Raw genomic sequence first — 144,179 nt, forward strand, 5'->3', positions numbered from 1 at the left:
GATAGGCAGAGCCATAATCCTTGAAAAATTCCATGTTTCATACCAATCATTCTTGACATTGTTGTGTTCGTGGCATGTTTCAAATAGAGAATAGATTCCCATATAGGCATCAAATGCTCTAGTTTTCTTTATACATTGAAGTCTATTTGATAAATTATAAGATATGAATAATCCATTAATGAAGAACTGAGTCAGAGGCTTTGTGATAATGAATAAAGGCACTTTATCGTGCTTTCAGATAGCTTGTTTACTAATTACCTAATTGATTATAAGTTTTTCTTTATATGCCAGGTAGTTTCTGACATACTCTTTTTGTACCTCAAACCACATATGAGGTGAATTTGTATGTGTTTGTAGAATTATTTGGTTGTACAAGCTGTAACTGCTTTGGATGAAGTACATACAAACAATTAGTCTATTTTTAGAGAGGTTCCTGGCATTCTTACCTACTGTTATTATCTTTATCTTATTCTTCTCATCTTTTTCAATGAAGTTCAGTTAAGAACAGTTAAAAGAAAATTTACTACTATTATTTTATATTTCATATTTTTCATTCTATCATACATGTGGATTGGATAAGTGCTTAACATTAGATCATAAGCTCATCTCTGTAAGCTCATTGAAAGAATACTTAGTATAACTCCAATAACAGACAGTACAAGGGTTTTTATCATCATTATCATTTTTATTAGTACAAACTTGTGATTTCTCTAGTATGAGGAACTCATAGTATGAAAAAGCCCTCCTACTTTCTAAGTAAACTAAACTTACTGTCACCTCTGTGTCACTATCACCACCATCATGGTCCTCTTCATCATCATTGCAGTATCATCAATAGTAATGTTAAACTTATGAAAAAATGCATTCAGCCTTTTTTTTTCATAGCTCACAAGCCATGATGATGGCAAATTTATGTTCTTTGGAAAAATTGGATCACAGCAAAATTAGTTTCTTGGCTGCTACTAAATTAATGCAGAAATTATAGTGTTAAACTAATCTGCCTAGGGTTTTCTCGGGCTGTTCAGACTGTGTATTGTATAAGACTACAAAGAGAGTGCTAACACAATTTTGTCCAAGTAGTTAATAATGATTCTAAAACATACACATTAGTTGTGTCTTCATGGTAGATGAAACACTGCAGGGTTTAAATGTTAGCTCGTTCACATTTATTCAAATGTCACCAGAAAAGAAATGGATTGAGATCACCATAGAAACCACTCAACATTTCAGGTGTTTCTCCATGAATTTTGTTCTGTAAACTGTGCAGATAATGAAGCCATGTTTTATGGCCTTTCATTAATTCCATTGTCTTGCCTCCCTATTAGCAGCTTGTCTGTGAGGTTACCACATTCTCCTTTGTTTTGCCTTCATTTTCTGGCAGCTATGATTCCAGCACTTTACCTACAGCTGGGAAACTGGAATAAGCAACTGCTTAAACAAATTTTGGGCACCAGCAATGGCTGCATGGGCATCATGTCACTTCCTTTGGCCAAGAAAGTAAATTTACAAGCCTTTTACATGGCAATTAAATAGCACAGTTCCTCATTCTTGGTTTATATTATCAATCATAGAATTCCACTGCCACACAAAGGTTAAGAGAAATCCCATGCTGGTTATATTTTTTAAATTATATTTTATTTGCTTTTTCAGTCAGCAAATATCCACTTCATCTTCCTCACCCCACCCCCTCAACTGAGAACAAAAAACCCAAACCCTTATAACCTACACACATATTCAAGCAAAACAGAATTCCCCACTGAAGATGTCAAATATGTACATATAATCGTGTGTATGTATATGTGTGTGTTGTGCATACATGTTTATGTGTATGTATATGTTTATATATGTATGTATGTGTGTATTTAAAATTCAACACGGAGTCCTTTACTTCTCCACCAAGAGGTAGGAAGCATGCCTTATCAAATCCTCTGGAAATGTGACCAGTTACCAGACTGATCAGAGCTGAGAATTCTTCTAAAGTTATCTGTCTTTACCAGGGAATTTGTTTTGCTCAAAGAAAGAGGTAAAGGTCCTGCATACACAAACATATTTAAAACTACCTTTTTCTAGTAGCAAAGTACTACTCATTGAATAGGTAAATGAATTGTGGTAGATGAATGTAATGGAATATTATTGTGCCATAAGAAACAGTAACTACAAAGAATTCAGAGAAATTTGTTAAAAAATATTTTTTTAACTAATGGAGTGTGATACAAAGTAGAATCAGGAGAATAATTTACATAAATGGCCAAAATAACATAAAAGAAAACAAAATTGAAAACCTTCAGAGCTCTGATCAATATAGAAACCAGTCAAGACATCAGAGGACAAACAGTGCAGTACGTTTTCTTCCTTTGGCAGAAAGGCAGTCACATATAGGTGTAGACTAAGGATTGTGATGTCATAAATGGCCAATAGGCTGGCTTACTTTTCTTACATGTATTTCTTTGTTACAAGGGAGGTTCTGTGAAGGGAAGGGAAGAGAAAGATAATTAGAAGTCAGCTGATTTTCTGTGTGTGTTTTGATTGTCTTTTTTTAAATTATCAACAATCACTTCCATAAGCTTTTTAGTTTTAAATTTTTCTCCCTGATTTTTTTAAAGAGTGCCAATAAAACACTTTAAAATGTGTCACTTTAAAATAGGAAGAAGAAGAAGAAGAAGAAGAAAGAAGAAGAAGAAGAAGAAGAAGAAGAAGGAGAGGAGGAGGAGGAGGAGGAGAGGAGGAGGAGGAGGAGGAGGAGGAGAAGGAGAACCTGATTAACTATGGACAACATATGCAGTATCATTTAGATAATACTCTTCAATGGAAATGGACAAAGTCTGAGTTTCCCCAAGAACAATGAAATTTTTCCCATGCTCTCAGGGAATGCCTTATACTTTGAACTTTTGCCAATGGAAAGAGATAGATCAACAGAGACCTATTTCCACTACAAATTCTATCTAGTACCAAAAATTTTGTCTGATCTGCCTTAGAAATTAAAGGAAACAAAAAAAAAATTTTGTCCAAAGAAGAGATCACAATGAGCAAAAGAGCTATCTTCAAATATTTAAAAAGATATTGTATAGAAGATGTAGCACACTAAACACCATAACCAATAAAGTGGAGAATTTTTTTGTTACACTTATAAAAATAGTTGAATCTTGTATTTTTTGTACTGACATAAAGTATTATCCATTGTTTTAACAGGAATCAAATATTTGTATACTTATATGCCTATATATACAGTGTATATAGCATATATATGTGTGTGTGGTTGTGTGTGCATCTGTGCTTGTACATGGATACATGGATACATAAAATCATTTCATACTAAAGAAAATTGTGTTCATTTGATTCACCTAAAATGTAGTTACCAATGAATTTTTTGTTGTATTTCACCTATGGAGTATCCCTTCTCAATAACCAATATTGAGCCAGCATACTTGGACTCCATTTGCCCTTGTGCCCTTTTTCCATTGTAAAGATTTATCGATGGAAATGTTCACCATGTCCGCCACTCATAGCACTAGGTTTTCTGGAATGAAGTCCAAATGTAAATCCAAGAAATGCATCTTGAATGAAATGTATGATGTCATTACTTAATAAGCTGTGAGAAAAATCACTACCATTTCCTTGGTAACCATTTGCTTATCTCAAAAAGATTTTGGTCCCCTTTTTTAAAAAATGTATTTCCATGCAGCTTCTTTAACTGTTTCTTCAAAACTGTCATCTCTCATCACTTCCCTTTTTTGAGAACCCACCCACAGATATCCCCACTTCAATTTTAGCCTTGTTGATTTTTGGAAATTTGTTTTTCAGATAAAGAGAATCTATGTCATTTCAATAAATCATCCTGACAAAATTTTTCATTAAACCAAATTTAATATTCAATAGTGGAAAGAACTTTTGTGGGGCTACCCAGTTGTACTCTTGCCACATTTTTCTTTTCCAGATTCATTTTTTCCATTGAGGCCAATGTTTTTTTACTAAACATTTTTCCCTCTGCTGTCCCATTTACAAATAAAGGCATATTTATTTTTCATACCTAGTAAAAGAACAAACACTTTTACATGCCACAGACACAAAGAGGCTAGTTTTTTGATACTTAATGTTTCTCAAGAGAAGCTGAATATTTTGGGGTGTATTTTGCTTCCTAATGACATGAACTTCTATATTTTTAGTCTAGATTAGAAACCAAAAACTAAGCTTGATTTTTGGATAAGTTAAGATCACAAACATGGTCATTTAACTCTTCTGTGATTATTATGGCGGTAACATGGTGCACTGGCACTGGATTTGGAATCAGAAAACCTAAGTTCAAGGCCTCCCTCTCATATTTATTATTGGGTAAGAGACTCAGTTTCTCATTTGCCAAATGAGGGAATTGCATTAACTGTCCTCTAAGATCCTTCTAGCCAGTGCTGGTGGTATAAGTGCTCACACTGAAAACTTAACAACTTGAGGTTTCCTAAACTAGAGACTGGCCTAGACCACAAGAAGCCTGATTCATCTTTCCCCAAACCCTCCCCTCTTTCTCATGTGGTCATAATGGAATAAGTAAAGTTTTTTTTTTGTTTTGTTTTGAAGGTAGCATTTAATTTCTGAGATTTTTACACCTATGGCTACCTACAAAAATTCTTTTGATAATTAACACACAAGGCATGTTAAGAACATAAGTAATGCAATGCATTGTTAGTGGAGTTGTGAAATAATCCAATCATTTTGGAGAGTAATTTGGAACTATGCCCAAAGGGCTATAAAAATGTGTATGCCTTTTGACCCAGTAATAGCACCTTTAAGGCTGTATCCCAAAGAGATCATACAAATGGGAAAAGAACCCACATGTACAAAAATATTCATAGCAGCTCTTTTTGTGGTAGCAAAGAATTGGAAATTGAGGAGATGCCCATCACTTGAGGAATGATTGAACAAGTTGTGGTATATGAATGTAATGGAATACTATTGTGCTATAAGAAATGATGAACAGGCTGACTTCAGAAAAACCTGGAAAGACTTGTATGGATTGATGCTGAGTAAAGTGAGCAGAACCAGGAGAACATTGTACACAGTAACAGCCACGCTGTGTGATGACTAACTCTGATAGAGTTAGACCTTCTCAGCAAAGCAAGGATCTAAGACATCTCCAAAGGTCTCATGATGGAAAATGCTATCCACAACCAAAGAAACAACTATGGAGTTTGAATGCAGATTGAAGCATACTATTTGCTCTTTTTGTTCTTCTGTTTTGCTTTGTTTCCTCTTTCTAATGTTTCCTCCTGTTGGTTCTAATTCTTCCTTACAACATCACTAATGTGAAAATATATTTAATAGGAATGTATATGTATAGCCTATATCAGATTATGAGCCATCTTGGGGAGGGAGGTGAGGAGGAAAGGGGAGAAAAAATTAAAACTCAAAAGCTTATGAAAGTGATTGTTGATAAATCAAAATAAATTAATAAAAAAAGAAAAAATAATTTAAGTAATGCCAGCTAACATCTACAGAGTACAAAGCACTTGAGAAAACAGGAGTAGAAATAATAATCATGTTTGCAAATGATCCAGATGCTCACAATCTGCTACATATTGAGAGTTTAACCGCATGACTGAACAAAGGTGAATACTTCTAGGGAGAGTGATGGTAAATTTTAAACAACTGGTTCTCTGGAGGGGGAAAAAATACACAGAATACAATTTTAAATTTAATTTGTGTTATTACATTTTCTCCACCCTTTCCTTAACTGTCGAAAATCAACAAAATAATAAATCAAACCCTCATTTGTAACATTTGCCAATTTCCAAGATGTAAATGTTCACACTGAAAATTTAACAACCAACGTTGCTAAGTTGGTTCAAGCTGGCCCCAGCACACCACTGGAAACGAAGAAAACAACTGGTGACTTCTCACTTACCCCTTCTCCCACACCATATGCCCTTTATTATTGCCTCATGTTGCATAATTCATACCAAAATTCACAGAGTATTCAATAATTAAGGAAGATATAGTGTGCCAGCTCCTAGCTTATTTTTCTTCCTTTTTCAAGGAGTTAGGTACCTAGCTCATTATCATCTCCATCTCTGACCTACTCAACACCTGCCTTTGAATGGTAGGACTTTAATATCCATGTAAATATTCCCACAAACTCCCTAACTTCTCATTTCCTCAATCTTCATAAATCTCATGACTTATTCCTTTACTACACTTCATCCAGGCACAAGGTGGTCACTCACCTGATCTTGCCATGACCCACAATTGCCTCATTTCCCTAATTAGAAATTCTGATTGTCTCCCTATCTGATCATTCTCTATTCCACATCTCTTCATTCTTTACTGCTCCTATACTTCTTCATTACCCTCATTAGGCCTCCAATTCCTCCACCCCTCGGTATTTTCTCTAACCATTATCCCTACCCTACCTTCACTTTCCTTCCTTTCCAAACTCAGTGGGATAGTTAGCAATTTTAACTCCATACTCTTGAATCCTTTGCGAAGATCCCACCTTTACCCTGCCCCTTTCTCTTGACAAACTACAGTATTCAATTGCTCCCACTACTCCCTCCTCTTCTCTTTCTCACAAGCTATGGAGGAAATTTCACAACTTGCTAAGTGAGTATATTACTAATAGCTAATATTTATAATACATAAATATTATGTAAGCAAAATAGTATATAAATAATATTTCTGATTATTCAGTAGTGTCCAATTCTTTGTGACCACCACCGCCACCACCCTTCCATGGACAAGCATGGCAAGCCCTTCAACCTGAGGAGCTCATCTTCTGATGTCATGTATTTTAGTATTCTTAATACTGTCCATGAGGTTTTCTTGGCAAAAATTACTGGGGTGGTTTGCCATTTCCTTCTCCAGTTTAATGCAGGCATGTGTTAAGTGATTTGCCCAAGGTCACACAGCTTGTATGTGTCTGAGGTCAAATTTGAACTCTGGTCTTTCTGACTCCAGGCCTTGCCTTCTATCCACAGCTCCGAGTAGCTGTCCCCATAAATAATATATTTATATTATTTATACATTATGTTTACATGATATATTTATTTAAACAAATATATAATATACACTTATAATGCATACAAAATTTTAATAGATTATTATTTTAAAATAGATTATTAAATTAATCTATACACATATACAATTATATTTTCATTGACAAAAATCTATTTTAAATAAATATATTTATTATTTTCAAATTATTCACTATTAAATATTATTTGATCTGTATAAATAGTAAATAAATTGTGTTCCATTTGAATACGTAACTGCATCTTATATAAACATATTAATTAACTTATATAAATTAAATTAGATTTCATCTATGTGGAAGAGGTCGGGATCAGGAAGGCCAAACCCCGGGAATCTGCAGCTGGGTGTGTAGCCAGTGGTCGAAGCCGCGGGAAGCGTTCGGAGGGGACCTCCGCGAGGACAAGGCGCCCAGGCCAGGGAGCGCGAGGCCTGCTAGCGAGCGCCGGCCAGGGCTGCCCCGGAGCGCCGCCTCCCGCAGCTCATCCCCGGGCCACAGCTGGAGAGGGAGGAGGAGCCTACAAAGCGAAAGAGAAAGCGGGCCCAGTGGAGCCAGGAGACAGCCTCCTCTGAAGCCCCATGAAGACGCCTGGGCTGCAGTGGCTCTGGCTGTTCTGGGGCTGCAGCTGCTCCCTGGGCTCGGCTCACTCCGGCCTCCCCAGGGGAGCCTTCCCGGGCGCAGCAGCTGCAGCGAACAGCAACCGCTCCAGGCACGTCTCCCCGGAGCGCCACGAGAAAGGCTCTGCAGCCTTCCGGGTACCGATCATTCCCCAGCCATCTCCCTCCTCCTCCTCCTCCTCCTTTTCCTCCTTTTTCTCTCTCCTCCTTTTCCAACCTCTGCTGGCCATTTCCTTTCTCAACTAAATTTTGTTTGGGCAACAGGCCAGGGCAGGAAAGAGGGACTCTTGGGGTAGTTTTAGGGCAGAAGGATGTAAGGAGGGATGAGGACAGGGATGGAGAAGGGGAGCGTGACAGAAAGAGGACTGACTTCTCAGGAAGCTCTGAGATTTCTGCCTTTGAAGGCAGTATGGCGCTCTCTCTCTCTCTCTCTCTCTCTCTCTCTCTCTCTCTCTCTCTCTCTCTCTCTCTCTCTCTCTTTCTGTGTGTGTGTGTCTCTCTCTGTCTCTCTGTCTCTCTGTCTGTCTTTCCCTTCATCTCCATCACTCCATGCCTGTCTTCACTCTGTTCTCTGCTTCTGTATCTTTCTTTGTCACGTTCTGCTTCTCTCACTTGGTCTCTTTCTGACTCTGTCTCTCTCTGTCTCTTTGACTCTATCTCTGTTTCCCTTGAACCACACCTAAGCAGACCCTGCTGCCCCTTTCTGTTCTCTCTGTTTATGTCTTTCTCCTCTTTTCCTTCCTCCCTTCTCTCCCCAGGAAAGTACGTGCTTTTCTTTTTAAAAATAGTTTCAAGGGCTGGCAAGGGCTTTAGCCATCAGCCACTTCAATACCTTGATTTTGCAGAAGAGGAAACTGAGTCCCAGAGAGGTGATGAATAATTTGCCCAGTGTCACATGGGCATTACTGGCACAGGGCCACTGGCATCAAATTGTGAGTCTCTGAAAGTATAAAATGATGATCAAGGGAATTATAAATATAAAACAGGCACCAAAATTGGGCTTTGCAGAAATAGAGATACTTCTTGAGTAGTCTCCAGGCAATTATCACATTGTTGAAGAGAAAGACAGTATGGTACCATGGAACTGGACTAAAATTAAAAGTCTTGCCACTAGCTGTCTTATCTTAGACAAACATTGAAACTCTCTGCAATGTAAAAGATCTTAGATTTTAAAGGTGTTCAACTGCAACTGCTGTTCAGTCGCTTTATTCACATCCAACCCTTTGTGATCCGATTTGAGGTTTCTTGGCAAAGATACTGGCGTGGTTTGCCATTTTCTTCTCCAGCTTGTTTTATGGATGAGGAAACTGAGGCAAACAGGGTTAAGTGACTTGCCCAGAGTCACACTGGCTGGTAAGTGTCTGAAGTGGAATTTGAACTCATGAAGTCTTCCTGACTCTACTCTGCGCACTATAGCGCCACCTAGCTGCCCTTCAACTGCAGTGGCTCCCCTCTGAAGGTGTGAAAGACTTTAACCAAAGTTGCAAGTAGTAAGCAACAGAACCAGAATTTGAACCCAGGGCTTCTGACTGTCAAATGACTATTCTTTCTGTGACACCACTCTAGAGTCGGTGAGTGCTAAGATGACTTCCTGCCCTAAAATGATGTGAGATAGTCTAGACTCATGCTAGGACCAGTCTTCTTCCAGCTATGTGAAGGGAGAGCCCATGATATTGAGAGATCTTGATGTTGGACCCTAATGAGAAAGGAGGGATGGATGAGAGGGACGCTTCTACAGAGAGTAAGATAACAGTATTGAAATCTAGAGCAAATTTACTTCCATTCTTCTGTGAAGAGATGTTTATACACAATATAGGAAGAACTTGCATGTGCATGATGAGGGGAAAATCTCTTCCGTGAATGATATCCACTTGCCTAATTTCCCAGGACTGGGCCTGTTGGTACTGGTCTTACGTCTCAGTTGTCTTCTTTCATTGATTTTGGGTTTGAAGTCAAAATGAATAATCACATCCCCTTGATTGAAGTTAATCAGACTTTTAGGAGAAAGTTAGATTTTCATAAGAGCCTTGAAGAATAGAAAGGTCACTTGCTGCAGATAGATACAGAAGAAAGGGTGATTTCAAGAATAAAGAATGGCAAGGGGAAGGAGCCATTGTACTTAAGTGTGCTTGACATCTCCTGTAGTAGCAGATTACCATACTGCAATCATTTCAAGATTCCTTATTATCATTTAAATTACTGTCAGAGAACCCAAGCTTGTGATTCTGCCAAGCACAGTGTGACTTAGGTAATAATCCTCATTGGAATTGTGTTTCTTGCCATTTTGATAACTTATCAGGGTGTTCTCATTGACAATTGAGGCCTTATCTCCAGTTTATTGCTCTTGTAGGCCAATGCTAACTCAAGTCTGGAGGGCACTTTTAGAGAATGTAGTTGGTTATAGGGAGGGACCTCCTCTCCATCCTGTCTCCCCCTCTGGACACCTGACTCCCCACCCCCCCTGTCTCCACAACCCCTTGCCACAGGAAAGGCAGTAACCATTCCAGGGAGTAGAATCCTGGTTTAGCTGCCAGGAGAGGAGCTCTGTAGGAGCTCACTTCACTGTCATCACTCCTTTAGAGAAGGAATGTTGATAACAAAATTTTAAAAATATACTTCCACTGGGATTCGGGTTCAGAAGCATTGAAAAGCACTAAATATTGATTATTTTTAAAAAATTTTTCAAACATCATCTATACATTCATTAGTAATCGCAGTCAAATTATATAGATAGATAAAGATTCACACATACATCTATGAGTATAGTAAACGTCTAGTATACAATTGAGGCAACTTAGTGGCCTTAGAGTTAGAAAGAACTGGGTTCAAATTCTGCCTCTGAAACACATACTAGCTGCATGATCATGGTCAAGTCACTGAACCTTTTAGTACCTTTGGTACAGAAAAGTCTGCAGTACTATAGATTGCAAAGGAGTTGGAATCTGCCTTTGTGGGATTGAGGGAGTGGCCACAGTGGGAGATCCACACACTGAGGGATTCAGAGGGGTAGATACTTAGCAGAATATGCTTATAAATGCATGGAGAGGGAAAGGAAAGAACCATAAACCTGTTATTTCATTGGTATAGAACTCCCAGATGAGGAAATTATGTCTACCTAATTCACCAACCAGATGAGTACTTTCTCTGAATCTGTAAGTAATTTCATACATATACATATATACATGTGTGTGATGTAGATATAAAATATATGCATTATTTATACACTGTATTATGTTAACATATTTTCATATACATATATATATACATATATATATGGGTTTTTTGGGGGGTGAGGCAATTGGGGTTAAGTGACTTGCCCAGGGTCACACAGCTAGTAAGTATCAAGTGTCTGGTCTCAGGCTGGATTTGAACTCAGGTACCCCTGATTCCAGCCCCAGTGCTCTATCCAGTGCTCTATCCACTGCACTACCTAGCTGACCCCTATGTATTTTCTATACACATAATATGTGTCTGTTTTATATACACTATGCACTATATATTCTATGTTGTGTTATGTCATACACATATACTTAACACACATATGTTTGAACTGCACTTATGATTTAATTGATACAGAGAGCTCTCTGGCAAGGCAACTAACTCCTTCTACTAATCCAAATCAGCAAATGCTTTGAGTCTTAATAGTCTTAGATAATTTCATGGAGAACTGTCCAGAGTCATTCATCCAATTTGTGTCAGGCAAGACATGAAGCTTGGTCTTCCTGACTCTGATGCCAGATCTCTATCCGCTGAGCAAAGAGTGCCCTAGTTGTCTGACCCCCTTACTGTCTCTGGGATGCAAGCTCCCTAAGCTCCGGCCCTACTGCCTCTGCTACTGCTGCCTCTATATGTGTAGTTTCTGGCCAGGCTTCCACTGGGAGTCACAGACTTCTCCTGTAGATCTCCCAAATTTTCCAAGGCCAGAAAAGTGTCTCTCCTTGACCTTTTGTTGGCTCTGCCACTCCAAAACTTGATTTGAGGCATTATTTTAAAGTTTTTGGTGGGCAGTGTTGAGAGGGTTTGGCTGGGTTGCCTCTACTCTGCCATCTTGGCTCCTCCCCCTTTTAGAAATGGCAACTCTTGTAGAAGCATGATTTATGTATGATCTAGCATCAACATCAATAGAACAAAGTGAACCCGTGTACTCATGATTCAGGTCATTTGAATGTAGTTTGCATTTTTGGATTCTCAAGCATGGCCAGTACAGAAGGAACTGTGCATAACAATCACAGCTAAGTGGGTTGTTCTGGCAAAGGCGTAGAAAAACCACCAGATGATGAAAAGCAGAAGGGCTGTGGACCCCGGCAGGGACCTTCTGGGTGCTTTTGAGGTGGATTAGTGGGTGAGAGAGTTATTAGGCCCTAGAAATGGGGAAAGTTGCTGGTCAAGGTATATCAGGGCCTTCCCCCATTTGTCAAAGCCAGAAATCCATAGTCATAACTCCATATACATTAAGCAGCATCTACCCAAGGCATCAACATATCAGGTTTTTGTTATTGTTCAAATCTCAGCCTCCTCAGACTGCTTCCTTCCTTCAGCCAAGAGCAGAGCAGCTGTGGACTCAGGCACTTAATATGTTGCTGCTTTGGAAGCCTCCTATTCTCAGGAAGGCCCAGCCCCTAGAGGTTTTTCTACACTGTCCTTTTCACCAGATAAATGCTTTCCTCCTTTCTATCTGTTAGTATCCTCCCTCCAAAATTACCTTGTATTTATTTTGCATATTCTCATATGGGTACATGTTGTCTCCAATCATAAATAATAATGCTGATTATAAAAACTTACAATATGTTTTATATATAATATAATAGTTTCTATATAGTTTTAAACTTTGCAAAGTGGTTTACAATATTACTTCATTTGATCCTCACAACCACCCTGGGGGAGGTGGGGAGTGCTATTATCATCCCCATTTATAGGTGAGGAGGGACTTGCCTGGTGACTGCTAGTTAGTTATCTGAGGCTGGATTCTAACTCAGATCTATCTGACTCCAGACCCAACGTTTTATGCACTACACTATCTAATGATGACATCTCCAAGGCTGCTGGTAACCATTAAAAGCATTTTAAATTCGTCATTTAATGCGTAATTAAATTCATAATATAATTTAACCTGACTTATAGCACTTTAATAAGATTATGATGGAACCCAATCACTATTTGCAACAATGATTTTGTACACCTGCCCCCTCACTAACCAGCCTCTTCAAACAAAGATGATTCCTTTAGGCATGGAATCCTTTGAGCAGTTTGGTTTCTCTCTCTTAAGCAGCTTGGCTACAAGATGATGAGATTTTTTTCAGCCATAGAAACTCTCAAAGACAAACCATCCTACAGAGGTGGCAATCAGTATTAGTGAAGGAAAAACGCACTCCAAGACTATCTCAGTTTCTTCAAATTTTGAAGTATTCCTTGAAGATCTTAAGAATTGAGAGATCTGAGTAGAGACTAATGAAGTGGATGAATTGGAAATTGACCCAAACAATCCAGGGAGAGAGATGAAATAGCTGCATAAGATGGCTCACCGGTCTCCATATAACAGGAGAGTTCAGTCAAAGAAGGTGGCTAAAATTAAACAGCAAATCCACTTCTAATACTGATTGCCGCCTCACAAGGATGGCCTGTCTTTGAGAGTTTCTGTGGCTGAAAAAAATGTTATCACCTTGCAGCCAAGCTGCTGATAAATCCTTTAAAAGGAATGTTGTCCCCCATCTTTTATCCTGGGGTGGAAGGAGAAGGGAGTATAATCATAACCTTAAAAATAAACGGTTTATGGATGCCTTTTAAAAAATATCACCTCATTTCAGTCCCTTCTGACATACTTAATCTTACCTTGTAACCAAATGAAACCAGTAAGCAAGATGAACCAATAAATTTAATGTGATATTCTTGTCCCATAGTTCCCCACCTACTACAAGCAGAAAGAATTATATTTCATCCCCTGTCCTTAAAGGAGCACTGGAGGCCATTCCAATGAGTATGGCTGGTGGAGTTTATCTGAGTTTAGCTGCTTTTTAGCATTGCATTTGTTTACATAATTATATTCCAGGTAGATTATTCTGCCTTTACCCCGCAGTTTCAGTTCATAAAAAGTCTTTCCAAGTTTTTTCTGTATTCATCATTTGTCTCTGCTTGGTACAGCCTTTCAACAATGGAATCTGTTTCCAGATTTTGACTAATATAAAAAAAGATTGCTTCTCAAATCTTGCAAAGACATACTCTTGAATAAGACCATAACTCACAGCTAAACCCTAGATCACTTTGCTTTTTAATATAATAGACCTATCACTTCTACCTGTAACTTGAGTGGCAGACCCTTCATTGATAGGCAATATTACTTTTCCCCAGGAGGACTCAGATCTCCCCCAATTCTCCTGCTCTACATGGGAAATAAAAGCCACTTCCTCCAGAAGTGAGGTAAGGTTAAGGTAACACTTTGAGGAAGAAGGAACACTGAATTTTTAAAAGAGAAGGGTGCAAGCTTGAGGAGGGGGCACCGCTAGGTGGGACAGTGAATAAAGTTCTGGGCTTGGAATCAGAGAGGCTCATTTTCATGAGTTAAAATCTGCCCTCAGATACTTACTAGCTGTGTGACCCTGGGTAAATCATTTAACCCTGCTTACCTCAGTTTCCTCATCTGTACAATGAGCTGGAGAAAGAAATGGCAAACCACTCCAGTATCTTTGCTAAGAAAAATCCAAAGTGAGTCATGAATAGTCAGACATGACTGAACAACAACAGTTTTAGGGGCATCAGAGATGCAATTAAAGACTGATCTCACCATTGTCAGGGAACGCATTTCCTCCCTTAATCTCTGTGAGCCTCAAAGGAAAATGCCCTTCTTCCATGCAGGTCTGCAAAGTGTAGAGTATCAGAAATCCCTTGATCAGAAAAGGCTAGTAACACTTTTAGGGGGCTTCATTACTCACCAAAACACTGATCTGGTAGCCAGAACTTTGGTAGGGATCAGGGCACACTTGGGGAAGGAGAGGATATACATTTTTTTAAAAAATTCCCTACTGTAGAAAGCAAAACCAGAATGATATGACTTGATATAGGAAACTTTTACTTCATGGAGCATTTCTAATACAATACTATTCTGTCTCAAAGCATAGTAAATAGCTGGCCTAGTGTCCAGCCTGTGACATGGTAGAAAGAGTACCAACTCTGGAGTTCTAAGGAAACTGGGTCTCATTTTCTCATAGGCAAAATAGGTGGGAATGGAGGATGAGGTTGGACTTAATAACCTCTGAGGAGTCTTACAATTCTTCACTGTAGTCCTTCAGGTAACTGACAGAGGCCAGGAGCCTTATTTTTCCTCACTATTAAGATTTAGACTGTTCAGTAGACACTGTTCAGAGTGAGATTTTAGGTTTGGGTCCACACTACTAGATATGTAACATTCACAACTAATAAAGTTAAAATAAGTGTGGCTAGCCAAAAAAAAAATGCTATTGCAAATCACTTAAAGGAGGGAGGAAGAAAATTTGGGGGTTTTTTTGGGGGGGAGGTTGTGAAGCAGTTGGGGTTAAGTGACTCGCCCAAGGTCACACAGCTAGTAAGTGTCAACTGTTCAGTCTGAGGCCGGATTTGAACTCAGGTCTTCCTGACTTCAGGGCCAGTGCTCTATCCACTGCACCACCTAGCTGCCCCAGAAAATTATTTTAAAAAGAACAGCCTGGTGTTATTTCAGCTTTTCATTCTTTGTCAGTGAAAGCCTGAGCTTGAGCTCCTTTCCTATGGCTTGTCTCATACCTTCTAGACTTCTTTCTGACTATCCACTGGTATCATCCAGTGCCACATGAATATGATAAAGAGGTGAGGATTCAGAGTAACAGAGAAGACAAAAGGAAAGGAGGGAGGTATAAAAATGGTCTACTCTACTCTAAGACCATGCCAAGAACAGAAAAAGTGCTGATGGATAATAAATACAGTGGTAGAGAGGGAAATAGGGAATAAAAAATGGAAGGCCTTTTTATCTAACTTAGGTTTGTCTGGTTTTGAATAAGTTCAATTAATTCCAAGGTTGTCCATAAAGGACTCATTTTATAAGCCAAAACATGCTAATTTCTTAACCCCATAAAGCATTATTTTTACATCCTTTTTTTTTTAAACAGCCATTAAAAGGGAATTGAAAGAATACAATGCTATCTTGGGAGCAATTTCTTCTTTATTCAAATTAAGAATCCAGCTTCCTAAAAATTCTCAAAGGATATGAGCATCAGAGAACCAAATACCCATTTCTAAGTTATGAGCATTTTACCTTTCTAGAAATAACTTCCCTGAAAAATCCTTCTAATAATAACTGATATTTACATAATGCTTTAAAGTTTGCAAAATACTTCATGTCTATTATCTCTTTAGAGCCTTGCAACAGTCCTGTGAGTTAGGCACAAGTATTATTGTCTTTTCTTTACATGTGAGGATACTGAGGCCTAAAGTAATAAACTACTTGACTAGGTCATATAGTGAGTAAAGTAGGAGAGGTGGCATTTGCACCCAGGTCTTCCTGGTTCCAAATCTAGCATTCTAGTCATCAATCCCATTATTTCAAATCTGTTCCTTTCTAACAAAGAACTTTGGACCAGAAGGAACTTCAAAGGTCTAGCCTTTTTTTGGACCCATTCCTACACCTTGTACAATCTGGAACCTCTTCTTGCCCTGATTTACTGTTATACATGCTTCTTAGGGCAGATGGCAAATGAATAAGATTTATATTCATTAATGCATGAAATCTAACTTTATTGGCCATTCAACAATATAGACATCAACCCCTCTAGGAACAAACCACCAACCTGATTAAAGTGTTTCTTCTGCCAGCGTTCACCAAAAAATTCTTCCTCTGTGGTGTGTCTTCCCCTGAGGTGGTATTCTATCACATCTCCATCAGCTAGCATTGCTCAGATTCCAAATGCTAGAAATTTGGGAGTCTGCCTTAGTTATGACCCAGGAGCAGGCTAATGACCAGAGACTCTAGCAGTTCTTTAAGATTCTGGCTAAACGCATCTTCAAATTACAGCTAATTTCTGATTGGGGATCAATTACCTGAGCTTTTTGGATGAAAAGCAATTATCAGTCAAAAGCTAATGTCATTAGCAAGTCTTTATCAGTTGTTGACCAGATTTGGGACACACGTGTCATTAGTAGTCGTTTACTAAATTTAGGGGACACACACTCAGAATTATTATTATTATACACCAGATTTGAGGGATACACACGTTCTTAATAGTTGTTTACCAAATATGGAACACATACCACACTGCCAAACTGTTCCATTCAGGTGCTTATATTATTGTAGAAAAATGACTTACATAACAAGTATTTAATCACAAATTGGAGGCTTGAAGTAAAAGAGAGTTGCTCATCCTAAATTAATGTACTTATTCCCAACTACTTTGACATATAGCCTCTCCTTGCATTGAAATGTTCTATGCAACTATTCCTGTCCAGATCTGTTCCTAGTACCCACAGACCTCTCTATCTGTTTCCCTGTGCTGATTAGGGTTAGAAAAATGACTCACTGTAATTTTTTCTTGGACTTCCCAATCAGGATCCAGTCTGGTGTCTTTTCTGTATTTGTTTGAAGGAGTTGGGAGAGGGGATGTGGAGCTCTCTGTACTTCTATCCACCTTCATGGCTGTGCTGCATGTATTTACTTTTTATACATATTTCCTGTATGAAGCAAATTGTTGAGTTATGTTTTCTTACCCATTCTGCCATTTTTTTTCAGTTTATTAAATTGTTTAATCTATTGACATTTAAGGTTGCAATATTGTTAGGTTTATGTTTCTCTCCATTCATTTCTCTTTTTGTTTTTTTTAAATCATTTTCCTCTTTTGAGAAAGAAGTTATTCTTTTAATTAAATTTATTTGCATTACTTTGTGGTAGTTTATTATCACCTCCTCTCCTCTTTGCTTTTTTTTCCATTACCTTATCCCAAGCTCCTTAAATTAACAATTAACTTACAGTGTTCATTTATTTTTTCTTTTTAGTTATCTCCCTCCTCCCAACCCTGTTTTGATCCTTTCCCTTGTCTGCCAAATAAGCAAATGGTTTAAAATTATTCTCCATTCCCTTAAGTCCTTTAAATATTCTTTTGTGACAACTTTTTTTTGCAAGGATAACTTTACATTTCCTTGTATCTATACATTTCTAGTCTATTCTGAATTCTTCCCTTTGTCACCTCACTCACCCATTCATGGGATATAGTGAAGGTACTCTTTTATGTGTTACTTTCTTACTGTCTGTGGTCCTGTTGAGAAGGAGAGCTTCTTGGCTGTCAGACCTAAGTTCCTACTCTATCATTTACCATATTTGGGATTATAAATTTTATCCCATCCCTTATTTTTTTTAATTTTTCATTTATGCTGTATGTGTGTTTCAATGTCTGAAGTTCATGAAGCAGTGTCCTGTGGTGGGACTTGAGGCCTAGTTATCATATCTCTAGTTATATTTCCATTCTTACCACTGGCATCCTGAGAAACATATTCATCATCTCTCTAGAATGGAATGTAGTCTTTGGAAGCTCAGAAAAGATAGTCTCCAATTTTGCCCAGATGAGACCAATCTCTTGTGTATTATATTATATTCATATATAGCAATGATAACATCATATTATGTATACACTACTAGTAACATGTCATATGTTTTACATTACATTATGTGATATTATGCTATGTTATGTTTGTTATATTATAGACATATATGTCTCCTGCCACCATGGGAAACTTCTTTAAAATGGCATCCATTAATTTCTTCTTCCAAGATGAGATCTGCCTTCCATTTCCCCTTATCCCCTGTCTTTCCCTCCATGTCTTTTATCTTATTCTTTTACATTCCTCCAGCCTTGTTAAGGATCTTTTAAAAAATGGTATCCTTTCTCTGTTTACCTCTACACAAAGTGGGAGTACATCTTCCAAGTCCTCTCTTTCTTGCCTCACCTTTTCTCACTTTAGCACCTTTCAGTATGGCATTCTTCAACCAAAAGATATTGATTCATTTATAGAGGAGCATGGGATTAAGTCAGTGGGTTATTAATTCAGATTTTTCTCTGTCCTTTCTTATTTATTAGCATCCCTTTACTCTTAGCTGATTAGATCTTTCCCCCAATAATTATCTCTCTTGTATCCCATTATTACATTACAAGCCCATTTCCTTTTGTTTAAAATCAAGAACCTATAAACCGAAGAGAGTTGGCTTTCTTGCTTGGTCTTTTCTTTTTAATTATACCTTTTTTCTTTTTGTCTTGACTTTTCTTTGTATCCTTAGCCCTCAACCCAGAACGTGGATAGTAAGTACTTGATAAATGCTTGATGACTGATGTTTTTATCCTGTTCCATTCTTTTTTCTGATTTCTCATGAATATGGAGTGATCCTGTATTATACTAATTAATGTTCCTTCATAACTCAAGTTGTTTCTCCTGGTCGCTTGCAAAATTTGTTGTTTAGTGTTGAAATTATAAAAGTAAACAAGATATGCTTTGGAGTTTCAACTGTAGATTTTCTCCCTGGCAGTCATTTTTCTTTTCAATTTGATAAATTAGTACTTTGTTGTCTGAATTAGAAAGTTTGAGGCAGTTTTTTTTCATGTTATTTGTCATATGGCTCTTAGGTTTTAAAATTTATCTTATTTTGGGGGGGGAGATATATTTTCAAGTTATCTATATGTTTCCTGTCTTCAAGATGAATCTTTTTGGCTTGTACAACATTTGTATGTTCTTTAAAAGTTATTTTATTTTGTTTCTTTTCTACCAGATTTTCTTCTCCAATATTTTTGAGTTTCAGTTTTTTCATTCTCTTTTTCAGAGCCTCTACATCCTTGGAGACATTCTGCATCCTTTATTACTGTTAGATAATCTGCCTGGGAGCTAGTTAGGAGGACTGACTCCAGATGGTTTTCTAGCCACCTTTACTTTGAGCATAGAAATCCCTTCCCTTCTAACCAGCTCTGCAAGGTGGTGTTGCTATATTCATTTTCCCTTTCTTTTCAGTAACTTAGCAAAATCCATGTCTTTTGACCCTTTGGAATGGGGGTGGGGGAGCCAGATTGAATTTCTGCCATGGAGAAGGAGTTGGGTAGGGACACCCTCAAGCAGATCCTTAGACCCAAGTATATGAAAGTGATTGGCTGGCTGCACTTGGTGTTGGGTAGGCTGGAAATAGAACATGATGACTAGTGGCTTTAAGTATTCAAATTTTTTAATGATGATTTCATCAACTTTTTTAGTTTATGTGAGCTTTATGCTTCCTTTTTTGTGGCGTTAGCTTTACTTACTCAATTTTTAAAAAGTTTTTATGTTTGAGATGTATTTGGGGAAACAACTATACAACTTTGCTGAGCATCCTCATTTTATTTCAGCTTCACGGTATTTCCTCACTACATTGGAAGCTTTTTTGTTTGTTTACTCATTTCCTTGGTCTTCTAGCTTTTCTGAAAGCTATTTCTTTATGTGGATTTCTTTCTTCCACCCCACTTTGATTGTTCTTTTACTTTATTTGGCATACTTCTTGCTGTTTTGAGGTGATAAAGTGAGTCCAGGTTTAGACATGACAACTCATTCATCCACCTGCCTAAAATCTATAAATAGAGATATTCTGGGAAACGTTTCACAGGATTCTCCAAATCAAGTCCAACATATACCTCTATATCTGTTAACCATAATGAAAACTTGGACACAAAGGAGCATGGTGAAAAATGTCATGAAAAATATGATTCAGGACTTAGAAAGGAAATGGTCTAAAATCCTCATATGATATGAATATGTTATTTACCAAAAGATTTGGATGGTGCTATATTTTGTCAGTGTCAAATATCTCTCTCTCACACATACACATATACACACACATGCACACACAAATTGATTATATTTTTAAGGAGAGAAAATTATAGTTATTGATATGTAGATTATTTGAGAATTAGCTATTTTTGCACCAACAGACCATTGGTTAGAAAGAAAAGGTAACAATAAATACCAAATTAGGACAAAAAGATTAGAAAGAGAAGCAGACACTATATGCCCTTACAATAGGGTAATTCAGACCTCACCTATTTAAACAAGTTAATTAATTTGAAACAGTCAACTAGTATTTATTAAACATTTCCTGTGTGCCAGGCACTACTTACTCAGTGGGGCTACAAAGACAGGCAAAATAAATAAATAGATAGATAGATAGATAGATAGATAGATAGATAGATAAACAGACAGACAGACAGACAGACAGATAGATAGATATAGATAGATAGATAGATAGATAGATAGATAGATAGATAGATAGATAGATAAATGAACAAACAACAACAAACCAAAAAAACAAAAAAAAACACCTCAAGGATCTCACAGTCAAATAGAAAGAAAATACACAAACAATTATATGCAAACAAGATATAGACAGGTTAGATCGGGGTTAATCTCAAAGGAAAGGCACTAAAATTAAAGAGGGCATAAAAAGGATTCTTACAGAAGATGCTACTTCAGCTGAGATTTGAAGGAAGCTAGGGAAGTTAGGAGGAAGAGAGGAGGAATGAAAGCATTCTGGTCATGAAGGACAGCCAATGAAAATGCTTGGAATCTGGAGAAGGAGTATTGTGTGAGAAGAACTTCAGGAAAGAGGAGCAAGGAGTTTGAAAAAAATGGGCAATGGATAAAAATAAGGATTTTCCTTTGATTTACATAATTCCTTAGATAAACTTGACCCATGTAAGTGCTGCAATAAAGAAGTCCATAAAACTCAAAAAGCATCTTAGCTAACCAACTGTTGATCTGCTTGCCAAGCTGGGAGATGTGGGGGGCCAAGGCTAATAGCAGTTTTGAATATATTCCCATTTGCAAAACAAGCACAAAGAGAAATTGAATTGAATATTACCAGTAGTATATTTTTTAAAAAATCAATGGAGAAGAAAACAAGCCTCTGTAGAAAGCTGAACGTGATGACCAACTAAATAAAATCATGCTAAGAGCATTTATAAATGAAACTAAAAGGATAACAAATATATTTGAAATGGAGAAGACTTTCTAATATTCTTATTCTCACTTATAAAACATCTGAATTTCATCATCTCAGTACTCAGTATGTTGTGCAACAGAAGCAAAATGGCACCAAAGGAAATTAAGTTGAGAAGTATGGCTGGACTTACTTAAATACCTCAAGAGTTAATCTGTACTGAAGGCAACGAGATTGCTAAGACCTTCGTGTGTCTACTTGGATATCTCCTTCATCTGTCCTTTTTTTCCGCTCCCAAAGCCTCTTCCCTTGTAGACCCTCATCACCTCTCATCTGGACTCATGCAACAACCTCTTCTCTTTGAGAATCTAGGATTCCAGTTACTTCTCTCTCCAATTCATCCTCTCTGCAGTATCAGAATGATCTTCCTAAAAGCAAGAGTCTAACTCAACAACTTTCTTGCTCAAAAACCTTCAGGGACTCTCTCTATCTCTCTGTTATTTCTAAGACAAAATATAATCTCCTTAACTCAATATTTCACCTCATCCACAATCTTGTTCCACCCCTCCACCTCTTTCTATATATATTTAGTTCCTAGTGGTCACCAGACTGATCTACCAGCTATTGACCAAACACAGCATCCTATCTCCCATCTCCTTGCTTTCCTTCATGCCTTCTCACCTCTGTCTCTTAGAATTTCTAGCTTCCGTCAGGGCTCAGCACAGGTGCTACCTTCTCTAGGAAACCTCTCCAAATCTCCACAATTGTTCCTAGATTCTACATCCCAGAACTTTGAGAAAGTTTACTTATTTTTGTGCATATTTTGTCTTCATTCTACATCATTCTTTTGAGAGAACATAAGCTACTTGAGGACAATGACTATTTTTGCCTTTGTATTTACAGGGCATAACAGTACTTTGCACATAGTAGACATTGAACAAGTAAACCTTTGTTGAAAATACAAGTCCATGCCTCAAATTCCAATTCATACTGCCCAACTGAGGCCAGTCTTTGCTCTTGCCAACCTTTTGAAAATAGGTGGCAAAAAAATTTAAAAACTGGATATTGTGAAATTATGACTATATTTGACCCCAAAGAAAAGATATAAGACTGTATCTTCCTAGTTTCTTGGCAAGGGTGGAGGACTAGAAGTGTGGAACATAATACATAATTTTAAGTTTCATTGATTCATTGGATAATTTATCTGAACTTTTTAAAAATTCTTTTTCCTAAGCGATTGCTTCTTGAGAGGGTTAGGAGAAAGAGAGATATTTGGAAATAAAGGTGATGGAAAAACAAAAAATGCTAACAAAAATGACAGTGGTTTATAACCGATCAGATTGTCAAAGATGTCCAAAAAGAAAAAAGAACATTGCCGATGGTGGAAACACTAGTTGAAGACAGAAATATTAATGTATCATTGGTGGAACTGTGGATCTGTTTGGCCATTCCAGCACAGTCACCAAACTATGTATATCCTTTGACTAATGATAATACTACCATGCCTATAACCCAAAGAGACTAAAAAAAAAAAAAAAGGAAAAGGACCTACTTGTAATATAATATATACGTAAACATGCATGTATAATTGCACGCATAAACACACACACACATAACCTCTTTTTGTAGAAGCAAAAAACTGGAAGCAAAAGGGATGTCCATCAGTTAGATAATGAACATAGTACATAAATCTAATGGAGTGCTATTGTTTCCTAAAAATGAAGAAAAGAATGGTTTCAGACAAAGCTAGGAAAACTTGTATGAAGTGATGCAAATCCATGAAAACAATTTTAAAATGAATACAAACAACTTGAAAGCTTAAGAATTCTGATCAATGCAATGAGCAACCATAATTCCAGAGGACTAATCATAAAGCGTGTACCCCCTTCTTGGCAGAGAGGTGATGATGAAAGATATAGAATGAGACCTACTTTTTTTTTTAATGGCTAATGTAGGAATTAGTTCTGCTTGACTGTGAATATTTATTACAAGGGCTATATTTTTCTTTTTCTTTTTTAATGCAAAGGAAGCGGGAGGGAGAGAAAATAATTACATGATATTTGAAAGAATAACTTAAAAAATAAATTAAATAAGAGGTGAAACATTAACAAGTTTAGATGATGACACTTGCAAACCTGAAGAGGCAGTCAAATTAACATGAATAAGTCAATCTTATAATCCTTGTCACTCATGCAGCTTTCTACCCTTTCCCTAAACCTTCCAATGTGATAGGAAAAGAAGTGGAAATAGTGATGTAGATATTATTGTACCGAAAATGCCTGGGGAACGGTCCCAGCCCTGTAGTTCATGAGGCAGTTTCAGAAAGTTGCCCTATCAGTTAATAAGGCTTATTATCAAAAACTTGACCAATATTAGAAGGGTGATTTCCAGCCAACAGGAAGGTACCAGGTATAGCCAGAGTATGCAAAACACCCAGAGATGGGGAGGAAGGGAAACAGACATACACATGGCTCCCTTGGCTGCCTTTTCAAAAGTCAAGGTAACCTGCAAAGGCTTACAGAAACACACTGTGAGTTTTGATATTCTGATAATGCAGCCAACATGCATTACAGAGTGGAGTGGGGGTGAGCGGGAAGGAAGTATGAGTAGGGGGTGTCTCAGCCTCTTTCCAAAAGCAACAAATACTGTTCCCAAATAATGACCAATCTTTTATTATCATGAGTAAGGCACATTCTCCTTCTTCATGCCTTCTGCTATATGCTTTTGTCTATGTACCCATAAAGGCAGTGTACCTTAGCTCAGGTGTGAAGAACTAGCCTGCTATCCTCACTTTCTCTGATGCCCCTGACCATGGTGCTAAAAACATAGAGCCCACTAATTTCTGTTTTGTTTTTGTCCATTACAACTTGAAATTCTGTATAGGTAAATTCGTTTGCACATATCGGAGTCTTGTACCTGGCTGTGTAATTACACTAGCACACAGAGCAGCCTGGTCTTCAGAATTGGGTAGAGGATAATTCTTTTTGAAGCACAAATGACTGAAATCTAAGAAGGAGCAAGACAAACTGTAATGACTACTGATAATAACTGCCTCCAAGAGATAGGATTGGTCCATTGCCTTTTTCAGTCATGCCTCTCTGCGATGAGAGGAATCATGGCATAACAGAGAAAGACCCGGGGTTAGGCCCTGCTTCTCACATTTGCTGATAGACATTCGGTGAGATGTTTAACCTTTGAGTGCCCCCAAGCAATTCTCAAAGACAATATATTACAGACTAATTGCAAACTGCGTTGGCAGAAGTAGAGCCCACACCAAGAGTTTCTTATACCATAGAAAGCACAAATTAAAATAAACTATATCCTTGAAGATCAGAGACCCTTATATGAAGAGCAGCTAGCTGGTTCAGTGGATAGAGTATAGGACTTGACCAGATAGACCTGCATTCAAATCCTGCCTCAGACATTTAGTAGTGGTATAATCCTGGACAACTCACTTAACCTTGCGAAGCCTCAGTTCCCCATCTGTAAAATTAGGATAATAATAGCACCTACCTTATAGGGTAAAGCACTTTGCAAACCTTAAAGCCTATGTAAATGTTAGCTACTATTATTGCCACCACCACCCTCCAAAAACAAAAGCTCTTGAAATTTTAGTTAAATATTTGAATACTTCCTCACTCACTTCCCCCATCTTCTCTTCAGGGTTTAATTATACCTAGAAGGCCAGACACAAAAATGATCATCATACAATATCTTTAGTATTACCTAGTGAAATTCCTATCCTCCATGTCACAAATAAACAGTGTTTTCTACTTCAGCAGCTGCTCTCCAGATATAGATGAGCCCATTCTATGGAGGCTCGTGAAGGATTCACAGATTCACACACTTGGGAGCTGTGCACAGAACGCCAGTCAAATATTTGCTGCCAACATTCAAAAGGTCATGAAGTCTGAGGCATTTTGACAATTTAAAAGCAAATTAAACCAGAGTAAAGGTCCAAGATAGGGTAAGGAAACAGTATGTGAAACAGTAACCAGTAGCCAATGAGTCTTGCTTTTGGTACTTTATAGGATTTGCTGCTATGTGGGGGATGGCCTTTGGTCTTATTAGCTGATCAGTGTTCTCTCTGGCCATGCCTGCTTTAATGTCTTTTAAAGCCATTATTTTAGCTCTCAGCACTCCAGACCCTAAGCACTTCTGATTCTCATACCATTTGCTAGCTGTCCTAGATAGAGAGGTTATTTGCATATTTATATGTCTTTGCCTTCTACCTACATGGATGTCAAGTTCCTGGATGGCAATGACTTTGTTTTATATGCTTATATTACCAAAGGATCTCTATATCTTTGATAACTGATTGGTTAGAATTGTGTCCAAGACTTCAGAATTTACTAAATAATAGTCTCACTTAAATTAGTAGAAACCCAATGTATGCAACAGCTTGGTGGTGCAGTGGATAGAACACCAGACCTAGAATAAAGAAGACCTGACTACAGATCTGGTCTTAGATACTTACTAGCTATATGACCCTGGGCAAGTCAGTTAACCTTGTTTGCCTCAGCTTCTTCATCTGTTAAAATGACCTAGAGAAGAAAACGGCAAACCACTCCAGTATCTCTGCCCAGAAAATCACAATTGGTGTCATGAAGAGTAGGACATGACCAAAATGACTGAACATTAATGTATACAAACAGTTAATCTGGCTAGGATCCAGTTCAGTTTGTGTTGTAAAGTAGGTTAAACAAGGCTTACTAATGTAGTTTAAAGTCACATTAATACTTTTAGTTTGTTTTCTTCTCTGTGGCTGTGGGAGAAGTTTGGGGAAGGAAGAGATATTGGAACTCATTTTTTTTAAAATGTGTGTTAAAAAAGAAAAGAGTTTAGCTTGACTAGTGAACACTTTCCTCTGAGAATGAGGGAGTGTGACTCATTGGAAAGAATACAGGAATTAGAGTTAAAGGACCTGGGTTCAAATCCTAACTCTACCACTTACTATTTCTGTTACCTGGGGCAAATCATTGGATTTCTTTGGGTCTCAGTTTCCTTATCTGTAAAATGCTGCTGTGGATTCTAGGATTTCCAAAGTCCCTCCCAATTCTAAATCTATGATCTTTGTTGTAAAGGGAAAGCTTCTGCTCAATTCAAGTGAGATTATCTTGAATTCAAATTAATGGAGTCCATAGATAATGATCATTATCCTTTTCCAAAGGGAGATATCCCAACACACCTTTCCCTGAAAAGTCCCTCATTTTTCTTGCTTCTCACTGTATAAATCTAAGACATACAGCTTGTCAGGTTAAAAGGCTTAGATTTACCAGCAAAGGTCAATTGACTCTGAATTAATGAATAGCTAATAAAATATACTTATTGCCACAGAATGTATCTATACTTATTTATAAATCCTTAGTCTTTCCACTATGACCAAAGTAAATGATAATCTATTTCTGAAATCACAAGAAACACAAAAATGATCTGGAGAAATTTATGAAAAGTTTTTGAAAGTTCTATAAGACACAAATCAAAGCTTTTAGTGTACAAATCAATTTTTTTCAACAGTTGTTTGAAGAGATAATCAGAAAAGGTAGGACTGGATTTATTTTAAAAATTCTAATTTAGTCTTTGGTTTTGTTAATTCCTCTTTTCTTCTCATTTCTGATGTCTAGGAAAGTCTTAGAAGACATATCTACTTGAATTCAATTCCGTCCAGTGACAATACTTCTGCCATCTATGGAATAAATCAGTTTTCTCATTTGTTTCCTGAAGAGTTTAAAGGTATAGTCTAATGGTACTATTTACTTTCTAATTATGATGAATTTTCTATGTCTTTGTGAATTATTTCAATTTCAGATTTATAAAGTGACATTGGGTAGAAAATTTCCATTATCTTTCAATTCAGTTCAACAAGCATTTCATAAAGATTTTCTATGTACCAGACACTATGATAAGCTCTGGGAATACAAAACCAAAAATTAGATGATGCCTGACTTCAAGGAGTTTACATTCTACCAGAGAGGAGAGTGGTAGAATTATCATTGTCATTTCTACATTGGCATCTTAGATAAGGATAGTTCTAAGCTCTAGACCAGAGGTTCTTAACTTTTATGTGTGTCAGAAGTTTCTTTGACAGTCTGGAGAAGTCTTATCGACCTCTTCTCAGAATAATATTTATTACCTAGATTCATAATTAAAGAAAATTCTAAATTTCATTTAAAGATTACTGAAAATAAAGATGCTATTTTTGTCCATGCAAGTTCACAGACCCTTTGAAATCTAGAACCTCTACTCTAGATTTCTCCAGCTGACTCTAAAATATTTGTGTGATCAACACTGTATTTCAAGAAACAAAATCATCTCCTCTGCATTTTAGTTTATGTTTACGAATGTTTGTTTGACTTTGTTTTTCTTAGACTCTTAGGATCCTAGTGCTAGAAGGGATTTTAGAAATCACCTGCTTCATTTTATAGAGGAAGAAATTGAGGTCTAGAAAAGTAAAATGATTTGCCCATGGTTACTCGTAGTTTGTAACTATAAAATGCAAATTAAGTTCTAGGAAAGAAAATAAACTCATTCTAGATAGAAAAAATTAGTAATCAATCAATGAACACTTATCAAGTAGCTCTTATTTGCAAGGCACTTTGCAAAATGATGGGGATAAAAAGAAAAAATATATAACTCAGTTGCTGTCCTCAAAAAAATTACATTCCTTAATTTCTACTTTAGGAGCTTCCCTTTCTTTGTTTCCCCTTTAAAAAAGCTAGCAATTGGAGCAGCTAGGTGGTGCAATGGATAGAGCACCAGCCATGGAGTCAGGAAGATCTGAGTTGAAATCTGGCCTCAGACACATAACACTTACTAGCTGTATGACTCTGGGCAAGTCACTTAACCCCAATTGCCTCACCAAAATAACCTAACAAAACCTAACAGTTCTTATTACGTTCCACCCACTCCACAAAGTCTTTCCTAATAAAATAAATATATGCTCAGCATTCATGCCCAATTGCTTTCTCATACTTTCTAAAATGCTGCATTTTTGTTGCATAAAGAACTTGAAAGTCATCATGAAAAATGCTCTCCATGCCCAGAGAAAGAACCAATGGAGTCTGAATACAGATCGAAGCACACTTTTTTTTTCACTTTCTTTATTTTTCTTGCTTATTTTTATTTTGGTCTATATTTTATTTTACAACAGGACTAATATGGAAATATATTTTGCATGACTACATATGTATGACCTGTATCAAATTGCTTGCCTTCTCAGTGAGGGTAGTGGGTAGGAGGGAGAGAATTTGGAACTTGAAATTTTAAAAACAAATATTGAAAATTGTTTTTACATGGAACTGAGGAAAATAAAATACTAATGAACTTGGGGGGAAAAAAAGAACGGGAAAGTCTGAGTAGCATGGTGGAAAGAATGTTGGATTCCAAGTGAGGCAACCTTAGTTCTCATTCTGACCCTGCCAATAACTGGTTTTATGACCCAGGACTTTTGCATTTACTTTCCCCTTCGTCTCCTTCCTCTTATTCCCTGTGTCTGTCTGTGTGATACTTTATCAGAGAAATAAAGGCCAGAGAGGCCTTCAGATTCTCATCCATAAAATAAAAGAGTTTGGTTAGATTATCTCTATGATAGCAAGCTTATATTATCCATATGTGGCTGTGGGTGTGAATTTTTTGTGCTCTTACCAATGATGAGTATAACAAAAGCTTGGATGTGTTTAAAAGAAAGTATTAGGGCCTGAAGAGTCATTGGTTCATGTTAAGTTTGGAGTCCACTCAAATTATTCAGCTTTTTCACGTAAGCTGCCATCAAACTGTGTCTAGTGAGGAATTTTATATAATTAAATACCATCTTTAAATCTCTAAGCACCCAGAAGGTATTTGCTATTTGTATTTTTACTTTCAAAATTGGTGGATATGTTTGTTTTGATACAGCACTTTCCAACAAACAGCTAAATGAGCATCTCTAACAAAGCATATTCCCCTTTCCCCAAAGATTTAGTTTATTAGTTCGTAAAAGAATACATCCTTTGATTTTAAAAGCATGAGCTGACATTGATCATTATATATGATTAAGGTGCTGTGGCTTCTCAAAATTGATTTCATTTACATTGTTGTAGTAACCATGTATGTTCTGTCAGACCTGTTTTCCTCATCTGTATCACTTCATAGAACACTTCTCCTGTTTCTCAGAATTCTTCTGATACATCATTCCTTACAATGAAAGAACATTCCATTATATGTATTTATGTACCACATTTTATTCATGCTCCAGTTGGTAGGCATGTATTTGTTTCCAGCTTTTCGTTATCACAAATAGCGCTGCTGATAAATATATACATAAATACATATATATATATATATATATATATAATATATAAATATAATGGAATATATTTATGTGTGCATATATATATATATATATGGAGAGAGAGAGAGAGAGAGAGAGAGAGAGAGAGAGAGAGAGAGAGATGCTCTCAAAACATCTACTGCAGAGTTTAATAGGATTCAGAAAGGACAAACTTTAGGACTTCCAGTAAGAAAGCTAACGTGAACAGCTTCCTGTAAAAACCCCAAGAACATCAAACAGGAAAAGTAATATTTATTTTAACTCCATTTTATTTTGAGGACTCAACTATTTGATTTTTTAAAAATTCAATTCTATTTTATTTTCAGTTCTGAACTATCTTCCCTCCTTTTTCCTACCCTCTTCCACCTAGTGAGAAGGAAAAGAAAATGAAACCCTCACAAATATATTTTGCAGTGTCATACAAAATAAATTCTTGCATTAGGCATGCCCAAAGAGAAGAAGGAAAAAGAAAGAGAAGAAAATGTTTCAGTCTGCATAGTCTGAATCCGTCAGGTCTATACATGGAGGTGAATAGTACATTTCATCTTGAGCCTTTGGAATTGTGGTTGTTCGTTGTATTGATCAGAATATGAAGTCTTTCAAAGTTCATTGTCTTTATAATACCATTGTTACTGTGTAAGTTGTTCTTCTGGTTTTGCTCACTTCACTTTGCATCAGTTCATAAAGGCTTTCCAAGGTTTTTCTGAAACTATCCCCTTCATCATTTTTTTCAGCATAAGAGTATACCATCACAATCATATACCATAACTTGTTCACCCATTCTTCAATTGATGGGCATCCCCTAAGTTTCCAATTCTTTGGTTTCCAAAAGCAAAAAGTTTATATGAATATTTTAGTACTTTCCTTTTTTCTTTGATCTCTTTGGAGATAGATGTATTTTATTTGGCCTCACTGCTCAAGTTAAAGCAAATACCTGGGTCTGAGAATTTCTAGAAAATTGGGACTCATGGAAATAATACAGTCATGAGCTTTATTGTTATGTGGCATAGCAAGCAGGCAAATAAAGCTTACACATATACACTATATGGAAACAAGGGCAGCTAGGTGATGCAGTGGATAGAGTGCCAGGGCTGGAGTCAGGAATACCTGAGTCCAAATCCTAGCTATGTGACCTTGGGCAAGTCACTTAACCCTGTTGGTTTCCATAGCTGCAAAATGAGCTAGAGAAGGAAATAGCAAACCACTCCAATATCTTTGTTAAGAAAACCCCAGGGGCAGCTAAGTGGTGCAGTGGATAGAGCACCAGCCCTGGTCAGAAGTACCTGAGTTCAAATGCAGCCTCAGACTGAACACTTTACACTTACCAGCTGTGTGACCCCAGGCAAGTCACTTAATTCCAATTGTCTTAAAAAAAATGGGATCATGAAGAATTGGACACAACTGAAATGATTCCACAACAACAAAATATGAAAATATAAACAGACAGAGGTTTCTTCCATGTGGGGGGAACTCAACCCAGATTGAGAGTGAGGAAAATGTGCTAGAAAGGGAACACATTCATAATTAGGCTTCAGGTGGTAAGATTATGTAATTTAAGAATGGGTGCAGTTGAGAACAGGTAAGCAGTTGAAGATGTTGAAGAGGGCATTCCTAATCAGCCCCAGATGTGGTAGAAAAGTTATTGGAATCACATATTGATACCAGGCTTGAGTGAAGCTGAGGTAGGGGGAGTTTCTTTACTGAAACCAGAAATAATGTTCACTATCAAAGGCAGCAAGAGGAGAATGATTCCAGGCTCCTGGAACAAGCCAAGAGTTCATCTAATCAAAAAACTGCAATCCTTCTCTACCTGATACAGAGTCAACAGTAGAAAGGTACAAACTGAATGTGCTTCTGTGGACATTAGGACCCCTTAGACTAAGGGATGCCATATTGAAGTTCTATTATTGTAAATATCGCATCAATCAATATAAAGTTTACAGTTTTCACAATAGATCTAGTAGTGATATTGTGGGGCTAAAGGCATGCTTTTAGGGCACGGATGCAAATTGCCTTCTGGAATGGTTGGACTAGTTCCCAGATTCACCAGCATTGGATTAGTACACCTACCTCCTCACAGCAACTCCACCATTTGTTATTTTCTTTGTTTGTCATCTTAGCGAGTCTGATGGGTAGGAGATAGCACCTCAGTCATTTTCTTTGCATTTATAGAATTATTCATGATCTAGAGAATTTTTTTCATATAGCTATTAATAACTTGGATTTCTTCCTCTGAAAACTGCCTATTCATATCCTTTGACCAGTTATAAATCAGGGGACAGCTTCTTTTCTTGTAAATTTGACTGCATTTCCTATTAAAAATGAGACTTTTATCAGAGGAATTCACAAGATTTTCCCCCAATCCCATTTCCTGCTTTTCTTACAGCTATCTATTTGAGAAGCAAATCCTCTGAACTTCCATTATATAATAAAGAAGTAAAGATGCCAACCACACATGTGCCTTTGCCAGTAAGATTTGACTGGAGGGATAAACATGTTGTAACAAAAGTAAGAAACCAACAGATGGTGAGTACTGGCTTCCTCTCTCTTTCCTTTCCTTTCCTCCTATTTTCCTTATTGTTAAGTAATAATTTTAAATACTGAACCAATAAGTGGCCATTTTGATTGGGTTTATAGGATCATCATCAGATCATAGATTTAGGGCTGGAAGGGATCTTGGAGGTCATCTAGTCCAATCTTCTCATTTTACAAGTGAGGAAACTGAGGCCCACAGAGTTCAGTGACTTGTCCATAGTCACACAGGTCATAAGTGACAAAAGCAAGATTTGAACTCAAGCCTCCAGATTCTAGATTCAGTGCTCTATCACTGTACTACCCTTCTTCTCCAGGAGATGTTCTCTCCTCTTTCTTACCTCTCACTTGTGCCAATTGGCAGCTCTTAGTATTATTAATTTTGGTCTCAACACATGGATCTTGTATCTGTTGTTCTCAACAGTAATTTAGCTGAGAGTTCCTGATCCTTACTCTCCTTTCCCTCCAGGATCAAGTATAAAATCATCTGTTTGGCTTTGAAGCCCTTTCAGAATAACCTGGCTCCTGCTTAGTGCTCCAGTCTTCCTACACCTTACTCTTCTCCACATACTCAGTGCACCAGTGACACTGAGTTACCTTGTTGTTCATCTAACTAGACGTTCTGTGTCCCAACTCGGAGCATTTTTTACTAGCTGTCTCCCATGCCTAGAGAACCTCTCCTTCCTCATCTCCTCCTCCTAGCTTCACTAACTTCCTTCAGATCACTGCTAACATCATACCTTCTGCAAGAAGCCTTTCTCTTTAATGCTAGTGCTTTCCCTCTGTGGATTATGATTTTCCTTGTGTGTGTATATGCATGCATGTATGTATGTATGTATATGTATACAGAGAGAGAGAGAGAGTTTGTGCGTAGTTGTTTACCATTAGACTGTACATTTCTTGAGAGCAGGGATTGTTTTATTTTTACACTTATTTGTAATTAGTATAATGCACAGCATATGTTGTTCAGTCATGTCCAACTCTTCATGACCCCTTTTGGGGGGGGGCCAGGAAGAGTTTCTTGGCAAAGATACTGCAGTGGCTTGCCGTTTCCTCCTCTAGAAGATTAAGGCAAACAGAAGTTAAGTGACTTGCTTATAGTCACACAGCTAGTAAGTGTCTGAGGCCAGATTTGAACTCAAGTGTTTCTGACTGCAAGCCTAGCACTCTGTCCACTGAGCCACCTAGCTGCCTCATGCCTACCGTATAGTAAGCACTTAATAAATGCTTGTTGATATTTCTTTTCTATTAACTACAAGCAGTACTCGGCTCTTAATGGGTTGTCAGATTCCTACATAAGTCTTAGAAATGTAAATCCCTTTGAGACAAGGATTACATTTTCTTTTTTTTTTAAATTCATTTATTTTTAGTTTTCAACAATCACTTCCATAAGCTTTTGAGTTTTAAACTTTCTACCTTCCCTCCATGCCTCCTTCCCCAAGACAGCATACAATTTGATATAGGTTCTACATATCCATTCCTATTAAACATATTTTCATATTAGTCATGTTGTAAAGAAGAATTAGAACCAATAGGAGCAACCACAAGAAAGAAGAAACAAAACAAAACAGAAATTAAAAAAAAGAGCAAATAGTATGCTTCGATCTGCATTCAAACTCCATAGTTCTTTCTCTGGATGTGGATAAGGATTACATTTTCTATGTAACACACATGCTTATCAAATCCACAGCTAGAAAGGAATCTTATAAGTCATTTAGCCTAACCTCATTTTACAAAGGCAGCAATATGGCACAATGGATAGAGTGCCAGGGCTAGAATCGGGAAAACCTGAGTTTAAATCTGGCCTCAGACATTCACTAGCTGTATGACCCTGGACAAGTCACTTAAGCCTCTTTGCCTCAGTTTCCTCATCTATAAAATGTGCTAGAGAAGAAAATGGTAAACCACTCTCTGCCAAGAAAACTCCAAATGGGGTCATAAAGAATTAGACACAACTGAGAACAACAACAAATTTTGCAAGTGAGGAAACTAAGGCCTATGGAGATAAAGTGAATTAATTATCTAAACTCACAGTGATATTAAGTTACATAACTGGGATATGGTCCCAGGACTTCTACATCCAAATTAAGTGCTATTTTCACCAACCTATTTGTTTGCAACTCAGAATATATTTTTTATACAAAACGGTGGGGGGGAGGTATTAATAATAACACATTTCTTTAGGGCTTAAAGTTTAAAAGGTATTTCCCTCACCTCAATCCTATGAATTACTGTAAATATATTCTCCCTTCTCTGCAGATAAGAGAAGTAGTGTTCAGAGGGGTAAAGTGCTTTGTCTAGGCTCTAACAGCTAGTCAGCATCAGAGTAGAATCAGGAGTCTGGTTTTGTAGAAGGAGGCAACATTGTGCAGTGCAAAGACTTTGAGCCAGAGACCTGGGTTTAAATCCAACCTCTGATGCTTATGTAACTGTGTGACTTCAAGTAAGTCTCTCAGCTTCAATTTCCTCACCTGTAAAAAAATGGGAAAATAATCCTTGTACCACATGTCATAGCACCAGATGACAAGAATGCTGTGCAAACCTTAAAGTGATATATCTTAGTTATGCTGATAATAACAGCCAATATGTATATGTTCCTTTAAGTTTTGCAAAGAAAGCATTTTTACATATATTATCTCGTTTAATCTTCACAATATCTGTGAGGTTAGTACTATTTATTAACTCCATTTTATAGATGAGGAAACTGAGGCAGGCATCACGCCTAGCATCACACAGCTGGTAATTGTCTGAGGCAAGATTCTAACTCAGATCTTCCTTTCTCTGAGTCCAACATTCTACTCATTGCACAGTTTAATGACGACTGCTCCAAGGACCACTCCACCTCTACCAGAATAACCAAGTAAAGCCTTTTAAGTCCATGATGTAGCTGAATTACAATGTTGTAATAGTATGAGAAAAAGTAATCGTCCTATGTAACAATGACTTTATGCTACTAGAAAATATATTCAGAGTTCCAGTTTGGGATACAAAGGACAAATGTCCATCCATCTATTAGGTGGTAGGTAACAGGATTCAAGAGTGGGGATACCACCCATGGTTCCAAGCCACTGATGTTAGCTCTATGCCCTGGGGTAGAGGGAAGACAAGGTTCAGAGCTGGCAGAATGAGAAGTTGGACGAGGAAGCCAGGTTTCTATCATTGAGGCAAACACAGCCTGTTTTGAGATTCTCTAAGAAGAGAAATATAGGATTGAAAAACTTCCTTCTTGTCTCTCCGCCATCTTAGACACACACACACACACACACACATACACACACACAGGAAAGATCTTGAGATTACTGAAAATATGGCTTTGTAGATCAATTACGTATAATGGTCTGGAAAACAGGAAACCTTGGGGCAGTTAGGTAGCACAGTGGATAGAACACTGGCCCTGGGGTCAGGATGACGTGAGTTCAAATCTTGTCTCAGACAGACATTTGACACTTACTAGTTGTGTGACCCTGGGCAAGTCACTTAACCCCAATTGCCTTACCAAAAAAAAAAAAATAGGAAACTTCTATCCATTTGATTTTGCCTTTGTGGACAATTTGTGCAGACTCTTGAGAGCTTACAGCTCTCATTTTGGAGTTTCTTCAGTAGTTTGAGGATTAATGCAATCAGCAAAGTGTGATTATCCAACAAGAGCATGCAGATGACCTCACTATAGAAGGAATCTTTCGTTTAGATTCTGTGCTAGATATCATCCATGATGATGATAAACACCTTTGGTGAGCATTGCATACTAGCTGTGTGACAATGATTAAGCCATTTAACATTTCTGAGCCTCACCTTCCCCATCTGTAAAATGGAGGTAAAATAATACCTGTGTGCTACTACCTTACGAAATCGTTGCAAGATTCAAATAAGCTAATGTATATGAAGAGCTTTGCAAACTTTAAAATGTTATATAAATGCCCATTTTTATTATTGTCTTAAAATATGCATAGAAGGCACCTTATTGGATGAGAGCCTTTAAAGTAGCATTCTGTTTCACAAAGTCATTTTTTTAAAATACTAAACAAATATAAGTACAGTGAGTTTTTTTCTCTATAGCTTTCAGTCCACTGGATGATTATAAAAACAGAGTCTGCAATAAAATATTATTTTGCAAAATCCTGCCTTGCAGGATTCTTTAGGATGCACTTAAAATGTATAAATTATTTTCTTAAAAATGATGGTGTAGGGTGGTAGTAATTGATATTAACTCCATGTTCTTTTTCTTATAATAATACTCATATTTATATAGTAAATGGTTGCTATGAGGTTCAAATTAGACAAAATATATAAAATGCTCTGATAAATTAAGGTGTTACACAATTGTCATCCATTATTGTTACTGGAATGATTTGGATCAATCGGGTCTCAGGGCAAGCTTTCTGTAAGCTCACTTTTCTCTCTACTGCTTCACATTGTTTTTATGATTTCCTGAACAAGATACTGAGTCTTTTGGCTCCAAGTATTTTCTCTGGCTATTCCCAATGCCCGGAATGCTATTCCTCCTCCTCATCCACCTCTTAGCTTCCCTGACTTCCTTCAAGTCCCAATGAAAATCCCACAGGAAGCCTTTCCCATCCTCTTAATTCTAGTGTCTTCCCTCTGTCAATTATTTCCTATACATGTTCTACGTAGCTTTTTGTACCGATTTGTTTGCATGCTATCCCCCCCTTAGGATTATGAACTCCTCAAGAGTAGCATTAAAGAGAAAGGCTTCTTGCAGAAGGTATGATGTTAGCAGTGATCTGAAGGAAGTCAGTGAAGCTAGGAGGAGGAGATGAGGAAAGAGAGGTTCTCTAGGCATGGGAGACAGCTAGTCAAAAGGCTCCGAGTTGGGACACAGAACGTCTAGTTAGATGAACAACAAGGAAACTCATTTTTAATATCCTCAGAGCTTAGCACCATGCTTGACACATAGTAGGCACTTAATAAATTCTTATTGACTGCCTGACTGACTTTGAACACCAAACAGAGTGTTTTGTATTTGATCCTGGAGGTAATGGGGAGTCACTGGAGTTCATTGAGTTTATATGGGGGTAGGGGGTAGGAAGGGTCGTGATATGGTATGGCCTGCATATTGTGAGGATCTAAGTCTCCTAAATAGCCTCCTATGTAGGCTGCCTAAAGATTGTCATTCTTAGCACCTTAGAAGCCTTTCTGCCAAACTGCCACCGTCATTGGAGAAACAGAACAGGACCTCGTAGCATTGAAGGCCATTTTGTATTTTTCTTTGTTTCCTGGATTGCTATGGATTTAATGGTGCAGTACGGAGGGGCTAGTCTGTGGGTGATGAGCCTCTGCATATTTAGGACATGTCTGAGTTTTTATTCACCTGGCATTACCTTGGAGAACATACTACACTGAGTTATCCATACTACAATGAGGTATTGGGGTAGGGCTATAGTGGAAGGCCCAGCAATTTTTTCATAAATTTTTACATTTCTCAATTCTCTTTGTTTGTCAGTCCTATGAGGTTCATGGGGCAAACATTATTGCCATTTTACTGAGGAGGAAATAATAGCCATAAAAAAGTTAAGCAACTTTCCCTAGGTTACACAAGTAGTGGCAGACCCAAATCTGTCCTGAACCCTAGCCCAGTTTGCCTCCCATTTGCACACTTTGTCAGCCTATGTGGAATCCAAGGTCTGCTTCTAATATATAGCTAATGATGGGAAATAATTTATTGCCATAGATAAGACTGGAGGCCAACTTAAACTTTGCTTTTCCTCAGGGTGTGTGTAGAGCAAACTGATAATAAATAACATTCTTCTCTTTTTAAATAGTGTGGAGGATGTTGGGCATTCAGTGTCGTGGGTGGAATTGAATCTGCTTATGCAATCAAGGGAGAGTCTTTGGAAGACTTAAGTGTCCAACAAGTCATTGATTGTTCTTACAACAATTTTGGTTGCAGCGGTGGGTCTACTGTTAATGCCTTGAACTGGCTAAATAAGGTATTCCATTTGTAACTTTTTCCTAATTACTTCCTATGGCTATACTTTATTTGTCTTACATACCAAAAATACAAACAATTTGCACAGTTTCTTCATTATCCTAATTTATAGAGGTTGCATATTGCCTGTGTTAAATTGAGTCATTGGTTCTACAGTACAGGAAGGGTAGTCCTCCTGACCCGTTCCCTGCTCAGGTTATACCTAGATTGGGACCTCAGTCCAGTCTGACCCTCTTCAATTTCTACCACATTTTGGGGAAGAATGGATATTGTAGGATATTGTCCAGATGACTGTGACTAAGTTGGTGAAGGGCCTTTATGTAATGTCCCCAAGGCAACATGATGTGAAGGATAGAGGGCTGGACTTTGAGTTAGTAAGGCTTGGTTAAGTCCCAAACACTTACTCGTTGTACCTGGGATATCACTTAATCTCTCTCAACCTCAGTTTCCTCATCTATAAAATGAGAGTGTTGGGCAGAGACAAGATGGCAGAGAAAAAAGCAGTAACTTGCCCGAACTCTCCCTAAATCTGCTCTAAATAACTCTTTAAAACATCTCAAAATGAATTCTGGAGTGGCAGAATCCACAAAAGGTTGGGGTGAAACAATTTTCCAGCCTAAGACCACTTAGAAGGACTTCAGGAAAGATCTACCTCACTTGGGTAAAAGGTGAGCACAGCCCAGTGCAGGCAGTGTTCAGGCAAGCCGGCAGGAGGCACCTTGCCCCAGCATAGGTCAGCAACAGAGACCCCATGGCCCTGGCACAGCAGGCAAGTGGAACAGTGAGCCTATCCTTCATATAGCAGGTGAGTGGCCAGGATCTTGGCCTCCAGCAGCAGAAGTGCTACAAGTGCTAGGTTCAATGAGGTCACTTCTAAATTACCTTCTAGCTCTAAATCTCATGATTTATGATGTTGATAATAATAGTTATTTTCAAAGTTCCGATCATTTTAGGTTTCAAGTCAATCATTTATTGTGATTTTTTTTCTTTTAGACTCAGGTAAGACTGGTGAAAGATTCAGAATACTCTTTTAAAGCTCAGACTGGATTATGTCATTACTTCTCTGGATCACATGCTGGTGTTTCCATCAAAGGTTACTCTTCCTATGACTTCAGGTAAATATCCCTGATTGTAGTTTGCTTTTTGTTCCTTGTACTCAGCAAAGGTACATATACTAATCTGTGATATGTTAATTCTGTAAAACTAATCACTGTATTTGATGCCTCCTAGTAACTTGACTGTCCATGCTAACATTAAGATATCTTGCCTGAGATCTTTTTCTCTAAAACAAATTTCTCCCTCTTACATAACTATTTCATAACCATTCGCTCAGCGGCCAATGTCCAAAATCTTTGACATTTCTCTTTCTTTCACTTCTTACATACAATTAGTTATCAAGGTCTATTCACACTATCATTGTCATACTCTTACATCTGTCCTCTCCTCAGCTATCCCATTGCAACCATCCAGGCTCTCATTATCACCCACTGAACTATTGTAGTAGCCTCCAAAAGACCTTCCAGCCTCCTCTATCGAGTCCTCTCTATTCCATCTCACTAGCCTAGTCTTTCTTTTAAATATGAAACACCGACCTGGTTCTGGCCCCTACATTTGCTATTCACTTGTTTCAGTCATGTCCTGCTCTTTGTGACCTCATTTGGGACTTTCTTGGCAGACGTACTAGAGTGGTCTGTCATTTCTTTCTTCAGGGTTAAGTGACTTACCCAGGGTCACACGGCTAATACATATCTGAGGCTGGATTTGAACTCAGGTGTTCCTGACTCCAGGCCCAACACTATCCACTGTGCCACCTAGCTGACCATCATCCTCAGCAACAATGACAGATCTTTATTTCTTCTATTCCATACTTAAGACATGAAAGATTCAAAAGCATGTATTGCTAAAGACTTAAAATTTGATATATTAGCATATAGCTACTCTTGCACTCTCTCAGGAGTATATTAGAAGTTAAAACACCAAAATGTGAAACATTTAATAGAAATGCTGCATAGCCTTTGGCTCCACACTGTCTAAATAACTCTCTAAAAGTCCATATCATCTTCCAAGTCAAGCCCAAGCTTGGGCTGACCATTCTGTCAGAGCTTATCTTCTCCAAGAATTATATTGTTAGGGAAAACTCCTTTTTCCATCAGCTCTTACTGAAGAAGCTTCTAACCTCTCAAACCCACAAGTTTGCTTCCAAGACTGGAAACATTGACCTCAGGATTGTTCTTCAGTCACTCATGCTGAGAGAAAGAAACAGAGCAGAAGAGGTAGACAGGGCCTTGAGATCCTGACACAGCCTTACCTAAATGAGCATGTACCCTCGTTACCATATGTGAGCAGCATCATAGGTGCTACTGGGGAGAGGTGTTCCTTGCAGGAACTCCAACACAAAGCACCACAAAGTCACCATATTTTCAGCAGATGGCAAGAGAGTAAGAATGGAAATTGTCTCTTCCTTTTTCACCTTTTGAAAACCAATTCAAATTTCATCTTAATGAAATGAAATCATAACAGTGCAACATTTTTTAAGTGGCTCTTTTATTACTTAAGAAAACTGGAATAGCTTATACATCTTTTACAATATAAGGTGAGTAATAAGCTAGGGTATCGTATAAAACCGAGCAAACTAGAATTGGAAATTAAGGGAATTGGGGAATAGCTGAACAACTTGTAGTATGTGAATGTAATGGAATACTTTTGTGCTATAAGAAATGATGAGCAGGTAGATTTCAGAAAAACCTGAGAAGGTATACATGAACTAATGCAAAATGAAGTGAGCAGAACCAGGAGAATCTTGTACATAGTGTCAACAACATTGTGAAATGATCACCTATGAACGACTTAGTTCTTTTCAGTAATACAGTGATCTAAGACAAGTCTGAAGGACTCATGATGGAAAATGCCTTCCACATCCAGAGAAAAAACTGATAGAGTCTGAATGCAGATCAAAGCATACCAGTTTCATTTTGGTTTTTTTGTGTGTGCTTTTTTTCTTTTGGCCTGTTTCTTCTATCACAACATGACTAATACAGATTGCATATACATAACCTATAGCATATACATTTTACATGATCTATGTATATACATAACCTATATAAAATTGCTTACCATCTTAGGGAGGGGGTCATAGGAGTAGGGAGAAAATTTGGAACTCAACTTAAAAAAAATCAATGTTTAAAAATTGTCTTTACTTATAATTGGAAAAAATACTATTAAAAAAATAAAAAAGCAAACTAATAATATGCCCAATTTGAGGTTTCTGTTCAACAGTTAGATTATTCAGAGAGCAAAGATGGCAGAATAGCAGGAAGACTAGTCAAGCTTTACCCCATGCCTTTTTTTTTTTTGGTGAGGCAACTGGGGTTAAGTGACTTGCCCAGGGTCACACAGCTAGTAAGTGTCAAGTGTCTGTTCTGAGGCTGGATTTGAACTCAGGTCCTCCTGACTCCAGGCCTGGTGCTATATCCACTGCACCACCTAGCTGCCCTTACCCCCATGCCTTCTACACATAGTTCTAGAAAATACACCAAACAGTCCTGATTGGGAAAGCCAAGAAAAAAATGACAGTAAATCATTTCCCCAGACCAGGTCAGCATAGGGTAACAGACAGAGAGGTCTGTGGGTACTGGGGGTAAGGCATGGCCAGAAGTGCTTCATGGAGGATTCCAGCATGCGGTGACTTAAAAAGGACTGTGTCTAAGGACAAGAAGAAGTCCCAGATCTATAGTGGGACACACCAAACTTGTGCAAGTCATCAGAATAGGAGTTAACTGATACCTCTGGATGCCCATCAATTGGGGAATGGCTGAGCAAGTTGTGGTATATGAATGTAATGGAATGCTATTGTGCTATAAGAAATGATGAACAGGCTGACTTCAGAAAAATCTGGAAAGACTTATGTGGTCTGATGCTGACTGAAGTGAGCAGAACCAAGAGGACTTTGTACACAATAGCAGCCACGTTATGCAATGACTAAGACTGTTAAACTGACCCCTTCTCAGCATTACAAGGATCTAAGACATCTCCAGAGGCCTCTGGATGGAAAATGCTGTCCACATCCAAAGAAAGAACTATGGAAGTCGAATCGCTCTCACTTATTTTTACCTTCTGTTGAGTTTTGTTTCATCTTTCTGATGGTTCTCCTATTGGTTTTAATTTTTACTTACAACTTCACTAATGTGAAAATATGTTTAATGGGTATGTAAATGTAAAGCCTATGTCAGATTGTGTGCCGTCTTGGGGAGGGTGGGGGGGAGAAAAAGGGAGAGAAAATTTTCAACTCAAAAGCATATGGAAAAAAAATTTTTTAAAAAAAGTTAAGATTAACTGATACCTCTGCTGCTAACTACCTAGCCACAGGGAAAACCAAGGAGGTAACCTGTGCTTAATGAGGAGTGGTCATAGACTGTGCACTGACTGATCTAAGGATAAATTCAGAGGCAAGCAGCAGCTATGTGGCTCTGACCCCAGAAGCAGAACGGAGTCCCAGCTCCTGTCTCCAGCCTATTCTTAAGCCTGTAGTAGAATAACCAAGGCAGGAATTCCAGGCCAACAGGAAGCCTTTGGTTTTGCCATTCATCAGATAGGGGCCGAGTCTAGCGATAGTCCAGGACAAAACAACAGGAGTAGTACACAGACCTTAACCCAGGTCAGGAACTTGCAAAACCCATACCAGTAGGACAATGATTAAACTTTGTGCTGGATCACATCTTTTTGGGAGCACCAAAAGCTTCCAAGTCTCTAGCCTGAGCTGTCATTAAGAACATAGAATAACTAGCACTCAGTATACCAAGAAAACACAGAAGGATCCAAAAGGACAAAAGCTCAACCAAGACATTTCTGCCAGAAATGCACAGACCTCAGTCCTAATATAAAGTCTAAAGTCAGGAAGTAAACTGGAAGACTAGGCAAACAACAACATCTACAAAAGCCTACTAAATAGAACAATTATGGTGACAGGAATGTTCAGGACACAGACCCAGAGGAAAATGCTCTACAACATCTGCAAACAAAGAATCAAAGAAAAACATAGCTTGACCACAAGTCTAGCTAGAATTCCCCAAAGAGATGAAGCAAGAGTTGGGTTTTTTTTTGTTTTTTTAAGAAAAAAAATTACTTTAAAAAGCAAATGAGAACACTAGAGGGAAATGGGAAAAGAAATGTTAAGTTATGGATAAAGATTTGGAAAGAATTTAGCTTGGGGGAAAAAAAGACAAAAACCTTGTTCAAGAAAAAAAAGTTCCCTTAAAATTGGAATTAACCAAATAGAAGTGAATAACTATAAGATAAGAAATATTAAGACAAAGTCAAAAGACTGAAAAAAATAGAAAATATGAATTATCTCATAGCAAAAACAACTAACCTGGAAAAAAGATTGAGGACAGCAAATTTAAAAATTATTGAATTATACACTATCTTCAACTTTTGTGGGCTTATGTTCCTAGAAAACAGCACAAAAGTAAAGAATGCAGATGTTGATACATTGAACCAATGGGAAATAGAGGGTTAGGTTCCCACAAACACCAAAAACTCTAATATTTTACTAGAGATTGCTGAAAATACATATATTCATAATAGCATTTTTTATAACATTAAGAAACAAAAACAAAGTAGATGTCCATTGCTTGGGGGAATGGATAAAGAAATTGTGGTACATGCATGTAATGGAATACTATTGTCCATAAGAAATAATGAATGAATACTACCGAGATGTGTGGACTGGCATACTATCTGATGCAAAGTAAAGTACGCAGAACCAGAAAACAATTTGCATAACTACAATGTAAATGAAAAAAAAAATGCCTCATACCTGAACCTGTATAATTATAATGACCAGGATTGTTCCCAAAGAAGAGATGAGAAAATGTACTTTCCTCCTTTCTTTGTAGAAGTCATGAACTATGGGTATGGAATATTATGTATACCATTGATTCAGTTAATGCGTTGTATAGTTTTGATTAACTTTTTTTGTTTTTCTCTCTTTTTATTCTCTGTTACAAGTATGGCTCTCTGAGTAAGGAAGTGAGGAATCTGGAAATGAATATTATGTAAAAACAAAAGATATCGATAATTTTAGTCTGCCTTCCAGAAACATATTGGGAATTGATACAGATTTATAAGACTAAGAGCCTTTTTTCCTATTGGGCAAGTGGTCAAGGCATTTGAACAAACAATTTTGAAAGGAAGAAATACAAACTATCAGTAGCCATATATTTTTAAAAAGCTCCAAATCAGAGGTGCAGTGAATAGAGCTCTGACCTTGGAGTCAGGAGGACCTGAGTTCAAATCCAGCCTCAGATACTTCACACTTCCTAGCTGTGTGACCCTGGGCAAGTCACTTAACCCTGATTGCCTCACTAATTTAAAAAAAAGCTCCAAATCAATAAAAAATAAAAGAAATGATAATTGAAATGACTGAGTCATCATTTCTTAATCCACTAAATTGACAAAGATGAAAAAAGCTGGAAATAGTTCATGTTGGAGAGGCCATTGGAAGATGAACACCATTTGGAATTATGAGAAATGTTACTGTTCATATCCTTTGACCCATCAATCGCATTACTAGCCATTTAAGGATGTAAAAATGGATGGGAAAAGACATGTCAGCTTAATAGAATGCCAGAAAACAACAATTCTCATGTAAATATTTAATAATCAAATAACTATTAAAATTTCATTTTCATTTGAATCAATAATAGTGTTGTGCACTTCCCTTCATTCTTCTAGGTGAATAAACCAATTTACTAGTAATGGGCCATATAGGAGTTAACTCCCTTAGCTTTCAAGAACTTTGAAGCAGTTAATTACTCTTGGCTGCTTTCTTTGTCATCTTAAGGATATGTACAGAGTTTCTTCCAATATCTATCTTCCCTCAGGACTTGCAATTAAGAAAAAAAAATGTATACACTCAAGAAACCAATGATTCATTAAAAGTTTATCAACCAGGGTAAATGACGAAAGTTATCTTGCCAAAGTATAATGGCTATGAAATTAGGAAGAATATATTTCTTATCCTTTATTTTGTAGCACTTTTTAACATATTTTCTATAACTTATGGCATTAAGATTTTACCCTTTAAATTTTCAGATTTAAAATTTTTTACTTTTAAATTTGTTCTTGGATTTTTGATACATTTTTTTCCATTACTTCCATTTCTAAACATATCCCTTCCAATTACCTTAGCTAGAGAGCTATCTGTTGTAGCAAAATATAAAAACCAAAGGAAAAAACTGGTTAGCAAAAGTAAAGAACACATCAATTAAGTCTGATGGCCATGTTCCATGCCTCTAAAAAAGAAGGGAGGGAGATATGTTTTTTCCCTCTTCTTCAGGACCAAGCTTGGTCATTATAATTATCAAAGAGTGGTAAATTTATAACTGGAAGATACATCAGAGACCATTAAGTTCAGTCCCCTCATTTTATGGATAAGGAAACTGAGGCTTTGGAAAGATAAGTACTTGCCCAAGTCACACAAAATACATGGCATCTGGCTCTATTTCTTATTGTTCTTTACATTTACATTGTTGTAATAGTATTTTTTTTCTTGCTGTGTTTGCTTTTTGTGGCATTAGTTCATATACATTTTTCTATGTTTCTCTGAATTTTTCACATTCATCATTTCTTAGGGTGCAGCAATATCCCATTACATTCATGTGTCACGTTTTCTCTAGACATTCTCCAGTCAGTCGACATTTACTTTATTTCCAGATCTTTGCTACTACAAAACTGCAAAAAGGGGTCTTTTAGGTTTACATATGAGACTTTCATTTCTGTCTTTGTTCTTCCTGAAGCATAGGCCTAAAAATAAAGGTGATTGATAAGGACAAAATAGATAATTTTGATTACATGAAATTGAAAGGCTTTTGTGAGAATAAACTTGACGCAGCTACTGTAGAAGGGGAAGAGATCAATTGGGGGAAAATATTCATACTAAATATCTATGTTAAAAGTCTGATATCCAAAATATAGAGGCAATAAAGGTATGTATATAACAAAAAAAAAATCACCAGTTGATAAGTGATCAAAGCAAAAATAATGACAATAGTAATAGCTAACATTTATACAGTGCTTGGGCAGCTGGGTGGCACAGTGGATAGAGTACCAGGCCTGGAGTCAGGAAAACCTAAGTTCAAATCTAGTCTGAGATTTCTGTGACCCTGGGCAAGTCACCTAACCCTGTCTGCCTCATTTCCTCATCTGTAAAATGAGCCAAAAAAGGAAATGACAAACCACTCCAGTATCTTTGCCAAGAAAACCCCAGTTGTAGTCACAAAGAGTTGGACATGACTTGAACCAACTGAGAAATACATAGTGCTTACCATGTGCCAGGCACTGTGCTAACTACTTCATAATTATTATCTCATTTAATCCTCACAACAAACCTGGGAGGTAGGTGCTATTATTATCCCCAATTTACAGATGAGGAAACTAAAGCAAACAGAGGCTAAGTGACCAATGACATATAGTGTCTGAGTCTAGATTTGAACTCAAAGTCCTCCTGATAAATGGGCCCAGCACTCCATCCATTGTGTCACTTAGCTGTCACAAAGGGTAGGAACAAACAATTCTCAAAAGAAGAATTTTAAGCTACTAAGAACTATACGAAAGATTGCCCATTTCATATCACTAATAATAAGAGAAATGCAAATCAAAACAACTTTGAGGTTTTACCTATCATATAGCATATTGATGAAGATGGCAAAAAGATAGGAGTTGACAATGTTGGAGCCAACTGCAGAAAGGCTTAGTTAGATGTTGTTGGCAGAGGGATGAAGTGGTTCATGCCAGATAGTAATTTTGGGGCAGCTGGGTGATTTAGTTTTTAGAGCACTGGACTTGGAATCAGGAAGATTCAAATCCAGCCTCAGATACTTACTAGTTGTGTGACCCCGGGCAAGTCACTTAACATTGTTTGCCTTAGCTTCCTCATCTCTAAAATGAGCTGGAGAAGGAAATGGCAAACCACTCTAGTATCTTTGCCAAGTAAAACCCCTAAAAATGGGGGTTGGAAGAAGAGTCAGACACAACTAAACAGATGGCCAAAAAAGTGGACAGTAATTTGGAATCATGCTATTAAAAAGTGACTAAAACATCCTTAGTCTTTGACCCAGGGATTTCAGTGCTATTCCAGAGGAGGTTAAAAAAATAAAAGGAGTTGGGGGAAAGCAGGGGGAAGGGGGAGAGGAGGTCGAACAGTCACCAAAACATTTACAGCAGTATGAGTTTGTTTGTTTGTTTGTTTTGGCCTGAAGGACCAAGAAACAAACAAAAAATGTCTATTGCTTGAGGAATAACTAACAGGTCAAGGAGAAAATATTGCAAGCAACCAGAAAGAAACAATTCAAGTATTGTGGAAACACAGTCAGGATAACACAGGATTTAGCAGCTTCTACATTAAGGGACTGGAGACCTTGGAATATAATACTCTGGAGGACAAAGGAGATAGGATTACAGCCCGAGAATCACCTACTCAGCAAAGCTGAGTATAATCCTTCAGGGGGGAAAAATGGACATTCAGTGAAATAGAGGACTTTCAAGCATTCTTGATGAAAAGACCAGAGCTGAATAGAAAATGTCACTTTCAAATACAAGATTCAAGAGAAGCATGAAGAGGTAAACGTGAAAGAGAAAGCATAAGGGACTTATTAAGGTTGAACTGTTTATATTCTTACATGGAAAAATGATATTTGTAACTCATGAGACCTTTGTCAGTATTAGGGTAGTTAGAGGTGGAAAAAATTACATATATAGATAGATTGATAGATAGAGGGCACAGGGTAAGTTGAAGATGAATGGGTGATATCTGGAGAATAAAATTAAGAGATGAGAAAGGATTATACTGGGAGAAGGAGAAAGGGAGAGATAGAATGGGGTAAATTATCTCACATAAAACAGACAAGAAAAGGCTTTTACAGTGGAGGGGAAACACGAGAAGGTGAGAGGGAATGAGTGAATCTTATTCTCATCAGATTTGGCTTAAGAAGGGAATAACATACACACTCAATTGGGTATAGAAAGCTATCTTACCCTACAGGAAAATAGGGGGAGAAGGGAATAAGAGAGAAGGGAGATGATAGAGGGAAAGGTAGATTGAGGGAGGGGGTAATCAGAAGCAAACACTTCTGAGGAGGGACAGGGTCAAAAGAGAGAATAGAACAAATGAGGAGCAGGATAAGATGAAGGGAAGTATACTTAGTTTTTCACAACATGACTACTATGGAAGTGTTTTGCATGACTACACATGTATAACCTGTATCAAGTGGCTTGCCTTCTCAAATGAGGGGGATGGGGAGGGAGGAAGGGAGAAAATTTGGAGCCCAAAGTTTTAAAAACAAATGTTAAAAAAATTGTTTTCACATGCAACTAGGAAATAAGATATACAGGCAATGGGGTATAGAAATCTATCCTGCCCTACAGGAAAATAGAAGAGGAAGGGAATAAGAGAAGGAGGGGTGGGAATAGAAGGGAGGGCAGATTAGGGGAAAGAGTATTCAGAATGCATGCTGCCCTAGGATTTGGGGGAGGAATGATATGGGGAGAAAATTTGGAACTCAAAATTTTGTGGATGTGAATGATGAAAAGTAAAAATAAATTCATAAAAAAAGAAAAATTAATAAGATAAAATAAATAATTAAACATAAATATTTAATAAGAAATTATCTTTTTCAAATACAATTTTTCAATTTTTTTCAAGTAAAAAGAAATATTTATTTGGGAATAAATAAATAAATAAAAATAAAAAAGATTAATAAGAAGACTACAGGGAGGCATGGGAAGACTTCAATGAAGTGATACAAAATAAGTAAACAGAACCAGGAAAACAATATACACAACTCCTAAAAAAAAATAAATGGAGAAAACAAACTCAGATTTGAATAATGTACCTCTCTCTTTTCTTCAGTGAAATAGCTTGACTACATTGGCTGATACAAGACTATATTTGATTGATGTGAGGATTGGTTTTGCTGAACTGCTTTTTTTCCTCTTAAAAAGAATTGCTCTATGAGTTGGTAAAGGGAAGGGGATATTTTAAGTAATGAAGATGATATAAAAGCAAAAAGTATTAAATAAAATTTTTAAAACAAATTCTTTCCCTAGCCACAGCTGTGAAAGGGTCCTGATTTGATTCTTCTCATTTTCTTTTTACACTTGATGGGACTTATTATACATAATATAACTTTTTTATTCAGATTGATTATCCGTTTTTGAGTCTATTGTGGTATATGGTATAAGATGTTAATCTAAACCTAACTTTTTCCAAACTTCTTTGCAGTTTTCCTAGTTCTTATCAAGTAAAGGGTTCTTTCTCACAAGTCATTTATGTTCTTATATTTGTTGAACACTAGGGTACAAAGTTTGTTTCTGATATTTCTTAACTTATTTTGTTTGCTGAATTACTTTTTTACTTTAAATCAGTACCAAATAATTTTACTGATTACTGTTTTATAGTATAATTTGAGGACCAAAAGTGTTTTTCCCCATTCATTCATACTTCCCCCCAATATTCTCTTTGAAATCCTTTTTTGTTCCCCACCACCAACAAATGAATTTTTTTTTATTATTTCATCTATTTTGTCTAGTGTCCCCTTAATAGTTTGATTGTGGATAAAATATGTTAATTTATATATTATCATTTTTATTATGTTGGTAGGACCCGACCACAAATAATGAATCTTCCCTATTATTTGTCATTCTTTATTTTTTTTAAAGAGTAATTGTATTTAGGGGCAGCTAGGTGGCGCAGTGGATTGAGCACTGGCCCTGACGTCAGGAGGACCTGAGTTCAAATCGGGCCTCAGACCAAACACTTAACACTTACTAGCTGTGTGATCCTGGGCAAGTCACTTAACCCCAATTGCCTAAAAGAAGAAGGAGAAGAAGAAGAAGAAGAAGAAGAAGAAGAAGAAGAAGAAGAAGAAGAAGAAGAAGAAGAAGAAGAGTAATTGTATTTATATATCTTGAGTATTCCTCTGTAGACTGCCACTTAGCTTATGTATTCACTTAACCCCAATTGCCTAAAAGAAGAAGGAGAAGAAGAAGAAGAAGAAGAAGAAGAAGAAGAAGAAGAAGAAGAAGAGTAATTGTATTTATATATCTTGAGTATTCCTCTGTAGACTGCCACTTAGCTTATGTATTTTGTGGTGATTTTTAAATGAAAATTTCTTTTTTATTATGTCCTCCCAGATTTTATTATTGGTGTACAGAAAGGTTACTGCTTTTTGTCAGTTTATTTTACATTCTGTTAAGTTATTGAATTTGTTAATTTTCCCAGTTTCTTTGCTGATTCATTGAGATTTTTCTAAGTAAACTGTAATGTTAATAGAAATAGGCATAACTTTGTCTCCTCTTTGGCTATATTTAATTTCTTTCTCTTACTTTCTTCACATTACTAACATTTCTACAATGATGTTGAACAATAGTAAAGAAAGGACATGATAGCCTTACTTCTGTATTTAGTGGGAAAGCTTTCAGTGCTTCCCCAATTCAAATAATACTTGCTTTTGACTTGAGATATATACTTTTTAATCATATCAAAACATGACCCTTTTATGACTATGATTTGTAGGGTTTTTTTTTTACTGAAATGAGTGTTTCACTTTTTGATCCCTTGATATAATCATATGTGTGTAGTAATTTGTTTTTAATATGATTATTTTTTTTTCTTAAAGTCAAACCATCCTTGCATCCTTAATATAAATCTGACTTGGTCATCCTTCTTAATCAAGTAATTATCATTCTATGATGTCTAAGCTGTGTTGTATCAGTGTGACCTTAGGCAAGTCAGGTAATATTTTGGGGGCTCAATTTCCTTATCTGTACAATGAGGGGGTTGGACTCAATGAAAGTTCACTTTAACTTCTAAACATACGATTTTATGATTATGAATGTTAATTTAGCATAGGTCAAGAGCTATGATTATAAGATTTAGCGCTAAAAGAGGTCTTAGAGATTATATAATTGAACACCCTCATTTTACAAGTGAGGAAATAGAGCTTTGGAGAGGTTACATGACCTTTTTAAAGTTATCTAATAATAGAGGATTGGACTTAGAGTCAGCAAAATGTGAGTTTGAATCTTGCCACAAAATGTACTAGCTGGGTACCTCTGGACAGGTTACTTGACCTCTCAGCTTCAGTTTCCCTATTTGTAAAGTAGGAATAATAATCACTTCTACCTCACTGGATTGTTGTGAGGCTCAAGTAAAGTGCTTTACAAGTCTGTGAATGTTAGATGTCTTTATTATTGCTGTTGTTATTTCTTATGGTGATAGAGCCAGTGTTGGAACTCAGGTCTTTGGACTCCAAATCCAGTGTTCTTTTTTCATGGTTACATTGCATTAGAGATGTTCAATCTTGAGACAAATTAAACTCATCAGTACAGTGGTTCCTCTTCCTTCCTAGTGATAAAGAGGATGAAATGGCCAAAGTACTCCTTGCCTATGGCCCTTTAGCTGTGATAGTGGATGCAGTGAGCTGGCAAGATTATCTGGGAGGAATAATCCAGCATCACTGTTCCAGTGGAGAAGCCAATCACGCCGTTCTCATAACTGGTTTTGACAAAACAGGTACGTGCTGTTTAGGCTCTCTTTCTTCCTAGAATACATTTTTTCAGGAGGCAGAAATTTCCCAGTCTTGTTCAAACTATTTCTTATTGGGGTTACTCTCTTTACACTGATGGCAACCTTAAAATAACCCATTATAAAAATGTATGTTTTCAGTTAGTCATTCTTCATAGAAATTCATGGAAATATTGAGAATATTTTCTAATCAAGTCTCTCAGTGTTGTGGTGTATGCCTTTGAGTACCTGATTTTTCCTTTTCCTGGTTCTCTGTAGTTTTCTTTTCTTTTTTTCTTTATCCTTTTATTCTGTCTTGAGTAGGTGACTAGTTGGTATAGAGTAATGCACCTGGAGTCAGTAAGACCTGAATTTGAATGTTATTAGCTGTGGGACCCTGAACAAATCATTTGATTCTCTCAGCCTGCCTCCTCATCTGTAAAATGGGGATAAAAAGAAACTGTCTCACAGTGTTGTTGTGAAAATCAAATGAAATTGCATGTGTAAAGTGCCTTGTAATCCTTAAAGTATCATTAGCCATTATTAACAGTTCAAGACATTCTGCATTTTCTTTTGCATTATGGCTAATATAGAAATGTTTTTCATGACTTCATGTATATAATCTATTTCAAATTGCTTACCTTCTCAAGGAAAGGGGAGGAGATGGAGAAAGAGAATTCAGAACTCAAAAATTTTAAATGAATGTTAAAAATGTTTGTTTATATGTAATTGAGAAAAATAAAAAATAAATGTAAAAAAAGACATTTATTAAGCATCTAGTATTAAACCACCTAACACTAAAAAGCACTTAAAAATACTAGTTTCTTTGTCTTTAGTGTCATATTCAGTATAGTAGAGACCTATTGTCAGATTTAAATTAGCACTCAATTGTATCTCCAAGTCCTGCTCTTATATGCATGTATTTATTTAGTATATCTGCCTTTAGTAAATTACTCAGTAAATAGTTATCCATTCTTATTACACATTTATTGTACTAAAAGTGTTTTGGTCATCTCAAGTTGACTTTCCTCTCTTATTTTTATAGGAAGCACTCCTTATTGGATAGTACGGAACTCATGGGGTACTTCCTGGGGAGTAGATGGCTATGCCTTTGTTAAAATGGGAGCTAATATTTGTGGTAAGTCTCGTTTATGCCCCCAAATACAGATTGAATGGCAAGACAGACTCTTTGCATCTATTAAAAGGATATCAACAGTGAATTATCCATTGAAAAAGATCTCAGGGATCATCTAACCTAACCAGGATCTGGACTCTTCCCTGTCCCCCAAATGAATTTGCCCTGGGCACCAAATCCTAGATATGGCTGTGTTCCATCTCATAGCTGGAAAAGAATTCCTTCTATAGCATACCCATCAAGTAATCAGGCAGCCCAGGCATGAATCCCTCCAAAGCATCCCATTCCATATTTGGATAGTTCTAATTATCAAATTTTTCCTTGCATCTAATTAGGCATCTTCCATAAAGCTGGAATCTACTCTTTTATCAAACTCTGGTTTATAGAGTAGGCTCTATTTCTTAGACTTTAAGGAATGGCAATTTGTGTACATTAACTAGATGATTAAGGGATTGAGAGGAGACCTTTTTTAAACAAAGAGAGCCTAGGGGAAAAGTGCCTATCCAAGTAAGTCTGCCTTACAAATATGAAAGCTAAACATGGAAAGTGTCACATTTTTGTTTTGGACCCAGGTCTGTAATCACACTGACATAGGAAAATCCTAGTCAGGAACTTCCCCCTTCCAATGCAGACCTGCATATACTCTGAAACTTATGTAGTCTTAGAGACATTGAGATCTTAAGTGACTTCAATTGCTTCTATTTGACTTTACTCCAGAAGTACAACTCTAGTGGCTGCGCCAACTCACCAAACTCTGTCAAAATAGCCGGTGGGAAGAAAAAAAGACTTGAGCCTCAAGAATGAAAAATACACATATGCATGTGTTTGTGCTCATTTGTGGTTTTCCAAATCAGTTTGTGGCCAAAAGAGATTCATTTCTATTTGAGTTTGACACCATTGGTCTAGTGCACTGATCACAGAAATGGTTTTCATTTGAGATGAATGAAAAGCCTGACAGATAGAGTTTCTGGGTAATTAATAATCAATTTATTAATTAGGCTAGCAAATAATTAATAAGTTGATGGTCAGTGGTCTCTCTTGGTAACCAAAGACAAAACCACAGAGATCATCAAATGCTTAAATATCTTTGGAAATGTGGGCTCCTGACAGGTGGAGATCAACCCTGATTGGTGAACAATTAATGATGGGGTGGAAGAGGGGGTGGGCTGAAAGCCTTCAGCTCCTCCTCCTGCGAGGGTAGCTTGATCGTGAGACTCAGCTGCCTCTAACTATCTGGACAAATGAATCCATCTACACCCTGTTGGGGCTGAAATTCACCTAGAATAGATTCTATTTATACTTTAAATCAGAAGTAAGCTCTCCTAATTGGATGTGGTCCTACCCTAGATGGAGGAGGATGTCCCTAGGAGGATTAGACCAGTCTCATCATCAGCCCTGTCCTTCAGAGGTTGACTGACCTACAAGAACTGGTCCCTGAATGAGGAAATAGAAAGGAAAAAAAATCAATCCTAATTTAATACTTGGTTATTAATAAAAAAAATTTTTTTCTTACATTTTTAATCCATTTAATTCAGCAATTCAATCCAATAGTCTTCTACTAAACACCTACTGTGTGCAATGTCCTGTGTACTGACCCTGGGGATGCAAAAAACTAAATGGAACTGGCATCAAGGAGTTTATTTTCCACTGATTCCAGGCAGCTTGCATTAACTAAAGATTCTGTAAATTGGAACCGGGTATAATGTGTAAAGGTTGTGCTCCAAGTAGCAGATATGAAACTTTATAGTTTGTTTCTTGAAAAAAAATTTTTTTTAATTATCCTGCCTAAAAACTTTCCTGTAGATCAAGCATTCATCATATGAATGTTGAATGTTTTACAGAGTTGGTAGAATCTCTCCTGTAGTTGGAGAGGTCAGAAAGAATAAGATACTCCTCTCACCTCTGAATGTGTTCTCTGATTGTCCCCCGTACCTAGAATGCCTTTCCTCCTTATCTCCACCTCCTGCCTTTCTTAACTTCCTTCAAGACTCAGATAAATCCCATATTCTACTTTTCCTAATATCTCTTAATTCTAGTGCCTTCTCTCTGTTAGTTATTCCCTATGTATCCTATATATAGCTTGACTATACTTGTTTATTTGCTTGTGTCTCACCCTTTAAATTGTAATCTCCCTGAGGGCAGGGACTGTCCTTTGCCTTTATTATACCCCCAGTGCTTGCATATATATATATATATATATATATATATATACACATACACACATACACACACGTATGTACATGTTTTATACACATATATTTATTGCAAGCATTCCTTTATACTTACCATATATATATATATATATATATATATATATATATATATATTTAATTACAAACATTTTTTCCTTGCAAGACATACATACATATATATACACACATACTGTATATCTTAAAATTGGTTGTAGATTCTTCAGATGATATTGAGTTCAATGCTTTTGGTAGTTAAGGGTGTGCAGTAGTCTTGTTACTATTAAAATTTTGCTTCAAGTCAAATTTAAAAGCATAAATGTCAACATTTCACTAAAAAGACAACCCACTAATAATAATAATTAGTTAGTACTTTACAAATATCATCTCATTTTATCATCACAATAACCCTGAGAAGTACGTCCTATTATATTATCTTCATTTTACAAATGAGGAAACTGAGGCTGAACGTGGTTGACCTGCTCAGGGTCACATAACTACTAAGCTGACTGAGGCTAGATTTGAAATGAAGCCTTCCCTAGCTGCCTGTAAATTGTTTTCATTGTCCTATTGTCTCTAAACAATAGATGTGAACAATATACCTTTCAAATAATGAAACCGATTCATTTAAGTAATTTGTTTACATATATATAGATATATGTATGAGTGTGTGTATATGTATATGTTTGTATGCATATAATCTCACAGGATAACAGCTGTAACGACAAAACATGTCTTCTTAATATTCCTGGTTTTGTCCTTGCTGTTCCTCAGAGTTCTGAAGCCTATTCACTTCAATTCTTATATATAGTCACAAAATTGCAGTAAGCAATGACATTTTTCTTAAAGTACTGGTGGTTAATCATCTGCCAGTGCTTCAGTTAGAAGCCTGTGTGGGTTGGCATAAAAAAGGTCAAATCGTGTTTTTAAAAATCGCTAAGTAAACATTTAATTCCAAAGGTTGGTTTGGGGGAAAAATTGTTTTCATCAATCAATGTGTCTAATAGGACTTTTTTCCTCCTTAGGTATTGCGGATTCTGTGTCTGCTGTGTTTGTGTGATACCTGGGAGGAACACAAAAATGAAATCCTCACTACCAAACATTTTTGTCTTCAGAAACCCTCATCAAGCCCTGTTACTCAGCTACACATGGACCAGGACAAGCTAGTTTTTAAAAGCCCTGGTCATTGATTGCCTTTCTAAAGATTGGGACAGCTGAAGTCAAAGGGAAAACACCAAGTTGATCTTCTGCTTGCTGCAGTCAGGGGGAAGTTAAACTAAGTGGACTTGCAGTCTCTTACAAGATATAGATTCTATGCATCTATTCATTCAATTCAACAAATGATTATTTTGTGGCTTCTGCATGCAAGTCCAAGTGTTAGGCACTAAGGGTACTGAGATAGAGAACAAGGAGTCTCCAGTCTAATAAGACAGATAAGATATGTATGTGTATAGAAGTATGATGAGAAGTGGGCTGTGATAAGGATGCAGGAGCAGTCTAGGGAAAAACGCTTTAAGAATTGGGAAGGAGAGATGAAATGAGGGATTTGGCTCTCTCAGTCCCTTCTTGCTCAGATATTCTATGGCCCTGGGCTTTCCCTTTTTGACATCCACCTCGCATAGGGTCATTTGTAGCTCAGATACACTTGTGTCTTGTTCATTGCCCTTCTCATCCAATAATTGGTTTTCCCTGGGTCTATTACCTGACTAAGCTATAATGATTTTGATTGCCAGTAGTATTACCAGCAGTGCAGTGATGGCTTGGGGTGCCACTCATCATCTCTCATTGACACCTGAGCTAAGTCAGATTTAACTCTTTATCTTCCTTTGAAAAAAGAGAAGAAGTTATGTCACATTAAAAGTGCCCCAAGTATTTTTCTACAAATCCATATTAGTCTATAATGTAGAAGAACTTTCTGAAATGAGACTTTCTAAACAGCAATATCTCCCTTTTGGCTTCCTTAGAAATTTTTTTTCTTCTATTAATCTTAAATCATCAGGATTAGGCAACCCTCCTTTTCTTGCTTTAGCCAGAAGTGGCCTTAGAAGAATGTGTTTGTTTACTGGTATACTCTCAAGACTTAACCAGCAGGATTAGTAGGCTTGGAAAATGATGTATATTATGGGAAAAATCATTGGGGCTTGGACTGTTAGCCAGGAGATGGATTCTAGGCCATGACAGTAAAGAACTGACTTGTGAGCAAGTCACCCCAGTTTTCTCTTCTGCAAATAGAAGGGTTTGGATAAGCTCAGGGATCTCCAAAGTAGGCTAAGAGAGCTGTTGCATGACCTTGTATGTGATTAAGTAGTCAGAGTGAGGGAATGTAGCTGCCAAGCAAGATTCTCCACTTCTCCCCAGCTCCCTCTTGCACCAGGGGTAGGCATCCCTCAGCCTGTGGGTTCTTTGCTTCAAGCACCAGCCAGTGAGGAAGAGTCCCCCACCCCAATCCCTTTCATTTTTAGTGGGATACTGAGTCACACAAGAAAAGCAGGCATTGATGGTGTGCTACAGATCATAGTTCATTATTTCTTCCCCTCAGCCAAATCCACTCTTTTTCTGAAGTTCTTGCTGTCAAAGGCACCACCATCCTCCCAGGCACCCAGGTTTGCAACCTTGGAGTCTTGTTCTGTGTTCCACATGTCCAAGTAGTTGCCAAATCTTGTCTTTTTTGCCTCCATCATATCTCTTGCGTTTCTTCCCTTCTCTCTTACTTACATAGCTACCACCTAACTTCAGGCCATCATTACCTCGTGCCTAGACTATTGCAATAGATTCCTGATAAGTTTCCTTACCTGTCTCTCTCCATAGAGCTACAAAAGTGATTTCCCTAAAGCACAGATTTCACCATAACATTCCCCCTACCCAATAAATTCCAATGGCTTCCTATTGACTCCAGAATCAATTTTTAAAAACATCTTTGTCACTCTTTTAAAATTTCTACTTTTGTATAAGTTGTATGGTATACATAATTAGCAGAGCAATACACATATGCTAAAAGGGGTACACTATCCAAAAAGACTGGGGACCACTAGACTAGATTATCTCCAAGGACCCTTCCCCCTCTAAAATTCTGCGGTTAATAGAAATCCTTTACAATTCAGGTACACCAGGCAAACATTTCCTACTTTCTGATTGAGCTCAACAAACATTTATTAGAATGGATGACTGGTTTGTTAATGTTTTGTTATTGTTACTTCTTTTTTGTTTTTATGTACATTTGTAAAATTCTGGACTTTTTAAAGTTTGGAGATAATTATTTTTAAGTAAGGAAATACTGGGGAATTTTATTGTATTCACAGTTTTGATTATCTTTGTAATAAAGATTAAAATATAATAATCTTATTTTAGTGACTGGTTTCTATTCTAAGGTAAAGGTATATAAGGGCCTGCATTTATGAAGGTATTTATTTCTGTGCTTATCTGCCTTCCCGGCAGTGCACTGTGCAAAAAATAATCAATGGGCATTTATATTGCTGATGGTGCCTAACATTTGCAATCTATTTCAAATCAGCATTTTTGCATATTATGAATTACATTCATGCAGGGCAATTCAAAAGCAGATTTCCACCTGCTAGTACTCTGAGCTATTTAGAGCAGTTCTTAGAGCAAGCCTGAAAGGAAAACACCAGCTTGAATTTGATTGACATGGTAATCTAAATTATTTTGCCCATTGAGAGACATCTTTCAACAGATCAGGGAAGGCATCCTAGGGGAAGAGATTTTAGTAGATGCTTTGTGTGATGGTAGCAATAAACTCTGACAGATTAATGAGGCTGAGGGTTCTAAGCTCAAAGACAGAACTGACTTAGTCAATGGGAGATTGAAGAAAGGAAGCAAAAGTCCAAAAGGACCCTAAATAAAGTGTGAGGATCTCAGTTTTCTTACCACCAATCAGAACTGCCCAACAATTTGTTCTTAGGAAGTGAAACTCCAAATTGGACTTATTTAATAAAGGGTCTCATGGCTGTTTGTTTCAGGCATTTTAGAAAGGATTTCTTCATTACCAAGAGGTTAGACTAGTCCAGGGGTAGGGAACCTGCAGCCTCAAGGCCACATGTGGCTGGATTCAGTCAAAGTACTGCAACTTCTACTCCCCAGGCACTAGTCCTTTGAAGTTCCAGCTCTAAAATGTGATGAATCTATATGGAAAATTATGTTATTGGATAGAGAGATATAATAATGTACATTCTTATAGTTCTATTTCATAGCTTTCATGAAGTTTTAGAAGAGCAAAGAGCTAGCCTTGGAGGCGAAAGGAGTCGGGCTTATATGCTACTTTTGATACATCCCAGCTAAATGACCTCTAAGTGCCCTGATAAACTCTGTAAGATAATAAGTTATGGTAAGTTGCCAGTCTACATCAATGGAATTGGCCTCCACACTGAGGGGTTCTCACATGGATGAAGCTCCAGGTCTGGATTTAGAAAAAAAAAAAAGGAAAGAAAAGAAAGACAAATAATGAAATAAAGTTATGAAAAAAAATGTCATGTCACTTTGTTTTTTATACTAATAAATTTCATCATACTAACCGTAATTTTAGGTCAGGTCTACATATACAAACCAGGTTGAAAAAAACAAGTGATATTCAAACTACTGCTTATTTGGAAAATTCAACAGTTGAATTTTGTCACAAATTCACCTGTGTTCATTGAAGAGATTTTTTGTTTGCTTGTTTTGGTTTGGTTTGATTTGGTTTGGTTTTTCCTTCTAATGGGTTTATGTATCTAGATAATCATAGCTTCTTGCTCAAAGTCACTCTGAGGAGAATTGGAAACAAGTTCATAAAAATTCAGGTCATCTGAATATCAAAAGAGAGTGAAAGATCATATGAAAAAATGCTGTAGATCACTATTGATTAGAGAATGCAAGTTAAAACAATTCTGAGCTCATAAACCTTATACCTATAAGACTGGATAATATAACAAAAAAAAGAAAAACGATGGATGTTGGAGGGCATGTGGGAAAACTGGGACATTAATGCACTATTGGCAGACTTGTAAACTGATCCAACCATTCCAGGTAATTATTTGGAACTGATGGGGTGTGGCCCAAGCCAAGGTCTTTGCCCCTTGCCCTAAAGGGAATCTGGCTCCCCTTTTGTCTACAGGCACCAGCCCCTCATCTCCCTTTGAAAGCCTTAGCCTACCTTTTAATTTCATTCAGATACCTTTCAGTTCCTTCATTATCTATTCCCATTGTCTATTCAATCTCTTAGACATTCCAGTCTCTGGGAATTCACATCCAGACCCTTTTCCCAGACCCTTCCCTAGTCACCCAAAGTATATAAGATCTACCCTGGCCCTCATTCCGGGCTAAGAACCTCTCATACCTGCTTGTCCTTATGGGCGTCACCTGGCCCTAAGTGTTTTATCACTAATAAACTTTTCCTCTGGCTGAAGAAGATTTGAGTTGAATTCTTTCAGACAGGGCCCAGTACCGCCATCTTGGGATTCCAGCAGCACCCCAAAACCCCTAGACCTCTTCATATGTTTCCCTGACCAGGAAATGACTGCCAAATCTCAAACTGTTCTTCAGCCACGACTGGTAAGTTCCCCCCTCCCCAATTCCACCTGATGTTCTCAGGCTTTTCGGTCCAGTGCCTCTGCTTGAGCACTTGGACCTGGATTTCCAAGCAGCTAGCCAGGCTTGCCTTGGAAGTTTTTTCAGGCCTGACCTCTCAGGTTCCTTTAGGTCAGACAGCTACGAGGCTGTCTCAAACTCTGCCTGATGCTCCCACGTTTTTCGGTCCAGTGCCTCCGCTTGAGCATTTGGACCTGGGTATATACCTTCCTTAGCATAGAGGATGGACTCCCTATCAGGAAGCATAGGTTCAAACTTCTCAGTTCTCATGGTACTAGGGAACTGGGAAATTGTTGGATGTATATTTTTTTTCTTCTTTTGCTTTTTTTTTTCTTTTCCCTAAGCCCGTAATAGGTCAATCCTTTTCATTTCCCAAGAATTTGCCTTTGGGCTGTCTTTTACTAAATTGGAAAAATCTTATCTTCTGTAAAGAACTTAAAAAGAAAAAGTTGGTGCATTTTTGTAACGGCATTTGGCCTCAGTATTACCTGGAAAATTGTGAGGCGTGGTGCCTTTTTGGGATATTACCGGTAAAGACCTTCTCAGAGCTAGAAAAATATTGTCGCAGAGAAAGAAAATGGGTAGAGATTTCTTACTTAATGGCTTTTGTTGAGCTTTCTAGAGATCCCATTCTCAGGACTGTAAGATGCTCATAGCTAGAGCCACCCCACTAGTGGTGAGTGGGGACCAAATAGACCTTTTGGACGATCCTCTTATGGCTCCTAGGGTTATGGCACCCCCCTCTTCCCAACCTCAGTCGGCACCACCTCCCCAGCACCTATCTCCACCCCATTGTCCTCTGGCCTTTCTGGCTGTTCTTTATTCTCCCCAGACCCTCCCTTCTGCTCCTCTGGTCCCTCCATTTCCTCCCCAGACCCCTGCTCTAGAGGCTACTTCTACTCAGGCCTTGAGCACGGGCCTCCCCCCCATTTCTACTTTCAGAGAGACCCCAGCTCAAGCTCCAGACGAGGTTCTCAACTTGGTGCCTCCTCCCCAGACCTCTACTTCGGATGGGACCCCTCTTCAGGCTCCAGACAAGGGTATCACTGTGGTGTCTTTTCCCCTGATCCCTTCCCCTCCTCTGGTGTCAGGTAATCTTCCCCCTTGCCAGCTGGATTCCTCAGCCTTGCCAGTTCAGCTGGCACTTTCCAGTCCCTCACTCACGAGAAGTGGGACTTCCTCCCTCCCTCCCCCACAAGCCCCTGCTCCTGCAGGGCAGGGCCTTCAGGGCTTTTTCCTTTAAGGGAAGTACCTGCCTCTCCTAATGGGACACTTAGGGTGCATGTTCCATTCTCCATTTCAGACCTCACCCAGATTAAGGAAAGGCTTGGACAGTATTCAGAAGATCCAACTAAATTTACTGAGGGCTTCAGGGATGTTTCCCTACAATTCAAACTTTCTTGGGGTGATTTGCATGTCCTCTTCTCCACCTGTTGTACCCCTGAGGAGAGGAAGAGAATATGGGAACAAGCCCAAAGTTTTGGGATCGTTTGGCTAGCAATGACCCCACAAAATACCCCCCAGGAACAGCTGCTGTTCCTGCTAGTGATCCAGGGTGGGATTATCAGAAGAGGGAGGACAGGGGAAAGAGAGACTACATGATAATTTGCCTGTTAGGAGGCCTGAAAACAGCATTTCAAAAGCAAGTAAACTTTCAAAAGATTAAGGGAATTACTCAGGAAGAAAAGGAAAACCCTGCCCTTTTCCAAGATAGGCTAGTAGAAGGCATTAAAAAGCATACGAATTTAGATCCTGACTCTACTGAAGGGGCAGCAATCCTTAGCATGTATTTCATTAACCAATCTGCCCCAGATATTAGGAGGAAACTACAGAAATTGGCAATGGGACCCCAAATGCCTCAGGCTCATTTATTGGAGATTGCCTTTGGAGTCTTAGCAACAGGGACCTAGTTGCAGCAGAGGAGAAAGAACGCAGCCAGAGGGCTAGAGACAAAGAACATGTTCGATTCCTGGCTGCTGCCATGGTCAGGGAAAGACCCAAGGGTGTTCCTGGCAACTTGGGCAGTGGGAAAACCTGCTTTCGATGCCACCATGAGGGTCACTGGTCCAAGGAGATTACCTCCAGGGCACCTTCTCAGAGGAAGCCCAACGATTTGGGCAGGGGAGTCCACTGGGAGGCTCACTGGTCCCAGGAGTGCCCCTCTAGGGTGCCCCATTGGAGGAAGCCCCCAAGACAGATGCCTCCAGGACCTTGCCCAAGATATGCCCAGGAGGGACATTGCAGGAAGGATTGTCCCCGAGGTAGGAGAAGTGATAGAGCAGCCACCCAGTACCCTGTCCTCCAGTCTTCTCAAGACTAGAGAGGACAAAAGATCCTGGGTCTGGGCAACACTCCCACTTTCTCCATCTCCCTCACCAAGCCCTGGGCAGAAATTGAGGCTGAAGGTAAGGTTACCCACTTTATCATGGCTGTGTTCTTTGCTGTAACCACTGACCCTATTCACTCCTTGACCCATCCGGTCATGGTCAGAGGTAACTGAGGGATGTCTCCAGACATACTCCTTCCCCTGCGTATTTGAGAATCTGTTGTTTAAACACTCCTCCCTTATGCTCTCCTCGTGCCCTGCCCCCTCATTGGGAAGGAACCTGATGGTGAAGTTGGGGAGCCAATTTTCTCTAGTTAAGCCTCCCATCTCCCTTTTCCTTCTGTGTGCCAGACCTCCCCATGTTCCCCTGGACGTGTGGGAGACAATTTGGGATACTTTTGCCACCCCAGCTGTTGTTCACCTCCAAGACCTTAAAGTATTTTCCCTTAGCCCGTGTTTCTAGCCCCACCCAGGAGGCTTCTTTGTCCACTGCCTCAGGAGTGCTTAATCTCTTGGGAACTCAAGGCTGTAGGGTCTCTTTGAACAAAGTCCAGATAGCATGCCAGTCTGTAAAGTTTCTGGGCCACCAACTCCAGGTCCCAGCCACTAAGAAACAATTTCGAATTTTTCTAGGCATGGATAGATTTTGTAGACTCTGGATCCCTAATAATAGTTTGATTGTTAAGCCCCTTTATGACTGTCCCTGGGCCCTGGATCACTCCCTCAAGAGTGGGGCCCAGACCAGGCTTTTGTGATTTTAAAATCTAAATTGACCTCCACGCCCCTAACTCCTTAAGAGCTGCTGGAAGGCCTGCAAGCTTCCTGGCAGTGGCTGCTCATCTCCACAAAGCCCCCCTTCCCAATATGACTTTCTCAGACGTTTATGCCACTCCATTTATGCTTGCCACTTCTCTATGGGTGACTGTGACTGTATCAGCACCTTGCTTTTCCATGGGGGAATATTCCCATACTTGGGAGACAAGCTGCAAGACCACTAGACAAGTTAACACCCCTGTGGAGGGAGGGCTTGAAAGATCTTCTGCTAATCTTTTGACCCACACTACCTGTGCAGACACCACTAATGACAAGAATTTTGGGAAAAAGGTGAAACGAAGTGCCAACACATGGCAAGACCCCAGAACTACTGTTTTGGTCACTCAATGTTTGACATCCTACAAAGACTTCGGGGTGCGTAACCCTCGGATTTTTAGCACCGCCCTTCTCCATTTTCAATGCCAAACAGCCCACAGTCTCTAACTTAAAGGCAAAACATGGATTTTGGGGAAATGTCCTCTGGTCTCTTAAAAAGGGAGCACACTATCTTATGTCCTGGTGTAACTTATAGCATGAACATATTCTCTCTAAGCTTACAGAGATTATTCACCAGTTGGCAAATGTGACAGCTTATGGTCTCTGGAAAATCCAGCAATCTTTGGATTCCTTAGCAAAAGTAGTTCTAGATAACAGAATAGCCCTAGACTACTTGCTTGCCTCCAGTGGGAGTGTATGTGCTTTAGCAAACACATTTTGTTGCATGTATAACAATTTCGGGCAGATAGAGTTTTGCACTGCTCATATTTTGGAGAAAGCTGGTTGGATGCAAGAAATTCACAATAACTTTAGCACTCCAAAATCTTTTCCATGGGAGTCCTGGCTTCTTTCTATACTGGTTCCTATTCTCATTCCACTACTGATCATATTTTTGTGTTTGTTGCATCCATGTTTACTAAATATCCTTGCCAGATTCCTTTCTTCTAGGGTTGGAGCCATCAACTTTCAGATGACTGCTCAGGCTGTACACCAACCTGAGAATTCTGCCCCATTGACCCTGGCATAGCTGGGTTTTTGAAGTTAGACCCCTCAAACAGGACCCAGAGAGGCAGGGACAGCTCTACGCCCCTTGCCAGCAGGAAGCAGTTTCAAAAGTCCAGACCTTCGCCCCTTTCCTCAAAAGAATTTGTGTCAAATTTGTTTGAGGGGGGAATGATGGGGCATGGCCCAAGCCAAGGTCTTTGCCCTTGCCCTAAAGGGAATCTGGCTCCCCTTTTGTCTACAGGCACCAGCCCCTCATCTCCCTTTGAAAGCCTTAGCCTACCTTTTAATTTCATTCAGATACCTTTCAGTTCCTTCATTATCTATTCCCATTGTCTATTCAATCTCTTAGACATTCCAGTCTCTGGGAATTCACATCCAGACCCTTTTCCCAGACCCTTCCCTAGTCACCCAAAGTATATAAGATCTACCCTGGCCCTCATTCCGGGCTAAGAACCTCTCATACCTGCTTGTCCTTATGGGCGTCACCTGGCCCTAAGTGTTTTATCACTAATAAACTTTTCCTCTGGCTGAAGAAGATTTGAGTTGAATTCTTTCAGACAGGGCCTGGTACCACCATCTTGGGGTTCCAGCAGCACCCCAAAAGTCCTAGACCTCTTCAGAACTATGTCCAAAAGGCAATCAAACTCTGAATACCCTTTGATTCAGCAGTACCATTGCTAGGTCTATATCCCAAGACATCCAAAAAAAAAAGAAAGAAAGAAAAGGACCTATTTGTACAAAAATATTTATAGCAGTTTTTTGTGGTGGCTAAGAATTAGAAATCAAAGGGATGCCCATCAATTGGGAAATGGCTAAACAAGCTGTGGTATATGATTGTAATGGAATGTTATTGTGCTATAAAAAGTGACAAGCAGGATGATTTCAGAAAAGCCTGGAAAGACTAATGTGAACTGATGCAAAGTGAAATGAAGAGAACCAGGAGACCATTATACATGGTAACACCAATATTGTTCAATGAAGAGCTGTGAATGACTTAGCTATTCTCAGCTATATGCCCCTTGCCAGCAGGAAGCAGTTTCAAAGACAATCCCAAAGGACTATTGATAAAGCATACTATCCACCTCCAGAGAAAGAACTGATACTGTTTGAATACAGATTGAAGCATTCTGTTTTTCACTTTCAGTTTTTCCTTTGAGTCTTCTTGTACAAAATGGCTAATATGAAAATGTTTTACCTGATTGCACATGTATAACATATATGATTACTTATCTCAGGGAGGGGGAAGGGAATAGAATTTGGAACTCAAAACTTTAAAAAAATTGTTTTAACATGTAATTGAGGGGAAATAAAATATATGAGAGAGAGAGAGAAATGTAGGTTACACAGAAACATTCTGTTTGGCCCATGAAAATTCAAATAAATGTGGTTCTATAAATTTGCTGCCACAAAACTTGAGAGAATTAAATAATGGGTGAAAAGGTTATTTTGGAGAAAGTTTTCAAAAAATATTTAGCCATTGGAAAGTACAGTTGTTGCCTCAATTTGTACAATACTAAACACAAAATTCAGTCTCAGAAGTAAAGTGTGCATTTTACCATTGTGAGATCAAAATTAACATTTTGGTTGGGGGGCAGGGAAGGGCTTATTAGGCATCTTCACATATTTGAAGGGCTGTTACTTTGAAGAAGGATTAGATTATTCTACCTGAGCCTAGGATACAAAACTAAGAGTACTGGGTAGACATTGGAATTTTAAGTCTTACCAACAAATTGGGCTATCCAAAAGTGGAATTGAAGAGGTCTAGGACTTTTGGGGTGCTGCAAAATCCCCAAGATCGTGGTACCGGGCCCTGCTGAATGAATTCAACTCAAATCTTCAGCCAGAGGAAAGGTTTATTAGCGATAAATCACAGAGGCCAGGTGACGCCCATAAGGACGGGCGGGCATGAGAGGTTCTCAGCCTTTTGAGCATGAGATTCTCAGCATCTGAATGAGGGCCAAGGTGGATCTTAAATATTAAAGCAACTTTGGGTGGCCAGAGAAGGGGGTTGGGAAAAGGGTCTAGGTAAGAATTCTAATTGGGGAGGTCAGAGAGATTGAATAGACAATGGGAATAGATAATGGAGGGAACAGGAAGGCAGAAGTTTGAAAGGCATCTGCACAAAATCAAGGTGGGGCTAGGACTTTCAAAAGGAGATAAAGGAAGGCCTTTCTGGGGCCTATAGACAAGAGGGAGCCTAAGGCTTTCAAAGGGAGATGAGGGGAGTTGATTAGGAAATTTGAAAGTTTAAGGGTTTTCTGGGTCCTGTAGACAAACAGGAGCCGGATTCTATGCAGGGCAAGGGTTGAAGGTGCATCTGAATAAGATCTAAAGGTAAGCTAGGGCTTTCAAGGGAGATGAGGGTCTGGGGCCTGTGAGTCAGATTCCCTTTGGGGCAAAGGGCTAAGATCTTGGCTTGGGCCCTTCTCCCATCAAATTCACTTGCAAATCATGACATCATCTTGGGTCCTCTTGGAGAACAAAGGACAAAAAAAACACCTTCTAAACCTAAAGGTTATCACCAGGTGTCAGAGTAGCTGTCATGGTCCCTGATGATATTACAAAACATTCCTATGGGCTTTTTTACTGATCTAGGCTGATAACTTAGCAGCACTTGAAATAATAAAAAGATTTGTTTCTAGTCCAATACTCATAACTATCACTTTTCATAAGCATTATTCTCCCAAAGAAGGCAGGGGAAAGGGTGAGAGTTTGTTTTTTTTTTTAATACTTTTATTATGATCAATTCTGGAACTTTGTATGTAGGCAGAATCAGATGCATTACACAGATCCAAAAATGATTTGAAATAGCACATGAAGTTTTCAAATCTACAAAAAGATTTATGTAATGATAAAATGTAATAAGCATTGTATACCATTTGATTTTTTTTAACATTAAAAAATCCCTGTGTAGATATTTATGAAGTCATAGACTGGTTGTAGTCTGTATTGATAGAGGGAGTTTTCATACCATCAGTGCCTTATGCTTATGAAATCGCAGATATTTCATGCATTTGCTTGTATGTAATGCTATATTTTAGCTGACTTTGCTGTGATCTCATAGTACAGTGGAAATCGTGCTGGCTTTGTAGCCTGCATCCAAATCTTGCCTCTACCACTTAGTCGTGTGAACCCCAAGCAAATCAAGACCTCAGTTTCCTAATGTTCAAGATGAGGATGATGGCCTGGCTATTTTCTGAGGTCTGGTAGCTCTAAATCAGTAGTCATCTTCATTAAATCATCAGAAAACCAAAGTTAACTTAAATATTTCCCCAGTGTATTCACTTTGGTTTAGAGCTGGAAAGGACCTTAGAGATAAATCATGTAGTCCGATGCCTTCATTTTACAGAGGAAGAAACTAATCACAAGGCTTTGAATATACATCGAAGTGCTTAAATACTTAGACAAATGTACATTAGAACTGTTTCCACATTCCTGAGTATTCACACAATGTGGCATGACTACCGCCTCAAAGTCGGCCTTAATCCTCTGAATCGTCACTGCTGAAGTAAGAGCTGTCGCAGTATTCAGCCATGTAAAGGAATTTGTGAATGATTGGGTTCATCTTGGGTATCCAGTGTCTTGGTACCAGGTATGTTGAGAGGTTGAACAGATCTACAAATACTTTGTACCTGTCACTGAAAGCACATATACAGAGATTTTTGGTATCAGTATTGGAGTGTGTTACACCTCAAAACCTCTACGCCCATATTGAAGACCAATCAGTAAAGGAATCAGATTCTCCACTCAGGATGCCCAGTTCTAACCCACGTCTCTCCAGTCTATGGCCATAACATCCTGCAATTGTCCAGATGCCTTCGGTTTACAGGCCTGCTCGAATGCTTGATTGATCCTTTCCTGTTCTTTCTTAGTTCAGTGGTTCATATAATGAGATAGTATGTTCTATTCAGAATATAAGGCTTCTCCAGGTCCCTTCCTCTAAGAGGTGATGTAACAATTGATGAAATGATCCTTGAACAACATTGGTTAGAAATAAGGACTGGACCTATGATCTCATTGGTGTGGGGCAGGTTTCAAACTTATGGGTGCAAGCAGCCCAAAAAAGAAGAACCAGATTAAAACATAATTGGAAAATGTTTAACAAAATAAATAAAAATGCAATAAAGTATAGCTATATTAATTTGTAGTTTTCTAAATCAATATGCAGCTTGCAGGGCAGAGTTTAACACCACTGGTATAGGGAATTTCCTTTACCAAAACAGATCCATACCTTATTTGTGTTGGAGAATTGCCTAGGGCATTGTGAGGGTAAGTGACTTGCCCAGGGTCACTTAGCCAGCATCTCTCAAAGGCCAAAGTCAAACCGTGGTCCTTGTGCCTCTTAGACAAGTTCTCTATCTACACCCCACAATGTCGCTTACTTGTTCCCTGGAAAATATTTCATAAAGCAGGCCTGCACAACATACGACCCAAAGGATTTCAGGCGGCCTTGAAAAATAAAGGGTTGCCATCGCACCTTTATCCTGTTTGTCACGTGATCCATGGCTACCAACCATCATCAGTCTCTCTCTAGTCTAATCTATCTGTGGCCCAAAGAAGTTTACAAATTGTGCAGGTCTATCATAAAGTATTATAATTTTCATGGTAGAGGTCAAATGCTACAAATACTGAAAAACAGCATGACTTCAATAGCACCTGGTATTTGAATAACAATTTCAACTTTGCAAAGAGTCTACTCCGCCCCACCCCAACTTACCTGAGAACAGATATTTTTATAGGAGATGGCTTAAGTTCTACTCTGATTTATCCAGTCCACCCTTGAGGGGCCAGTTAGGTGGTCAAGCAGATAGAGTGCTGAACTAAGTCAGGAAGACTAGTGTTTGAATGCCACCCTCATGCTTAACTAGCTGCCAGTCACTTACCCTGCCTTAGACTTTGTTTTCTCATCTATAAAATGGAAATAATAGTACTCATAACCTTTAAATCATGGGACTCTGAGGATCAAATCAAAAATGTTTGCAAGGTCCTTTGCTAATTTTGAAGTGTTACTTAAATGTCAACTCATGATTACTGCATGTTTTGATTATCTAGTTCCCTTCCTCTTTGCAGTCTTTTAGAAATTTTACCACTTTTTTTTCCCTTTTGGTCTATTTCTTCTCTCACAACATGACTAATATGAAAATATCAGATTGTTTGCTGTTTTGGGGGGAGAGGAGTAAGGGATGGAGAAAATTTGGAATTCAATTTTTTTTTAATGTATGTTTAAAATTGTCTTTACATGTAATTGGAAAAAACAAAATATTATAAAAAGAAACTTTACCACTTGCATCAGGGGCAAGAAAAACACATGAATCTTGATACAGTCCATTTAAGTACTTACTAGGAACTTTGATGAAAAGCTGAGAAGGGATGTTTCAAAATGGCTAAGATGTCTTTGGGGGATTTTGTTTACTGTTCCATCGTAAAGTATTTATTAATCACCTCCCATGTGCCAGGTACTGTGATGAGGGTTGGGGATACAAGGAAAGGCAAAAAACAAGAGTTCTAATAGGAGAAACATCATGCAAACAACTACATACAAACATACAGACGGGATAAATTGGAGATAATCAAAAGAGGGAAGGCATTAAGATTAAGGAGGATTGGGAAAGGCTTCTTGCCAAAGAAGGTAAGATTTTAGGTGAGACTTGAAGTAAGGTCAGGAAGCTAGGAGATGGAGGTGAAGAATCATTCTAGTATACTAGTCATGCAAGATGGCTAGTGAAAATGGCTGGAATCAGAAGATGGATTGTCATGTGTCAGGAATAGCAAGGAGGCCAGTGTCACTGAATCACAGAGTTTGCTGGGAGTGGGGAATCAGGTAAGGTGTAAGAAGCCTAAAAAGGTAGAAAGGTGACAGGTTATGAAGGGCTTTCAAAGCCAGAGAGAGGAATTTGTTTCTATTTTATCCATGAAGCAATAGGGAACCATTACAGTTGACTGAATGGGCTTGGGGGAGAGTGACATGGTAAAACACGTTTTAGGAAAATGAATTTGACTCTGAATCTCCATTGAACAGAATAACTAACATTTATGTTGCTCTTTAAGGTTTAAGGAAGTACTTTCCTTACATTCAACCTGTGAGACAGGGAGTACAAGTATCAGCATCTCCGTTTTACATGAAACAGGATTTAAACCTGGGTCTTCTGACTCCAATTTCAACACTCTTTTCGCTACCACACATCACCTCTCAATGCCAGCCTGTTCTCTAGTACTTTGGAACAACCGAGAGGTGATTAACGTGCCTTACGTAGTCTGGCATAGTAAATAGAGTGCTGACCTCAACCTAGAAGACTTTGGTCTGAATTTTTATTCTGATGAGTAATAGCTGCATTAATCCTGAGCAAGTCATTTCATTTTGGGTGCCAAGCAACCTTATAAAAACGTAAATTACAGTGCTCGTGCCCATCTGCAGTGGTAAAGGCATCTCCCTATAATATCAAGATCCCAGGTCTAACCTAAAAAGATGAATTTCTCCTTAAGACAATACTTTCCTTTGTATAACTTTTCAGGCTATGTAATATGTATAAAAACAAGACAAAAGTCATTTCATTTTGTTGATTTTTCAGAACAAAAATACTATTTTTCAAAGGCATGAGAAAACATGTACTCTGCTCAGGCTGATGATTTTGGTCATCCCTTTTCAATTACATTAAGGGTCCCAGTGATGGCAGTGTTCAGCCAAGACGAGTAAAATACCTGGGAACAACATATTCCCAGGGATAAAAAAATGCTTTCTCCCTTACTACTTCTTGCCACAATCCAGTTCCTGGCATATCACAAACATTTAATAAATGCTTACCAAATTGAATTTAATTGAATTAAAACCACCTTCACCCTCAGAATATCTAGGGAAAACCATTTATCAATTAGCAATCAATTAGCCAAAAACAAAATTCCAAAACTAGAGAGAAAAAGCATTTTATTTTCTTCCTAAATTTCTCCCTTTTTACTTCCAACTCAGTAAGAGCCACACAAGCTTTCTATTTTCTTCTTTCTACCAATTTACCTCATCCTAGGCCCCAAATCATAAATATCCATTGCCTGGTTTTCTTGTCATTATTTTGTTTTGTTTTATTTCTGACAAAAGTCTCTCTAGCAGCATGTAATGCTGTGTTAACCACGGGCCTGCATATAAAAGATATTATAACCCATTTGCCCATTGTAATTCCCTTGCCAGTGGAGAAGAACCTGGCTTAAGTGCACTAGCATGAATCAATACTCAACAGGAAGGGACTTTTCTCAGAAACTTACCTCACTGTTGAGCGCAAATAGTGGTAACCTGAGGAACCACCGGTACCAGCCTTACTTCCAAGCATTCTGTGCACCATACACACGTGGTTATCTAGACAAACACACAATCTGAGGTCGGGAAAGAGTTCCTCTACCGATGGCGGCAGTAATTTGGCACATGTTCAATTGCTAGTCTACCCAACTCCAAAAGAGCCATGATAAAAAATACTATCCACCTCCAGAGAGAGAGTTGATGAACTTGGAGTAAAAATTGAAGTATAGTTTTCTCACTTTCTTTACTTTTCTCGCTTTTTTGTGACATAGCTAATATGGAAATATGTCTTGCATGATTTTACGTGGATAATTGACATAACATTGCTTGCTCTCTCAGTGGGTGGAGGAAGGGCTGTGGAAGCAGGGAGAGAATTTGAAATTCAATTTTTTTTAATGTTTAAAATGAATAAATAAACATTTTTGATTTTTTAAAAAATTGCCAGCCTAGCAAAGGGTAACAAGTCATCACACAGCCTCATGTTTGTTAGGTGTCTGTTTTAGGATAACCTGAGTGGACATCTTCCATTACACACACTTGCAAACCCACAGCTCCCTTGTTTTATTTTTGGTTTTGTTTTTTTGGCAATTGGGGATAAGTGACTTGCCCAGAGTCACACAGTTAGTGTCAAGTGCTTGGTCTGAGGCTGGATTTGAACTCAGGTCCTCCTGATGTCAGGGCCGGTGCTCCATCCACTGCGCCACCTAGCTGCCCCAGCTCCCTTGTTTTGGCAAAATGTTTTTTTCTCCCTCAGACATCAGGTGAGGTGTGAGTCAGCATGCCAATGCAACCAATAGGAGCAGAGTATTGTAAGATCCTGGAAGAAATGGCAATACAGCTACTTTAAGAAAAAAATTAACTTACATCTCCATTTGGTCATGAGGCTATCAATATCCATAAGAGAGGTTAACAGTTGAAAGGGAACCTGGAATCTGGGCTCTTCCCTGGAGAAGAAGACAAGAAAAGATACACCATGCTCAGAACTGAAGTGGACTCTATTTTCAAAGGATCTTAGAGTCTGCTATAATGAATAGAGAGCTGACCTCAGATAGTAAGCCCTGACTGACAAGTCACACCATTGACAAGTATATAGGCTATATGACCATGAGCAAGACACTTAAACTCTGTGTTCAAGGCAGCTCTTCAAAATTTCAGAGAAGGTGCTGATCTGTATTGCTAGAGGGAGTTCCCTTCAGTAAAATCACTGGTCAGTCTCTTAACAGACATTACTCTATTATCGTAGCCTAAACCTGGCTAGAAAAAAAAAATTCCAAAACTAGAAGGAAAAGATATTTGATTTTCTTCTACATTTTTCCCTTCTCACTCCCAGCTCAATTCTACTTTTGCCCTATAATAACTTGTCTCGTACTGCTCTGATTCTAACTTAGGCAGTTGCAGGGGAGTGACAATTTCTAACATTTGGTGCCTTCTCTGGGAACAGAATTGAGAGAATTAGACTATTAATAATTGTAACAATTCATATTTATGTGGTGCTTTGTAGTCTATATTGCATTTCCCACACAACAGGCCTGTGAAGTAAATAAGTATTATCTCCAAGTAATAAGAGCAAAGAATTGCCTTTGTCCATAAGGCAGTTAGCTGGCGCAGTGGATAGAGCACCTAGCCTAGAGTCAGGAGTTCATATCTGGTCTCAGACTCTGGGTAAGTCACTTAACCTCAGTTTCCTCATCTGCAAAATGGGGATAATAATAACACCTACTTCCCAGGTTTGTTGTGGGAATCAAATGACAGAATAATTGTAGAGTGCTTTGCAGTGTCTGACGCATAGTAGGTGTGATACAAATGTTAGTTGCTATTATTAATGAAGCTGTCTAGCACAGCTTTGGTGCTTCTAATGCAGAGACAGAGGAATGAGTTTTTACTGAGGATTCCTCATTACATACGTGGAAGCATGTTAAAAACTTCATTTAATTGAATGAAAACTTTGTTCAACTGAAAATATTATGAAAAGATATTTATTCCAGCCCTTTACATACTTTTCCCCTCAAGGTAGATAGAATGAATATTAAGGCCTTTCTTAGGGAAATGGATTAAAGCTGATAATCAAATTAAGTCTTTACTAGATAAAAATCATTGTCTCTCCACCCCCCTGAAGTGATTAGAACCAGAATCCACCAGGGGCATTGTCTCCTTTTATGAAAGAAAGAAAGAAAGAAAGAAAGAAAGAAAGAAAGAAAGAAAGAGAAATTTGATTTACTAGTGCTTTTTACTCTCTCAGTTATGAAGTGTATCTTTTAATATGTGAGAGAACAAATACTAATAAAGCCTAGCTGGAAGTTACTCAGTTTGTTAAACATTATTTAATAACAGTAAGCAAGCAATTTATAATTGATACTAGGCTTACCAACTACCTGCATTTTTTCAACTTTAGCATCATGATCTAAGCTTTTTCCTGTTCTAAAGTCATCTTACCTGTAAAAATATATCATCAATGCTCCCTGTAGAGCTTTGTATGACAGCCGTCTTTCACCTGCAAAATACATAAAAAGGTTTATATTGATGGCCTACTTTCCAAGATACTTATGTCAACCTTATGGCTGACTGTCCATCTTGTGCCTGTATTTAGCCTTAAATGGAGTTTATCACTATTCTCCAGCAACATCCCCCATCCTCCCAAAAAAGACCAAAGTGACTAGCACAAGTCAGAGATACAACTTGAACCCACATCTATCTGAGTTTAAGCTTGCAGTTTACTCAACTTTTACTTGATGTCTCCCATAAATAAAAATAGTTGACATTCATAAAGTGCTTTACAAACAGCACTGCTATGCCATTTTACAAAGGAGGATACTGAGCCTCGGAAGGCTAACTAACTTCTCTATGGTCTTAGTATATGTTAGATTCAAACTCTAATCTTTTACTCTTAGTATTATACGTTGCTGCCTTCTGTAAGTAGTTAACCCTTGTCTGTAGGGACTTGATTTGTTCAGAGAGTTGAACCATCATTACTATGTTTCATAAGAGGACTGATCTCAGTAGTGTCTAGAAATGTTTACACTTTGACAAGTGTATATAATACAGATTCATTTTGGACTATCTACACCTGTGATTTCCTTGGTTCAAAGAATTCCCTCTACCAATGCTAATCATACACAACTCTTCTGTAATTTGTGGTCTTATAGAATTGTCTGGGGCACTGAGAGGTTAAGTGACACAGAATCACAGAATTTGTCCAAGGTAGGGCTCAGACTCAGCTGTCCACCCACTAAACCACAATGCTTCTCTGGGTTCTTTCTTATAATCCATATGTTTGACATATCCTTGGAATCCCAAATTCAGGATCATCAGAGATTCCCTTTGTTTTATCTACTTGTTCACTTAAAGCACATCGCTAATGGGTGTAGGAGGCTCACCTTTACTGAGAAGATGTTCATGCCGTTTCTCATCAAATAATGACATCAGCACCTCTTTCTGTTTTTGGAATTCAGCCAGCTGTTCATCTTTTTCCTCTGATTCTTCTTTAGCCTTAGAAGAAAAGAAAAAGTAGATGGTATAAACAAGCAATCCAAAATGATTCTGGCTTGCCCAGCATCCCTTTTTTTGTTAATCTGCTTTGTAAAATGGACCCTGTCCTCCCTCTCTCTCTCTCCTTCTGCCAGAAAAGGATTGGTGTTTTGGTTGTTGACTTTTTGCTTTCTTTTTGGGAGTTCACCTAGTTGTTCCTTCTTTCTTCTATTTCATCTCCTGCATTCCATATACTAAGTGGCATATAGGAAAGTTACTGTTTATGAGAAGGGACCTATCATTGACATATTGATAATGTCAGTGATTTAAGTTTGATAACACATAAAAGTGATTTTTTTTAATATGAGCAGATAGTACATTATTGATAGGGATTCTTTGCTTTTTGTTTTGGGGGGGGTTTCCTGCTTTTTAGGCAATTGGGGTTAAGTGACTTGCCCAGGGTCACACAGCTAGTAAGTGTCAAGTGTTTGGTCTGAGGCCAGATTTGAAATCAGGTACTCCTGACTTCAGGGCCTGTGCTCTATCCACTGTGCCACCTAGCTGCCCCTCCGATGAGGATTCTTTGCTAAACATACCTACATAGTCCAGTGTAATGATATTTTTAGTTCTCAATGTTTATTCGCCCTGGCAAAGTGAAAAGAACACTGCCTATATAGAATTAGAATGTTTCAGTTTTATTTTCAATTCTTCCACACACTTGATTTGTGACTGTAAGCAAGATATTTCAGCTTTCTGGTTTTCTCAGTTTTTTACATCTATAAAAAGAAGGGGCTGGTATAATAATAACTTCTAAGGTCCCTTCCAACTCTAAAATGCTGTGACCTTCAAATGAATAAATGAAGGAAAGATGACAAAGGAATTTTAAGATAACTACCAAGATCAACAGTGATCAAATTTATATTAATGAGTAGCTGGCAAAGAAAGTTCACTAATTGTACTTTGTAAAAACAAACTTTACGATGATGCCTCACTGTACAGGATAAAGAAAAAGGTTTCATTCTAATTAACTGACTCCTCAATGGGACTACATTGAGTGGTAGGAACCTGCATACATGTATTGGTGTTAGATGGCTGGCAAAATTTTATAGTCCTACATCTAACTGTTCTGTGCACTTTCTACTTGCATATAATCAAATTTGTAGTTAAATATTAATAATGGGGGCAGCTAGGTGGATAGAATACATATCAGTGTGCTGGATATACAAAGCCAAAAATGAAGTAGTCCCTGCTGTCAAGGCATTTACATGTCGTAGGGATGGGAGATGTGGTAGGGTTGAGCAAATGATATTTTAACTGTTCTTCAGACATCTAATTCTGCTTAAAAGCTTAGATGTATGAAGCACAGTTTATGAGGGTATTAAAATATGCGTATATTTTTAATTGAATAGTTACTGAATATTTAATCATAATGGGACATTATTTTATTGATTACATTATTTATTTGAAGAAATTAGAACTTAACTTTTTTTTATTATTAACAAGTAAATTTTGTGTGAAAAATATCAATAATCAAAAGGGTAGAACAACCTTTTCAGCCTTATCATCTTTGCTTGGAAAAACAAAAAAAGCATCTTTCCAAATAGATCCTGCTCCCTTGCACTTTTCCATAAAGAAACAGAAGTGGAGTTTAAGGATTGGTGACCAATGGCACGTCCTTTTAAAATTTTGATTTTTTTTAACCCCTCCTTTATCCCTACCAACTGTAGCCACAGGCTGAGCCAAGGAAACAATGGCTGGAGTGGGGCAGTGAGAGGGATGTTTAGCTGATTTTTCCCTGACCTGGACAAAGCCATCAGAGTCTCCTGGGTAGGACAGATGGGGATTTCCAGAGGTTAGGAAGGAGAGTCGGCAGTGAGTCTGACCCCAACAGGAAGCGAAGTCTGACAAACAGAGATACCATCTACGCAGACAAAGCAAGACCACAAAGTCTAGAAGAATGTCCTAGAGGAGCCTCAGGAGTTTGTTTTGATTGGCTGTGCATATTTATTATGAGTGTTATTTTTCTTTTGTTTATTTGTTTGTTCAATGGGGAGGGAGTGCATAGAAAAGAGAGAAAATAAAAGCCTATTCATTGAAAAAAAATTGGAAGTTTGGGAAAGAGAGAGAGACAGAGGAGGAAGAGACAGACAGACAGACAGAGACATAGAGAGAGAGAGAGAGAGAGAGACAGAGAGACAGAGAGAGAGAGAGCAGAGAGAGAGAGAGAGAGAGAGAGAGAGAGAGAGAGAGAGAGAGAGAGAGAGAGGGAGAGCTGTGAAGTTGCCAAGTCGTGGAAGCAGAGGATGAAGTAAACATAGCTACAGAAGTGCTGGTTGCAGCTTTGGGGTTCCTCAAAAACTGGGAAGGCTATCCCCACCCCTGATGGGATCTAAATCCTGGGGAACTCCACCTTGGAGTGTGTGCTATTGACACATAAGGATGGGCCCAGCACACTCCCTATTAAATACAGATGCCTAAAAGAGATTCTTTACATGGGTTCAACTCCAAATGGAGAGAGATCAAATTAAGCTAGGGATTATTAACCTGGTATTTGTGAACACTCTCTCTCTCTCTCTCTCTCCCTCTCTCTCTCTCCATACACACACACACACACACACACACACACACATTCACATCAGTAAAATTGGTTTCTTTTGTAATCTTGTATATTTTATTTTATTTATTTAAAATTATTCTGAAAGGCATACATTGACTTTACTAGACTGCCAAAAGGGTCCATGACATAAAAATAGTTAAGAACTCCTGAATTAAAGGGCCTGTGTGAAGAACTAAAGTTTGAGGTCTTTGAGGAATGAGAGAATATAAAGGGAAAAAAAAACTATGAAAGACTCAAATGGAATGACCAGTTTTTCTTCTTATTCATGTCTTTTGCTTCAAAAAAAACACAATACCTGAATCATCATGAATTCCTCTTCCAGACCTTTTATGATATTCTTTTCCAATTTTCCCCAAAAATTAAATCCATCGGTTTCTAATCCTGGTGTTCTTTCTAGCCATGCCTTAAATGAAAGCAAATATCTTTGTAAATGCACAATAAAGATTATAAGTAACAACAGTTTATTCCCTGCAGTTGGATTTTTTTTAATCTCTTTCATCTGACATACCTTGTCTCCACTGAACCAGCCCTCATAACAAAGAATAACAACAGTAAAACCAGGTGAGACTGTAAATTTGTATGATAGTATATGTAATATTCTACATACATTACAGAGACCTGGAAAGTGTTTCATACTTCCTTATTCTCCTGAATCAAAAAGATTCTTTTCACTACAATTCATCAGAATGTAGCCACCCGCATTCCCGTTACTAACTTCAAGTATTCTGCATTCCAGAAAAAAAAAAAAGACAACAAGCTATCCTGACTAATCCATATACTGTCTCTCACCACTTTGCATTTGTTCCCCTGACTGGAATAAATGTCTGCCCCATCTCTATTTTTATAATCTTTTTCTTGCTTTCAAGTTCAGCTCACGCACACCATGAAATGTTTCCTTATTTCCCTCTGCTGAAACTGTGCGCTCTCTCTTCCTATTTTCCTAAAACAGATTTCTCCTTTGTGACCTCTTTATAATATCCTCCACTGCATTATTCTGTACTTGTTTGTGTTGAGGCAATAAATTCTGACCCTCCCTCAGTTTGTAGAAATTCATTAAGTGTATGCACTTAATCCTTTTAAAAATTTGCATCCCTAGAATTTAACCTAGCACCTGGCCTTGAGGAGGTGACTAATAATTACTTTTAATTAAACTCAATTTAAATAAATTTAATTACAGAAAGAATATTACTTCATAATCCAGAATAAAAAACTCTGTTTTGTACCTTTATGAAATGGGCTGTCCTGAATAAATTAATATGTGACCATTTACACATATTTAGTATGGTGTCCATCTTTGCTATTTTTTCTAGTCATAATAATTAGTTTTTCACCTGGCACTGTTGTGAGTCTAGACACACATCTGTGAGATGCTTGTCTGGGCTTAAATCTGCACTTACAATTGTGGGACATTTTCTCTGTGCAGAACCAGAAGAATCGTTCTGACATGGGTAAGACCATCTAGATCAGTGCCATTTTCCTCAAGCTCTGACAACTTGGCCAACCCACCAAAGCCATGCTTTTTCTTTTCTTTCTTTTGTGTGTGTGTGTGTGTGTGTGTTTTTCTAGGTAATGGGGTTAAGTGACTTGCCCAGGGTCACACAGCTAGTAAGCGTCAAGTGTCTGAGGCTGGATTTGAACTCAGGTCCTCCTGACTCCAGGGCCAGTGCTTTATCCACTGAAGGACCTAGCTGCCCCAGCTATGGCTTTTCTTATAGAAAAATTATGGCTCGGACCTCAGTTTCCTCAGAAGTTTTTAAAATTCCATGATTCCAATTTTGAGTAAGAGGAGACTGTTCTATATGACCACTTCATTAATTATTACTTATAAGCTTTACTAATTGCACCTTAAAGAAGACATCCTAAGGCAGCTAGATAGCATAGTGGAGAAAGCACCAGCCCTGGAGTCAGGAGGACCTGAGTTTAAATCTGGCCTCAGACACATAACACTAGCTGTGTGACTCTGGACAAGTCACTTAACCCCAATTGCCTCGCAAAAAAAAAAAAGACATCATTATGTAGTCTTTCTTTTGAAGCTAAGAAAGCTGGTGATGGAGCTCTCAGTCTCCCTAATAATTTTGTGTCTTAACCAAGCTTATTTGTGGTGGTCTATATTTCTCATAACAAAATCTATAATACTTTAATAATTAAACAACTAAAAGCTAGGAGGGTTTGTTGATCATCATCAACTATTCTATTATCCAATGGAATTTTTATAGTTTTCACAGCAGTTGAAGTTCATCAGTTGGCATAGGCCAGGTGGGCACATAGTTTCTGGCAATCTGTTGTCTCCTATGCTGTTACTGCTCTGAGGCCTCCCCTTGCATTCTATGCTCTATAGCTCTCTAACCCCCAATCTGCCAAATGGGTTGATAGTGCTGGTTTTCTTCTCTTGGAACACTGCTCTTGGATTCTCTTTTCTCCACTATGCGTCAAATCACAGCAAAGGAAGATGAATTGGATTTTAAAATGACCCATCTTGCTTCCCCCCTTGGTATCTCTATACCTGTTATTTCTCTTCAATTATTCTTATGGCCAACAATTTCTTGGCTTGCCTTGGGACTTTGGCTTAAATGACTCTACCCATCTCTCCAGACAAAGCATAGGTTCTCAAAGGGGGTGATACTGCCCTGTAGGAGGTGCTGGATCAATTGGGGGGTGGGGGGTGGTAGCCTTGGGTACAATTGAGGGTCATTGAATAAAAATAAGGAGGCTGTGGAAGCATAAGGAAAAAAAAGAAAATTTTGAAAAACTGCTCATACATGTTTTATTTGTTGTGTAAGAGAGTTAAAGTTATAGTGATTACATTATTTTCCAAATAAACACACAAAATACAAGTTAAAACCGATCAATGGTGAAGTCCACCGACAGGTCTTAACAAGCAAGTGGTGACAGGCTAGCATGTAGCACATTGTTGGAAAGTCCAGCATGTATCAGCAGGAATATGTGCACGTAATGACTTGTTTACAATATGATACTATATGGTTACATGATGCAATGTTGCATCATCATAATTTCAATGTAGGAAAAAAACCACAAATTACAATGAAATATTAAATTTAAATTTAAAAATATTTTATATTTTTTGAAATGATGCAAATTTTTAAAATTGTGTATTAAAGGATTAAAGAAAAGAGATTTCTGAGGGAGGAGGGGCACTGAATAATTTTTTTGAAAAAGGAAGGTAGAACAAATAAGTTTGGGAACCTCTGATCCAAAGTATTATCCAGGCTTGGGACTGACTGTTGCCTAGTACTTGTAACACTATGAATTTCTGCTTGTCCTCATTTTAGCTTAGACCAGAGGTTCTTAATTTGGGGTCTCTGGACTTGGGGTGACTGCATATACGTGTGTGTGTGTGTGTGTGTGTGTCCAAATCCAGCAACTGTGTGTCTATGTTTATATAAACACATGCATACATAAATGTGTATATTTGCATACATACCTATATTGTGTGTATAAGTATAAATATTGCATGTGTATGTGTATATATGTATGTGTGTATATGCATGTGTATATTTGTATACACATACATAAATATGTACATATAAAACTGTATTTTAATATAATTGGTTTCTTTGATAATACTATTGTTTTATTTTATGCATTTAAAAACATTTAGAGAAGGGATTCATAAGCTTCACCAGACTACCAAAAGGGTTCATGACCCAAAAAGGCTTCTTCACCAATTCAAAGCTATGACCCAAGAGTCTTGGTAAAGGTATTTAATACCAAAATGCCTGTGAGTAAAGGAGTGAATTCTTTTCAATGGAAACATGAATCCATACAGACTGAATCCTCAAAAATGAGGCAGATCCTGACCAGGATTTCAATAATTTTTTATAAAGTCTTTCCTCCCAAATTTATACTAAGAACAAGGAATCCTGGGAAAAGAGATAAAATTCCCAAGTAGCAAAATCTTACTAATTCAGATTAGTGCGGAGGAGTATTCAATTTAGTGAAAAGCTGAACTGAGGACTTACTAAAGAAATGTACTTTTGCTTATTTCTAAAACATGTTTAGTGGCAACAAAGTGCTGCTCCACCGGGCTCCTTGAGGTCTTACTTCACCAAATACATAGGAACAATTTACAAAAGATCAACCAATTCCGTCCACACAAACGGACACTTCTGAAATTATTAGAAAGTCTGTTCTCTTCGATATTTGTTTTAAATTCTCTTCTAATTCTATTTTCTATTCATTTGGATTATGGAGAAGGGTTACAAAGAAAAGCATTACCAGTTGACCTCCTGTTTGAATTTCACAAGTAATGATTTTTCTAATGGCTCTCAATTAATGACCCTAAACTGTTGGTTTCTGAATTCCAAAGGAAAATAAGTTTGAATATGTACCTCTACCAGTTGTAGGAGCGTTTTCTCGTGTTCAGACTTCAGCAGCAATTCATTGTCCTCTCCCTTGAAGTTATCCCGATAGTGTCTCCTGTTATAAGGAACTCTCAAACTCTGGAGAACACCAAACTTGTTTTCTAATAGGCGAAACTGTAAGCTCTGGAAACCTGATGCTGGAGATAAGTATTCTCTTTGAGAACAAATTGGAAGGGATAAAAAAAAAGAGAGAAATAAATAAACTGATAGACTGACATTACAAATCATTGAAATAGTTTCTCATGAGCTGCTATCAGATTTCCTCTCATAAGGAATGTCCATCAGTGGCTCAACAAGTTGTGCTATATGATTGTAATGGAATACTATTGTGCTATAAGATATGATGAGCAGGATGATCTCAGAAAAACCTGAAAAGACTTACACAAACTGATACAAAGTGAAGTGAACAGAACAGGAGAACATGGTGCACAGTAACAGTGAAATTATACAATGATCAGCTGTGCATGACTTAGCTATTCTCAGCAATACAATGATCCAGAGAATTCCAAAGGACTCATGATGAAAAATGCTTTCTGCCTCTAGAGAAAGAACTGATGGGGTCTGAATGCAAATCAAAGCATACTATTTTTCACTTTATTTTTTGTGTCTTTTTTTCTTTTTTGGCAGCGGTCTGTGTCTTCTTTTACAAACATGACTAATATGGAAGTACGTTTTGCATGATTGTACATGTATAACCTATATCAAATTACTTGTCATATTAGGGAGCTGGGAGGAAAAAATGGAGGTAAAGAATTTGGATTCCAAAATTTTTAAAAATGAATGTTAAAAATTGTTTTTACCTGTAATTGGGGAAAAAAAATAAAGCATTATTCAAAAAAAAAAGAATTTCCTCTCATAGAGATTTTTAAGCATTGGAGTCATTATCTATCTGGGGCACTGTAGGCCTTTACTAGAAATAGGGAAATAAAATAGACCATATGGCAAAGGGGACTAGGTGCAGAACACGGCTTTGCTACTTATCACTTTGTAGGTCCTCTCTCCCTCCCAACTCCAAACTGAAAGGAAAATAAATAAGGTTTGAGAAAATCTAATGGGGCTTAAGGTCCTAAACAGTCATAGGACTAGATCCTAAAAACCCAGAAAATACCTTGTTACTCCAAAAGGAGTATTTATTCTGATTTTAAGCAATTATCTGGCCCTTGGTTTCCTTTTGTATAAAATCAAGATTGTAACATTACACTAGTTTCTTTATAGGATGGTTTAGGAGACTCAGGAAGATGATACAAGTAAAACACTTTGGAAACCATGAAACACATAAAAATCCTGCTATTAGCACTCCTTTCACTTACACACACACACACATAATATGTACGTGTAATATATATATAAATATATATATAATGTGTGTGTATGAAAAGAAGGCAATAGGACCCTGATTGTGTTTTTTATTGATTTTCAATGAAAGTAGAAGGAGAAAAAGTAGATTATTGTTTATTGAAATACATGTATATGCACATATATGTGTATATACACACATGTACATACATACATACATACACACATACACACACACTTGTATGAATGTTTTTGAAAGAATATCATCCTCCTAGAACAGAGGTTTGGAATTCTGGGTCTATGATCAAAGTTCCCTTGGCTTACATAGCCAAAATAAAAAAGCTGAACAGTTATTCATTATTTTATATTTATACAAATAATATTATGTGGTATTACCAAATAACAAATTAGTGGCATGTATGGCTTGCTGTACACCTTAAGCAGATGACCATTATCAATTAGGAAATGCTTGATAAATGAATGAATGAATCCAAATTGACTTAGACGTTGTCTAAAATTCCCCACAAATTAAGTAACCATCAGTTTGATTTCGAGCATGTTGAACCACAGTATCCAGTCTTACACTAAACATGATGTCTGTGCATTTTACCCTTTGCCCTTATAAAATGTACTAAAACTTTATTTTGGGGAGGAGGGGGGAGAATTGTTACACAATTTGATCTCCTCCCATCACCACTACCTCCAGGCTTGGCAGCTAGATTAAACTGTGGATATAGCTCTGGGCTGGAAGTCAGGAAGAGCTTAGTTCATATTTGGCCTATGACAGTAGTTATGTAACACTGGACGACCCATTTAACCTCTGTCTGCCTCAGTTTCCTTATCTGCAAAATGGGGATAATAACCTACCAGGGTTGTGGTGAGGATCAAACGAGATAAGATTTATAAAAATGCTTACCCCATGCCTAGCACATAGTAGATACTTAATAAATGCTTGTTTCTCTCCTTTTCTTCCTTCTGAATAACTTGTTTATAAACATCATTATAGTTATAGATTTCAGAGAATAAAATGTGTAGAATTTTTCTACTAATTTTTAAGTACTTTAAAATATTCTCAAATTGCTTAGTAACAAAACATTCATTGGTATCACAGGAGTATTTGTTCGTATTCATTTATAATATACACTTCATTAGTTGTTTCCCCAGGAAAAAAAATAATACTTTAAATTAAGATATGAGATAAATGTAAACTTATTTTGAGGTCTAAAATATCAACTTCATAGGTACAAGATGGGAGAGTTAATTTAGTTTGCCTAAAAATATCTAAGGGTTTTAGTATACTAAAGCTTTAGACAAGACAACAAGTGATGTAGTCGAAAATATTATTATCTTAGATAACATTTAAAGAGGATAGCACCCTGAATAAGGGAATTACTAGTGCTCTGCCCTGGTCAGACTCTGAAGTGTTGCATTCTTTTCTTGGTACTTTACTTTGAAAAGGAAATTGGAAAGCTAGAAAAAAACTGGAGGAGAAAACACAGGATGTTTAATGGTCATGAGTTCATACCAAATAGGAAATTATTGAAGGAAATGGAAATGCTTAACCTGGAAAAGCAATGAATTAGGGGGGATGTGATAGCTATGTTCCCAAATTTGAAGGAAAGGCTGTTATGTGGAATTAGATGTTGCTCCTTCATGCCTGAAGGCAACAATGAGTGGATGTTGTGGAAACACACACCTAGGCTTAAAGTAAGAAGAATCTTCATAATAATTAGAGCTATTCAAAAGTGGTATGGGTTGTTTTGAGAAATGATGAGTTGTTCCTCACAAGAGGCCTTCAAGGAAAGGCTGGACCCTTGTCAGATATGTTGTTAGGTGATTTTTATTCAGCTGTAGCTTAAACTAGATGAAAACTGCATTCCCTTTGAACTCTGAGGTGCCATGATATATTCAGCTTATAGAGTACTTCCTTTATGACCCTGTGAGGCCATAGTTCTTTGCTTATTTGATTGTTAATGGGTAAGGAGGGAAGGATCTGAACCTATGATATCGCTGGTACAGAGAACCCTCAGTAAAGACACATTCACAGCCACTATACAACTTTCCTCTGCAATTAAAAAATTGCTTATGACCTTGAGAAGTTAAGTGACCTGTCCCGTGACAGGGGTAAAATTTGAATCTAAGTTTTCCTGACCTGAAGGCAGTCTCCCTATTCACTATGCCAAGATGACTATCAATGAAGCCAGTAATGTTTCCATTTCACAAATGAGAATATTGAGTATTGAAGAGATTTTATAGACACAGATGGTAAATACCACAGAAAATAGTGATAGAACTGGGCCTCAAAAATCAGATCTTTTCACTCTAAATCCAGTGCTCTCCAAAATACAACTATGCCACCTTCACACAAATGCTGTCTTCTTGAAGATTGGATTAGAAGGCAAATACCCAGAAAGTTTAAAAAAAAATTAAGAAACACATACCTGAAGTCATTGAAGTCCAATGCTGTCATAGTTTCCAAAATTGAAAATTGTTGTACAAGTAGTTTTAATATCACTGAAATTCGATGCATTCTTGTAACAACCTTAAGCATATTCCTTTCATCTCTTACCTGATAGTTAAAGAATAAAATCAGGATTAAACAAATGCAATTTCTAGAAAATAAATACTTCATAAAAATTAGCACATTTGTCATGAACTTACTGTCCATTCATAAGAAGGCTACTAGAATTTTGGAGTTTTAAGATACAATCAAAAGTTCTTGTGCATGTATGTAGGGAATGTGTATGAATGACAGACACAATATTAAGTTGTTAAAATAGAAGTACTCATTATGAGTTTAAAATTTTAAATATCAGAAAATTATATTGAGGCAAGTAACCTCTAAAGTAAATCTTAACATTGTGCCCCACCCAACTGAACAAAAAACCCACTCATCTATTACTGACAACACATCCTACAGTGAATATCAATGAGCAGCCTCCCAAGACAGAGAGCCTTACACTTACATTGTATTTTAAGTTTATGCTCATTCTTACCCATCCTCACCCTGGGATATATCTGTGAGAGAGAGAGTGACCATGGTGTTGAAGATGCTTTGTAACTACTTTTCTTTGCTGTGTGACCTTGGGCAAGCTCACTAAGTTTCTTCAACTATAAAATGGGGGTAATAATACCACCTACTTCTCAGAGTCGTTGTGAGGATTAAATGAGATAGTATTTGTTAAAGTGTTTAGAGCCTGGCACATAGTAGTAATTATATAAAAATTAACTATTATTAATAATATATTACTATGGCATTTTAGTTAATGCCAGGAAAGAAAGAAGGCTAGGAGGATGGAAGGAAGGAAGGAAGGAAGGAAGGAAGGAAGGAAGGAAGGAAGGAAGGAAGGAAGGAAGGAAGAGAAGAGAGAGAGAGAGAGAGAGAGAGAGAGAGAGAGAGAGAGAGAAAGAAAGAAAGAAAGAAAGAAAGAAAGAAAGAAAGAAAGAAAGAAAGAAAGAGAGAAAGAAAGAGAGAAAGAGAGGAAGGAAGAGAGAAAGAGAGGAAGGAAGAAAGGAAGGAAGAAAACCTCCTCCATAAAAAGTAAGCTCACTGATAGCAGGATCTGTTTCCTTTCTGTCTTTGATTCTTCTCCCCTTAATTCAATGACCTGTGTTGCTTAATAAATGGTTGGTGAATGAGTAGGAAAGCTGAACTTCCACTAACTTCAAAGAGTATTTCCCTTGGAGCTTAACCTCAAAGAGTAGGGAGGAAAGTAAGATAATAAATGGTAACATTAATGCTGATGGTGATAATGATAAGTGGTTGCATGTTGTTGTTTACAGGACTTGGAATCCAGTGATTTGCATTTGAAGCCTGGTTTAGATGCTTAGCTAGGTGATCATGATACCCCTCACAGGCTCACCATCATCATCCAAAAAGTGGAAAGCATAATGCTAGCCCTGCCCTCTGCAGGATTAATATTATAAAGAAAAACCTCTACAAACCTTAATGTGATATAAACAGGTAAGGGACTATAATCATTTTAGCTTAGGAAAATGTAAAATGTGGTTCCTGGGTAAGGAATAAAGAATAACTCGATTTTTTTAAATCATTTAAATATCTGTTAGAGCCATTATTAATGAAATAAGGATTCCGTCATCATTTTAATCATCCCAGTAGAAAGTTTTGGAATGGGTTCCCTGGCCTATTTCACTTTTCCTTTTTCACATTTATTTATAGCTCAAAAGAGACTCAGATTCAATTTATACCATGTGGATAAACTTCCATTGACTCACAATAACTATGCGACTCTTGACAAGTCACCTCATTTTCAGCATCCCCAGGCTCTCTAGCCTGTCCCTTAAGATAATAAATTAGACAGGCTATGGTTCTGCATTAGTGGAAGGAATTTCCATATGAGAATTTTCTTCCACCAATGACAGGTTAAGACGCCTCTGACCTTCCTCAGATAAGTCAGAATTTCAGGTATCTGGGTGACCTTGATGTAAGAAAAATAGGCATGGTAAATCTCTGGATGATAAAATAACAAAGACAACCTAGTATAATAATAAAGACCAACAGTAGCTGCGGGGGTTTTTTTGGGGGGGAAGTGGTGTTTAAAATTGAACCTGCTACACTCAGCTTTCTGTGCTTTAAAATGAAATATGCTTTTTGAGACCAATAAACTCAAATGTCACATTTCATTGAAATCAAGAAAAATAACCATAAAAACAACAATAACAAAAATATGTTTAAAAGTCAAACAGACCTGTGTTTGACTTAGCTAAATCAAGCGGGGTCAAGTTCATTTATATAACCCCCACATTTCAAAGTGCACAGACAGCCATCACGCATGTTCTTGTTGGAGGGGATCCAAGCCTAAGCAAATTCCCAGGAGTAAAGCAATCATGCATATGCTATCTCTGGAAGCTGTCCTTCATTCTGGAATTTCTACTTTCAAGGCAATTTGTCGCTAAAGTTTGTGCGTCCAGATAATTACCTAATGAATGAATATTTGACAGTGTCCAAGAATGCAAAGAACTCTGTCACTGGTAGCTTGTATAGGAATACCACTCACCTCGCCTGGCTCCCTCCATTCTCACTGGGGCAGGTCTGCACTTCACTGACAACTTCCTTTTCCTTTTTTTGAAATGACATGTTTGGGTCCACTACCATTGGAGTCCAGTTCTTCAGTTATCACATAAACTCCATTTTGAATATGTCTTTACATTTTTATGCCAAATACAAGTTTTTCAAAGAATTTCAGAGCTATAAGGGGTCTTGGAGGCTATCTAACCTAACTTATAACTGAGCCAGCATCTCCTTTGCTGTATTCCCAGAAAGTGGTCATTCAGGCTCTACTCAAAGACCCTTAGTGATGGGGGTCCCCACACCCTCCCAAAGCAGCCATTTCCACCTTGGAATAGAGTGATAGACCTAAGTATTAGAAAAATGTTTCCTTAAATGGAAATGCATAAGGAGACCCTTGGTGGATATCACAGTGGTTACAAAGCAAGCTGGCCTGGAGTCAGGAAGACGCAGGTTCAAATTCCAACTCTGACATATGCTGATGATGTAATGCAGCTCTCTAAAACTGCAAATCATAGGACATTGGCCAGTCGCCACTGATAAATCATCATGAAGTATTCCCTACACCAGGGGTGGGGAACCTGTGGCCTCGAGGCTACATGTGGCCCTCTAGGTCCTCAAGTGCAGCCATTTGACTGAATCCAGACTTCAGAGAACAAAGGGTCACATTTGAGGATCTAGAGAACCACATGTAGCCTCGAGGCCACAGGTTCCCCACCCCTGCCCTACACCAAAGAAATTACAAGCCTAGCCTCACACCCCCAAAAAAATGAAAGAAAAAAGAAAAAAATCTTTAGTAAAGATAAATTGCACTGAAGGAATATGAGTTTTGTTTGAGAGAAGCAGGAAGATCTAGGAAAGGGGATATGAAAAGTTAAGTCATTTTAGAGCAGAGAGAAAAATTTAGGGATGTGACTGGTAGATAGATGCTGTCATAGTTTCAAAGGGGAAGAGAGAAGGGTGCAAGGAGAATAGGGGAGCACCAAAGGCAAACCTACTATTTAAGAATCTAGCCTAGAGCCATTTCTTAGATAGGGGTTCATTTCATCCCCTTCCTTTCCCTTTCTCAACTTTCTCCTTCTCTAAGCCCTGTATTATTCCTTTTTGCTTTTCTTCTTTCTCCTTCTTCAGTTCTACATGATTCCCTGTTCCTAGGACCTAAGCCCCAGGATTAATCCTGTTTGTACTAGTTCAACCTATTAGTACCTAGCTCAAGCATTTGATTCGATGAATGTTTATTCAGCACTTATTATTCACAGGTTATTGAGCTTTTATGGGTCAACCTGGAAGCTTAAAAACCATTTCTGGCATTGTTCTATAGGAAAATGTATTCCAAATAAGTCACAAGCCAAGGACAAAGTTCTAACTGGTTTAGGAGTTGATCCACAGTGCTCCCCTTCAGGCCACTGAGGCATTTATTTCACTGAAGTTCCAATATGCCCAAGCAAAGCTATTAGGGTCCTTCGAAGGAAACTGAAGCAACTTCTAGGACCAGATAGTAGAATGGTCACTAGCAAAGCCTAATGCAATAATCAAGCTTGTTTATTTGTTAAGGATTGATGATCCTTTTAGCTAATCCCAAAGAGTTTCATGTTAAGTAGTAGGATATAAGCTCCTTGAAGTCAGTCACAGTTTTGTCTTTGGCTTTTGAATTGCCCTAGTTTCTCTTGCCAGTGCTGTACATATAGTAAGTGCTTAATAAATATTTGTTGGATTAGATTGGTTAAATTTTGCATCCTACTAAATATTTCATAGCCATTCCAAACAAAACAAAATAAAGCACTATACTGAAGCAGTAGCATAACATCAATTGTACTTACATGGCCATGTTGAAAAATCTCCCGGACAGAATCTAATTCCCACAGGATTTGCTTAAACCACAGTTCATATGCTGTAATAAGAAAATCGTGGTTACTGCCAAGTTATTTGTTGTCTTCTTTGACTACATATGTACATATGAGAGAGAGAGAGAGAGAGAGAGAGGGAAATAGTATCATTCTATGGCTTTTACATATGCATGGGGTGGGTTTGGGTATAGGGGGGTGCAAAGAAAAAAAATATCTTACTTATTTCTAATTTAGTGTCCTTATGGGGAAGATGGGAAGAAATTTGCCTTAATGTGGAGTTATCTACCTAACAGATATATATGGATCAGTGGAGGGCTTTGGAATGTTTAAATGCAAATTATTTAAAAGATATTGTTGGTATTGGAAACAATGCCTCAAAAATCATCAAATCGTGCATATCCTTTGACCCACTGATACCACTACTAGCCTATATCCCAAAGACATAAGAAAAAGAGGAAGGGTTCTATATGTTTAAAAAAACAACAGCCAAAACCTCTATCAGCTTGTTTCATAGGTCAAAGAACTGGAAACCATCAATTGAGCACATCAACTATATGAATATAATTGCATACTAGTAAGCCATAAGAAAGGATGAAAAGGATGGTTTCAAAAAGCCTGGGAAGACATATGAATTGATAGGCATAAGTGGGCAGAACCAGGAGAACAATTTACATAATAGCAACATTTAAGGCAAGCAATTTTCTAAGTCTTTAGAACTCTGATCAATGTATAAGCAACAGCTAATTACGATTCCAAAAGACAAATGAAGAAGCATGCTACCATCTTCCTGTCAGACAGACTCAAGAAGCAGAATGAGATATACGTTTTTGGATATGGCCAATATGAGAATATATCTTGCTTGACTGTACATATTTATTACAAGGGTTTTGTTTCTTTTTATTTCCAGTGGGGGAGGGGTGGGGGAGAGAGAGAAAAAAATGCTTGTCAATTTAAATATAAAGTAAAAGTTGCAAAAAGGTATTAATGGTTAGTTCTCATCTAGAATTCTGTGGGCAGCAGGCAAAAGGAACATAACTCTAGATATTTCCCTAGAAGCAAAGTCTTATTAGTTCTCTCTTTGTCTCTGACAACTTTATTCATACTGATCCAATATGAGATCTATCTTCTTATGGGAAGTATGTTTAATTTTAAAGTTGTCATCTTAACTCTGATTCTTGCCAAAGCAATACTAATTAAGAAGGAAAACAATAACAACTAAAAAAGTCAAACAGCTAAAAATAGTTTGTACCGGATTCATAATTCTACGAGTCAAGAATTTATTAGAAGAATCTAGTTATAATTTTCATTGCAAAATTATAAGGAATTATTTCTTTGAAATGAGGAAAGATTTGAATGTAAATGGATAAGTAAATACTTGTAGCCTTTGTATTCAAATATTAACTTTGTATAGAAGCTGGATATTTGGGGGCAGCTAGGTGGTGCAGTAGATAGAGCACCGGTCCTGGAGTCAGGAGGACCTGAGTTCAAATCTGACCTCAGACACTTACTAGCTGTGCCACCTTGGACAAGTAACTTAATCCTCATGCCTTCTTAAAAAAAGAAGAAGCTATGTATTTGTTGTTGTTAGCTGAGCAAGCTTCTGTGGTGCTAATCAAGAAAGGTTTCCAGCCCCAGCCATCAATATTTCTCCTATTAGCTCTAAAATAGTGAAAGTCTTGTTATTTAGACAAGGATGGCATATTAATCATTAATATACAATATATTAATCATTAACATATTAGTAAACTTTGGTCTGGTAGATTTTAAACAGCTAGTCATCTAACATGACCCTTGAGGGAATGAGACAAGGGACTGGTAGATTTCTATGGAGGGAAAATACATAAATAAATCTGAAGTGAAAGTGAAGTGTCATAGGGGATAGAGAGCTATCTTTCGAGTCAGGAAGACCTGTATTGAAGTGCCACTTCTCTTACATACTGAGTAAACCTGGACAAATGATGTTGTCCCTCAGTATCTCAAGCAATTCCCTAAAATTATAACTTTCAAAGAAGGTGTCAATCTCTATCTGTAGAGGGAAATTCCTATATGGATGAAATAATAAATGAGGTCTGAAATCTGTAATGTGGACTCCATGTGGAACATCTCAGCACAATCTCTGGAGCTGGGGGTAGGGGATGAGAGTGGGGAGATGGAAGTGGATTGAATGAGGGCACAGAGGCCCTTTAAGTGGTGATAGGCACTGGAAGGAAGGAGGAATGCTAAAGTTAAGCTCTACATCTTTCACAATTTTGCTTAGAGCCAGGCCTGGATATGACTCCATAGTATTTTTCTAAATAAATTTGAAGCCATCTATCACCATTTCCTTAGAATATAGTTTTACAAATAACCAAGTTGGAAAATTATAAAATCCCATTTCTTTCTGAATATTGAAGTTGAGGTCTTACCACTAAGTTAAGGGGCAAAATAGTAGCCATTCATAAGTATACCTTCAGGTGTCCTGTAGCATACATGTATGGCTATCGTAAACCTACAGAGAGAGACTCTTGGGGGATTTATATGGCAGTGAAATTCACATTCAGATATTTAAAATGGAAGAGATTCAAGTCTGTAGAGCCTCCCAACATTCTTCCCTCTTCCACCAATGAACCATATTTGTAGCCATCACTGATGTAATTAGAGTGATGGGAACGACCATATACCATGAAAGTGTTGGTTCACACTTCCTTCTGCAGCTTACCTTGATGGGTAATAATGAAAAGATGTTCGTCATGGATCTTATTTCCTTTCTTTTCACTCTGAAGTTCTTGGGCATCTAAAATTTTTTCCAGCTTTGACAGAAAGATCATGAGAATCATTTTGCTATCCCACAACACACTCATGGTCAAATTTAAAAGACTCAACAATGAAAAGCATGTAAGTATTTTCAAAATCCAACTGGTCTTTAGGAATTGAACCTACTTTTCTCTGCATTGACCATGGTTGAACAATTATCTCTTCATCAAATGGAATTGAACTGCATTTTGTTTCTAAATGGCAATAGAACAAATATGTTTTTGCCATTTTTTTCCATTCTTCCTAAAAATACTCAGTATGGTAGAACACCATTAGGAAACCCATTAATTGATCTCTTTAGATATATTACATGATAAAGCTTGAGAATTTGATGTACTTTATTCCTGTCCCTTGATTCTAGTTTGATAAAGGAGTTTCACAGTTATTCTAACTGAGCCTGGAATACTGGGACAAGGCTTATAAAATAATCCATCTGCTCTTCCAAGGAAAACAACAGAGAAAATCGTTTACAGCAAAGTTTCTTTATCTGTCAAGCCACAGGTAAGCACCCACTTTGGTCCAGGTGCTGTGCTAGGTGCTAAGGTGACAAGGACAAAAATAAGAAGTCCCTGTCTATATCCTGAAAGGAATAGGAAAAAGAATGATGGATGTTAGAGCATCCATAGGTGAGAAAACAGAAGCCCAAGCTCACTTCCTCCTCATCTATTATTTTTGTACTGTGACATAATCTAACATATAAGATCATGAGAGTGAGAATTGGAAAGCACCTCACAGAGACTATTTAATCTAATCCCTCACTCTAGATTTGAGGATATAGAGGTGCAGACAGGTGAGGAAATTTGTCAAGGTCACACTGGTAGTTAGTCATAGTTAGTTAGTAGTTACACTGGCAGAGTCAGTGTCTCCTGACCAAATCCAACATTCTTACCATTTGCTACCCTAGCTGCCTCTTATTTTCCCAATGCTTACCAGTTGCTTAATCTCATTACTTAAAAATCAAAGAGCATTGAGAATATTGAATCTTCAAGGATAGTGAATAGCTTTACTATCCTTGCCTTTAGGCAGAAAATCTCAAAGGGGAAATGGTTTCTATGAATTGGACAGGGATTTATTGACAAAACCATATTTGCATAAGTTGGGCAATACCTGCTCCCTGTTACTTCAGCAATCTGTCCATTTATAATTTTCACCATTTCTGTGGTGTATCAATACAGTGAGCTTTGCTGCTGATTGACTATAATTTTATATTTCTATGGCGTCCCAGATTTGTGTAAGGTGAGTGCATGTGCATCTCTGCCTGAAAGACGCTCAGTTCTCACTGACCACCAATGGATCAATTACTTCATGCTATTAGATTGCTGCTTGTATTTCCATTTGCTTGTCTTGGTCAAGATGCCTCTTAGATGAAGTTTGGGAGTAGATTTCCAAGCTTTGTGCGTGGTATGTATGTTTCTGTGGGTGCATGTGTAACTAACACCTGGAGTATAAGAAAGCACACATTTGAAGAAAAGGGGTCTTTTTTGTTGAAAGCTCTAGAGGCTATTTTATGTCTAGCTATTTGGTGGCTAAAGTAGGAAAGCATGCAAAAAGCCCTAGCCATGTACAACACCTAAAGTTGGCACTTACATGGAGGTAGTTTCCATAGACAAGTCCTCCTTTACTGGCTTTATTCATTCCAGCCTGTGATTTGTCTTCTTCTTTGTCTTCCAGGTGTAGTTTGCTCCAAGAATATCTAGGAAGCCAATAAATAAGGAAGAAAGAAAAGGAAAAAGGGAGAGAGGGAAGAGAGAAAGGAGAGGAGAGGAAAGAGAAGATAAATGGAGAGAGATAGAGGAAGAAGGAGGAGGAGACCTTTACTAATTTAACTAGTAAAAGCTCTTAAGATTCAACCCATGACTTTTAAGATTGCAGAGCCAATGCATAAATGAGAAAATTAAGCCAGAGCTTATTTATTTAGCAGTCTTAGCTTTCCCACTTCATCTTCCTTAACCATTCAAAGCGGTCTCAGAGTTGGTATCACTCTTTACTCACCCAATACCGTTTGCTAAAAAGGGACACCCACTCATGGTGACAATTTCGTCTCTTAAAGGCAATTGATTGTTTCAGTTCTGGAATGATATCCTCATTGACAGGTGTATCACAGCTATCTTTTATGTACCCTGCTCACCCAGCAGCAGCCAATCACCTCTGTGCCAGCTGCTTGTCCACTCTTATCACTTACAACTGCAGTAGCTGGGCAAGAGTCATATAGTTTCAAAGCAGCAACATCCCAATAGCTGATTTGAAGTGGATTTGTAGCACTACTTATTTTTTTTAATTGTGAAAAAATGTTCCATTAGATTATATCATTTTACAATAAGGATCTAAAAAGTTCTTCACTTGGATCCAAAGTGTCTTAAGTAAGAGTGCGCTGAATGTATCAATGGGAAAACATTATAGTTACTGACTTACAATGATTGTTCAGGATGAAGAATATGTTTAGCATAATGTTAGATACGGATACAGATGTAGATAAAGAGCAGTTCATAAAGCTTGTTCTCTCTTGGCTGTCATCTTTAGAATTCTTGGAGCTGGTTATTAAGGTAAATACTTAATCCATACCTCCTATGTAGCCCTCTGCATTCTTCTGGACCCCAGCGAATGTAGCTGCTAACCTTATTTGATCCTGGAAGTCAGTTTAAAAAAAAAAATTGAATGCAGACATCAGAAGGGCTTTGATCCTTACTGACCCAGTGATTGGAGCAGGACCAAACAGGTTTCCTGTTGCAGCTCCTGGAGCCTGAACCTGCTGGTCTGACCCATTCCTCCCATCATCCCTCTGTGGACTTTCAGTTATTACCGTAAAACAACTTACTTAACAGCTAGAGGCTGTGCCTCCCGTAAGCCTCCTTCTCAGTTCAAATGTATTTAACCCTACCACTCCTCTGCCACTCCTGGTCACTCCCAGTACTTTGGTGCTGCTTGGATTGCAGTTCCCTTGCCTCAGTTAAAAGACCTTCGTTTTTTATGTTTTTGGCAGTCTTCTTTATTTTAGGATGACAACCCCTTCCAGCAAGAAGCCGAAGTTCAATTCTGAATTTTACTCCCACCTTTGGGGTTAAAATGCAGTTTTACTTATTGATAGGACAAGATCACACAGGTGGAATTCTTGAGACAATTCAGCTCCCAAAAGTGATTTTGCTTCAATTTCCAAAGTAATAGAAGTCAAGTGACCTGAGTGACAATTACTGAATTTAGCTATTTAGCCTTAGGCAAGGCAGCTCTATGGAGGTCACTTTCCTCTTCTGTTAAAAAAAAAATGGAGAGGGGTGGGGTGTTGTTGTTGATTTGTAATTAAGGTTCTATGATTCTATTTTTGTTGTTGTTCAGTCTTTTCCAACTGTTCGTGACCCCATTTGGGGTTTTCTTGGCCAAAATACTGGAGTGGTTTGCCATTTCCTTCTCCAGTTCATTTTATAGATGAAGAAATGAAGCAGACAGGGTTAAATGACTTGTCCATGGTCACACAACTGATAAGTGTCTGAGGCAAGATTTGAACTCCCATCTTCCAACTCTAGGCCTGGCACTCTATATACACGGTGCCACCTAGTTGTACAGTATATTGCAATGGTATTTTTAATGGACTAGTAATAATGGCTGACATTTTTATAGTGCTTTAAGTGCATAAAGCATTTTGCATGGATTTGCTACTTCCTCATCATTGCTGTGTATTATCGTCCCCTTTTTTCAGATGAGGAAATTTAGGCTTAGTATGTTGTTCCTAGACACTCACTTAATGTCAGAATAGGTTTCAAATCTGAATCTCTGCTGACTCCAAATTCTAACACTTTTTCTACTTTGTAGGCATGGGAATATGTGTATTCTGTCTCCTTAGGTTTGTATAACACAGGTATACGGTAATCTTATGCTACAATGGAGGTGACAGCCATGAAAAAGATCTTTTTCTTTGTTTTACTAGGTGTTCTCCTGCACAACATAACACATCCAGTTATCCTGGGGGAGGGCACTCTCCTGGAGTTTGAAAGCTGAGAATAATTAATAATCCTATGGTTATGGAGAACAGAAGAATTCATGACCAAACAGGAGATAGAGAACATTAAGAAATGCAAAATGTGTAACTTTGATTACATTAAATTGAAAAGGTTTTGCACAAACAAAGCCAATGCAAACAAGATTAGAAGGAAAGTAGAAAACTGGGAAAGAATTTTTACAACCAATGTCTCTGATAAAGGCCTCATTTCTAAAATATATAGAGAATTAAGTCAAATTTATAAGAATATAAGTCATTCCCCAACTGATAAATGGTCAAAAAAATATGAACAGGCAGTTCTCAGATGAAGAAATTAAAGCCATTTATAGTCATATGAAAAAATGCTCTAAATCACAATTGATTAGAGAAATGCAAATCAAAACAACTCTGAGATACCACATCACACCTATCAGATTGGCCAACATGACAAAACAGGAAAATGCTAAATGTTGGACAAGATGTGGGAAAATTGGAACATTAATGCATTGTTGGTGGAGTTGTGAAATGATCCAACCATTTTGGAGAGCAATTTGGAACTATGCCCAAAGGGCTACAAAACACACACACACACACACACACACACACACACACACAGCGCAATAGCACTTCTAGAGCTATATCCCAGAGAGATTATACAAATGAGAAAAGGACCCACATGTATAAAAATATTTATGGCAGCTCTTTTTGTGGTGGCAAGGAATTGGAAATCGAGAGGATGTCCATCAGTTGGGGAATGGCTGAATAAGTTGTGGTATATGAATGTAATGGAATACTATTGTGCTGTAAGAAGTGATGAGGAAGCAGAATTCAGAAAAACCTGAAAAGACTTGCATGGCTGATGCTGAGTGAAATGAGCAGAACCAGGGGAATGTTGTATATATAACAGCCACATTGTGCAATGACTAATATTGATAGACTTAACCCTTCTCAGCAATATAAGGATCTAAGACATCTGTAAAGGCCTCATGATGGAAAATGCTATCCACACCCAGAGAAAGAACTATGGAGTTTGAATGCAGATCGAAGCATACTACTTGCTCTTTTTTTTTTATGTTGAATTTTGTTTCCTCTTTCTGGTGGTTCCTCCTGTTGGTTCTAATTCTTGCTTACAAGATCACTAATGTGAAAATATGTGTAATAGGAATGTATATGTATAGCTTATATCAGATTGCACACCGTCTTGGGGAGGGAGGTGGGGAAGAGAAAAATTTAAAACTCAAAAGTTTATGGAAGTGATTGTTGACAATTCAAAACAAATTAATTTTTTAAAAAAAGAAAAGAAAATCCTATGGTAGTAAGATCCACAGGATAATGAAGAGTTGGATGTGACCAAACAACAACAAATTTTGAGAAGACTATTCTGTTCCATCAGCACAATGATGGGAATTTTTTTTCTATTATATGGTAAAGAATTTTCAGAAAAATGGGATTTTTTGCTGAATTCTGCCAAATTTTTAACCCAGTTGGTCCTCCTTCTATCATAAAATTCCATGCAGCATCATGTCTATTTATGATTGGTGTTTGCCTAAGTACTCTTCCGTTAATTATCCAGGCAACTGTCAACAATCATTCAAATCATTTTCAGTTGGACAGAGGAATGTTGGTAAATGTTTAACAACTGACTGAAAAAAGTGTGTGCTGCCAGCACACTTTTCAGCTTAATTTGAATTATTAGCATTTTCTCTATAATTTTCTTAAGTCTAGACAACCAATAAAACAATCATTCAGGCCCTGATTTGTAGCATTTTCTTTCTGATTTCCAAAATGTAAATGCTCACACTAAAAATGTAGCAATCGGCTCTAGCAAGCCAGTCTGGGTTCAATGCACCACTGCCTGTAGGGGACTACATTAGATATAATGGGACATTAAAATGAGTATGTGGTTTCAACATTTCAATATACCAATGTTCTGTAATTTTGTTAGTGTGGTAGCTCCATGTACCACTCCACTTATAGAACTGCCCCAAATTCAAAGAGGTTAAATGACTTTCCCATGGTTATATAGCTAATATGTGTCAGAAGTTGGATCTGAACCCATGTTTTCATGATTCCAGATCTAGCAGTATAGCCACTATGCCATGCAATTGTCATGATCTCAACATAAGACACACTGTACCATCATCTCCAACTAAATATGCTTATTCACTATTTAATTACACATCATACCCTGTGTTTAGAATGGAAGCTACCTCAGAGATCATATATTAAAGTCTTTTTCTGAAGCACAAATCCCTTTTATAATATTTCAGTTTATGTCTAATGTGGTAGAAAGAGCTCTGGTTCTAGAATCAGAGAATCTGGGTTCAAAGTGAGTCTCTGACCCTCAGTACCAGTGTGACCCTGGACAAATCAGTCTCCCTGATTCTCAGGGTTTTAAATCTATAAAATAAGCTAGTTGGCCTAGATGGGATCCAGGTCCTATAATATGTGTGTGCACATGTATGTGAGTGTTTTTATGTGCATGTGTGTGTGATGCATGCATACTCTTATACTCTCATGTAGCTTGTTACAAAATTTCAGAATTGGAACTTTTAACTTTTCTCTTTATTCCAATTCCTTCCTTTGTCATTCTGCTTTATTCTGTGTGTTTAACTCTTTAAAATTATAGGAATGGTTGCAATTGCCATATATTTAGCAATAGAACTTACAGCAGAATGCCCCATCATATATTTGTTGATACTTTATAAATTTTGCCAACATGTGAAAATCTGGGGGAACATTACTTACCCAAATGATCAGATTTGGCTTTTCAAGTGCTTATGAAAGTTTCTAAAGAAGATTACCAAATTCAAGGCAAAAGGGCTAAAAAGGAATTGGGGGGGGTGGAGCCAAGATGGTAGAGTAAAAGCAATGACTTGCTTGAGCTCTCCCCCAAAACCCTCCAAATACTTATAAAAAATGGCTCTAAACAAATTTTAGAGCAGCAAAATCCACAAAGAGACAGAATGAAACAAATTTCCAGCCCAAGACAACCTGGATGTTTGAGAAAGGTTTGTTGCATCCAACTGGGAGAGGAGCCCAGTTCAGCATGGGTCCCATAGGCAAATACCAGGCCTCAGTGAACCTAAAGCAGTCCTCAGGGGACTGAATCATGGGCAGCTGTGGCAGTTTCTAGACTTCTCAACCCATAAACACTAAAGACAACTAAGAAGGTCAATAGGAAAGGTCTGTTAGACTGTGGTAAGAGAGGAGTTTGTTCTGGCCCCAGTCCCAGCACAGCCTTCGGGCAGCAGCTGTTTGTTCAAGCTCTTGGCCCACAGACGGAGGGCAGATCAAGAAGCTGATAAGAGGGGGACTGCTGGATTCTCTTTGCTGGTGCTGAGGCACGATTCTCTTGTTTTTCCTATGCTTGGATCTGAGTCGCAGTTCTGGGTGGTGGTCCTGGGCTGAGAAGGAGGGTTGGCATGGTGGAGATTGTAGTGGTGGTGAAGACAGAATTCTCTTCACAGTTCCAAGGCAGAAAAGAGTGCTTGTGGTCACTCATAGACAAGAGCACAGGCCAGGAGAAGAGTAAACACCTTGCTTTTGATTATACCACCTTGGAAGAACTGAAAATTTACAGGTGCCTAGAAGTGTCTCTGAAAATATCTACACAAAACCCCTGAAGCATGGGACAGTACATTCTTCACACTGGAAACAGATTGCTACCTTAACAAAGAGTTTAAAAGTCAAATAATTGAGGGGCAGCTAGGTGGTATAATGGATAGAGCTCCAGCCTTGGAGTCAGGAGGACCTGAATTCAAATTACATTTACTGGCTATATGACCCTGGAAAGTCACTTAACCCCATTGCCTCACCAAAAAAAGGTAAAAATAAAATTAAGTCAAATAATTGGCTGGGATCATGAGCAAACAGCATTAAAAAAAAGTCAGACAATAGAATCTTACTTTGGTGACAAAGATTAAAACATACAACCAGAAGAAGACAACAAAGTCAAAGCTCCTCCATCCAAAGCCTCCAAGAAAAATTTGAACCACTCCCAGGTCATGGAAGAGCTCAAAAAGGACTTTGAGAAGCAAGTAAGAGAAGTAGAGGAAAAACTGGGAATAGAAATGAGAATGATGCATGAAAATCATTAAAAATGAGTTAACAGTTTGCCAAAGAATACTGAAGTAATAATGAAGAAAATAACACCTTAAAAAATAGACTAACCCAAATAGCAAAAGAGGTCCAAAAAGCCAATGAGGAGAAGAATGCCTTAAAAAGCAGAATTGGCCAAATGGAAAAGGTAGTCCAAAGGCTCACTGAAGAAAATACTTCCTTAATCTAAGACATTTCCAAAAGTCTCAAGATAGTGCTATCTACATCCAAAGAAAGAACTATAGAGTTTGAATGCAGATCGAAGCATACTATTTGCTCTTTTTTTTTCAGTTTTGCTGTGTTTCCTCTTTCTTGTGGTTCTTTCTATTGGTTCTAATTCTTCTTGCAATATGACTAATCTGAAAATATGTTTAATAGGAATGTATATGTATAGCTTGTGTCAGATTGCATGCTGTCTTAGGAAGGGAGGTGGAGAGGGAGGGTGAGAAAAATTTTAAACTCAAAAGCTTATGGAAGTGATTGTTGATAAATCAAAAAGAAATTAATAAAAAGAAAAAAGAAAATACTTTCTTAAAAATTAGAATGGAGCAAATGGAAGCTAATAACTTTATGAGAAACCAAGAAATTGTAAAACAAAACCAAAAGAATGAAAAAATAGGAGACAATGTGAAATATCTCATTAGAAAAACAGCTGACCTGTAAAATAGATCCAAGAGAGATAATTTAAAAATTATTGGACTACCTAAAACCCATGATCAAAAAAGAGCCTAGACATCATCTTTCAAGAAATTATCAAGGAAAACTGCCCTGATAGTCTAGAACCAGAGGGTAAAATAGAAATCAAAAAAATCCACAGATCACCTCCTGAAAGAGATCCCCAAAGGAAAACTCTTAGAAATATTGTAGCCAAATTCCAGAGTTCCCAGGTCAAGGAGAAAATATTACAAGCAGCCAGAACAAAACAATTCAAGTATTGAGGGAACACAATTAGGATACACAGGATTTAGCAGCTTTCTACATTAAGGGACTGCACGACTTGGATTGTAATATTCTAGAGGGCAAAGGAGATAGGATTACAGCCAAGAATCACCTACCCAGCAAAACTGAGCATATAATCCTTCAGGGGAAAAAATGGAAATTCAGTGAAATGGAGGAGTTTCAAGCATTCTTGATGAAAAGACCAGAGCTGAAAAGAAAATTCAACTTTCAAATACAAGACTCAAGAGAAGCATGAAGAGGTAAACAAGAAAGAGAAATCATAAGGGACTTATTAAAGTTGAACTGTTTATATTCCTACATGCAAAGATGATATTCGTAACTCACGAGACTTTTGTCAGTATTAGGGTAGTTGGAGGGGGAGAAAAATTATATGTATAGATAGATTGATAAATAGAGGGCACAGGGTGAGGTGAAGATGAAGGCATGATATCTGAAGAATAAAATTAAGGGGTAAGAGAGGATTACACTGGGAGAAGGAAAAAGGGAAAGGTAGAATGGGGTAAATTATCTCACATAAAACAGACAAGAAAAAGCTTTTAAAAATTTTTTTAAAAAGGCTTTTACAGCAGGTGGAGCCAAGATGGCAGAGTGAAAGCAGTAACTTGCTTGAGCTCTCCCCCAAACCCCTCCAAATACCTATGAAAAATGACTCTAAACAAATTCCAAAGCAGCAGAACCCACAAAAAGACAGAGTGAGGCAAATTTCTAGCCCAAGACAACCTGGATGATTGATCAGAAAGGTATATCACACCAGGTGGGGAGAGGAGCACACTGCGGCGTGGGGGCACAGACCTCAAAGGACTGAATCGTGGGCAGCTGTGGTGGTTTCCAGACTTCTCAACCCACAAATGCCAAAGACAGCTTAGAAGGTCAGTGGAAAAAGTCTGTTTCTGCAGTGAGAGAGGAGCTTGGTCTCAGAGCCAGTCCCAGAGTACAGAGTGCAAAACATGGGCGCCAGGGTGGTGGCTGCGTTCTGAGCTTCCAGCCCACAGACTGAGGGGGAATCAAGTGGCTGATCAGAGAGGGATTGCAGGGATCTCTTTGCCAGTGCTGAGGCAGGAATCTCTTACTTTGCCCGTGCTTAGATCTGGGTCACAGTTCTGGGCCATGGTCCTGGGGCGAGGAGGAGTGCTGCCATGGTGGAGCTTGTAGTGGCTGTACAGAGGAAACCTTCCTCATAGTTCCAGGACAGAAAGAAGCGCTTGTGGTCATTAATAGACAAGAGCACAGGCCAGGAAAAGAGTAAACACCTCGACCCTTATCATACCACCTTGGAAGAACTGAAAATTTACAAGTCCCTGCATCTATCTGAAAACAGCTGTATAAACCCCCGAAGCTTGGGACAGTACATTCTCCACATTGGAAGCAGACTTTTACCTTAACAAAGAGTTTAAAACTCAAGTAGTTGGCTGGGATCATGAGCAAACCTCGCAAAAAGAGTCAGACTATATTATCTTACTTTGGTGAAAAGAAGATCAAAACATATAAAGAAAAGACAGCAAAGTCAAGCTCCTACATCCAAAGCCTCCAAGAAAAATATGAATCAGTCCAGGCCTTGGAAGAGCTCAAAAGGGATTTTGAGAAGCAAGTAAGAAGTAGAGGAAAAACTGGGAGAGAAATGAGAGTGATGCAAGAAAATCATGAAAAACAAGTCAACAGCTTGCTAAAGGAGACCCAAAAAAATACTGAAGAAAATAACACCTTAAAAAATAGCCTAACCCAAATGGCAAAAGAGGTCCAAAAAGCCAATGAGGAGAAGAATGCCCTAAAAAGAAAATTGGCCAAATGGAAAAGGAAGTCCAAAAGATTACTGAAGAAAATACTTCCTTAAAAATTAGAATAGAGCAATTGGAAGTAGTGACTTTATGAGAAATCAAGACACTCAAATCCAAAAGAATGAAAAATTAGAAAACAATGTGAAATATCTCATTGGAAAAAACTGACCTGGAAAATAGATCCAGGAGAGAGAATTTAAAAATTATTGGACTATCTGAAAGCCATGATCAAAAAAGAGCCTAGACATCATCTTTCAAGAAATTATCAAGGAAAACTGCCCTGATATTTAGAACCAGAGGGCAAAATAGAAATTGAAAGAATCCACAGATCTCCTCCTGAAAGAGATCCCCAAAGGAAAACTCCTAGGAATATTGTAGCCAAATTCCAGAGTTCCCAGGTCAAGGAGAAAATATTCAAGCTGCCAGAAGAAACAATTCAAGTATGTGGAAACACAATCAGGATAACACAAGATTTAGCAGCTTCTACATTAAAGGACCAGGGCATGGAATATAATATTCTGGAGGGCAAAGGAGATAGGATTACAACCAAGAATCACCTACCCAGCAAAACTGAGTATAATCCTTCAGGGGAAAAATGGTCATTCAGTGAAATAGAGGACTTTCAAGCATTCTTGATGAAAAGACCAGAGCTGAATAGAAAATTTGACTTTCAAATACAGACTCAAGTGGAACATGAAGAGGTAAACAGGAAAGAGAAATCATAAGAGACTTATTAAGATTGAACTGTTTACATTCCTGCATGGAAAGATGATATTTATAACTCATGAGACCTTTGTCAGTATTAGGGTAGTTGGGGAAAAAATTATATGTATGATATAGATAGATGAAGATAGATAGAGGGCACAGGGTGAGTTGAAGATTAAGGGGTCATATCTGGAGAATAAAATTAAGGGATGAGAGAGGATTATACTAGGAGAAGAAGAAAGGGAGAGGTAGAATGGGGTAATTATCTCACAAAACAGAAAAGAAAAGTTCTTACAGTGGAGGGGAAACAGGGGAAGGTGAGAGATGAATCTTATTCTCATAGGATTTGGCTTAAGGAGGGAATAACATACACATTCAATTGGGTATGGAAATCTGTCTTACCTACAGGAAAATAGGGGGAGAAGGGGACAAGAGAGCAGGGGGATGATAGAGAGAGGGCAGATTGGGAAAGGGGTAATCAGAAGGAAATACTTCTGAGGAGGGACAGGGTCAAAAGAAAGAATAGAATAAATGGGGGGCAGGATAGGATTAAGGGAAATAGAGTTAGTTTTTTCACAACATGTCTACTATGGAAGTGTTTTGCATAACTGCACATGTATGTATATTGAGTTGCTTGCCTTTTCAATGAGGGTGGGTGGGGGGGAGGAAGGAGAAAATTTGGAACCAAAGTTTTAAAAACACATGTTTAAAAAAAATGTTTCACATGCAACTGGGAAATAAGAAATACAGGAAATGAGGTACAGAAATCTATCCTGCCCTACAGGAAAATAGAAGGGGAAGGGGATAAGAGAAGGAGGGGAAGAGATAGAAGGTAGGGCAGACTAGGGGAAGGGATATTCAGAATGCATGCCATCTTGGGGTGGGGAGAGGGGCAAGATGGGGTGAAAATATGGAATTCAAATCTTGTGGAAGTAAATGTTGAAAACCAAAAATAAGTAAATTTGTATAAAATCTAAAAAAAATAAAATTGTAGACATAGTTGTAATACCATGTATTTTAAAATAGCATTTATAAAAGAAAGCCCCATTATAATTTTGCTGATATTTTATAATTTTGTGAACCTGTGGGAAGTTGGGAGATGTTGCTAGCCAAGATGAGCCGATTTGGTTTTCCAAATAGTTATAAACATTTTTGTTATCGTTGTTCAGGCATTTCAGTCATGTATGACTCTTTATGATCCCCATTTGGGGTCTTCTTGGCAAAGGTACTGGAGTGGTTTGCCAAGTTCTTCTCCAACACATTTTACAGATGAGGAAACAGAGGCAAACAGGGTTAAGTGACTTGTCCAGGGTCGCCCAGCTAGTAAGTGTGTGAAACCAGATTTGAACCCCGGGAGGAGTTTTCCTGACTCCAGGCATGGCATTCTATACACTACACTACCTAGCTTCCCAATTATAAACACATTTGGTATTAAACATTTCCAATATTAGGTTAGGTTGCAGTATAAGCATTACTGCTCACTGGTCAGGCAACCAAGTAACACTGAAAAAAACACATGCTCTTATATGCAGTTATTTACATGTTGTTTCCCCATTAGAATGTGAGCTCTTTGAAGCAGAGACTGTTTTTGCCTTTCTTGGTATCCCAAGCATTTAGTACAGTGTTCGGCACATAGGAAATACTTAATAAACACTTCTTGGCCAACAACAGGAGGAAGAAGCAAGAAGACAGAAAAATCCCCCCCCAAAAAAAAAAACACATGCTCTTTTCAAAGCACTAGTAAATACTATCAGAGAGAAATCTGAGAGCTGCAGATAAACAAATGAATGAATGAATAGATAAACAAGTAAATGAAAGAATAATGATCATAATAATAATAACTAGCATCTATGTAGTGCTTTAAGATTTTCAAAGCAGCCTTTTAGGCTAACCTGCATGGGAATCCTTTCTCTGACAACTCTGATAAATGGTCATCTGGCCCACCCTTAAAAACCTGAGACACACCATTCCATACTGGGAAAGCTTTTTTTGTTAGTCGGAAGTTTTTAATTGTATCCAAATAGGACTCCTGCAACTTTCCCCCTTGTCCCCCTTTATTTCATGTTACACTTCTTCAAATATTTGAAGACAGATGATTTTCCCCGAAAACCTTTTCTTCAATACACTAATTTCTCCCAGTTCTCTTATTCAGTATTCATATATCATGGTTTCCAGCCCCGTCAAGTCGCCTGCACATATTCTCAACTTTTGGTTGATTAAAATAGGATTCACATCCATGCAGGTGCATCAGTTAGGCCCCATGAGAGTGAATATATGGGATTTATTTTATAAAATGAATAAATCATGGGGGGAAATTCAGTTACTTTCAAAATTCCGATGACTTTAAATCTATAGAATATATCCTGACCCAGTCCCTATAATGCTAAGTTTGAAGCAGTATACTTTAGATTGGTGTGCATCTGGGGGACTTTTAAACTATCTCCATATGTTGTCACATGCAGTTAAGAAGGAAGAGGATAACCTAAGTTAGTGTGACTATAATTGAAACTTTTATTGTTATGGCTTGGGCAAAATTTGCGATATAAAGATTCTTGAAAGTATTGGAAGGTTTTAATAATGCCTGAAGGAAATACTGGGATTGTGAAATGAGAAATTTAAAGCTAACTGTATTATTCCTTGAAGGCATCATCTCATCAAATGGTGGACATTTAGGGAGAAGCAGCTAAAACTAATAGGGAATAACTATAAATGGAGATTTATGTCAGAATATATGCAAAAATATTATGGAAAATATAAATCACTCCAAACTGTTTTATTGAATTCTATATGCTTAGCATGTTTCCAGGTGTGCAACGTGTCCATGTCCTGACTCCAGGGCCGTGCTTTCTCCACTATGCCACCTAGGTGCCCCAAGATCCAAATGTAAGGAAGCAAATTTGACTTCAAAGTTATCACTGATGAGATCGAATTCATAATTGAAAAATTATTCTGGTTAGAGCCAAGGTCTCTGGCACCAGAGTTAACGCTCTTTGCACTATGTCCTTCTCTATTTCTTATTCAGAAGGGGTAAAGTAGAAGAGTGGCATTGTATATTAAGATAATGTACAGGAATATACACACACACACACACACACACACATATACATCAGATTGACGAGGATCTGATGTCTAACACATAAACTATGTATATATATATATATATAAACAATGTATAAGCAAAATATATGTAACATATAAACAATAAATTGACTCAGGTAAGAAATATGTGACTTGTATTAAAAACAATATCGCCCTTCAAAGAACTGTTATTCTGGAACTGATTCTGACCACCAGGGAGGAACTGTCCATTAAAGTAGAAATTATCAGAACCATAGAGGGAAAGAAAGAAAGAAAGAAAGAAAGAAAGAAAAGAAAGAAAGAAAGAAAGAAAGAAAGAAAGAAAGAAAGAAAGAAAGAAAGAAAGAAAGAAAGAAAGAAAGAAAGAAAGAAAAAGAAAGAAAGAAAGACAAAAGGAAAGAAGTAAGAGAGAGAAAGAAAAAAGAAAAGTGAAAGAAAGAGAAGAAAGAAAAAGAAAAGCGAAAGAAAGAGAAAGAAAAAAAAGAGAAAGAAAGAGGGAGGGAAGGAGGAAGGAAGGAAGGAAGGGAAGAAATAAAATACTAAGCATCTATACATATGCACATACGCTTACATGCTAATGAAGAGTAAGAGGGGAAATTGCCTAAAAATAGCAGAGTGATTGCATATTATTTTGTGACCAATTATTATTGTATCACAATTATTATATCACAATTATTTCGTGACCAATATTTTTTGATGGTCCACATAGAAGCTGTAAGGGCAGATGACTGAGAATAAATCCATAAAAGTAGCAGAGTTCTAGAAAAATAGTGTCAATAATGCTAATGTTTAGAATTATCTTCCAGAATGGAGATGAGTGCTAAAGATGACTGAAATGTTTTGTTTTGTTTTGTTGTAATCTATTTATTTTAAAGTTCTGTTGGGCACAGCAGCAGCATCCAAAAAAGAACAGGGCCACTGCTTGGGGATAATAATGATGGAGAATTCTATAAAGGATAAAAAGGCTTAACAATTGAATTTATATCTTTTTTTAAATTTCTCCTTTCAAGAAGAATGGTTATTGGAGAAACAGAGCAGAAAAGCAACACACAGCAGTAACTGAACATTGTTGTTGTTCAGTCATGTCCAACTCTTCATAACTCCATTTGGGGTTTTCCATTTCCTTCTCCAAATCATTTTACAGATGAGGAACTGAAGCAAATAGAGTTAAGTGGCTTACCCAGAGCCACACAGCTAGTAAGTATCTGAGGCCAGATTTGAAGTCAGGTCTTCCTGATTCCAAGCCCTGCAGTCTATCTACCACCTAGCTACCCAATGGAATATAGTAGCCTTGTGCTCGATAACTCCAATCATAGGAATTCTTTATTCAACAAAAAATTTTTGAAACCTGAAACAGTTTAAAAACTAGCAATTTAGAAAAGCATATTGCACCTAATACCACAATACATTCCAAATGAATAGGTGGGCTAACAAAGAGGTCATCATTTTTTTAAAAAATAAAATAGTTAGGTGGTATTTTCCAGATCTGTGATTAAGGGAGATATTTTTTTAACCCAACAAGAATTATAGATTTTGAGCTGAAATGGATCCAAGAGACATATGAACACATATGAACTGATGCAAAGTGAAATGAATAGAACCAGGAGAACACTGTACACAGTAACAGCAACATTGTGTGATGATCAGCTAAGAATGACTTAGCTGTTCTCAGCAATACAATGATCTAAGACAATTACAAAAGACTCATGATGGAACTTTCTGTTCACACCCAATGAAAGAACTCATGGAATCTGAATGCAGATCAAAGCATGCTATTTTCACTTTGTTTTTCATGAAGTTGTTTGTTTTTTGCCTTTTGTTTTGTTTCTTCTTTCACAACATGACTAACATGGAAATGTGATTGCATACGTATTTATATGTATAACCTATAACAAGTTGCTTCTCATTTTAGGAATAAAGGGAAGAAAAAAAATTTGGAACTCCAAATTTTGTAAAAATTAATGTTAAAAATTGCCTTTACATATAATCAGAAAAAATAAAATACTATTAAAAAAGAAGAGCTTATTAGATAAGTGATCATAAGAAGGTAAAAAAAAAAGTCTGCAAGAGAATATATGCAAACAACCCTCAACCATGTGAAAAATGCTTCTCATATGTTGAGCTCAACCCAAAATATTATAAGCCTTCCTTATTTTCTTGTGACATTAGGAGTATACCAGTAGATCATTTGCTTACTAAGAGTTCAATAAATTGAACTCATAAGAGAATAGTTCTATCATTTCCAAGTCATGGTTTAAAATATTAAAAGAGCAAAGGCAAGAATGAAATATTTTTAAGAGACTTGAAAAGAACTATGGGGCTGGCTTCAAAGAATCTAGGTTTAAAGTCTGCCTCTGTTTACTATCTATGTGATGTTGTGCAAGTCCCTTCACATTTTTTCCACCCACTCTCCATAAACCAGAGATGTACAGTTTCATACCTTAGACCTATGTCTAAGTCTTGATCTTCACACATATTTGCTGGATGACCCTGAGAAAGTCTATACCTCTCAGGGCCTTTTCTAAGTCTACAAACCAAAGTAGTTGCCAATCTGTATTGGCAGAGGGAACTTCCTCTTCCCAGGCTCATTACATTAATAAAATCACAGAGCCAGCAGGGGGTAAGAGGAGAAGAGATTCTCTCTTTTCCCCCCTCTCCCTTAAGCATGGTACCCTCTAGTAGACTTGAATTTAGGTTTTGTAGTCAAGAAGACATTTACTAGCACACTGCCAACAGCAGCAGTCATGCAAAGTTTATCAAAACAAAGAATTGACACTATAAGCCAAGATACGGACTTCACACTCAATGGCATGAAAAGAACCTCTGTTCTCACATTGACCATTCAAGCACAGCTATAAGCATCGATAATTTTTTTTTCATCCACAGCAACCTCCAAAGTGAACACACATTCACCTCAGTATTGTATTTTACAAATGTTTTTCCTGATTAAGTTTGGTATAACACATTGCACTCAGTGGCCACTCAATGAATATTATTGACTGGCTAGAATAGCTTGTATGAAATTATCTTTCTAGCTATTTAGAACTTAAGAGAACAAACCCAGTCAATGAGCAATTCTAAAATCTAGCCTTTTATTCCAAAGTGAAGCTCAAACATCTTCATAGAAATAGTTAGCTTGTGGAAAATTCCTTTTCAAAACAATTAAGTAGGTGGAGACACATTTATGTATCGAGCCAACATGCTGTAGTGGCTAGAGAGCCGGATTTGAAGTCAGGAAGATCTGGGTGTAATTACCTACTCTGACATTTACTTGTAGTGTGACTCTGGGTAAGTCATCAAACTTCTCTTTTCCCCAGGCAACCCCTTACTAAGTCATAGGCAAGTAGATCTCTTTGGTAGAGGAAATCACAGATCCTTATGTACACACACAAAAAAATCACATTCTAGGATATACAGCTGGAGGGGTCTTAGAAATAATTTAATCCAACCATTCTTCAGATAAGGAAATCAAGACCCAGAGAGGTAAAGTAACTGGCAGAGAAAAGATTCAAAAGTTGCCTTCACATTTAATTCCAGAGCACTTTTGATAATTTATGTAACTTTTGGGGTTAATTGTTGTTGTCATTTTTAACAAAGGAATTTTGATGATGTTTTGTTAAAGGCTTATTTATTAAGATAATTTTTATTATTAATAATAAACAGTTAATATAGTGTGTTAATAATTTAATCTTATATTTGTTAACAATGCCATTGTCATTTCTTTATTTGAATACTTATAATGACTACAATAACTTTTGCCCCCAAAAGCTCATGGTGGTTTTGAATTGCTGTATAAACAAAGCTACAATGCTTTAGACATTCACATATCATAATAATTTCTGAATATAATCCATCCTCCCACCCCCTACACATGTTTACACACATACAAAAGTGCATGCACACATGCACACCCAATCTCTACTGGCCCTTTGAATGGAACTCTCTTTGTTACAAAGAAAAATAGTCAAATAATTACTGATATGGTGACCCCATCTGCCATTGTATTGAACAGCAAGGGGCAGTATGGGATAATAGAAGGAATACTACAGTTAGAGTCAGAAAACCTGAATTCAAATCCCAGCTCTGCCATCTTTATGACCTTGGACAAATTACTCCCCCTCTCTGGGTCTCACTTTTCTCGTTTAATGAAGAGATAGCGGGTTGGGCCAGCTGGGACTCTTCAGGTTCTAAATCTATGTTCCTGTTCTGACCTTGTAATCATTATCTGTTCTCCAGGAAAGAGAAGAGTTATGATAGTTACTCAGGGTTTGACTTTCATGACATGTTCATTATATATTCTTTATGCATGTGATAAATATATGGCTTCTTAGTCTGCATTCATCCAAATCTTCCTATGTTTCTGTTTTTCACATTAATCATTTCTTACTACACAATAATATTCTGTTATACTTATACTTATATGCCACAGTTGATTCTACCATTCCATAATCAACAGGTGATCACATTATTTCCTGTTCCTTTCTATAATAAAAAAATGCTACTGTGAATATTTTAGAACATACAGCACTTTACTTTCCTAGGGTATGCTTAATAGGAGGATCATTGAGACAAAATGAACTAAGTTCAGTAACTTTTTTTTCCAATACTTTTGATTTGTTTTCTAGCATGGATGGGACAATGGACAATCTGTCTTTCCCAGGCACCTCCAATATTGGCTTATTCTGAGTTTCGTTGTTTTTGTGAGTGGGTTTTTTGGGTCATCTTTGCCAATTTGTTGGATAGAAAGTTAAACCTCAGGGTTATTTTAATTTTCATTTATCTAATTAGTGATTTGGAGCATATTTACACATGGTCTTGGCCAGAAAGATATTATATTTTTTAAAATTTCCTTTTTATCCTAGCACAAGTAAGCTATAGACTTACTCAACTGATGCAATAATAAAGGAAAACTAATAGCCTAACTTTGGAAACCTACTCATGATTTCTATCATGGCAAATCAATATTTTTGTACCAAGAAATGGTTACATGGGTTAAAATCTTAGTCAACATTCAGTAAACAAACAAGAACAAAATGTCACTGAGAGCATGTTCAGGGTTTTGAACCAAGTCGAATGATATTGATTTAGGGCTCAAGTGCAAACTATTGCACAGACTCAGAGTCTAGATTGAGAGATGGAAGGAAATTTTTAGATCATCTAGCCCTACCCCCCTATTTTCCAGATTGGTACCAGACAGTTCAAACAACTCACACAGATTCTCAAAGGTCATAATTTGAAAAGTTCAGATTTGAACCTAGGTCTTCTGGTTCCAAACCCAATACTTTTTCTAACAAACCACGTTGTTTCTCAGAATTAGGTAACATGGTCACCCTACCAGTATGGCATTTGCAAAGTCTCTCCTGTCTCTTGTGCAGTGGATCATAGATCAATACTGAGACATAAACAAAGCCTGTCCTTTTGGCATGAGGCTAAACTACAAAAGGGAACCTCGCAGGGACTGAGCCAATGGAACATCACCTTGAAGAGCCCAAGTTGTAAATCCTTTTAACTGATTCTCTTAAGAGGCTCTTAACCTTTTTACTTATTTGTATGTCATGAGACCTTGTGGCAATCTGGTGAAACGTCTGGATCTCTCTTCAAATTATGGTTTAGATGCATAAAATAGAATAAAATAGAGGATTGAAAAGGGAACTAAAGGTTAATGGAAATAAAGATGTAATTTTTTTTTGCAAGTTCACAGGCCACCTGAAGACTATCTGCAAACCCCAGGTAGGAAAAAACACTGAATTTGGAGTTGGAAGACCTTTAAATACTTTAAATTTAAATGCTTTAAATACTCCCTTTGCTGCTTCCTACCTGTGCAACCTCAAGCTGAGACATTTCACTTCTTTCTTCACTTCTTGGGTCTTCCCCAACCCACCATGATGCTAATGATTTCCTTTTCCTTATCTCCAATTTATTCTGTCTGCATCTTATTCTGTCTACAATTGTGTGATTTTTTTGCATGGTGCCTCCCCCATTAGAATGAGCTCCCCGAGAACAGAAATTGTCTTTTGCCTTTATTTTTATCCTTAATGTTTAGGATGGTGCCTGGCACATAGTAGGTTCTTAATAAATACTTGTAGACTTGACTTGCCTTTCTTCATTTGTAAAATGGGGTGGTGATGGATTAAATGATCTCACTGGCTCTTTCTAGCTCTAAATCCTAAATCATCATGAACAGACACATGCAATTTGTGATGGAGTGTACTTTGGCACACAGACAGATGACTGATCATAGATATTAGCAAGAGAATACTTGCTTTCTACATTTTGACCTCCCACAGTAAGCACTCAACATTCAGAAGGCTCTGGACAATGAAGGGAAACAGTAATAAACTTGAAAGAAAGAGATTTGGGATCAAGATTAATCACTAAATTTTATTAACTAAGTGGCCCCTGACAAGACACTTTATCTGTTTCCGCCTCATTCAAATGTAATCAGAACTCTTACCTCAAGCTTTGTTATTTGAAATACACTTCATGAGCCTCCCCCTCCCCCACCCTACTCCCCACACCCCTCTAGCCCCAGGCAATTGGGGTTAAGTGACTTGCCCAGGGTCACATAGCTAGTTAAGTATCAAGTGTCAGAGTCTGAATTTAAACTCAGGTCCCTCTATCCATTATTCTGGGAAATACACTTTACTTTTTAAATCTCAAAGCACTACAAAACTGTGAACTATAATTATCATGTGACATGATGGTCCCCTCTGCAGTCAGTACTATGCAATTGCTGTCATTCATCCAGCATTTGGCCCCTATTGTTATTAACAGTTTCTTTGTCTCAGAGTACCTGTCAATCATAAACTGTCATTTATCAACCCTGGCCCCACCTACTGCTCACTCCACACACACACACACACACACACACATACACACACACACACACACATCCTTCTCTCTTCCTTATGCAGGGTTGTTTCAGTCTCTTATATTTTAAACAACTGTTTAATTAAATTGATGAAAGTATAATTATGTAAAATCATCAGCCAGTTGTGCCACCACATGCAACCAGGGATATTCTGGTAAATGTCTCTCTGAAACATTCTAATTCTCTGGGGGAAAAAAGGAGGGGGGAAGGAAGGGGAGGGAGCACAGCAAGAAGAAGGGAAAGTCTGCTATGTGCCAAGCACTATGCTAAGCACTTTATAAATATTATCTGATTTCCTCCTCACAACTCTGGCAGTTAGGTGCTATTATGATCCCCATTTACCACTGAGGAAACTGAGGGACAAGTTAAGTGACTTGCCCAGAGTCACCCAACTTGTAAGTGTCTAAAGCCAGATTTGAATTCAGGTGCTCCTGGCCCCTGAACTGCCTCAGCTGACACTTTTAAGTTAAATCTGCGTTATTAACATTTTCTCCATCATTTGTTTAATCTAGGCAAAATCAACAAAACAATGAATCAAGCCTTCATTTGTAATATTTGCATGTTTCCAAAGTGTAAGTGCTCACACTAAAATTTTAACAGTTATGAGCTGTTTCGAGCTAACTCCAATAAGCTCTTACAGGCAACCCTCCACATCCTTCCCAGCTACAACCCCAAGGCAAAAAATTATGCCTTCAAAGTGAGAAGGTAATTTTCACCTACAAGATTTGCCAGAGGCAGGGGCAGCTAGGTGGCACAGTGGATACAGCACCAGCCCTGCAGTCAGGAGGACCTGAGTTCAAATCCGGCCTCAGACCAAACACTTGATGCTTACTAGCTGTGTGACCCTGGGCAAGTCACTTAACTCCCAACTGCCTTTAAAAAAAAAAAGATTTGCTAGAAGCAAAGTACATGGCCCACAAAAGAGGTGATCACAGCAGAGCGCATATCCTGGGCTTCTCCACTGTGACCAGTGCAGCTTTCCTGGACCTCAAGGGTCTTGGGTCAACTAGATAGAGCGAGGTATATGAGGTTACACTGACTCACCAATAGGGACACACAAAATTGAGTGGATTAATTCCCCCAGAGTTGTCAACATCTTCCTTTTCCCTAATTGCCCCTCATGCCTGGAATAAAATCCATCTTCAACTTAGTCTCTCAGAGAACTTAATTTCCCTCAAGGTCGAGCTCAAGAACCATTCTTCATGCCTCCAGATGCCAGTGCCTCCCCACAAATTACTTTGTACATACAAAGTAATGTACCTTTTTTTTTTTTTAGTTTTCTATGTCTGTCTGTCTATCTAGCTAGCTATTTTTCTATCAATCTATCATCTGTGTAGCCATGCAGTATTTATCTCTCAATCTATCATTTGTCTAACCATACATCTATGTATCTATCATCTACCTGTCTCTTTGTCTATCTAAAATCAGCTGCCTTCTGTCATTATACTGTACATTCTTTGAAGAAGAGCTGTTTTATCTTTTGTTTTTGCATTGCCAGAGCCTAGCATAGTAAGTAAGTATTCAATAAATATCTGGTAATTGATATATTCTGATTATTGAACTTGTACAGTTAATGCAAAGTGGTGCTTAGCATGTGGCTTTGTGTTCTTCTCTGGGCCAAGCATGTCTTTTTACAAATTTTCTGGTAGCATGACAGAGTGACGTGGTAGAGGACAGCCTCAGTTTCCTCATCAGAAAAATGAAGGGATAGGACTAGATGACCTTGCAAGTCCCTTCCAGCTCTGGGGCTATAGCTTTGATTTGACTAGGAGATTTGAGTTCTAATACTAGATTTGCTATAAATAAGCTGTGTGGTTTAGGGGAATTTGCCTAGAAATGCTATCAGATGATGCAAGCTTTGAATCCCATTTCTAAAATAAGGAACTCTAAAATGAGGTAGGGCAGCTAGGTAGCTCCATAGTGCACAGAGGGCTGGGCCCAAAGTCAGGAAGACTTATTTTCCTGACTTCAAATCTGGCTTCAGGTACTTCTTAGATGCATGACCCTGGACAAGTCACTTAACCCTGTTTGCTTCAGTTTCACCATCTGTAAAATGAGCTAGAGAAGGAAATGGCAAACTCCTCTATTGTCTTTGCCAAGAAAACACAAAATGGGTTCAAGAAGAGTCAGATAATACTGAAAAACAAAAACAACAACAAAATAAGGTCATCTCTAAATCCCCTCCTAACTCTAGAATGCTATCAGTCTTTGCTATATATTTTCCCTCCACCGTACATAGAGCTTTCTAATACTACTTCTCTTTTCCACCACCCCTACTCCCTTCTAGAAGAGATACCATCATATAGCTAACATATTCCCTTTGATGTTTTATGTTAGGAGAAGGGGTGTATTGAAGAAAAAAGAAATATCTGCATGCTGGTTTCCTAAGGCATAGGATTGTTTTGCAATATGCCCACGTGGCGGCAGTGCCCATACTGAAAAAATCAGCTTCTAGAAGGATTGGAGTCTCAGCCCCAAAGCAGAATGTCAGATTTGTCACTCATTACTCATTAACAGGCATCCCTCAGGACAAGCTAAATGAGGGGAATCTGTTGGTTTTCCTTTCTAACTTGTTAAGTCCATCTAAAAGAAATGGAAAAGTGAAATATTTTGGAATAATCTGCTTTTGTTGGGCCCAGAGCTCCTATTACATTTCTCTTTCACTATAGGGAAAATTCTCATCAATTTTTAATGGAACTTTAATGCCCTGAAAGAATACTAAAAGAATTAAGCACACGGAGACAATTTCTGTTCCAAAGGACCAGTTGGAGGTGTGAGTGCCGTATGAATCGCTGCACTCGTGCCAAATCCTGCTGTTCAGATTGTTAACCAAGGGCACCTGGAATAATAAACATGATATATAGTAATAATAAAAATAAAGGGTAGAAACATGGATTACACTTATGCAAAAGATAGGGAGACCTTGGGGTTTCTTTCAGCCTTTTGTGAACTTCTGTGGGCCTTTTTGCATATTTATCTAAATAAACAAACTGACGCTTGATTTTGATAACACAATAAAGACAGATTTCAGTTGTGTGAAATAGTTTTAGATTTTTAGGATTTTATGTTTAACATTGAAGTTCTACTCTACTGGATCCAAAGGGGCTAGGGCACCTGCCTCTCTGTTCTGTACACAGGTTTGGACTGGGTTCAGACCTGGGAAGCCTGGCTTTGGACAATAGGGACTCTGTTTTTAGCCAGTTAGTCAACAAGCATTTATTAAGGGACAGCTAGGTGGTGCAGTGGATAGAGCACTACCCCTAGAGTTAGTAGGACCTGAGTTCAAATCTGGCCTCAGACACATGATACTCACTAGCTATGTGACCCTGGGCAAGTCACTTAACCTCGATTGCCTTGCTAAAAAAACCCAAAAAACAACACACACAAACAAGAAAACAAGCATTTATTAAATGTCTACACTATGCCAGGCACAATGCTAAATGCTGGGGATACAAGAAAGGTGGGGGAAAAAAATAGCCCCTGCTCTCAAGAAGCTCACAGCCTAAGGGTGAGATGACATGCATTCAACTATGTACGAATAAGGTATATAGGATAAATTGAGAATAATCTCAGAGGGAAAGCACTGAGACTGGGAAAGATTTCTTACAGGTGGCACTTTATCTGAGACTTGAAGGAGTCATATAGTTATACTCACTGGTTCATAAACACCGCCTCTCCCCCACCCTCCATATCACCCTAGGGACTACGGAATTATTTTAATGTAGTAAGTGGAATTATGTCTGATGTCTAGAGACTCCCAAAAATCAAAGAATTTTTCAAAAAGATACTTAATATACAATATGAATCAGGTATAGGCCAGGTAATTTATTCCTATATACTGTCAACCCCCAAAATAGTTTGTTCTAAGAAAAACAAACAAAATAGGCAGTGTCCATGTTTTAATTTCTCTCAAGCTGGCTTGACATGCATTGCATGGGAGTTACAGTCCAGAAGTGGCTCAGTTTGGAGTTTGGGGGTACAGAGTCATATACTCTTTGAAGAGTAGGTGTTTCCAAAGGGTACCAATCAACTCTGTGTAGTCAACACACTGGGAGGTGGGCCATATTAAAATGAGGGTCTTGAGTACTTAGGTCGCTTCATCCTGAATATAAAGCACAATATCTTTTCAACAGGGGCTGATATCACCCCCTCTCCCTGACAGAGAAAATCTCTCTTCTATCAGACCACCCCCTAAACATACTAGACCACTCACAACCTTGGGTTATCTAGGCAGAAGAATCTGTCTCTACCCAAGCCTGAGCAGTTTCTAATGCAACCTCATTATCACTAATGTTCTTCTGAAAAACTTTAGAGGGGAAGGGGCTGGGGGGGGGAGCTCTGAGAATAATTTTTCACAATACCTAAGAAAAGAAAGAGAGAAAAAAAAGGAAAGTAAGAGAGAAGCTGCCCCAGTCTAATACTTTTAAAGATGCAGCTTGTTCAGATTACACAGCCTATGGAAAGGGGCTGTTCCTACTCACAAGCTTATTTTTTTTTTCAAAAGCAGATCACTGCAGCATCTCATATAGGTGATCTGAGCAAGTGTCAAAGCTGATTATACTGGGAATACTTCTTATATTTTGAGGATCCACAATTTCATCAATGGAGAAACCACCATCAACATTATAGACCAGAGCTCCTTTGCCGACAATCTTTTTGAGTTGCTATGACAGGAAAAAAATTATCAACCAGGAGCCAACATTTTGGTGATAAATTTAGCTAACCTTATCCTCAGCCAAAGACATACATTCCAATGACTCACCAATACTTGAAGCCTTTCAGAACAGTAGACCCTGACAATGTGAGTACCCTGATAGGGTAGCTTTTGAGAGCTTAGGATGAAATCTCCTCTACCATAAGAGAAAATGTAGTACAAGGAAAAGAACAGTGATTCTGGAGTCAGAGATCCTGGTTTCATATCCTACCTTTGTGACCTTGGACAATTCACTTTACTTTCCTGGACTTTAATTGTTGTTATTCTTGTTTTTCAGTGGTATCTGACTCTTCGTGATCCCTTTTGGGGTTTTCTTGGCAGAGATACTGGAGTGGTTTGCCATGTTCTTCTCCAGCTCATTCTACAGATGAGGAAACTAAGGCAAATGGAGTTAAGTGACCTACCCAGGGTTGCACAGCTAGTAAGTGTCTGAAGCCAGACTTGAGCTCATGAAGATAAGCCTTCCTGACTCCGGGCCTGACATTCAAGACACCAAGCAACTTCATCTCTGCAATGAAGGGGTTGGACTAAATAGTGTCAGCGAGGTTCTTTTTCGGCTCTAAAGCTATGAGCCTGTGATGATCCCAAAGCTCATTAGTGCTTTAGTGAAGGATATGGCAAGTTATAGGAATCTGAATGGGTGAGATCTGAAAGATATCTCACTGTCTATCTTATCTTTAGATGAGGAAGAATTTGAAATGCAAATTCTTTTTTAATTTGGTGAGAAAGGAGGTAAGCAAACAAAGTCACAGGTCCAGGTGAAGACAATAAAGTTGTTTGATGAAAATTCATTAATAAGAATCTTCATCAAGTCATGAAATTAAAGCAAGATATGGAAGTCTTCAAAAGGAGAGGAATGGTGGATGAAGCCCTGGAGTCAGAAGATCTTGAGTACAAATCCAACCTCAGACACTTGACACCTACTAGCTATGTGACCCTGGGCAAGTCACTTAACCCTGATTGCCTCATTAAAAAAAAAAAAAGAATAGAAATAACCAAAGGTCTGGAAGATAGTACTTTAAGCAAAAGTTAGTCATAACTCTTCTGTTCTACTTGAGCTTTACCCCAGAGTGTCAAATTTAGAGGGCACTGAAAATGAATCAGGGTAGATCCCCCCTGCTTATCGTGGCAGAAGTAGTGGATGCTGTCCTGGTCTCTCACACACACACGTGGGATCTTGGCTCATGAGGTGCTCTGCTGGAGGGGGAGGAGATGCAATACCTCACATAGCCCTTCCACATGTTCTCATGCCCTCTCTCCCTGTCCTATCTCAGCTCTTCCTCTTCAAACTGATGCAATTCCTAACATATGTCAGAAGGTGGCGCCAGTTACATAATAATTTCCCACATTCTGTTTGGTTCCTGAGACTACAAAGTGTTAGAAATGATAGTGTACTTCCAGGTTTATTACATAATCTCCTAGTTCTTTTTTTAAATAATATTTTATTTTTCCCAATCCTCTCTAAATAAATTGTTAACATGCATTTTTTTAAATGATCCCCCAATTCTTAATGTTAAATTCTACAGGTTTTTTTCCCCTGTAAGTCTAGTGTTCCTCAAGTTTTACTTTGCTACTTTCATTGGATATTGTTCTAGTGGAAGGAACATTGAATTTTCAGTTAAAAGATAGGCATATAGGGTAGGTAGATAGATGAGGCAGAGAAACAGACACAGACAGAGAGACAGCGAAAGAAAGAGAGCAGTCAGTGAGCACTTACTATGTGCCTTGAACAGTGAATAAAAATACAGTCAAGGAAGCCAGCCCCCATTAGATTATGAGCTTCTGGAAAGCAGGAGCTTTTACCTTCCTTTGTGCTAACTCCAGTGGTTAGCACAGTTTACTGGCATATATTGTTATTGTTATTCAGCAGTTTCAGTCATGTCCAACTCTTTGTTGACCTTATGCGGGGTTTTCTTGGCAAAGATACTGGAATGCTTTGCCATTTCTTTCTCCAACCCATTTTACAGATGAGGAAACTGAGGCAAACAGGATGAAGTGACTTGGGTCCCTAGCTAGTAAGTGTCTAAGGTGAGATTTGAATTCAGGAAGATGAGTCTTCTGACTCTAGGCCCCGTGCTTTGCTACCTAGCCACCCTCCTCATTGGTTAAATTGGTTAAATAGCACCTACCTCACAGAACTGTTGTGAGAATCAAATAATGTGTAAAGAGTTTTGCAAACTTTAAAGCACTTTATAAAATTATTATTATTTGACAAATGGAAAATTTTATGAAAATGACCATCATGGTGCCTCTGGAGGAAATATCTTAAAGCATTTTTAATATGTCTCATATATCAAGATATGGACTTGAGACTTTGCCTTATAGGGTCTTCTTTTATGTCCCTAAACTGTGTGGATGTAAATCTTTTGTTATTTTATTTTAGTTTGTAAAATATGTGATTTGAACACATTATTAGAAACTTGCTGAAATCTCTGATGAAACGATGTGAGAAAGCATATTCTGCAAAAGGTGGGTAAAAAATGAAATTTTCTATCTAGTCATAATTAAGTGAGATGTATATTCAATTCAATTCAATTTACGTTTATTAGGCACTAAGTGGCAGACACTGGGCTAAGCATTGATGATACAAAAAAAAAAGGTTTTGCCCTCAAGGTGCTTACAGTCTAATGAGGGAAGACAAAAGGAAGCTGGAAAATGGAAACAGAAAGAATGGAGGGAAGATATGAAGGGATACCCAGCATTGGGCATCTTGTTGTAATCAACCAGTGCTGCAGGAAAAAAAAAATGGAGTGAGTTGAAAATCCAAGTTCTGTCCTCTATAAAGAAGGATTTCAGAGAGAGTTTAGTACTCTATCCGCCAGCCTTCTAGTCAGGGGGGAGAGGAGGCTGAGGGAGGTGGTATAGAAGGCTTGAGTTAGCAACATGGTGGTGAGATTAGAAGTGATGAATTTATTTTGTGAGGGACATCAGTACCTGGGTAACTAGTAAAGAAAAAAATCATTTAGGGAATTTTATTTGGGATACTGTTTTCAGCACTTAGGACAGTACCTGGTGCATAGTAAGCAGTTAATAAATGTTTATTGACTTGTTTTGTTTGATTCCAAATCGTTCAGTTTTTCTTCCTAAGACAGAGACATTGACATGTAAGGGTCTAAAAGAACAATAATAAATTGCTTGTCTAATAGTGCTGCCACATGAGGCAATATTATTTTTATTGCGTCAACATTTAGCATTAGCACAGATTCAGAAGATTATTTGAAACCTCCTTGCTCCTCAATCCCCCATTACCATCCCCAGCCCCATACTCAATGTTTTAGTGCAAAGGCTGAGGCCATCAAAGCTGGGAGCCCTCTACTTTGCTCCTCTATTTCTCAAAGCTTTTTCTGTCTCCTCCCTTTTGTCTACTAGAACAGACACTTAAATCTGAAATAGTTTTAGAAAGAAATGTATTAGGTCATTTGGTAGAAAAGGATGAACCAGAAAATGTGTCTCTCTTTTATCCAGGCTCTGGAAGGTTTACGTTATCTAGAATTTAAACAAGGGTGCCCACACAGGAACTACATACACAGTAAAGCAATTTTACTGAGTGGGCAACTTGATCAAAACACAAGCTTGGGTGGGTCATCCCAGGGGCTAGGTGTGGTAACCCAAAATAAGAATGCTTTGTATGGATTGGGGCCTGGGGAACCAGAAATACCTTGTTATCCATCTCAGGCATTCCTGAAGAATTACTGGGGTCAAGGGACATTCTGGGTGAACAACCTTTAATCATGTCAGATTAGGATCTTCCACTTCTGGAAGCCAAGGTGGCAGATTAAAAAGGTAGTTGCTCTCCTCCTCCCCTATCAACCTTTGAAAACCCAGAAAATATCACCCCAGAAAAAAAAACAAAACACTGGAACAGCTGAACTAGAAGAAAGACAGGTAACAGCAGTGCATCAGCCCAGCAAATGGGTCTCCCAGTGTCTCAGCAAAAATAAGCAAAACAGCACTACAAAGGGCCCCAGGCAGATAACCACCCTGCAGCCTTCATCTGAAAGGAGCTGAAGAAAGCAACCTAGAATCTTCTTAAAGTCCCAGCCTTGCTGATTCCAACCCAACACCAGGTAAGCCGTCAGAACAGCCTCCAACTGTCAACCAGGAGGAGATCCGGAAGCCCAGGTGGTAGAGCAGGCAAACACCAACACCTGGACCTCTGAGTGCCTCAGTGAGGGCAGGAAAACCTGTGGAAACCAGATCAGAAAACCACCAGGTCCCTTAGTACTCTACTGAAAAGGAATCTCCCAATGCAATTAGCAGAAATGAGGAAGGCAGCATAGCAAGATACCTGAGGCAGATAAACACCCTGCAGCACCCAACTAAAAGGAGCTGAAGAAAGCTAAAGCAAAGGAAAAGCAGACAACCTAGAATTGCCTGAAAGTTCTAGCCTTGCTGATTCCAGCCCAATAGGAGGCAAGCTGCCAGAACCCTACAGCCTCCAATTGACAAATGAAGAGGCCCCAGCACACAAAACCAGTGACCAAGACCTAGGCTCCCAACACAAGAAGCTTGGGTCAGTGCTCTCTGTTCTCCAGCAAGAGAGCTCAATCTTTTTAAAGGCCAGGGAATAAAGAAACACCATGAGATTCATATTACGAGAAGAGTGAAGATCAAGAGAGAAATTCTGAAGAGGACAACACTGTCAACAAACCCACATCTGCAACATCAAAAAGGAATATGAACTGGTCTGAAGCCCAAAAAGCCTTCTTAGAACAGCTGAAGAAGGATTTTAAAAGTCTAATGAGAGAGGTAGAAGAGTCCTTAAAAAATACGACTGACCAATTGGAAAAAAAGTACACTGAAGAAAACAAATCCCTTAAAAATACAATTGGCCAATTGGAGAAGGAAGTACAAAAACTAACAGAAGAAAACAATCTGTTAAAAACTAGAATTGGACAAATGGAAACTAATGACTCTATAAGAGAGCAAGAATCAGTCAAACAAAAATTAAAAAATGAAAAAATAGATGAAAACATAAAATACCTCATCAGTAAAACAACTGACCTGGAAAATTGATCCAGGAGAGACAATTTAAACATCATTGGACTACCTGAAAATCATGATGAAAAAAGAGCCTGGACAGTATCTTTCAGGAAATCATAAAGGAAAACTGCCCTGAAGTCCTAGAACCAGAAGGTAAAATAACCATAGAAAGAATACACCTCACCACCTGAAAGAGATCCCAAATTGACAATGCCAAAATATAATAGCAAAATTCCAAAATTACCAGATGAAAGAGAAGGTGCTGCAAGCAGCCAGAAAGAAACAATTTAAGTATCATGGAACCACAGCCAGGATTATACAGGCCCTTGCAGCTTCTACTTTAAAAGACCAAAGGGCGTGGAACATGATATTCCATAAGGCAGAGGAGCTTGGATTACAGCCAAGGATCAACTACCCTGCAAAAGTGAGCACGATTTTTCAAAGGGGGAAATGGATATTCAATGAAATAGGGGACTTCCAAGCCTTCCTGATAAAAAGACCAGAGCTCAACAAAAAATTTGATCTTCAAGTACAAGACTCAAGAAAGACATAAAAAGGTAAATGGGACAGAAAGATACAATATGTTGTTAATAAGGGGGACTGTTTACATCCCTACAAGGGAAGATGACACTTGCATCTCTTGAGAACTGTATTGTTATTACACCATGTTAAAGGAGTATACATAAAGGAAGTAGATATTAGTTGACTTTGATGTAATGATTAAAAAAAATCTAATCAAGGGGGTTAAATGGATCCAAGTAACTGGATTAGTCTGATCTTAGAAAATGTACTGAGAAAGGAGGAGGCAGACAAGGGTAAATTACATTACAAGAAAAGACAGAAAATCCTATTACAGCAGAGGGAAAGAAGGGAGGGGGGTAAGCATTGTTTGAACCTTATTCTCATCAGATTTGGCTCAAGAAGGGAATAACATAATCAGTTAGGTATAGAAATCTAACTTGCCCTATAGGCAGTAAGAGGGAAAAGGGGAAAGAAAAGGGAGGGGGGAATAGAAGGGAGGGAAGAAGCAGTAAGGTTAAAGGGGAAGTAAAGGGAAAGGGAGGGAGGGACTGAGGGAGGCATGGTCAAATGCAAAACACTAGTGAGAATTTGTACTTACAACTTCACTAATGTGAAAATATGTTTAATAGGAATGTAAATTATATAGCATATATCAGATTGGGTGGTGGGGAGGAAGGGGAGAAACATTTTAAACTCAAAAGCATATGGAAGTGATTGTTGATAAATCAAAATAAATTAATAAAATATATATATTATTTTAAAAAATCATGTAAGGTTGGATTTAAACAGCATAATAATTTTTTCCCAAATAGTATAATTAATCATTTTTTCTGAGATCCCCTTCCCTCCTTCCAGTCTTACAGGAAATTATGCCTGTAGCTCTCCTGCTATCAAAGCTAACCTCCCCACTGTCTTTAACCCCACCCAGAATCATCCATCTAATATTTGACATAGGCAAGATTTGAAACCCAGTTTTCCAAGGCTAAACCTCCATCCACTGGGCTATGGTGTCTCTTGCACATAGTAGGCCCTTTATCAATGTTGAATTGAACTATTGAAAAAGGTAAACTAATTGGTTTCCACCAGTGTTTAAACATTGTAATATCCTGAAATTGTATCTCTGCATTATGTCATAAAAGTCACACAAAGCTTGGCATTCGAATACAGAAATGGCCAAACTCCAACTGAGGAAGTCTTACTTGTCATCTTTCTTTTTTGCTCGGAGGTTCCAAATTAAAGGCATGGCTAACCTCAGCATATTGTCTTTTCTTATGGAATATTGTTTCCAAGGTACATCAGCATCAATAAACTGATGACAAACTCATGTCTAGAGAGATTGCTAATTTCCTCATAACTAACCAAGCACTTTAATATGAGCTTGTCAACAACAATGATTGTTGTTGAGACAAAAGTTGGAATGTGATTTTTTTCAGAAAGAGCTGTTACCCAGAAGTAATCCTTTGACTTTTCCACAAAGAGCATCACTATAACTAGGCAGCATTCATTTTGGTAATTTTGTTTTTCATGGATCTGTAGACTTGTCTGATGGTTAAACTGTGCTCAAAAAAACTGTTCTTAGAATAATATTTTGATAACTTGGCTTTCTGAGATTGATCTCATAAAGTATTCCCTTGTCAACGAAATATTCACCTGCATTAGAGGATTTCTCTTTTCAAGTAGCTATAAGTTAAATAGTCTGCTAGAGAAGCATTTTATCCCAAAAAGAGGTTTTCATCTACTCCTATTAATCAACTATCCTGAAACTGTTTTCATTCAACTATTGATTAAGCATCTACTGTTTGCAAGGCACTGTGCTAATTGATGTGGGTACAAAGTTGAAACCAACAAAACAGAACCTTCCCTCAAAGAGTTGAATTTTAATTAAGAAGGATATAACGTGCACAAATATCTCCTGAGGTGCTGCATCATAACTTAAAACTCAGCAACTATTTGCTCTCAGGCTCAGCTCCTATGTCCTCACTTTCTGCTGGTTCAGCTCTTCAGTTTTCTCTCCCTGCTTGGAATTCAAGGTCAGTCTTTCTTTTCCCCCAAGTCTGGTGACAGTAGTGAATCTGTTTCCTAACCACAATTATCACTTTTTTTTGCTTTGTTGCCAAATTGTTATATTAATTTGAATATAGGTCACACTTTCTCCCTAGATTTAGCTTTTCTAAAACTCAAACCTGGCCCTGTAGCAGATGCAATTTGCTCAGATACACCTATATATTTTTTCCCTTTCAAATAATTCTCATTTTAGAATTATAGCATGTGTATGTGTGTGGGCAGGGAGAGTATCTCATCTTTAGATAAACAACCTGTATATCTTGATTTTTATGATTTTGAACAAAATCAATAAATCAAAAAATACCACTTGTGGCAATTTTGTTTAAGTACATCATTAGGAATCCTTTAGTAGTCTGTGGCTTTTAAACTTGTACCCAATTCCCCACTTTTCCACTCATTGCCTTTATTTGGGCAAAATGTATTTCCCAGCTTATCTCTCCATTGAAACAAAAAACATTCTGAATCGGAACTTCTTTGAAATTTTCCTTCTTTCATGATTTATGTATCTCTATATTTGGAGAATCACAGGGAATGAGTCTTTGGTGTGGAGGTGGAAAAGGAGAGTAATTAATTTTTTTTCTCTCAAAAAAGACACAGATGGATATTATACAAGAATGGTTTATAAATGGCCTCGTGGGGAAAGCAATGAAATTTTCATTATGCCTGTAAATTAAGTGAATTATGAAAAGTTTATAACATTGAAATTTTCAGAATCTCAAAACAACATTGTTACTTAATTTACTTTGCTGACTCTTTTGCTGCTTGTAAATTTTACTTAGCTATGTCATTGCTCAATTAAGCATGGAACATTCCTGTTACCCAGGATCAAACCAATATAAATGAGCAAACACATGCCTCAGTATGGCTTCCATGTTAACTGGGATTTAAATGGGTTGTTGTGGGGGCATCTAGGTGGTGAAGTGGATAGAGCACTAGCCCTAGTATCAGGAGGACCTGAGTTCAAATCCATTGCCACAAAAATAAAAGGTTGTTGTTTTGGAGTTATTTCAGCCATATCCAACTCTGTGACTCCATTTTGGGTTTTCTTGGCAAAGATACTGGAGTAGTTTGCTATTTCCTTCTCCAGCTCATTTTACAGGTGAGGAACTGAGGATTAAGTGATTTGCCCAGGATCACACAGCTAGTAAGTGTATGAGGTTAGAGTGAACTCAGGTCCTCCTGACTCCAGACCTGATACAATGGGTAAATTTGTAAATGGGTAAAAGATTTGACCCGGTCTTTGTTCTATTCATATGAGCAACAACATTATATACTTGTGGGAAAGATTACTAAGAGTATCTATCATTATTACAACATTAAAACTGCACGACAACCTGGTTATCTGAACAGAAGACTTAACAATAAAGCCTGTATGGAAAACTATTGTCATCAAACAGCATGTATTGATTCCCCCTTCCCCATATAACACAGAAACATTAGAAAGACCACAATCGGTGCCCTGATTTACTAGTTGCTTAAAAGAAAATTACTCAATCATATAGTCACACATTTTTTTACTTTTAAAAGAGAAAAAAAATTCTTTGATCTTTTTATCTTTTCTAGGTCTCAATGTAGTTGACTGCAGCTTCCAGTTAACCAACTTAACGAATCTAATTCAATTGCAATGTAAACTGTGCACCTAAAAACAATGATTAATTTTGCCTTATGAAGGATAAAAAGTGACGTGGAACTTCTCCCTATTTCTTTGCATGTGTGTCTTGGTCTAATCTTGAGCAGACTCTTATACACATAGAAATCAATTATAGTGATTTAAACTGTGAGATAATATAGCAGCAGAAAGCCATAAGTGTTTTTGAATTGTTTGCTAAGTTTTCACTGATATTTTCTTCTTTCATTTTTCTTTCTCCTTTTTGTCTATCCTTTTATTCTCTTCCTCCTTCTCACCACCATTGTCTCACTTCATTCCTTTGCCAATTAAGGGCCACTTTAGCAGAAAAAGAGAAAACAGTATGTCTTGCCCATCATTCAAAACCTGCTTTTTATAGGTTTCTGCTACTTGTGCAAACGTACATACAGACTTCAGAAGGGCTTCAAAAGAAAAAAGACACCTGGTGTTCATCAGCTACCCAAAGCTCATACTCATTCTTACTTATATTTCTCTTCAGGAGGGCCTCCTTCATCTAACAGTCATTTGAAATAACATAATAGTAATGACAGCCAGTGTGGCATAGTGAGACCTGGAGCCAAGAAGACAGGTCTCACCTGTGGCACATGTTGTCTGTGTTACTTTGGGCAAGTCACAACCTTAAAGTGTACTAGACAGCTCTAAGACTTTAAATTGGTGATATGTGCTCACAGGGAGCTCCAAATCACCAATAAAATCATAGGTCCAGCTTCTACTCCTGCCATCATCTCTACTTATAACAATTTATTCCATTAAGCAAGGGTGGGTGGCTCCAGGTGCCATTCCAATGGCAATTTGCATATATCAGCCACTTGTTCAACTTGTGTAGCTTTGAATCAGCTCGCTTCAAGTCACCTCCACTGGTGGCCATCTGCTAGCTTGCAACCCTGAACAGTTACAGAAAAGTATTACTATTATACCCAAGGCAGTCCTTGACCAAGGTTTGAACTGTTCCTTAGTTCTAAAGCCACAGTTCCCTCTGATACCATAGGTTTCACCAAGGAAATTGTGCCCAGGTCTACTTGGACTCTGAAGGGAGTCTCAGGTCATTATATTCTAGAAATGACCTGATATTCTCCCTTTGGTTTTATCTGCAGACCAAGGTGGGGTTTGGGGAGGGAGGGAGATGATAGCTGTGAATTGATGAAATTTTATTTTTTTAGTAATGTATTAATTTTTAGTTTTCAACAATCACTTCCAGAAGCTTTTTCATTTTAAATTTTCTACTCCTCCCACCTCCCCCCCTAGACAGCCTACCATCTGATATATATTCTACATATACATTCATATTAAGCATATTTTCCAAATAGTCATGACATACAGAACAATTGGAATTAACGGGAAGAACCACGAGAATGAAGCAATAAAACAAAACAACAAAGGAGAAGGAGAGAAAATAATATGCTTCCATCTGCATTCAGACTCCATAGTTCTTTCTCTGGGTGTGGATAGCAATTTCCATTATGAATCTTTTGGAGTTGTCTTAGATTCTTGCATTGCTGTGAAGAGCCAAGTCTATCAAAGTCAGTCATTCCATAACATGGCTGTTACTGTGTACAATGTTCTCCTGGTTCTGTTCACCTCACTCAGCATCAGTTCGTTTAAATCCTCCCATCAATTCAGGTAAATCCTTCCAAGTTTCCCTGAAGTCTGCCTGCTCATCATTTCTTACAGCACAATAGTATTCCATTACGTTCGTATACCACAACTTGTTCAGCCATTCCCCAATTGATGGGCCTCCTCCCAATTTCCAATTCTTTGCCACCACAAAGAAAAAGAGCTGCTATAAATATTTTTTGTACATGTGGGTCCTTTTCCTGTTTTTATGATCTCTTTGGGATACAGACCTAGAAGTGTTATTGCTGGGTCAAAGGGTATGCACAATTTTATAGCCCTTTGGGCATAGTTCCAAATTGCTCTCCAAAATGGTTGGATCAGTTCACAACTCCACCAACAATGTATTGGTTGTTTTCCAATTGGTTGTTTTTCAAAGTTTCCAACTTTTCCACATCTTCTCCAACATTTATCATTGTCCAGTTTTGTCATGTTAGCCAATCTGATAGGTGTGAAGTGGTACCACAGAGTTGTTTTGATTTGCATTTCTCCAATCAATAGTGATTTAGAACATGTCTTCATAGATAGATAGATAGATAGATAGATAGATAGATAGATAGATAGATTTAGTTTCTTCCTCTGAGAACTGCCTGTTCATATCCTTTGACCATTTATCAATTGGGGAATGACTTGTACTCTTATAAATTTGACTTAGTTCTCCATATATTTTAGAAATGATGCCTTAATCAGAGACACTGGTTGTAAGAATTCTTTTCCAGTTTCCACCTTCCCTCCTAATCTTGGATGCATTGGCTTTATTTGTGCAAAAACTTTTCAATTTAATGTAAGTAAAATTGTCCATTTTGCATTTCATAATGTTCTCTGTCTCTTATTTGGTTATAAATTCTTCCTTTCTCCATAGATCTGAAAAATAAACTGTTCTTTGCTCTTCTAGTTTGCTTATAGTATCAGTCTAATATATAAATATCTAAATCACGTATCCATTTTGATTTTATCTTGGTATAGGGTGTAAGATGTTGGTCTATGCCTGATTTCTGCCATACGTTTTTCCTGTTTTCCCAGAAGTTTTTGCTGAATAGTGATTTCTTATCCCAGAAGCTTGAGTCTTTGGATTTATCAAATAGTAGATCAGCATAGTCATTGACTGTTGTGTCTTGCATTCCTGACCTATTCCACTGATCCACCACTCTATTTGTTAGCCAATACCAAGTAGTTTTGACAATTGCTGCTTTATAATACAATTTAAGATCAGGTACAACTAGGCCACCTTTGCTTGCATTTCTTTTCATTAGTTCTTTTGATATTCTGGACTTTTTCTTCTTCCAGATGAATTTTTTTTATTGTTTTTTTTTGGCTCTATAAAAAATTTTTTTGGTAGTTTGATTGGTATGGCACTGAATAAGTAAATTAATTAGGTAGAATTGTCATTTTTATTATATTAGCTTGGCCTACACATGAGCAACTGATATGTTTCCAATTATTTAGATCAGACTTCATTTGTGTGAAAAGTGTTTTGTAATTGTGTTCATATAGTTCATAGTTTTGTTCTGCTGGGTAGACTTCCAAATATTTTACAGTGTCTATAGTAATTTTAAATGGAATTTCTCTTTCTATCTCTTGCAGCTGGCTTTTGTTAGTAATATATAGAAATGACAATGATTTGTGTGGGTTTATTTTGTATCCTGCAACTTTGCTAAATTTGTTATTATTTCAAATAAATTTTTACTCAATTCTCTAGGTTTCTCTAGATATACCATTATATCATCTGCAAAGAGTGATAGCTTTGTTTCTTCTTTGCCTATCCTAACTCCTCCATTTTCTTTTTCTTCTCTGATTGCTACAGCTAACATTTTTAGCACAACATTGAATAACAGTGGTGATAATGGACATCCTTGTCTCACCTCCAACCTTATTTGAAATGCTTCTAGTTTATCCTCATTTCATATAATGCTTGCTGATGGTTTTGATAGATGCTGTCTATTATTTTAAGGAAGACTTCATTTATTCCTATTCTCTCTAGTGTTTTTTAATAGGAATGGATGTTATATTTTGTCAAATGCTTTTTCTGCATCTAATGAGATAATCATATGATTTCTGTTGGTTTTGTTGTTGACATTGTCAACTATGCTGATAGTTTTCCTAATATTGAACCAGCCTTGCATACCTAGCATAAATCCTACCAGGTCATAGTGCATTATCCTCAAGATATGTTGTTGTAATCTCTTTGCTAATATTGTATTTAAATTTTTTGCATCTATATGTATCAGGGAAATTGGTCTATAATTTTCTCTCTCTGTTTTGGCTCTTCCTGTTTTAGGTATCAGCACCATATTTGCATCATAAAAAGAATTTGGTAGGGCTCCTTCTTCACCTATTTTCCCAGATAATTTACACAGTATTGGAATTAGTTATTCTTTAAACGTTTGATAGAATTCACTTGTAAACCCATCTGGCCCTGAAGATTTTTTCTTAGGGAATTCATTGATGGCTGTTCAATTTCTTTTTCTGAAATGGAGTTAAGTATTTCATTTCCTCTTCCATTAATCTGGGCATTTTATATTTTTGTAAATACTCATCAATTTCCCTAAGATTGTCAAATTTATTGGCATACAGTTGGGCAAAATAGCTCCTTATTATTGTTTTGATTTCATCTTCATTGGTGGCAGATTCACCCTTTTCATTTTTGATGCTTGTAATTTGGTTTTCTTCTTTCTTTTTTTTAAATCAAATTAACCAAAAGTTTATCTATTTTATTGTTTTTTTTCCATAAAACCAGCTCTTAGTTTTATTTATTAGTTCAAGAGTTTTTTTAATTTCAACTTTATTAATCTCTCCTTTGGTTTTCAGAATTTCTAATTTGGTATTTAATTGAGGATTGTTTCTATAATTTGTTGTTTGACCCAGTCATTTTTTAGGAGTAGATTATTTAGTTTCCAATTAATTTTTAGTCTATCTTTCCATGGCCTTTTATCATATACAATTTTTATTGCATCATGATCCGAAAAAAATGCATTTAATATTTCTGCCTTTCTGCATTAGATTGTGAGGTTTTTATGCCCTAGTACATGGTCAGTCTTTGTGTAGCTGATATGTAGTGCCAAGAAAAAGGTATATTTCTTTCTAACCCCATTCAATTTTCTCCAGATGCCTACCATATCTAACTTTTCTAAAACTCTATTCACCTCCTTAACTTCTTTCTTGTCTATTTTGTGGTTAGATTTATCTAGTTCAGACAGGGGGAGGTTGAGATCCCTCACTAATATAGTTTTGCTGTCTATTTCTTCCTGTAACTCCCCAAACTTGTCCTCTAAGAATCCGGATGCTATACTACTTGGTGCATATATGTTTAGTAATGATATTATTTCATTGTCTATGGTGCCTTTTAGCAGGATGTAGTGTCTGTCCTTCCTTATCTCTTTTAAGAATATCTATTTTTGCTTTTGCTTTGTCTGAGATCAGGATGATACGCTTGCTTTTTTTACTTCAGTTGAAGCATAATATATTCTGCCCCAGCTTTTTATCTTTACTCTGTGTATATCCTTCTGCATCAAATGTGTATCCTATAGACAACATATTGTAGGGTTATGGTTCTTAATCCGCTCTGCTATCCATTTCCATTTTTTGGGAGAGTTCATCCCATTCACATTCACTGTTATGATTACTATCTGTGTCTTCTCTTCATCCTATTCCCCTCCCCCCTAATTTATGCTTTTTTTCTTTCCTTTTTCCCTTTCCCTCCTCAGTAGAGTTTTGCTTTTGACCACTGCCTCCCTCCGTTTGCCCTCCCTTCTATTAACCCTCTCCCTTATCCTTTCCCTTTACTCATTCTACTTCCTATAGGGTAAGTTAGGTTTCTATACCTAACTGACTATGTTATTCCCTCTTTGAACCAAATCTGATGAGAGTAAGGTTCAAACAATTCTCCTCTCCCTCCCTTTTTTCCCTCTACTCTATTTGTTGTTTGTGCCTTTTCGTGTGATGTAATTTATCCTTGTATGCTCCTCCTTTCTTCTTCTCTCAGTACAATCCCTTTTCACCACTTAATTTGATTTTTTCATCATATCAAAGTCAATTTAAACCCATGCCTTCTGTCTAAATATAGCCCCTTTTAAATGTCATAATGACATTACAACTTAAAAAGTACAAGTGTCATCTTCTCTTGTAAAGATTTAAACAGTTTGCCCTTATTAAATAATAATAATAATAATAATAATAATAATTATAATAATAATAATATGTTGTTGTTGTTGTTGTTGTTTCTTTCCTGTTTACCTTTTTATGCCTCTCTTGAGTCTTATCTTTGAAGGTCAAATTTTCTGTTGAGCTCTGGTGTTTTCATCAGGAAGGTTTGGAAGTCCCCTATTTCATTTAATATCCATCTCCTCCACTAAAAGATTATCTCAGTTTCACTGGGTAGTTGATCCTTGGTTGTAATCCAAGCTCCTTTGCCTTACAGAATATTGTATTCCACATCTTCCAATCTGTTAAGGTAGAAGCTGCAAGGTTCTGCCTAATCCTGACTGTGGTTCCATGTTATTTAAATTGTTTGTTCCTGGCTGCTTGCAGTATTGTCTCATTGACCTGGTAGTTTTGGAATTTAGCTAATTTAGCCAATTCCTTGGCATTTTCAATTTGGGATCTCTTTCAGGTGATTGGTAGATTCTTTTGATGACTAATTTACCCTCTGGTTCTAGGACCTCAAGGCAGATTTCTTTGATTTCCTGAAAAATGTTTGTCCAGGAACTTTTTTTCATCATGGTTTTCAGGTAGAGCAGTAAGTTTTAAATTGTCTCTCCTGGATCTATTTTCCTGGTCAGTTCTTTTACCAATGAGATATTTTACATTTTCTTGTACTGTTTTCATTCTTTTGTCTCTGTTTGACCGATTCTTGCTTTCTCATAGAGTCATTAGCTTCCACTTGCCCCATTCTAATTTTTAAGGAGTTGTTTTCTTCTATTAGATTTTGTACCTCCTTTTCCATTTGGCCCATTTTACTTTTTAAGCTCTCTTTTCACTGAGTTTTTGTTCCTCCTTTTCCTTTTGGTCAATTCTACTTTTTAAGGACTTGTTTTCTACAGTTGATTTTTGTCTCTCCTTTCCAAGCTGTTGATTCTTGCTAGCATACCTCTCATTTCTTTTCCCAATTTTTCTTCTACCTCTTTTATTTGACTTTTAAAATCCTTCTTGAGCTCTTCCAAGAAGACTTTTTGGGCTTGAGGTTCCCCATTTGAGGTTTCACGTGTGAGTATATTAACAATGTTGTCCTCTTCTGAATTTGTGCCTTGATCTTCCCTTTCCCCAAAATAAGAATCCAGGGTCATTTTCTGTTTCTACTTTTTGTTCATGGTGTTTGCCTATTTTCTGACTTTTAAAAAAAATTCTGAGTTCTTCTGCTGGAGTGAAGGAGGCACTTACCCAACCTTCTTTTCCTGCTCACCAGGGGCCTTGCACTTGAATGTGTGGCTCCTGGTCTCCCAGGGCCTCACACAGGACTATTTCAATGCCTGGAGCATTTGCCTTCTGGAGTTGTGCTTCCCAGAGTTGTGTTGAGGCACCAGGTGATTTTGCTGCTGAGGAACACCATAGCCCAAAGTCATTTTCTGAGCTGGTGTCTACTAGTTTCCCTTCCTGAGACTCTTAGGGGTCACATGCCTGCTCCACCAACTTGGGTCTCAGGATCTCTCCCTGGTATGCTGAGATGGGGCTTGACACTGGCTTGCTGGGATGCCTCCAGTCCTGTACTGCTCCCCCTCTCTCAGAGCGAGAGGCATCTTTCCCGTCAATCCCCCAAGCTTCCTGGATTACAAGACTGCTGTGTCTTGACTTTTTGCTGGCTCAGTGGTTTTTTGTGGGTTGATATTTTCTGGGCTTTCAGAGGTCAATGAGGGAGGGTGAGAGCGACTTACTTCTTACTCCACCATCTTCAGATGAAATTTTGAGGCTAATATATAAAAGATAAGAGAAAAATAACAATAATCTTGCCTATTTGAGGAAGAGTCTCTTAGGACTTTGATTTGCTGCTGTACTAAGTCTTGAATTCAAGTATAAATGTCTTACCTTTCATAAAACTGACAGTTCATCATTTGAAGGAAATGCCACATGCCTCTGCTAGTCTGAGGATTGCCACAGCTGGCTGGCTGTCCTTGGAAAAGTTGAGAGAACAACCTTGCAAAGGTGAAGATAGAAATCTGTAGACCTATCCCCATCTTGATAAAAAAGACATTTTCCCACTTGGTTATTTCTAAGCCTGGCTATGACATCCTGTCATACAATTGGCTGCCTAGGACATATGCCTGAAATCAAACAGAACTAATGCTGCTATGCCCCTGCCTTTCTTTTCACATGGCAAATTGTATTGATAAAAGCAAATGTATAATGATAACCTCATTTTCCACGATAAACATAGGAAGATAAATCCTGTTGACTAAGTAATACATGGTAGCATAATACTACTCAAACAAGAAATCATTTTGAACTGTCATTTGGATCATTTATAATATTACCACTTGTTATTTTTCCAGTGTCTAAAAATTTTAACATTTTTCCAACCAATATGACGCTTTATAGTAACAAGAGGCTTCATGAACATTGTCTCATTTGTTCCCCACTTTGTAAGTAATATGGTTTGGGTAGTAATACTGATGATGATAGAATAATAGTAATACCTCACAATTTTATAGCATTCCAAGGTTTACAACAAAACATTTTTCTTCCTAAAAACCCTCTTGATAGGTAGTATAAGTGTTAGTATCTTTATTTTGCAAATGAACAAACTGAAACCATAAAATTGTAAGCTCCTTGAGGGCAGGAATGATCTTTTGCCTCTTTTTTGTATCCATAGCTCTTAGCAGTGATTGGAACATTAATAGGTGATTAATAAAGGTTTATTGATTGAAGCTTAGAGTGAGTGCTATCAGATTTAGAGGTTGAAGGGACCCTAGAGGCAATTGAATCCAACCTCCTCATTTTACAGATGAGGAAGGATCACATAGCTAGTAACAATCTGAGGCAGGATTCCAACTCTGATGTAGCTCTAGTCTGCATGTTAACTACATGAGCTTTCATCCCATTCCCATTATTTCAAGTCTCATTTCCCTATAAAGTGGAATGGAGGAAGAGCTGAGATATAATGGGCCACCACCTTTTAGGATTGTCTTGCTTTTATTAAGAGGAGTTTGAAACTGTCACTTTGAAATACATTTGCCTTGTGTGCTATAATAAGCTCCTTTTTTTGTCTCATTTTCCTGAGCTTGCCTGATTCATTAGGGTGAAGCCCCAACCAAGATTTTTTTTCAATAATGCAAATAAGTCAGGTCTGCTCCCCACCCTCACACCCACAACCAACTAGGTATTTCACCAGGAAGACCCTAAAGCCTTCTCCACAAACCAGTAAAATTTGACGGGCTTATATAAGTTTCTTATTTGTGTCTGTTAAGACCAGTCAGTGGGGGAAAAGATCAAGAAGCCTGGGCCTGGAAAATGATAGCAGATTTCCTGTTAAATGGGGAGAAGAAAGACTACTGGGGAATTGGAAAGTTGAGTTGATATTTGTTAAAAATTACTTCTCAAGGTAATCTTGTGTCCTGGAGACTCAGAGCTCCCCACCCCCACCCCGCCAGCCTTCTGACCAAAGTTCTTCAGAAGGACATCTGTGATGATGAGATTGCATAGAATCTTCTTATCTTGGTCAAACTCCAACCCAGACCTGAATTGCTTTTATCCTACTCAGGTTTGTGTGGAGACAAACTTTCAAGATTGGGAGTGGTATTTTCCTTTGATGGCAGGCAATAGTGGCCCATGTGGACTGAGTGATCTAAGGAAACCACCCACCTCCTGATATATTGACCAATCATGGTTGACTGGCACGCCTTGCGAATACCTACTCTTGGAAGGGTATATAAGACTATACCCCAAAATCCCAAACAAAGCCTGTTCTGAACTGGTCCCATGTTTGGGGTGCCCAGTTTTGGACTGAACTCCCATGGAATGCATGTCAAGGCAATTTGAGACAAACTAAACCATGGACACATATACCCCAATTTTTTTTGTCTTTTTCTTAGAGCAGACTCTGTTTCAAATTGGAGTTTGTGGGGGGTTCATAGAGTTTGGGGTTCACACATTCAAACTCTTACCAGGAGGATAAAGGCTTTGGTCCATTTACTTCTGGTCTTACTCTAACAAGGTGATTTATCTTCCCTGTCTGAGATTTTGAACTTCCCCTGGGCCTCTTCATTTAGTGCATTGGAGAAGCTACTGAATTCTTCACAGCCCTTCAGTTTCCAGGTGCTGAAACTTAATTGCCTGATCTTACTCAAGAAATCCTACAGCTGGTATAAGATCCAAGTGCTCACATTAATTAGGACACAGATACAGAATAGGGATATAGGTTCATCTTGAAACAACTCTTAGCCAGGCTCATTTGCCTAGGGGGAGCCAAGAGAATGAATCCACAATTCCTTTTCCAATCTGCTGGTCCCTGATCTCTGAGGTGATTGCGCTTCACAGGACACAATCTATATGCTGTTAACTTTCCTTATTATAATGATCCTATTATCTCAGTTATCTTGCTGGAGTTTTTGGTTTTGAAGTTCCAAGGCACTAACAATTTCCAAGACTTTGTATAAGGAGTGCAATGGTTATGATGGGGTATGGCCCAAGCCGAGACCTCTGCCCCTTACCTCAAAAAGGAATTTTTTGGGTCCCATTTGTCTAAGGGACTCTCCTTGAATTCTCCCACTTGACCAAGGAAGTCTCTGGAATTCGCCTGAAGCTGTAATCCTATCAACTGGCCTTTCATTATCACCTATGGCCAATCTCCCAATTCTCAGTTACCCTGGTTTCAATACCACTATATGACAGTTACCTAGGATACCAAGAATATAACATCAGTTTGTTTATTTGTTTGTTTTTAAACACTGATGTTCATGTTTATGGTATATAGTTGTTCTGACTGATTTTTGCAAGGGACTTCAAATTTTCTGCAGGGGAAAAATGAAATCCAAGTACATGCCTGGAGCATCTGCATAAAACTCTCCTTATTAATAGAATGATGACTCAGTCTTGCCCATCTGTATGAGTAGAGATGGAATGAGAGCTTAGAAGGGACATGTTTCTTTCCCCTGCTTTTGGAAGGGTGATTGGTGTAGCATTGAATAAGTAAATTAATTTAGGTAGTATTGTCATTTTTTAATTCACCCAAGATTTGAGATAAGGCCACAGTAGATATAGATCAGATATTGAAAGATAGCAGGGGAGTCACATTACGCGCAAAGGTACCATAGAAAAGAGATCAATATCGATACTTAGTCTGCGTATACCTAATAACACAGTATATAAATATTTAAAGGAAAAGTTAATCAACTTGGAGTAAAAGGCCATACCCCATCATACAAAGCCCATCAGAGCAGGTCTTTCTGTGGCAGTCCAAAATTGACAATTGAGGGAGTGTCCTCCTTATTCGGTAATGGCTAAACAAATTGTAGTTTATGAATGTAATGGACTGTTATTGTGTCATAAAGAATGATTAAATGGATAGTTTTAGAAGAAACTGGGAAAACTTGTGCAAATTGATGCAGGACAAAGAGAGCAGAAATAGAATACAATTTATACAGGATTCCTGTTATAGACAAAAACAACTTTGAAAGACTTTAGAACTCTGATCATAAAAATAAAATAAATTAGAAAAAACCACAACTCTCATCAACCCAATGGTAATCCACAAATCCAAAAGAATGAAGATTAAACGTGACATTCTAACAGAGAGAAGGGCTTAAAATTCATAAAGACACATAGACTTTGGATATGGCTGGAGTAGAAATTTGTTTTGCCTGACCATTGTCAACCTCCACACCAGAGTTTGTTCTAAGGAAAGAGACAAATGAAATTAGGTTGTGTCCATGTTTTTAATTTCTCTCAAGCTGGCAACACACATGCATTGCATGAGAGTTACAGTCCAGAACTAAGTGGCTCGAAATATATACCTTTTCAACAGGGTTATCACCCTATTATCATTTTATCTCCCCACAGAGGAAATACCTCTTCTATCAGACTCCCCCTCCCCCCCCAAATCATACCAGACCACTCCCAGCCTTGGGCTATCTAGGCAGAAGAATCTGTACCCAAGCCTGAGCAGACACCAATAGAGCTTCCATACTTTTGATTAAATCAGTTCAGGGTTAGGTTGGGGTTTGACTGGGATAAGACTCAATGGAATCTCATTATCAATACTTTGGAAGAAGGGAGAAGGGCCTGGGGGGCAGGGCGGCTCTGAGTCTCCAAGACATGATTACTAAGAAAAATCATTTTTCACTCCATGCAGCTATATATTGAAGGCTTTATTTGGGGAGTTTGTTTTAAGTTACTCAACAGGGGTGGAAGGGTAGGAAGATAGCTTAATTTGAAAAATTAAACAATAAAGAAAAAAGAGGTTCTAGGTAACAACATCAAGGTAAACTGGCTATGAAGGAGGCAGAAATCATGAGGCAGAAATCATGAGGCAGAAAAATCATGAGGCAGAAATCATTCCGTGGAGTATGGAAACTACCCGGAGGGCCCAAGGTTTAGGGACAGGTGCAGCCAGGCACAGTAAAAGGTCAGAGCAAGAAAAACAAGGAAGATTTGGAGTGCCAAACAGGATATCTGTGGTCATGCACCTGAGTCCCCACCCCGGACTTATGCAAACAATTCCCAGAAATAGCTGAGCTCATAACAGTTTCTAGGGTGCCCCTCAGCAGTTTCTAGAACCCTCTCGTGACCGGAGTTTTTATTCAAACTAACCAATGATCTTGCTCCTCGCTTCTGTACCCGCGCTTTTTTGCTATAAAATGAGACCAAAGAATCCACCCGGCGCGCCAGTCCCTCTAGGTGACTGAGTCGCCCGAGTACTCGTAAGTTCAATAAACCTCTTGCTATTTGCATCCGGAGTTGTGTTCGCGTTGATCCTGGGAGGGTTTCTCAAGGTCGGTGGACTACCCGAACATTGGGGTCTTTCATTTGGGGGCTCGTCCGGGATCTGAGATTCCCACCCAAGGACCGCCGAACCACCGACGGGAGGTAAGCTGGCCAGCGATCGCTCTATGTTCTCTCTGTGTCTGACTCCGAAAACTCTGACTGTCTATTCGGTGTGCGCGCATTTTTGGTTTCAGTTTATTCCGGGTTAATCGATCTAAGATCGAGGCGTGAGTAGCGGACAGACGTGTTCGGGGGCTCACCGCCCGGCAATCCTGGGAGACGTCCCAGGATCAGGGGAGGACCAGGGACGCCTGGTGGACCCCACGGCAAGGGATAATTCTCTTCTGATCTCACAGTTGCACTATCTTGAGAGACATACCCTACCTTCTGACTCTTTTTCCTGTCTTTTTAATATACGTCTACGCCGCCATATAATTTTTTTCCTTTTTATTTCAATAATAATCATTATCTGGGTCGTAATTCCACTCTTCGGGACCCCCAGAATGGGACAGGGTGAGTCGACCCCTCTCTCTCTTACACTAGATCACTGGAAAGACGTGAAGACAAGGGCTCACAATCTTTCCGTGGAGATAAGAAAGGGAAAGTGGCAAACCTTCTGTTCCTCCGAGTGGCCCACGTTCGAAGTGGGATGGCCACCGGAGGGGACTTTTAATCCTTCTATTATTTCTGCAGTCAAAAGGATTGTCTTCCAGGAGACTGGAGGACACCCGGACCAGGTTCCCTACATCATAGTTTGGCAGGACCTCTCCAACAGCCCCCCCCCCATGGGTGCCACCCTTAGCCAAGATCGCCGTTGCCTCTGGTCAAGATAACGGGCGAAAGTCGGCGGGGGGAGGCCGTCCGCTCCTTCCCGGCTCCCCATCTACCCGGAGACGGACAGCCTGTTCCTCCTCTCAGAACCCCCGCCCTATCCAACGTCCCCTCCACCTCCCCCAGCCCCTCACGCGGCCAGACCAGCGCCAGGCCTAATGGCTGAGGGACTCGGCTCTGAGGGACCGGCCGCTGGAACTAGGAGTCGCCGTCCCCGCAGTCCTACGGGTGACACTGGTCCTGACTCCACTGTGGCCCTGCCCCTCCGGGCCGTGGGACCCCCGGCCGAACCAAACGGCTTAGTCCCCTTGCAATATTGGCCTTTCTCCTCAGCAGATCTCTATAATTGGAAATCTAATCATCCTTCTTTTTCCGAGAATCCTACAGGACTCACGGGACTCCTTGAGTCCCTCATGTTTTCCCACCAGCCTACTTGGGACGATTGCCAGCAGCTCCTGCAAGTCCTCTTTACCACCGAGGAAAGAGAAAGGATTCTTTTGGAGGCTCGCAAGAACGTCCTTGGAGTTAACGGGGCCCCTACACAACTCGAGAACCTCATTAATGAGGCCTTCCCCCTTAATCGACCTCAGTGGGATCACAACACGGCTGAAGGTAGGGAGCGTCTCCTGGTCTACCGCCGGACTCTAGTGGCGGGTCTCAAAGGGGCAGCAAGGCGCCCCACCAATTTGGCCAAGGTAAGAGAAGTCTTGCAGGGACCAACAGAACCCCCGTCCGTTTTTCTAGAACGTCTAATGGAGGCTTATAGGAGATATACCCCATTTGATCCCTCTTCTGAGGGACAAAAGGCGGCGGTGGCCATGTCCTTTATCGGACAGTCTGCCCCGGATATTAAAAAGAAATTACAAAGACTGGAAGGACTCCAGGACCATTCCTTGCAGGATCTCATAAAGGAGGCAGAGAAGGTATATCATAAGAGAGAGACAGAGGAAGAAAAGCAAGAAAGAGAGAAAAAGGAGACAGAGGAAAGAGAGAGACGGCGTGACAGGCGCCAGGAGAAAAACTTGACCAAAATCTTGGCCGCGGTAGTAAGTGAGAAAGGGTCCAGAGGGAGACAGGCAGGGAATCTGAGCAACAGGGCAATGAGGGCACCTAGGGAAGGAAGACCGCCTCTGGACAAAGATCAGTGCGCATACTGTAAAGAAAGGGGCCATTGGGCAAGGGAGTGCCCCCGGAAGAAGAACGCCAGGGAAACCAATGTCCTGACCCTGGGTGACTAGGGGAGTCGGGGTTCGGACCCCCTCCCCGAGCCCAGGGTAACGTTAACTGTGGAGGGGATCCCCACTGAGTTTTTGGTTGATACCGGGGCCGAACATTCAGTATTGACCAAGCCTATGGGAAAGATGGGACCCAAACGGACAGTCGTGGCTGGGGCGACGGGCAGCAAAGTTTACCCTTGGACCACCAAGAGACTTTTGAAAATTGGACAAAAGCAAGTGACCCACTCATTCTTGGTCATACCCGAATGCCCTGCTCCCCTGTTAGGCAGGGACCTCCTCACCAAGCTAAAAGCTCAAATCCAGTTTTCCACAGAGGGCCCACAGGTAACATGGGAAGACCGCCCCGCCATGTGTTTAGTCCTGAACTTGGAGGAGGAATACCGATTACACGAAAAGCCGGTCCCTCCTTCTATCGACCCGTCATGGCTCCAACTCTTTCCCATGGTTTGGGCCGAGAAGGCAGGTATGGGACTGGCCAATCAAGTCCCACCAGTGGTAGTGGAACTGAAGTCAGATGCC

The 144,179-nt window shown here is 38.1% G+C and overlaps 3 protein-coding genes across 8 annotated transcripts; 2 read left to right on the forward strand and 1 right to left on the reverse strand.

The window, feature by feature from the left end:
* The first annotated feature begins 7,522 nt into the window (after nucleotides 1–7,522).
* CTSO (cathepsin O) lies at nucleotides 7,523–58,585 on the forward strand. Of its 4 annotated transcripts, none has more exons than XM_020994072.2 (9): nucleotides 7,525–7,770; nucleotides 13,978–14,046; nucleotides 27,196–27,304; nucleotides 32,266–32,405; nucleotides 38,192–38,359; nucleotides 39,352–39,473; nucleotides 51,765–51,928; nucleotides 52,965–53,057; nucleotides 56,269–58,585. In XM_020994072.2, exons 1-9 carry the CDS (start codon nucleotides 7,594–7,596, stop codon nucleotides 56,301–56,303), a joined length of 1,077 nt encoding a protein of 358 aa, XP_020849731.1. In that variant the 5' UTR covers nucleotides 7,525–7,593; the 3' UTR covers nucleotides 56,304–58,585. The 4 variants fall into 4 exon arrangements, with proteins under 4 accessions (XP_020849734.1, XP_020849731.1, XP_020849732.1 ...); XM_078148826.1 differs by lacking the exon at nucleotides 13,978–14,046 and adding an exon at nucleotides 10,720–10,784 and having other exon boundaries at nucleotides 7,692–7,770; XM_020994075.2 differs by lacking the exon at nucleotides 38,192–38,359 and having other exon boundaries at nucleotides 7,523–7,770.
* Nucleotides 58,586–67,669: 9,084 nt separating this feature from the next.
* Nucleotides 67,670–96,325, reverse strand: TDO2 (tryptophan 2,3-dioxygenase). 3 transcript variants are annotated; one of them, XM_078148268.1, is made up of 12 exons: nucleotides 96,241–96,325; nucleotides 95,266–95,371; nucleotides 93,584–93,674; nucleotides 90,859–90,929; nucleotides 86,451–86,578; nucleotides 82,681–82,867; nucleotides 78,627–78,734; nucleotides 75,624–75,735; nucleotides 74,683–74,740; nucleotides 73,114–73,193; nucleotides 72,219–72,309; nucleotides 67,670–68,602 (listed from the first exon to the last, which is right to left on the reverse strand). In XM_078148268.1, the coding sequence occupies exons 2-12, from the start codon at nucleotides 95,311–95,313 to the stop codon at nucleotides 68,446–68,448; spliced, it is 1,131 nt and encodes a 376-aa protein (XP_078004394.1). In that variant the 5' UTR covers nucleotides 95,314–95,371; nucleotides 96,241–96,325; the 3' UTR covers nucleotides 67,670–68,445. The 3 variants fall into 3 exon arrangements, with proteins under 3 accessions (XP_078004394.1, XP_020849772.1, XP_020849773.1); XM_020994113.2 differs by lacking the exon at nucleotides 96,241–96,325 and adding an exon at nucleotides 95,671–95,777; XM_020994114.2 differs by lacking the exons at nucleotides 72,219–72,309; nucleotides 96,241–96,325 and adding an exon at nucleotides 95,671–95,777 and having other exon boundaries at nucleotides 68,466–68,602.
* Nucleotides 96,326–141,101: 44,776 nt separating this feature from the next.
* Nucleotides 141,102–143,775, forward strand: LOC144455300 (uncharacterized). Its single transcript, XM_078148460.1, has one exon. It carries the CDS (start codon nucleotides 142,581–142,583, stop codon nucleotides 143,658–143,660), a length of 1,080 nt encoding a protein of 359 aa, XP_078004586.1. The 5' UTR covers nucleotides 141,102–142,580; the 3' UTR covers nucleotides 143,661–143,775.
* Nucleotides 143,776–144,179: the final 404 nt, after the last annotated feature.

This window comes from Phascolarctos cinereus, unplaced genomic scaffold (assembly GCF_003287225.1).
Source record: "Phascolarctos cinereus isolate Bilbo 61053 unplaced genomic scaffold, phaCin_HiC Scaffold_9;HRSCAF=440, whole genome shotgun sequence".
Taxonomy (NCBI): Eukaryota; Metazoa; Chordata; class Mammalia; order Diprotodontia; family Phascolarctidae; genus Phascolarctos; species Phascolarctos cinereus.

Bases quoted from the DNA above. Each gene is read 5' to 3' on its own strand.
- LOC144455300 (XM_078148460.1), top strand. From the start codon at position 142,581: ATGGCTGAGGGACTCGGCTCTGAGGGACCGGCCGCTGGAACTAGGAGT.
- CTSO (XM_020994072.2), top strand. From the start codon at position 7,594: ATGAAGACGCCTGGGCTGCAGTGGCTCTGGCTGTTCTGGGGCTGCAGC. The intron at 7,771-13,977 runs GTACCGATCATT...ACTTTTCCCCAG, and splicing joins AAGGCTCTGCAGCCTTCCGG to GAGGACTCAGATCTCCCCCA. The intron at 14,047-27,195 runs GTAAGGTTAAGG...TCTGATGTCTAG, and splicing joins CCACTTCCTCCAGAAGTGAG to GAAAGTCTTAGAAGACATAT.
- TDO2 (XM_020994113.2), bottom strand. From the start codon at position 95,705: ATGAGTGGGTGTCCCTTTTTAGCAAACGGTATTGG. The intron at 93,675-95,265 runs GTAAGTGCCAAC...TTTCTGTCAAAG, and splicing joins TCTATGGAAACTACCTCCAT to CTGGAAAAAATTTTAGATGC. The intron at 90,930-93,583 runs GTAAGCTGCAGA...TTCTTATTACAG, and splicing joins TTTCATTATTACCCATCAAG to CATATGAACTGTGGTTTAAG.